Source organism: Salmo salar, chromosome 13, assembly GCF_965601325.2.
Source record: "Salmo salar chromosome 13, fSalSal1, whole genome shotgun sequence".
NCBI lineage: Eukaryota > Metazoa > Chordata > Actinopteri > Salmoniformes > Salmonidae > Salmo > Salmo salar.
The window spans coordinates 46142274-46243460 of record NC_138303.1 but is presented as its reverse complement, the minus strand read 5'-3'; the positions used below and the strand labels follow the sequence as shown (position 1 = coordinate 46243460).

At 42.1% G+C, this 101187-nt stretch overlaps 3 protein-coding genes across 7 annotated transcripts; all 3 read left to right on the top strand.

Annotated features, from left to right (window-relative positions):
- Positions 1-5872: 5872 nt before the first annotated feature.
- On the top strand, positions 5873-24636 carry larp4aa (La ribonucleoprotein 4Aa). 4 transcript variants are annotated; one of them, XM_014135731.3, is made up of 17 exons: positions 5873-6430; positions 10357-10480; positions 11205-11372; positions 11601-11688; positions 11968-12104; positions 14644-14747; positions 14992-15102; positions 15242-15295; positions 15467-15673; positions 16110-16213; positions 16734-16775; positions 18860-19066; positions 19950-20001; positions 20212-20370; positions 20576-20748; positions 21173-21392; positions 21574-24636. In XM_014135731.3, exons 1-17 carry the CDS (start codon positions 6314-6316, stop codon positions 22003-22005), a joined length of 2499 nt encoding a protein of 832 aa, XP_013991206.2. In that variant the 5' UTR covers positions 5873-6313; the 3' UTR covers positions 22006-24636. The 4 variants fall into 4 exon arrangements, with proteins under 4 accessions (XP_013991206.2, XP_013991208.2, XP_013991209.2 ...); XM_014135734.3 differs by lacking the exon at positions 5873-6430 and adding an exon at positions 7052-7207; XM_045693305.2 differs by lacking the exon at positions 5873-6430 and adding an exon at positions 8279-8492.
- Positions 24637-33057: 8421 nt separating this feature from the next.
- Positions 33058-37256, top strand: asb8 (ankyrin repeat and SOCS box containing 8). Its single transcript, XM_014135737.3, has 4 exons — positions 33058-33187; positions 33950-34171; positions 34465-34569; positions 34959-37256. Exons 2-4 carry the CDS (start codon positions 34043-34045, stop codon positions 35592-35594), a joined length of 870 nt encoding a protein of 289 aa, XP_013991212.1. The 5' UTR covers positions 33058-33187; positions 33950-34042; the 3' UTR covers positions 35595-37256.
- Positions 37257-42703: 5447 nt separating this feature from the next.
- On the top strand, positions 42704-93543 carry atf7a (activating transcription factor 7a). 2 transcript variants are annotated; one of them, XM_014135742.3, is made up of 12 exons: positions 42704-42771; positions 75700-75771; positions 82785-82881; positions 84362-84492; positions 84739-84900; positions 85295-85482; positions 85776-85860; positions 86268-86387; positions 89947-90090; positions 90532-90720; positions 90923-91028; positions 93078-93543. In XM_014135742.3, the coding sequence occupies exons 2-12, from the start codon at positions 75724-75726 to the stop codon at positions 93365-93367; spliced, it is 1560 nt and encodes a 519-aa protein (XP_013991217.3). In that variant the 5' UTR covers positions 42704-42771; positions 75700-75723; the 3' UTR covers positions 93368-93543. The 2 variants fall into 2 exon arrangements, with proteins under 2 accessions (XP_013991217.3, XP_013991214.3); XM_014135739.3 differs by having other exon boundaries at positions 84739-84915.
- Positions 93544-101187: the final 7644 nt, after the last annotated feature.

The following is a 101187-nucleotide window of genomic DNA, read 5'->3' as shown; positions in this document are numbered from 1 at the left end:
CCTGGCTGATGTTTTGGTCACTTTTGAATGCTGGCGGTGCTTTCACTCTAGTGGTAGCATGAGACGGAGTCTACAACCCACACAAGTGGCTCAGGTAGTGCAGCTCATCCAGGATGGCACATCAATGCGAGCTGTGGCAAGAAGGTTTGCTGTGTCTGTCAGCGTAGTGTCCAGAGCATGGAGGCGCTACCAGGAGACAGGCCAGTACATCAGGAGATGTGGAGGAGGCCGTAGAAGGGCAACAACCCAGCAGCAGGACCGCTACCTCCGCCTTTGTGCAAGGAGCAGCAGGAGGAGCACTGCCAGAGCCCTGCAAAATGACCTCCAGCAGGCCACAAATGTGCATGTGTCTGCTCAAACAGTCAGAAACAGACTCCATGAGGGTGGTATGAGGGCCCGACGTCCACAGGTGGGGGTTGTGCTTACAGCCCAACACCGTGCAGGACGTTTGGCATTTTCCAGAGAACACCAAGATTGGCAAATTCGCCACTGGCGCCCTGTGCTCTTCACAGATGAAAGCAGGTTCACACTGAGCACGTGACAGACATGACAGAGTCTGGAGATGCCGTGGAGAACGTTCTGCTGCCTGCAACATCCTCCAGTATGACCGGTTTGGCGGTGGGTCAGTCATGGTGTGGGGTGGCATTTCTTTCGGGGGGCCGCACAGCCCTCCTTGTGCTCGCCAGAGGTAGCCTGACTGCCATTAGGTACCGAGATGAGATCCTCAGACCCCTTGTGAGACCATATGCTGGTGCGGTTGGCCCTGGGTTCCTCCTAATGCAAGACAATGCTAGACCTCATGTGGCTGGAGTGTGTCAGCAGTTCCTGCAAGAGGAAGGCATTGATGCTATGGACTGGCCCGCCCGTTCCCCAGACCTGAATCCAATTGAGCACATCTGGGACATCATGTCTCGCTCTATCCACCAACGCCACGTTGCACCACAGACTGTCCAGGAGTTGGCGGATGCTTTAGTCCAGGTCTGGGAGGAGATCCCTCAGGAGACCATCCGCCACCTCATCAGGAGCATGCCCAGGCGTTGTAGGGAGGTCATACTGGCACGTGGAGGCCACACACCCTACTGAGCCTCATTTTGACTTGTTTTAAGGACATTACATCAAAGTTGGATCTGCCTGTAGTGTGGTTTTCCACTTTAATTTTGAGTGTGACTCCAAATCCAGACCTCCATGGGTTGATGAATTGGATTTCCATTGATTATTTTTGTGTGATTTTGTTGTCAGCACATTCAACTATGTAAAGAAAAAAGTGTTTAATAAGATTATTTATTTCATTCAGATCTAGGATGTGTTGTTTAAGTGTTCCCTTTATTTTTTTGAGCAGTATATTTAATCAATTTTTGAATAAAGCTGTAACGTAACAAAATGTGGAAAAGTCAAGGGGTATGAATACTTTCCGAATGCACTGTATATGCCACTTAGCAGATGCTTTTATCAAAAGCAACTTGCATGAAATCCCAGAGGGAATTGAACCCACAACTTTGGTACTCATTTACATTTACGTCATTTAGCAGACACTCTTATCCAGAGCGACTTACTGTAGTGAATGCATACATTTCATACATTTTTTTTTTGTCTTTTTATTTTGGTACTGGTCCCCCGTGGGAATCGAACCCACAACCCTGGCGTTGCAAACACCATGCTCTACCGACTGAGCCACACGGGACCACTCTTACCAATTCAGCCACACAGGACCTTTTTTGTCTTTCAAATATCAGTCCATGACCATTTCAACCAGAGCAAAGTATTACTTTTGTTTTCACTTACAGTTTTGTTTCCACACTTTTATACTATTAGCTGACCGCTATATATATATATATATATATATATATATATATATATATATATATATATATATATTTATTTGAGTATGACAGACTAAATGAAACATTTCTCTTGGTGTGTGTGTGTGTGTGTGTTTTAGGGCCTGGTTGCTTGCATGTTTTAACATGAGTCAGCCATAAACATGTGTCACCATTCCTGTGGCTCTGTATCAATGGGACTCAATCATTCACCTGTAAGTATGATACTGTACTTGTCAATGTGGAATTAGACATACGCACTGGTGACATCTTTGTCTACTACACACAGTGGCGATTTTAGCATGTAAATCTTGGTGGGGCAAAAAAAAAATTGTGGGATGCATGCCAGCAAAGCCACTAAACAACACAACACTAAACAATACTTTAATTGCACTATATCTCTGCTACACCTGGCTATTAGCGGAGCCTTGTCTAGCAGCGAAAAAGTTCATTCAGCCTCATTTACTGCCTTTTAAAAAAACATTGCTGATATGGCTGACTTGCTTAAACAAATATGGTTTCTACTGACAATTGAGATCTACAAATTATGGCATAAGAGGATGACAAGCGGATAAGAGGCAAGCCGTAATTTAGATTAAGACATTAATGAGCGAGCTAGGACGGACTATTTGTTCAGTACCTTTGAAATGTACATAGACAGAATTCAGAACATGGGCCGTTCTTACAGTGTGCTCCCTGTACACCAGGTCAGAACCGTAGTATAAATAAAGGGGGTATGAAAGCTCTTACAATATTCAATGATTACATTTCTCAAAAACAGGATATAGGCTACATGTGCACCACCAAGTCAGAACAGTAGGCGAAATTAAGAGGTGAAAATAGACCAAATTATTAGGGTGAGGCACATGGGCTACTAACAGCTTACTACACAACATACGCTTAGTATTACTTTCTTAGCTGCAGTATACATATCTCCCTGGCATATTACATAATTTATGCAGCAGCAGCATACAATACATTTTTGGACTCACCACTCATTGTTGAATTTGCGATTTCCAACTTGTTGTGTAATGTTTATGTCCAATGGCCGGTGAGCACTGATTTGTTTTATCTATATTTTCTCTTCATATGACCAGGATTAAAAAGGATTTGACAGTATATTGTCAATTTGATTCATGGTGATGACTGCTAGCTAAGATTTTGAAAGTATGATGTTGACATGATCAGTACAATCAAAGCTACACCCAAGGGGCTTGAAGTCTACCCTTAGACTTGGAGGTGACGTAGTGTCCCCATGAGTGATAGAACACTGAGCCAATCACGGCACAACGCTCCGTATTTTCTGCTGGCTTGCCCCACCACCACAGAAAGCACTGAGCTAGCCTGAAACACCTGCATTTTGGAGATGCCTTACTCAAGAAAACCAAAGAGATCATGTTTGTATGCGGCATTATAAACTCAATTATATATTTTTTTGTTTGCAAACTGATATCTGACATGTATTAATGCCAAAATAACATGCTAAACAGGCAATTGTTAATTATTTTTTTCAAAAAAGGGGGGGATTGACCCATGGATTATAAATGTTGGGATTGCAGTGGGAGGTATCGTTTTACTTGTTGTCATGATAATAGTCTACCGGCTTAAGGTAGAAGTGTCGTACCAGAGGGAGTATAGAAGGTTCCTGAAGGAAAAGGAAAATATCCGGTGGGAAGATATGAGTCGAAGAAAAGAGAGGCGAGAATTATAATATGCACTAGTCTGTCTAAAAATAGACATTTTCTGAACCTTTTGCTGAACCAAAAAAGTATGTTGATGGCTTGAACAGTGTTTTCTTCCTTGACTTTGACCCACACATGCTGTGTTTTATTACAGACTCGTGATAATCTTGATGAAACTATGGCGGAGAGTGAATAAACCACCTCTACCCTCTGTTCTATTGGCGAATGTACAATCACTGGAGAACAAACTAGACAAGCTCCATTCGAGCCTATCCTATCAACGGGACCTGAAAAACTGTAATATCCTATGCTTCACGGAGTCATGGCTGAACAAGGACATGGATAATATGAATCGAGCTGTTTTTTCTATACATCAGCAGGACAGAACCCCATTGTCTCTTAAACTCAAGGGCGGGAGTGTGTCTCTTTGGCAACCAGCTGTTGTTAACAATCTCTAATATTCAGGAAGTCTGGAGGTTCATGATAAGCTGTAGTTCATACTATTTACCAAGAGATTTGTCATCTATATTTTTCGTAGCTGTCTATTTAACACCACAAACCGATGCTGGCACTAAGACCACACTCAACGAGCTGTATAGGGCCATAAGCCAACAAGAAAATGCTCATCCAGAGGCAGCGCTCCAAGAGGCTAGGGGAGGGGACTCTACAGTGGCTTGCAAAAGATTCACCCCCTTGGCATTTTTCCTATTTTGTAGCCTTACAACCTGGAATTAAAATAGATTTTTTGGGGGTTTGTATAATTTGATTTACACAACATGCCTACTACTTTGAAGATGCAAAATATTTGTGAAACAAACAAGAAATAATACCAAAAAAAACAGAACTTGAGCGTGCATAACTATTCACCCCCCCAAAGTCAATACTTTGTAGAGCCACCAAAGTCTCGGGATATGTCTCTATACGCTTGGCACATCAAGACCACTTCGGGTTACCTTTCAACTGCATCCAACTCCTTTTCCCAACTACCCTGAAATCACATATGGGTCTGAAAAAAACTTTTCCCAAAAATGTCACTCCCACTGGACCAAATTAATCTTTACCATGACCATTGGAGCGAGGCTTTGGCTCTAATATCTTCACCACACCTACCACCTCCGGTAATTCTCCCTCATTCTCTTCCATTTCACCTCCAGAACTCGGTCTGGAGTACAGCTCACTCTGTACTTAACACCAATCTTCCTCAACACACCATATCACTTGTTGATGCTCGCTTCATCGAATTCAAACTCAACATCTGCTTTCTTTACGCTCTTTCTTCTTTTTCCACAGTACCTCCAATTTCCCCGGCGGCACGACCCAACCATAACCCAATATAAAGCGCATTCTTCGGATCTGACTCACTCTCATCCGCCATCTTCGACCACATGCCGCTTGGCTCGACTAAAAGTTATATCCACTGAAGTTCAACTTCATCAGAGTGACTTCCTTTCACTCACACTATATAAAGGCGATAATCATGATTCTATTGTTGATTATGGGTCCTCTCGAGGTCTCTTCATTGCCTTGCCACCCATGTAAACACCTGCTGACTTCCGTTAGTATGCATTGCGTGCATGTACTTCCATCATGTGCTCGTGCCATTTGGTCATTAGCAAACGTGTGTAGGCCTTCACAATGCATGCATACTAACTGAAGTCAGAAGGTATTTACATGGTTTGCGCAAGTGCCAGGTGATAGAAATTTCAACTTCAGTAGCAGCACCCTAAAAAGACAGGTAAACAATATTTTCCTGTGGATATTTGGTCTCAAATTTCACCCAACTGTAAAACCAACACACCAGACTACCGGGAAAGTAAATTCAAATGTAATTGTATTAAACATTTTGGCTTTAAAGAAAACTTTGACGATTTTGCAGTCATTCGTTTCAGGCTGTGTATATAGCCTACCAGAATCAGCCTGTCTGATTCATCAGCCTACCAATAGAGTAAAGTATAAAGGTTTAGAACAGGGCTCTTCAACCATGTTCCTGGAGAGATTACCCTCCTGTAGGTTTTCAATCCAACCCCAGTTGTAACTAACCTGATTCAGTTAATCAACAAGATAATTATTAGAATCAGATGCGCTAGATTACGGTTGGAGCGAAAACGTATAGGACGGTGTAACGTTAGCTCTCCATGGCCAAGGTTGGAGCCCTGGTTTAGAAACGCTATAAGCAAATAATTATCAAAAACTGCACCTCAGTTGCATTGGTAAGTATTGCCCTTCTTGGATCAAACGTACTAAAATATTTTACAATATATATACATTTTTTTTAAAGACATCCCTATCTGACCAAGCTGTTTGTTTTTAAGTTTGTCAACCGGAAACGGAAAGTACCACGAAAGTTTCAAAGGTCATTTCGAACTCGCAATGTGAGTTGGGACGGTGGCGGAATTAACTAATGTCTGCCTCTGCCTGCTCTTAGAAAGGTGCGTGCAGGGTGCGTGTCCCTAGTGTCCGCTTCGGTTGCCCGGGTAAGAATTCGCCTTTGACGCTTGTAAAAATGTGTGGGAATAAACATTAGTGACAAAGGTGGTATAAGTAGGTTCATGATCTGGCATAGTTTTCGTCTGTAGTATATTGTCGTGCGAGTTTGGTTCATACACGTTGATTCAACCCAGCTAGCTAAGTAGGATAGCTTACTTGCTAACCCTGTCTATTTAGTTAGGTTTAGGTGTTGGCTAAACAAGTCTAGCACGAGATAAGCAGACTGATTGTAGACAGTAAAACCAGTATTTTGAGAGATTAGGGGTGGCAAGCAGGCCGGGGGGTTGGGAGGAAAACGACGGGGGAGACGTGAGCCAGGAGCGGCCGATGAGTTCGGACCAGGGCGGAGAGCCGCGGCTGCTGCAGGAGGAGGGTGATCCGGGACCGAAGACCTGTGTGGAGGACGACACACCACTTGGGATCGGGGGAGGGTCAGGCGGCATGGTGAGTTGCGGCCTCTACTCTTACTAACTAGCTAAGCTAACGTCACCTAGCCAACACACCATCTCGTCCTAAGTCCCATTCCTACCACCATGATTTGTTGCCTGCCACTGCCTTTCCAAATAGGGTCATCATGCCTCAGTCATAGGCTCTTGAGGCCGATAATATTACCTACATTTGCCATGATTTCTGCTAACTACCAATCCGATTCAAATCGAGAACTGGGTTGAGGTTATTTATAGTTAACGTTAGCTAGGTATGTTGCCATATGTTTGGCTGAATTATTTATTTGCTGTCGTTCAATACGCCACACAGTTGGTTTGCTAGGGTAAATCAATGGAAAATATTGTTTGCAACGTTATCTTATTTTGCGTACAGAGTGATCATGAGTAATTAGTTAGCCAGCTAACGTTGGCTAACTAGCCAAGCGTTATCTGAAGCTTAGTGTAGCCATCTACTTTGGCAGCCATTTAATTTGCTAACCTAGCTAGCAGTAGCAGGCTAGGTAGCTAATTTTGGAGTTTGCCTAGTAATCATTATGCAGTGACAACTGTAATGCTATTTAGTAGACTATCGATTGGAGACGGCGGGCAGGCGCACGGATGCAGTCAAACTATGCAACCAAACCAGCAAGAAAATTCGCCGAATCAACGTTACCTAGCTAGCTAACATGCGTTGCAAATACACGGCCTATGCAGCACAGTCGGTGTCAGATGACTATATAGAAACTGGGGCTAAAGTAACGAGATGCAACCAGACAGCAGCAAGCTAACACTGCAAGTATGTTGCTACATATTAATTCGAGTTGTTTTGCTAGACAAAGGGACTGTCAGACGTATTGTGCACCGTGTAAGGTGTGCTCCTTAATATTTAAAATGATTTTGAAACCACAATGTATATTGAGATGTGACAGCTGCTCTTGCCAGGAGTAGCAGTTAGACTAGTACGAGAAGGGTGGATCATTTTGTAGCAGGTGGTGACTAGGTACGACCCCCCCAGTGGTAACGTTATGTGGCAGATTCTACTGCTTTTATCTAAAGCTAGCTCTGTGGACTCAAAGGTGAAACAAGATGACGACCCATATCAAATGCTTCATATGTATGTTAATGTTTAAGTACGTGCCTGGCATGGCCATTAATTAGCTAAGTATTTACTGATTCTGCTGTAGTTTGTCAAGCTATGGGCCGTAGTATATTTCTGTTTTCACAGTATTGTTTTTATTTGTGTCATTGTTGCTTTAATGTCCAACTTAGTAGCTGACATACTAAGTTGGACATATTTTGTCTGTCATATCCAGTAAACGTAACTGACAGCTCTGGGGCGGCATGTAGCCTAGCAGTTAATAGCATTGGCCCAGTAACCGAGCCGACAAGGTGGAAAATCCTTCGGTGTGCCTTTGAGCAAGGCACTTTACCATAATTGCTTCTGTTAGTCGCTCTGGATAAGAGCGTCTGCTGTATTACTAAAATGTAACGCTGGCTACACCTTTTTGGATTTGTGCCAAGCCTCTAAAGCCCATCCACACCCGATTTTAAAATGGTGTCATGTAACTGGGGATTGGGGATCCTCCCTAGACCGGACGAGATGCTCTTGTAAAGAATACTAATTTCCGAATTCCTATATTAGATTTTAGAACATGGGGGCGAGAGAAAGTGGCACATGCCTCAAGTATCCTCAGGAATGGTTAAGGGCTCAGTAGAAGGGGTAGCAGCAGCAACAAAATATCATTATATGTATCGCTTGTGTTTGAGATTGACAATGCTGCCTGCCAACAGCGATTCTGGGTTTGGGTTGGCGGTAAAAGCATACGGAAGAGAGCGCGCGCTCTGCGGAGACATGTCATGTGGGTCCATCTGCTAAGGATGTAGGTGGAGTTCAATGAGAACCGCATGTTGATTTTTTTTTAGAAAACAATCGACTTTACGCGTCGTCTTTTTTTTTAAAACTTATTAACTACTGTGGAGTAAAACATCTCAAGTTCTGCTTCTCACTCTTGTTCGCAATAGAAGCTCGTTGGCGTTTTAAACGTTTATCCACAAAGTACAACAAAATTGTTGTTCTCGAGGTAAGCAACTTTATTTGATACAATGTAGGCAACACAACAAGCTGGCGAGTTGCAAGTGACTAAGGTTAATAGTGGATGGGGACAGCGCGCCATGCTTGCTTTGGCATTCTTGATCAGTGGTTGTACTGAAAATAAAAATGTATAAATCGACCACGAATTAAATTTGGTTCCCAATAGCTTAGTTACCTACTTGTTTATGAATCTTTCTGTTTTCGGTTTTGTGTGGATGTTGTGCTCATGGAAACAAATGTAATACTTCATTGAGGCGTTTAATTTGTATCAAGATTGATGTTATATATTTTTTGTTAAATATTTCTCCTGAATATGTTTATTTCTATCGGATTTACATTAGGGGATTATCCAATGTTATTACAGGGTAATTACAATTCATGTTCACATTACATGGTACTTTCATGAACACTTAACTTCTGCATTGGACCTTTATCTCAATATCAAATCATTTCTGTACCTTACTGTGAATATTTTTAAATTAAAATGGTCAAATGGAAACAAATGTCTTCTTAGCAAAGTCATTTTTCTAGTGGTGGAAAAAGTACCCAATTGTCATACTTGAGTAACAGTAAAGATACCTTAATAGAAAATTACTCGAGTAAAAGTGAGTCACCCAGTAAAATAGTACTTGAGTAAAAGTCTAAAAATATTTGGTTTAAAATATACCTAAGTATCAAAATAAAATTGCTAAAAAATACTTAATTATCAAACGGAAATATAGGAGTCATTTCAAATTCCTTATGTTAAGCAAACCAGATGGCACCATTTTCATGTTTTTTATTCATTTACGGAGAACCAGCTGCACGCTCCAACACTTGGACATATTTACAAAGTATTTGTGTTTAGTGAGTCGGCCAGATCAGTAGGGATGACCAGTGATGTCCTCTTGATAAGTGTGTGGATTTGACAATTTTCTTGTCCTGCTAGCTATTCAAATGTAACCAGTACTTTTGGGTGTCATGGAAAAGGTATGGTGTAAAAAGTATATTTTCTTTAGGAATGTAGTGAAGTAAAAGTTGTCAATATAAAGTGAACTACAGATATCCCCAAAAACTACTTAAGTTCTTTACACCACTGAATTTTTTTTCAAGCAATAATTTAGCTCGGACTGAGAGTTTGGAGGTGAAACTGAAAACATTATGTTATTGAGAGAGATGTTTGGGACTCTCTTAATGGTGTATTAAATAATTTACAGCAGGCCAAAATTCCTCCCCACCATATCAGGCTCACCTTTCAAGTGGCCTTTTCAGTGTGGAATCACACTGAAAATCACAGGAAAATTAAGTGTTTGACTGCACAGGGCCGTTTTTAAAGATTCAAAAATAAACTGGGAGAACAATGTGGAGCACTGCCCCAGGACTGAGTCTGGGAAACCCTTACCTAAAACAAGTCTACCTAGTGTGAGAAGCACAGACGAGTATATTTTCTTGTCTTTTGAGTGGTTGTGTGCACAATCAAAATGCTGGGTGTAATTCCCTTGTTTTAGGATGGGCAAGAAAATTGCACTGTATTTGACATGGAAAGAAATAAAGACAGAGGTGGCCAGTATGATGGCACCAATTTTAATGAACTATTTGCAAATCATTTACCGAAATGCATAGAGCAGATCAGCCTAGAGTGACAATACATCAGGATGCGTTACCGCAACGCATTTCAACTTGAGTGTTCCTCAGGCAGCATGAAAAAGGGAGACAGAAGTATGTCAGGATTGGGATTAATTCCATTTTGATTCGGTCTGTTTAGAAAGTAAACTGAAGTTGCATAAATAAAATCAAAATGCTATTGTTTTTCAACCCTGAAGTGTATGCTACTGTACATTTTTAAAGTGCATTTCCTCTCCCCCTGTTCCAAGGTCACCTCCAAGGGTGCTGGTCTGAACCCCAATGCCAAGGTGTGGCAGGTGTCTGTGGCCCCCGCTGAGGTCCCTGCTGACGGCCCTGACGGAGCACAGTGGCCCCCGGCTGACGTCACTGAGGGTGAGAAACGACACTTAACAACATATAATAATGTATGTAGTTTAGCAGACTCTTTTAGCCAATGCACCTTAGAGTGAATTGAGTGCATACATTTTTTTTGATTGTATACATACCTAGCGCTATACCAACACTGTACAGTTTACAACCGGGTGAGGACAGACTCGGAATAACCTGTATGGGAGAGAGGGTACATTGGGTGTCATTTATAATCATTGATTGGCTATGCATAACACATTTCAGAACACATTTCCAGATCCTCAAAGCGCTTTTACATTGTAAGGAAAGCTCATCTTATCCACCACATCAATGAAATAACCCTTGTCTCTGATGGGCTATTATGGCTGACAACAGAAGGAACATACCACAACCTATGCTGTACTATACATGACATCAATGCCACATGTACTGAAATCTATAGGCCTATTGTTATTGAGAACTCTCTTTATAAAACTGTGGGGCCAAGAGGGTGCAGTGGCACAGCAGCAACAGACATAGCCAGTCAAAATATCCACATTAGCTTACAAAAATCTGTTAAATTTATCACAAAGTTATGAGTTTAACAATAAATTACGACCCCTGTTGCACTCTTTCTGTCCAAGTGCAGACATTTCGGCAGTGGAATTTCGAACAGGCTACTAATAGGTTTTTACAATTATCACACATACTATTAACTGAAGAGTCAAACAATAAATAACACCACGGATGTACCCTCTCTCCCATCCAGGTTATTCAGAGTCTGTGTCCTCCCCCGGTTGTAAACCGTACAGTGTTGGTTTCACTATCCTGGAGGACAGCAGCTCCTCGGCAGCATCCACAGCTGAGATCACTGTGAACGGCATGGATCCCCCAGACCTGGGCTTCACCCCCACTGAGACCACTACCGACACGTCAGGTATGTAGCACAATTAACTAAACGACACTACCCATAATGCACCATATACAATAAAGATGGTTAAGATTAGTGAATCATGGCCACAAGGCTGCATGTTTCTCACTGACAAATTATAACACTTTTACAGATGCATTATTGCGGCAGACCTCTTCCGGATGTCTTTTCGGACCTCATGGAGTTTTCTTACCTACCTTAGTACATGCTAATGAAACACATGTTGGTTTGCAGGGGAGACCAAGCTGACAGAGGAAAGGCCCCTCTCATCAGAGAACCTGAGAGACTCCCTCAAGAAAGAACTGGAGTTCTGCTTCTCAAGGTGAGTACACATGTTCTAGGTTAGGTCTTCTACCTCTAGGTGAGTGTAATTGTTCCTATGTTTGTAACTGGGGGATAGTGCCTGAACTTGTCCAATTAAAACACACTAGTTTTGTAGTTGCAAAAATGTTGCTACACTATGCCTTACTGAATGACCCATAGTCTGATGGGGCTTTGGCTATGTGATTATATATTAAGTTAATTCCTTAGGATAAATGTAAATGTTTGATAGCCATGTATGTTTTATGATAATAACCTTTGACCCTCATTTGTTGTCTAGGGAGAACCTGTCCAAGGACCTGTACCTGATGTCCCAGATGGACAGTGACCAGTTTGTCCCCATATGGACCATAGCCAGCATGGAGAGCATCAAGGCCCTCACTACTGACATGGAGCTCATCCTGGACATACTCCGATGTAAGGAATTTAACTTTTGTTTTATTTGTAATTTTTGCTACTTTTGTGGAACCATGTACCCTGGTCCCAAATCTGTTTGTGTTTTCTTGCCTACTCCTATGGTCAATGTGGGACGGCACAAACAGCTCTGTGACCAGTCTAGGAACAAGTGGACTTGTGATTGAATGGTATTGATTATTATTATTTTTAAATGTTACGCACCAATGGCAATACTTTTAGGACAATGATGGAGTGGTATAACCCATTCAATTATAGTTACTGTATGTACAGTACCAGTCAAAAGTTTGGACACCAACTCATTCCAGGGTTTTTATTTATTTTTACTATTTTCTACATTGTAGAATAATAGTGAAGACATCAACTATGAATTTGCACATATAGAATCATGTAGTAACCAAAAAAGTGTTAAAACAAGTCAAAATATATTTTAGATTCCTTAAAGTAGCCACCCTTTGCCTTGATGACAGCTTTTAACACTCTTGGCATTCTCTCAACCAATTTCACCTGGAATGCTTTTCCAACAGTCTTGAAGGAGTTCCCACATATGCTGAGCACTTGTTGGCTGCTTTTACTTCACGCTGCGCTCCAACTCATCCCAAACCATCTCAATTGGGTTGAGGTCAGGTGATTGGAGGCCAGATCATCTGATGCAGCACTCCATCACTCTCCTTCTTGGTCAAATAGGCCTTTCACAGCCAGGAAGTGTGTTGGGTCATTGTCCTGTTGAAAGACAAATCATAGTCCCACTTAGCGCAAACCAGATGGGATTGCGTTTCACTGCAGAATGCTGTGGTAGCCATGCTGGTTAACCTCTCTAGGGGGTGTGGGACGGTAGCATCCCACCTGGCCAACATCCAGTGAAATTGCAGAGCGCCAAATCCAAATTAAATTACTAAAAATATTTAGCTTTCATGAAATCACAAGTGCAATACATCAAAATAAAGCTTAACTTGTTGTTAATTCAGACGCTGTGTCAGATTTCAGAAAGGCCTTACGGCGAAAGCAAACCATGCGATTATCTGAGGACAGCGCTCGGCACACAAAACATTACATACAGTTACCAGCCAAGTAGATTAGTCACGAAAGTCAGAAATGGCAATAAAATGAATCACTTACCTTTGATGAGCTTCATATGGTTGCACTGACAAGACTCCCAGTTACACAATAAATGTTTGTTTTGTTCGATAAAGTCCCTTTTTATATCCAAAAACCTCAATTTTGTTGCCGCGTTTTGTTCAGTAATCCAATGGCTCAAATGCGGTCACAACAGGAAGACAAATTCCAAGTAGCATCCGTAAAGTTCGTAGAAACATGTCAAATGATGTTTATAATCAATCCTCAGGTTGTTTTTAGCCTTAATCGATAATATTTCAACCGGACAATAGCGTTGTCAATATAAAAGAAAAACAAGAAGGGTGCGCTCTCGGTTGCATGCAGGAAACGGCTCTGGGGACATTCCACTATCCACGCACTCAATGTGGTCATTCTCCCTCATTTTTCAGAATAAAAGTCTGAAATAATGTCTAAAGACTGTTCACAACTAGTGGAAGCCATAGGGAATGGAATCTGGTTCCTATCCCTTTAAATGGTGGATAGGCTTTCATTGGAAAAACAGCCATTTCAAAATAATGGCACTTCCTGGATGGATTTTTCTCAGGTTTTCACCTGCCATTTCAGTTCTGTTATACTCAGACTATTTTAAGTTTTATAAACTTTGGAGTGTTTTCTATCCAAATCTACTAATTATATGCATATCCTAGCTTCTGAGCCTGAGTAGCAGGCAGTTTACTTTGGGCATGCTTTTCATCCGGAGGTGAATATAGTGCCCCCTACCCTAGTGAGATTAAGTGTGCCTTGAATTCTAAATAAAACACTGAGTGTCAACAGCAAAGCACTCTCACACCTCCTCCATGCTTCACGTTGGGAACCACACATGCGGAGATCATCCGTTCACCTACTCTGCGTCTCACAAAGACATGGCGGTTGGAACCAAAAATCTCCAATTTGGGCTCATCAGACCAAAGGACAGTTTTCCACTGGTAGAGCTTTTTTTGCTGCAATTCGACCATGAAGGCCTGATTCACGCAGTCTCCTCTGAACAGTTGATGTTGAGATGTGTCTGTTAATTAAACTCTGATTTCTGAGGCTGGTAACTCTAATGAACTTATCCTCTGCAGCAGACGTACCTCTGGGTCTTCCTTTCGTGGGGTGGTCCTCATGAGGGCCAGTTAATTGAATTGAAATGCATTCCAGGTGACTACCTCATGAAGCTGGTTGAGAGAATGCCAAGCGTGTGCAAACTGTCATCAAGGCAAAGGGTGGCTACTTAGGAGAATCTCAAATATATTTTAATTTAACACTTGTTTTGGTTACTACATGATTCCACGTGTGTTCATAGTGTTGCTGTCTTCACTATTCTACAATGTAGAAAACAGTAAAAATAAAGTAAAATCCTTGAATGAGTAGGCGTCCAAACTTTTGACTGGTAATGTAGATGGATAGTGATGTAATTTCTGACCCTGTTTGTTCTTGTTCTCAGCCTCTCCAATGGTACAAGTGGATGAGAAAGGAGAGAAAGTGCGTCCTAATCACAAACGCTGCATCATCATCCTGAGGGAGGTTCCTGAGACAACACCTGTAGAGGTCAGACGACCGTGTTAAAACCAACATATTACCATGTTACAGCCATGGTTACATTACTCTTACAACAATTCTTTTAACCACTTTATAACCAATATGCAATCATGTTACAACAATATTTGTAGCCAGTGTTATTATTGTAAATGACAAGGTGAATTGCTAGTAGTACTCCTAAGTTACAATGCTGGCACATTTGCTGTATTTGAGCAGCAACTCGCCTACTCTTATATATATTTTTTCCCCTCAGGAAGTGGAGTCTCTCTTTAAAAATGACAACTGTCCAAAAGTGATTAGTGTGGAGTTTGCGCACAACAACAACTGGTACATCACATTCCAATCTGACACTGACGCTCAACAGGTAAGCCGGATCTGACTGGCGTATAAAGTAGTCTTCAGGCTTCTAATTCGTGTAATGGGCGTTAAGCAGGTATCAATCCCAATTTTGTTGAGAAGACCTATGGAATTTCTGCCTGTCTGTTGTCTTTCTCTCTGTTCAGGCACACGGATATCTAAGAGAAGAGGTGAAAACATTTCAGGGAAAACCTATCATGGTGAGTTACATAACACAATCAATCACATGTAATTTAAGAGTGTCACTTTCCTTTATTAATCTCTCTTCCCTTCGCAATCATATTGTGAAGCCAAAGACAAATTTCCACATTTTGTTTCGTTTCACAAGTTTTTTTTTAATTTATTTGATTCGATTTTTTTCTAACTTCCAGGCGAGGATAAAAGCCATCAACACGTTCTTTGCTAAGAATGGCTACCGTAGCATGGATAGCAGCATGTACACTGCCCAGACCCAGTCCCAGTACAATCCTAACCTGTACATGCAGCACGTGTACAGCCCTCAGCAGCAGTACCCTCTCTACGGCATCGTACCACAGACCTGGACACCCTCTCCTACACCCTACTTTGAGACTCCTCTGGTGAACATCAACACTCAATATATTATCTTTATGGTGTTAACTGTGGTATAAATGTATAATATTCAAATTATTTGGTAAGTTTCAGCGCACTATAAACTTTATCCTAGTAAATTGTGTCAACTGTAATTTCATTCGGTGAGTCTTATTGAGAAAATCCTAAAGAGATCTTCCTATTAATGAAATTGAGAATGACAAAATATTATAGATATTTCTTGTTCAACAGTGACCTGTATAAATGTGATTTGATTTGAAAGGTGGAAGCTTGTGTAATGAATAGTAACTCTCCTGCACTACACTGCGACTGACCATGTGCTTCCAATCCCGCTGTGTGTGTGTGTGTGTGTGTCTCGGGGTTGGGCTGATCAGACCAAAAGGAAAAATTAAGTTTAAGAATATTGACAATGAAGTATTCTTCCTCCTTTTCCCACATCTCCAGGCACCATTTCCCAACAGTGGCTTTGTGAATGGATTCAGTTCTACTGGACACTACAAAACTGCCAACAACTCCCTTAATATGACTCGGCCCTATAACAGAAACCGGTACGTTGAAAGTTGATCTTGTATTCTCTCTGAAGTGCCGTGAGTGGTTTCAAGTTGTCTTTCTGTGGGTGAAGATGCTTTGAACCCGTACATGCCAGTTTGTGGATAAACTAGAGTAAAATTTGTAAATACTTTGTGCCATTTTCTCCCTTCGTAGAATAAGGCTACAGCCGCACAGAAATTGTGTGGAAATTATGGATTGATCCAGTGGTTTTTCAATTTGAGATTATCCGTTCAAAAACGCACAATCGTTTCGCCTTTTTACTTATGCAGCTTGTCGGGAAAATGGTTTACTTGGATTGAACCTTTGACTGACAAAAACAGGCAATTTATGAATGCAAATACGAAGTATTATTTTTTTTGTCCATGCATCTCTGTGGCCGTAGCCTAATGGCATATATCCTTACATAAAACCACAGATTTTGCATTTCCATATTAATAGTGTGTGAGTTGTTGAATGAACCAGTCCAAGGTAAGGTTTTGAATTCACCACCTGTTCTCTTACTGTCTGTCCCCGCAGTGTACCCCTCTATTCAAGAAAGAATGTAATAAATGCCTTCAGGTACAGCCATTATACTGCATATCAGCTTCATCGCTTCCCCATCTCTTGCAATACCACTGACAGCTTTGTCAGTTCATAGCTGTTTATAACAGTTTAGGTACTACTACACTGTTGGAGCTAGGAACACAAGCGTTTCGCTACACCCGCAATAACGTCTGCTAAATATGCTACATCAAATTTGATTTTGATTTGAACAGTTTAGCATTATCCCATGTCTTACTATTCTAGTCTACAGCCAAATGACTAAATCTATAACTGGTCTTAGCTTTGACAGCCAGCGCATAACAGTTCAGCTAATACTTTCAACATTGACATATCGGATTTGTTAAGTCATTTGACAGCTTCGGTTTGCAAGATGTTTAGAAGAGTTAATAATTGGTGGAAAAAGTAATAATTAGTGGAGTAAAAGTAAAGATGGCTTAATAGAAAATGACTCAAGTTAGTGAGTCACCCAGTAAAATAGTACTTGAGTAAAAGACTAAAAGTATTTGGTTTTAAATATACTTGTGTCAAAAGTAAATGGCATTGCAAAAATGTACTTAAGTATCAAAAGTAAAGGTATAAACCATTTCAAATTCCTTATATTAAGCAAACCAGATGGCAAAATAAATGTATTGATGGATAGCCAGGGGCACACTCCAATACTCCAACAATTTACTGTTGTGTTCAGTAATGTGGTGTCGTAGCTCAGTTGAGTATTGAACACTGTTGCTTTAAGAATGTATCAGACACGTTGTATGTGAACGGAGGTGTGAGGATTGGATGAGTGAGTTTTGTGAGTTAACATTTTGATCTGAAGTAAAGAAGTTCAGTTTAATTGCACAGCAAGCCTCTGCATTTGTAACATTTACAAATTAATCATTTGTGTTTAGTGAGTCCTCCAGATCAGACGCAGCATGGATGTTCTCTTGATAAGTGTGTGAATTTTTCCTCTCAAAATGTTATGATTACTTTTGGATGTCAAGGACAATGTATATGGATGAAAAAGTACATTTTTCTTTAGGTATGTAGTGAAGTAAAAGTTGGCAAAAATATAAATAGTAAAGTACAGATATCCCAATAAACTACTTAAGTAGTACTTTAAAATATTTTTACTGAAGTACTTTACACCACTGTTTAATAACAGTTTTATAGGCTATAGCTCAGATAACAGTTCTAACTATGACTTGGCTCCTATCCACATTGATCTAGCTAGCTCTCCATTTTGTCATTTAACCATTTCTCTCATCCTGACTAACCATCCATTTTATTTCTTTTCATTTATCTCTTAGTTTCATTATAAATGTTTCCGTAGTACAGCTGTACTTTGGTAATGTAGTCATGCTACCAAATAAATGTCCTTTACTAAGAGGTGAGGGGAAATTCCTGTGACCTAATCTGTTTCATATGATGACTTTATAAATAAGACGGCTAGCTACTGTAATATGGAATGGAGATTTGGTCAGCCAAGAATGATTGACTGGTAACTTTTCCTTTGCGAACTGCCATTTCAACCTGAATAAGAAATAACCTTATTTTAGCTGGCGAATTGGTACGGATACCCACGTTAACTTTGCAGGGTATTTTTTTTTAAATTGAGAAATGCCTCCACCACTTAACAAATGCATGTATTTCTAAAGATGAGTATTGGGCAGACATAATGATTGGCTTATTCTATTGTACTCTTGTGTCATGTCACTGACACTGGTTGGACCTGATGACACATTGATGTGCATAGAGGGAATACAGTCTTTGGAGGGAATGGGTCTCTCTGTTTCTCCTCCTGTGCTCACACCTAACTGCTCCTCTCCCTCCAAAACCCTGAATCTCCGCACCTGTCCCGACAAGTGCAAAGATTAATATCTGAAGTTCTTTAAGCATGGGCTTGAAAAAAACAATGCATGAATTGAAAGGGGGTGGGGTGTTTGTAATACTCTTGCAAAGTTAATTTCAGCCGACACTTGTCTTAGTTTTCTTCGCACATCCGTTGCATGTTGGCGTATATATCATCAAATGTAGGCCTAGATGCTGCATGCTATTTGTATCCCCACCACGTCCCAGTTGTGCCAAGATTAGCCTCTGTAACCCTGGGTCGTATTTATTAGGGCACACGTGAAGCCCCAGTTGGGGAGACCAGGCGAAGTGGCCCCTGTTCCCCTGGAGAGCTTGACTGGCCTGAGGAGTCCCCAGCCCCCCACCACCGGCCCTGGACCTCTGCAGACCCAGACACCTCCAGACCTGAACTCAGCCTTCCCCCACATCTCCACCTCCTCGGACCTCAATGATGACGGAAGCATGGCTGGACGCGGAAGGTGAGCCTGACACTTATGAACTTTTTTGTTGTTTTCATAAAGGTCTCTCGGGGGGGCCTCCCGATTGGGGCAGCCGTTTAAGGCACTGCATCGCAACACTTGAGGCATCACTACAGACGCAGGTTCGATCCCAGGCTGTGTCACAGCCGGCCGTGACCGGAACACACATTTGGCCCAGCATCGTCTGGGTTAGGGGAGGGTTTGGCCGACCAGGATTTCCTTGTTCTATCGCGATCTAGCAACTCCTTGCTTGCAAGCTGACTTCGGTTGCCAGCTGGACAGTGTTTCCTCCAACACATTGGTTCTTCTGGGTTAAGCAAGCAGTGTGTTAAGAAGCAGTGCGGCTTGGCAGGGTCGTGTTTCGGAGGACGCATGGCTCTCGACCTTCACCTCTTGAGTCCATAGGGGAGCTGCAAAGACGGGACAGGACTAACTACCAATTTGGATATAACGAAAAAGGGGTAAAAGGAAAAAATGCATCTCTCTCAATCTGGTATTATGACAGAACACCGTGAGGTCCTCAGGGATGGTATTACCCCCCTAATGGAACAATGACATTCTGTTTTTGAAGTGGTGAATTCTTCCGGGTCATCTCAGACCTAGTGATGACAACTTGATGTGCAGGAGGGGAAAACAGGCTGTGGCGTGTGATTGGCTTTGGGTCTTTTCCATTCTCTCCTCCTTGTCCTCTACCTACGCTCCCCCTCGTCCTCTACCTACGCTCCCCCTCTCCCCTAAGCTATGATCCTTCACACCTGTCCCGATGAGCGCTAAGATTATGAGATCTGAAGGTCTGATATGGAGAATGTTAAGTCGGTTAACGGAACACTTGTGTACTAGTTTCTGAACCACTTCTAAAAACCTCTTCTGTCCTCGATTACAGAAGGACGACATACAGAGGCACAAGAAGGAGGAGAGAGGATGAGCGGATTACGGTACCGTTGCAAGACGAATGACAGTTACTATGTGGACTTAGTTGGCTTTTGCATAATAGATTTAATCTGGACCAAACCGGTTATCAACTCTGTCTTGCCTTGTTTTCCTTGCTTGCATGTCTTTTTTGTTTTTAAGCTTATTTTGTTAGTATGTACATTTGAGTTTGTATGGTGCCAAATGTAAGTGTTCTCTTTGTTTTCCCCCTCCAGAGGCCCATACCCCTGGCTGAGGTAAAGGTGCCAGTCCCTAAGTTTGACCTGGCCGCTACTAACTTCCCCCCGCTGCCGGGCTGTGTGGCCAGTACACAGGGAGAGCCCCTACTGGAGAACAGGATGTCAGACGTGGTGCGAGGACTGAACAAAGACAAGGTACAGACGGGATCCCAATGGTTAACGCCTTGCTACCACACTCCTATCACTTCATTTTGGGCAGAATCCTAACTTGAGATGCATACGATCAACTCAGACTTTTTGCGTAAATCACAAACTGGAGTTTCACATGCAGATCTCAAGTTAGTTTGGGTGTTGTTTTTTTGCTCATATGCTGACTTCAGTCTTACCTTACTCTCTACAGACGCCGGAACAAGCAAACAAGGAATCCAGCAAGGAAGTGGGTGCCGGACCTGTCCCAGCCCCGACCCCAGCCCCAGGACATGAGGAGGCAGTGTGTGTCTCTAATCTTGCTCAGCTTGCAGCCAAACCTGCTGCACTCCCCCACGGAAGCCCCATCCATGCACCTGCCCCCAGGTAAGGGAAAATAGGCTGAAGTCTGTGCATTCTTTTTCAGAGGGTTAGAGTGTAATATCACTCTTTGTGTATAGAGATTTGTCGGTTTACATTTTATTTAGCAGACGCTCTTATCCAGAGCGATTTACATTAGTGGGTGCATACATTTTTGTATGTTAGCTGGTAATTCTGCTCCTAGCAATTTCGTTGAAAGATTGATCACTGGCTAGCCTCAAGTCAATCAGATGTAAAGCTAATGTCACAGGTGAATTCTAGACTTGCCTTGTTAATATTAGTGATCTGCCAATAAAGTTGTACTGAATTGACTAGAATCGTCAATAGAGCTCAAAGAAGCATACCAAGGTCTGCCTCAGTCATAATGACATTAAAACTAACTGGGTTGAATGGGTCTTTCCTTTCCTTCCTGCTTTTTGTTCTTCTGTAGCGTACCCCATCAGGAGAAGAAGTGGGAGAAGGTGGAGAGGGTAGCAGAGCCCCCAGCCCCCAAAGTGACCCCACCCACACCTGCTCCCTGTGCGGCCAACCCATCCGGACTCCCCTCCACACAGCCAGCTATGCCTGGCCCCAAGCCTCAACCCAGCACAGTGTCCTCCACTCCAGCTACACCCAGCACCCCAGCCACCACCGCTACCCCTGCATCAGTGGTGAGGCACCAAAGATAATCCTGTACCTCTAATCTAGCCATTTAGAGATGATTGCTTTGTTTTACATTGGGATTGCTTCTTCATTTTATGAAACGTAATTGGTTTCCGTTCTCTACCTGAACTCTTAGATCTACATCTGTTCCTCTGAACTCATTGTTCCGTTTTTCTGATTCTTGTTCAGGAGCCCCGTAAGCTTAGCTATGCCGAGGTGTGCCAGCGAGCCCCCCCTCCGGCCCCCCCAGCCTCGGCCACCCCTTCCCCGCCAGCCCAGCCTCTGCGTGAGCTGCGCGTCAACAAGGTAGAGGAGCCAGGCTCCAGCTCCACCACCAGCTCAGGCGACCGCCCCAGGGGAGACCGGCAGGACAAAGCCCAGGATAGGGACGGTGGCTGGGAGTGCAAGGAGACCCGTCCCCGTGATCGGGACCATCGGGACCGGGACTCCCGGGATGGAGGCTACTACCGCAGCAACGGGCCCTCCAGACAGGGAGGCTACGGGGGCCTCAAGTTCCGTGAACAGAGACGGGGCTCCCAACCAGCCTGCCGCAGCTCCCCTCAAGGAGGCCCCCGACACACTGGCAAAGAGCAGAACATCCCCCCGGTATCGCCAAAGTAAAACTTCCGATATGAATAACGAAAACAAACAAAAGTATGAAATATATACGTGGATATAAATATATAAAAAATGAAATGCATATAAAAGCAACAATCTTAACGGTAGCCGCCTCCTCCTGTCTGCCTCCTGGAGCATTGTCCCAAAGAAAGAAAAAAAGCTTTGTGAAATGACAATGAAATGGAAGCCTGGGGACATCCAGGAGAAAGAGGGCAAAAAAGAAACTGAACTTTCACAGTGATTTTTAAAAAGGAAAAAGATCTCATTTAGGCCTCGTAAACAAATGTATTCACAGAATTTAAAATCAGTGATTTTAAAATCAATGTGCTCTCTTTGGAGGCTGTTTCATTTTCTTCTCTAACTGAGGAGAGGTGGGGCATTTGGGCCCTGTATTAAGGCCCTCTGCCATTTTTTATTTTAAAGAATAGATGTTGGTCTGCAAGAAACATATGCACTAAAGAAAAGAGCATACATGTCGTATACACATACAAAGATATCACTAACAACGCAGTGACGATGAGACATTTCTTTTTTTTTCTTGTGAGCGTAGGTTTGGCAAGGATGAATGACTAGATAAGCTGGGTTGATTAATTAAGATGTCTGTTAATGCATTGACTGCTGCTAAGCAAACAGATTGGGACAGAGTGCTACAGTTCAGTTTGCTGTTGCACTGAATTTCATGGAACGAACGAGCGGCTCATTGTGATTCTAACATTCTAGAATCGGAATCGATGACCTGAAATTAGGCCGTTAGAGATGATCCTCTGTTTATTCATTGAAAATAAAAAAGATATAATTTGAGGCTTGGTAATTATTGGCTCAACTATGTTATCTGTAAAAAGGTCAACAAAATTATCGGTAACAATCAAGCTACAGTTTTATGTCGGTGGTTTTTGCCCAGAGCTGGAAGGCTCTTGTTTGCGGAAGGAAGGGTGAATTATTATAATATTTTTTTTAAGCTGAAATCCACTCTGGGTAGGAGCAGCGCAACGCGCGGTCCGACTCGCAGATCGCAGTCTCCTGGTCCAATGCTGTTTATTTGAAGTTGTTTCATCTATTTTTATCTTCATTTCCTGATTTGTCTGGATTTCCCGTCTTCTAATGGATTCAGTTCATACATACTGATAATCAGTCAGGCTCTCTGTTTACAACTTACTATTCACAATGGGATTGTAGCTTAGTTAGGCTATTTTTATGGAAACCTAGGGAATAGATATGTTGATGTGGCCTGGGTGCCAGTCTGTTTCGGCTCTCTTGCCCTAACTCCTTATGTAATTGTCATGTTTGGCTTAACAATGACAGCAATGGTGTTGGCAAGGGCACGAACAGATCTGAGACCAGGCTAAGGTCGATGCAGTCAAACCTGACTGCCTGTGCTTAGGTTGATGAGTTGACTGGAATGGTCTTGGCAAGATCTTGTTGGTTTCTCCACATCAATGCAGTATATTCAGGTTTAGCAACACATTCTGTGTATTGTAAATATAAATAAATGATGGTATAGCAATATCATTCAGAAGTAGGCTGAATGCTGTTAGCTGAGAGTGATTTAGCTAGCTTATATAATACATTTGGCAGCAACGTAAAGGGGTTAAACGATAACAGACCATTTCTATGTGCTATGTGCCAGCTGCCTACGATCCTAGTTGACTTGGTAGGGTAAAAGCTTTGTGTGCGTCCCAAATGGCACCCTATTACCTATAAAGTGCACTACTTTTGACCAGGGCCCTGGTCAAATGTAGTGCATTATATAGGGAACACCGTGGCATTTGGGACGCACAAAGAGTTGAATCGCTCGGCAAGGTTTGCTAGGTAATGTAGTCCTTTGGGAAAACTTTGTCCCAGTTTAAACTGAACATTAGAGGTGTAGTTGCCTATGCTATATCATTATTAACCCTTCACTAGAGGTGTGTGCGGGAGAATGTATTTGTTCTAGTGCTGAACTTCCAGAGAAGGGGAGGCTGGCATTTGTCAGACTGGTATCTATCCACCACTGCAGATTTTGTGCTTTTTAGGGTGAGTTTGCTGTTTTCAAATTTGATAAAAACGAAGAACGAAATTTGACTTGGGTATTTGAAGTTTGAACTTACTGGACAACGTTATTTGCTTTTTACATTTTATTTATTTTAATCCTACTGTGCAACGCTTTTTCCAATCTTGGTAGGCTGGTTTCCCCAAAGTTGTGTGTGAAATCGCATTGGCAAAGAATCACACATTTGACATATTGTTTGAGATTTCAACTGAGAGAAATACTTGATGCATTGACTTGGGGTTTAGTAATGTAGTTATAAATGATTTAACCAATCACTGAGGCTTTTATTTTTTTTTTCATGAGTTTTGAGCAGCTAGTGATCTAGTGTAATGAAATAAATGCACTTGTTTAAAAAAAAAAAAAGAACATCTTACTGTTTAAGTAATGTGAAATCATTTTAGAAGCATATGGTAATGACATTGAGGCAGACAGGCTTGTGAAAATCTACAGGAATAGCTTTTTTTTTCTCATGCTTGGCATTTTCTTTTGTTCATTTTTGGTTTGGGGTAGCAACAAGGAAATATGGCAATGGATCAATTAAGTGTTTGAGACACTAAATTCTAAAACTCTGTATGAAATGTCATAAATAAATTATTTTGATTTGGCTTTTGAGTTCTGACCTTTTTTTGTTGTTTCAAAGTACACTGAACAGAAATATAAACGCAGAATGTAAAGTGTTGGTTTCATGAGCTGATAAATCCCAGAAATGTTCTATATGCACAAAAAGTGTGCGTTTCAAATTATGTGCACAGATTTATTTACATCCCTATCAGTGAGTTTCTCCTTTGACAATATAATCCTGACAGGTATGGCATATCACGAAGCTGATTAAACAGCATGATCATTACACAGGTGCACCTAGTGCGGGGGACAATAAGTCCACTTTAAAATGTGCCGTTTTGCCGCACAAAATGCTACTGATGTCTCAGGTTTTGAGGGGGCATGCTGACTGCAGGAATGTCCACCAGAGCTGTTGCCAGATAATTTAATGTTTATTTCTCTACCATAAGCTGCCTCCGTTTTAGAGAATTTGTCAGGAAGTCCAACTGGCCTCACAATCGCAGACCAGGTGGAACCACACCAGCCCAGGACCTCCACATCCGGCTTCTTTACCTGCGGGATCGTATGAGACCAGCCACCTGGACAGCTGATGAAACCGAGAATTTCTGTCTGTAATGCCCTTTTGTAGTGAACATTTTATTCTAAATGGCTCCCCAGTGGGTGGGCCTATGCCCTTCCAGGCCCATCCATGGCTGTGCCCCTGCCCAGTTGTGTGAAATACATAGATTAGGGCCTAATTAATTTATTTCAATTGATTTCCTTTTATGAATTGTAACTTGGGTTTATATACTGCAAAAAATAAAGGGAACACTAAAATAACACATCCTAGATCTGAATGAATGAAATAATCTTAATACTTTTTTCTTTACATAGTTGAATGTGCTGACAACAAAATCACACAAGAATAATCAATGGAAATCCAATTTATCAACCCATGGAGGTCTGGATTTGGAGTCACACTCAAAATTAAAGTGGAAAACCACACTACAGGCTGATCCAACTTTGATGTAATGTCCTTAAAACAAGTCGAAATGAGGCTCAGTAGTGTGTGTGGCCTCCACGTGCCTGTATGACCTCCCTACAACGCCTGGGCATGCTCCTGATGAGGTGCGGATGGTCTCCTGAGGGATCTCCTCCCAGACCTGGACTAAAGCATCCGCCAACTCCTGGACAGTCTGTGGTGCAACGTGGCGTTGGTGGATGGAGCGAGACATGATGTCCCAGATGTGCTCAATTGGATTCAGGTCTGGGGAACGGGCGGGCCAGTCCATAGCATCAATGCCTTCCTCTTGCAGGAACTGCTGACACACTCCAGCCACATGATGTCTAGCATTGTCTTGCATTAGGAGGAACCCAGGGCCAACCGCACCAGCATATGGTCTCACAAGGGGTCTGAGGATCTCATCTCGGTACCTAATGGCAGTCAGGCTACCTCTGGCGAGCACATGGAGGGCTGTGCGGCCCCCCCAAAGAAATGCCACCCCACACCATGACTGACCCACCGCCAAACCGGTCATGCTGGAGGATGTTACAGGCAGCAGAACGTTCTCCACGGCGTCTACAGACTCTGTCACGTCTGTCACATGTGTTCAGTGTGAACCTGCTTTCATCTGTGAAGAGCACATGGCGCCAGTGGCGAATTTGCCAATCTTGGTGTTCTCTGGCAAATGCCAAATGTCCTGCACGGTGTTGGGCTGTAAGCACAACCCCCACCTGTGGACGTCGGGCCCTCATACCACCCTCATGGAGTCTGTGTCTGACCGTTTGAGCAGACACATGCACATTTGTGGCCTGCTGGAGGTCATTTTGCAGGGCTCTGGCAGTGCTTCTCCTGCTCCTCCTTGCACAAAGGCGGAGGTAGTGGTCCTGCTGCTGGGTTGTTGCCCTCCTACGGCCTCCTCCATGTCTCCTGATGTACTGGCCTGTCTGCTGGTAGCGCCTCCATGCTCTGGACACTACGCTGACAGACACAGCAAACCTTCTTGCCACAGCTCGCATTGATGTGCCATCCTGGATGAGCTGCACTACCTGAGCCACTTGTGTGGGTTGTAGACTCCGTCTCATGCTACCACTAGAGTGAAAGCACTGCCAGCATTCAAAAGTGACCAAAACATCAGCCAGGAAGCATAGGAACTGAGAAGTGGTCTGTGGTCCCCACCTGCAGAACCACTCCTTTATTGGGGGTGTCTTGCTAATTGCACCTGTTGTCTATTCCATTTGCACAACAGCATGTGAAATGTATTGTCAATCAGTGTTGCTTCCTAAGTGGACAGTTTGATTTCACAGAAGTGTGATTGACTTGGAGTTACATTGTGTTGTTTAAGTGTTCCCTTTATTTTTTGGAGCAGTGTATAATCACCCATAAACACCAGTGACACAAACATCAACTTAAATATGGCCTCCAATTAGAGACAACGACAACCAGCTGCCTCTAATTGGAGGTCATGCCAAACAAAACTAATCTAGAAATACAAAAACTAGGAACTAAACATAGAAATACAAAAACAGACAAACACCCCCTGTCACGCCATGACACACTCTACCATAGAAAATAACAACTTACTATGGTCAGGACGTGACAGTAGCTTAAGAAACAAGTTTAATCAAATCAATAATGTGCTAGTAACACATGACATTCATATTCTGACAATCTCAGAAACTCAATCAGATAATACCTTTGATGATACAGTGGTGGCAAAACATGGTTATAACATCTACAGAAAAGACAGAAATGCCAAAGGTGGAGGTGTTGCCATTTATATTCACAACCACATTCCTGTAAAGCTTACAGAGGATCTCATGTTAAATACTGTTGAAGTAATATGGCTACAGGTTCATCTGCCTAACCTAAAGCCCATTCTGGTGGGAAGCTGCTTTAGACCACCAAGTGCTAACAGTCAGTATCTGGATTACATTTGTGAAATGCTTGATAATGTATTTGATATCAACAGAGAGGTATATTTTCTGTGTGATTTAAATATTGACTGGCTTTCATCAAGCTACCTACTCAAGAAAAAGCTTCAAACTGTAACTAGTGCCTGCAACTTGGTTCAGTCAACCTACCAGGGTAATTACAAACGGCACAGGAATTAAATTATCAACATTTATTGATCACATCTTTACTAATGCTGCAGAAATTTGCTTTAAAGCAGTATCCAAATCCATCGGATGTAGTGATCACAATTTTGTAGCCATATCTAGGAAAACCAAAGTTCCAAAGGCTGGGCCTAATATAGTGTATAAGAGGTCATACAATAAGTTTTGTAGTGATTCGTGTGTTGATGATGTAAAGAATATTTGCTGGTCTGTGGTGTGTAATGAGGAGCAACGAGATGCTGCACTTAACACATTTATGAAATTGCTTGTTCCAGTTACTTGTAAGCATGCAGAAATTAAGAAAATTACTGTAAAAATGGTTAAATCCCTTTGGATTGATGAGAAACTTAAAAATGGTATGGTTAAGAGGGATGAGGTAAAAGGAATGGAAAATAAGTCTGGTTGCAAAACCAATTGGCAAACGTACTAAAAATGTATAAATCATGTGAATAAACTGAGTAAAAAGAAGAAACTATACTATGAAACAAAGATAAATGACATAAGGAATGATAGGTTTGAAGCACCTTAAATGACATTTTGGGCAAAAAGGCAAACTCAGCTCCTTCATTCATTGAATCAGATGGCCCATTCATCACAAAACCCACAGATATTACCAATTACTTGAATGTTTTTTTTCATTGGCAATATTAGCAAATTTAGGCATGACATGCCAGCAACAAACGCTGACACTACATATCCAAATATAACTGATAAAATTATGAAAGACAAGCATTGTAATTTTGAATTCCGTAAGGTATGTGGAAGAAGTAAAAAAAAAAAGATTGTCGTCTATCAACAGTGACAAGCCAAGAGGGGTCTGACAACTTGGATGGAAAATATTGCCACTCCTATTTGCCATATATTCAATCTAAGCCTACTAGAAAGTGTGTGCCCTTAGGCCTGGAGGGAAGCAAAAGTAATTCCCCTACCCAGGAATAGTAAAGCCCCCGTTACTGGCTCAAATAGCCAACCAATCAGCCTGTGCCCAACCCTTAGTAAACTTTGTTTTTGAGCAGATACAATGCTATTTTACTGTTAACAAATTGACAACAGACTTTCAGCACGCTTATAGGGAAGGACGTTCAACAAGCACAGCACTAACACAAATGACTCATGATTGGCTGAGAGAAATTGATGATAAAAAGATTGTGGGAGCTGTTTTGTTAGACTTCAGTGCGGCTTTTGACATTATCGATTATAGTCTGCTGGAAAAACGTATGTGTTATGGCTTTACACCCCCTGCTATATTGTGTATGAAGACTTACCTGTCTAACAGAACACAGACGGTGTTCTTTAATGGAAGCCTCTCCAACATAATTCAGGTAGAATTAGGAATAACTCATGACAGCTGTCTAGGCCCCTTACTTTTTTCAATCTTTACTAATGACATGCCACTGGCCTTGAGTAAAGCCAGTGGGTCTATATATGCAGATGACTCAACACTATATGGGGCAGCTACTACAGAGAGTGATATCACTGCAACACTTAACAAAGAACTGCAGTTAGTTTCAGAATTGGTGGCAAGGAATAAAAGCATTGTATTTGGGACAAATCATTCGCTAAACCCTAAACCTCAACTAAATCATGTAATAAATAATGTGGAAATTGAGCAAGTTGAGGTGACTAAACTGCTTGGAGTAACCCTGGATTGTCATGGTCAAAACATCTTGATACAACAGTAGCTAAGATGGGGAGAAGATCTGTCCATAATAAAACGCTGCTCTGCCTTTTTAACAACACTATCAACGAGGCAGGTCCTCTAGTTTTGTCGCACCTGGACTACTGTTCAGTCTTGTGGTCAGGTGCCACAAAGAAGGACCTTGGAAAATTACAATTGGCTCAGAACAGGGCAGTTCGGCTGGCCCTTAAATGTACACGGAGAGCTAACATGAATAATATGCATGTCAATCTCTCATGGCTCAAAGTGGAGGAGAGATTGACTTCATCATTACTTGTATTTGTAAGAAGTGTTGACTTTCTGAATGCACAGAGATGTCTGTCTAAACTACTAGCACACAGCTCGGACACCCATGCCAAGTCATGCCACCAAAGGTCTCTTCACAATCCCCAAGTCAAGAACAGACTATGGGATACGCACAGTACTACATAGAGCCATGGCCACATCAGGTAACTGATGCAAGCAGTAGAATCAGATTTTTTTTTAAACTGAACAAAAATACACCTTATGGAAAAGCAGGGACTGTGAAGAGACACACACACACACTCAGGCACAGACACACATACACATGATAAGACATGCACTCTACACACACGTACAGATGGATGTTGTATTGAAATATGTGATAGTGGAGTAGTGGCCTGAGGGAATACACTGAATATATTGGGTAAAGTGTTATGAATTGTAATGTCATGTAATATTTTACATTGTTTATAACTGCCTTAATGTTGTTGGCAGCAGCTAACGTGGATCATTAATAAATACAAATACCAATGTTCTCAAATAGTTCAGAGAAAGTTAAGAAACAATGTTCTTCTGTGGCAATTTCAGTACTTCAGCATAACATTTCCTATAGGTTTCCTCATGTTCTCAGATTGTTCAGAGAACGGTAAAAAAAATACATAAAAACCAGAAAACTTTACTAACGTTCAGAGAATGTTCTAAGAATGTTTTTTAAAAACATATACATTCCGTTTTCAGCACCAACAAAACTCTCTCTATCTTGTTAAATGTGTCGGCCGCGCCCACTAATTGGCCACACATCACTCCTTGTTACTGTGCCCATCAAGGCCCGAATTGGTGAACCACTGTTACATTCACTGCTCTTTGTCTGTTGGCCAGGGACACACAAAGTCATTTTAACATAGTGTTTTCAATGTATATATTTGACACATTTTGACATACATGATTACATTGTGCATGCTCATATATACATTCATTATTATTCAACATGTCCTCCCCTGTGATTTGAACTCACAATCTCTTGATTCACAGCATTCCAATCTTTCTGCTACACCACCATGCCTGTGTCAGTTACCAGTCTGTGTAATCACACATCATTGATTTGATTTTCATTCACCAATTTTATGGCTTTCTGTATAGCGGTCTAATGTTGGTGGGGCATTTAACTTGCGCGCTGCTCTATCGTTCGCTACATACTTCAGTCTGAGACTGCCATCGTTGAAGTCATTTATGGTGACGTCAAAATGAGGGGTGTTGTACAAAACAAAGTCATCAGCGATGAGATTGTCTCTAACCAATCAGAGTATCAAAGGCAATGGCAATGTGCCGCTTTACCCAAGTGTGTTCTGGCTCTGGTCCAACCCATCGGTTTCTGGGACAATCAGAATGGTTAGAATGTGTTTGCTTTCTAGAAATCGTCTAGGAGGGACTCAAATCCAGACTCATCATGGAGAAGAAACGTTTGTGGGCGTGGCATTTGGCAGGAGGCATACGTTTGGTTAGCCAGGGAACATTTCACCCTGTTTTAATGTTACCCCTGAATCACTATGATCAATAAAATAGTTTTTCTTAAGTGTACTTTTAAAAAGCTGGAGCACACCAAGAGAAAATTAATTAGTGTAGAGATGCTGACTAACGGCGAATAAACTGTAAGATAGAAAAATAAATAGAGTTGCACACTCTCTCTATATAAACTCCCAGTAACTGAATGGGTAAAACACCAATGTTTCGGCATCACTGTGCCTTTTTCAGGGTGAAACATTTTACAGTTTTACAGTTACTCCTGAATCACTGTGATCAATTAAATCATTTTTCTTAAGTGTACTTTTAACAGAGCTGAGAATTTCTTCAAAGTGCATTTCAAGAAGACGACGGAGAGGTTGTGAAATGTTGAATAATAATTACTGTATACATCCACAATGTAATAATTTTTATGTCAACGTGTGTCAAATATACAAGTTGTGTGCGTGTGTGTTCCTAACCTTGCCAAAAAACTAAGAGCTGTGAATGGATCAGTGGTTTGGGACCATCAGGTGACGTCCTGATGACTGATACACATTGATTGAATATTCTCTTAACCCTCAGAAAACTAAACACATGAATGTTCTTGCAACGTTCCCATGAAACGTGTCTAGAACATTAATGTCTTATATTCTGAGAAGATGGCAACCATGTTCTGTGTATGTTGGTGTATGTTATTACATTATCCATTCAACATGTTTATTACGTTATCCGGCAAGTTATTACATTAACCGGTTTTATTACATAAACATTTTAAAAGTTATCACACTTAGAAAAGCTATTACATTAACCAGTGTTATTACATTGACTGTTGTTACAGGGCATTACAAGTGTTATCAGTTTTGTAGTAAGAGTTTTGAAATTACCACTTACATCTAAAAAAAATGGGTCAAAAAATGTTACTAATTTTGTGATAAGCACCATATAAACCAAGGTTATACAGTGAAGTGCCCCTGAGTTTATAGCTGGAAATGAAAGAATAGAGAAGGTATGTAATGATTCAATCTGTCAGCAAATATTACGTTTGTGTCTAGATAGATAGATGTCATGGCTCACACAATGTTAACATCTGACACATACACACATTGATTGGCATTGCCTGTGCTGCATTTCACTACAAGGTATTTAACATAGCACTGCCAAGCAGTCAACCTTTAAAGTGCTTCCCAAAGAGAGCAATGGAGCCATCTGATGCCCATACTTGGAGAGGAAGCATAGCTACTATGCTATGTGATAAATGCCAGCACTACATGAAGTCTGTTACTATTAAAATAACACATGTAAGATGTTGAACAACATTACAAAAACACAAAATTCTAAGTCAGAGAAGATTCCTGTGTTTATTTTGCAGTGGTGCAAAGTACTTCAAGTAAAAATACTTGAAAAATAAGTACTACTTAAGTCGTTTTTTTGGGTATCTGTACTTTACTATTTATATTTTTGACAACTTTTACTTTTATTCACTACATTCCGAAAGAAAATGATTTACTTTTTACTCCATACATTTTTCCTGAAACCCAAAAGTACTGGTTACATTTTGAATACTTAGCAGGACAGGAAAATGGTCCAATTCACGCAGGTATCAAGAGAACATCCCTGGTTTAGTGAGTCCCCGGACTCACTAATCACACATGCTTCGTTTGAAAATTATGTCTGAGTGTTGGAGTGTGCCCCTGGCTATCCATAAATACATTTTAAAAAACAACAAAATGGCGCCGTCACTATAAGGATTTTGAAATGATTTATACTTTTCCTTAAGTATATTTTAGCAAATACATTTACTTTCGATAGTTAAATATATTTCAAACCAAATCTTTTAAGACTTCTACTCAAGTAGTATTTTACTGGGTGACTTTCACTTTTGCTTGAGTCATTTTCTGTTAAGTTAGCTTTACTTTTACTCTGGTCTAGTATGACAACTGGGTCCTTTTTCCACCGCTGATATTTTGTGGGCGTAGCCCAGTCGCATGTTTTCGCAGCAAATTAAATGACGTTGCCGTTTCCATGTTTTTGTCAAGCTTGGACAGCGCATTCCTTGAAACTGTGGACCATAAACGGTATGTAGGGCCCAAAATATCGACATACCAACGATGCAACTTGAATTTTAAAGCAAGCTATGGAAATATTTTAGACATTCTTCACATTCAATAAAATGTATAATACTGGTCATCTTTGCTAGCGCGAACTGTCATTTGGAGTGGAAAACAGCGAGCCGATTAGCACGCTAGCTCGCTAACGTTACTGCTGCTGAGGTCGCGACATTTAGTTAAGCTAAATTGTGTTTTGGTTAGCAACTGCAAATATGGATAAGAATTGTATTGTTTATATATCGGTAACTTAGCTAATGCAAGTAAGTTAGCTAACTAGTAGTCTGCCACTAAGTAGCCAGCATTAGCTGCTAGTTGACGTGTTGCAACAGCTGGTTAACAGGCTAGCTAGCTAACGTTACCTTTTAACCTAACAATCTAAATTGCAAAGTTTCTACTTTTTGCCAAATGATGCACAGGTAAAACTAAAAACACTTTTGCTAGGTTGGGAAATGATAGCTCTCGTGTACAGAGTAGTAGCCATTCAGTTTGTGTGGGCGGGTGTCAAAAGAGAGTTGTTATTATTTGATGCACATAATGTCATTGTCAGTCAACGTCACATTACAAATTCACCAAAGGGGGATTTCCATACCCTTTGATGGTTTTATGCATCATGCACGTAATTGATCTCCTAGAATATATAGTAGACCTAGCTAAAAACAAGCATGTCTCTCCAAAGTGAACACCTGTAATTCTTTACCATAATAACACCAACATTGTGTTTGGTTTCAGATCTTTAACTCCAACTTGGCCAGCCAGGTGTTGTACACAGTGTGGTGTGGCGTCAGTGCACCCCAGCCTGGGTGCAATGTTCCTCAGCTCCACATGAGCTCTACTATGTGGTACATCATGCAATCTATTCAAAGTAAATATTCCCTGTCTGAGCGGCTCATCCGCACCATTGCTGCCATTCGCTCTTTCCCACACGACAATGTGGAGGATCTTATTCGAAGGGTAGGTTGGCTTATCTTTGAACTGTAGAGATGAAATGTTAACACAAACACCACTGTACTTATCTAATTTGTGTCCCAGAGTTGACTTCTTTGTAGTAAAAGAACTCCCTCAACCTCACATCCTCTCTGCACATTGTTAATTGTGTCGATGTTTTGTAGTTTCATAGCTATCTTTTAACTATGCCACAATTTTGAGTGCCTGATGTTATTCAGTTGAATATGACTTGTTGTTTATGGTATCTATTCATATTTTGCATACTGTTGAACATGACATAATTGCATGTCTACCTTCAGGGAGCTGATGTGAACCGTATGCATGGCACTCTGAAGCCCTTGCACTGTGCCTGTATGGTGGCGGATGCCGACTGTGTCGAGTTGTTGTTGGAGAAAGGAGCAGAGGTATGTATGGTGGCATGTTTTTAACTCTCACTCATCCAACTTTGTTTGAAATGATTTAGCTACTTGCTTAGCTAGTGGTGTTATGTTGTAATGTTTTAAAAAAAAAAGAAGAAAAAAGTTAAACATCCTGAGGTAATATTTTTTATACTGTACATGCTGCAGTCATCGATACGTCTAACCTGCTCTTGATTACTCCCACTTGAATCCCCTTCACCTGAATCTCAGAAAATAATAGTGAATCTCTTATCTGTGAACTTAGGTCTATAATAGCTGCTATATGTTACTATGTAATGCCTCCAGTTGTCAAATAAACCACGCTCTCTCTCCCTTTCTCAAATGGACTAACAAAGTTTTATTGTATTCTGGGAATCCCCTACCTGTCTTCTCAGGTGAATGCCCTGGACGGCTACAACCGCACGGCGCTGCACTACGCAGCAGAGAAGGATGAGGGCTGTGTGGAACTGCTCCTAGAGTACGGGGCCCAGCCCAATGCATTGGACGGCAACAAGGACACCCCGCTACACTGGGCTGCCTTCAAGGACAACCCTGAGTGCGTCAGGGCTCTGCTGGAGAGCAGTGCCTGCCCCAACGCACGGGACTACAACAATGACACTCCGTTAAGCTGGGCCGCCATGAAAGGCAACCTAGAGAGTGTGAGGGTTCTGTTAGAATACGGAGGCCAGGTCCATGTTACTAACCTAAAAGGCCAGACACCCATCTCTCGCCTGGTGGCCCTACTTGCCAGGGGCCTGGGGGCAGAGCAGGAGGAGGAGTGTCTGGAGCTGCTGTATAAGGCGGCGGGGAGGTTTGAGATCCGCCGGGCAGATGGTACCTTACCCAGGGAGCTCAGTAAGGATCCCCAGCTCCTGGCCAAGCTGACCAGTATGGTGGCTGAAGCACCAACGCTACGCGCCCTGTCACGGTGTGCTGTCAGACAGAGCCTGGGGGTGAGATTCCTCCCCACTGCGGTCAAAGATCTGCCTTTACCAGAGTCGGTCAAAGAGTACTTATTGCTGAGAGACTGAACTTACAGGGGGTGGGACTAGAGGTGACAGGATGTGTAATCACTATCGATCGTATTCAGACTGGAAATCTGTGCTTAGCTCAAATTAGCTCAGAGTTGCACGCACCTATCTCACCTATTTAACAGTTTTGATGCATATATTCTGACAACGTTTCTCCTTAATGAGGAATGATGTTGATTCTAGATAGTATGAGGTGTTGTAGGCAGTCCAAAAGGTCACACTGAGATGAGGAAGTACTTAGTTCTTATGTGGTTGTAGTGTGTGTAAAATTTGAGTGATTCGCTTTTTCTCAGTGCTTCCCTCTCCGTCAGTGGGTCTGCAGAATCAGCCTTGCAATCCCAAAAAACATAGTGTAAAATATGGAATTGCATTTCATTCAATGTTGCATTTCATAATAACTGAGTATAATCACTCTTCATGTTACAAAATAATAAAAAATTGTAGATTACATAATTAAAATCACTAATATATTATAGAGATAAATGTGCCAGGTAATGTTGTTACATAATGTTGATTAACAGATATGTGACTGTTATACAAAATCTGTATCATATAGAACTTCCTGGCAGGATTGGGGTCAATTCTGAATTAAGTTGCGAGTTGGTCTTTAATTCCATTCTTGAATTTGAATTGGCCACACCCCACAGGAAGCAGAATTTGAATTAAATTAAGTATAATGTCTATAATAATTCACATTCACTTACATGTTATTAGATAAAATAAAAATGTTTTCCAGAATGCATTAGCTCAACCACTCAGAACATCTCATGACAAAAATACAAACATCTGTGAGTTATAATAATAAATTAAATAATAAAGCAAATATTTGAAATGGTATCTATTCTTCAGTAAGAGGTGGCAGATGCTTCTGGCAAAATATTTATCAAAGGAATGAGAAGTTTGAATTGGTTTTAATTAAATTCTACTTTAATTCTGTCGAGTGTGGCGAATTCGGATTTCAATTCGTGGGTTGAATTTAATTAAATTCAGAAATTCTGAATTGACCCCAACCCTGCTACCTTGGCTAAATATATGGATATGCCAGCCTGTCAAATTTATAAGTGTGAAAATGTGATTTGCTATTTGTGTTAGCTATACATGTTTTTGGATGGAAAAGGTACAGCTTACGTTGGCTTATTTTAGTTGAAGTATGCTGATGTACAGCCAGCTATTGAAGAATACATAGATATTTTGTTTTCTGTAGAGACTAGGTAAACTTTTATTTTGTAATTTTTACATCAGGATTTTCCATGGTGCTTTTTTTTGGTCCAAAACTTTGTGCACAACAGATTTAAATGTGACCATAAACAATGTAACCAGCAAACCACATAAAGGTCTTTTTCAAAATTGTTTATTTTAGGCAAAAGCTTTCAGTAATAGTAGAAATTGTCATAGTGGCATGAATTTGGATGTTTTTTTTATTGTATTTAAAATATATAAACCATAGAAGCTTTGACCAATGTACTTTAGTTTGTAGTGAAACTCAAGTGACACATTTTTGACAGTAGTTTAATGTGCTTGTTTCTGTTTGCTTGTTTGCCAGGTGTGTACATGCATAACATTGATAGTTAATTTGGTTCTCTTAGACACCAATGTAAACCTACAAAGTGCATTTTTCTGTTAAATAATGAAAAAAAAGTAAATGCCTTCCCTTATACTATGTACCGCATCTCTGTTGTTTTTATGTTATTTTAGTTTAGACACTAAACTCCAGTAGGGATATTGGCAACAACTTATCATGTGCATGTAGTTTCATCACATGCAATTATGAAATTGTCCAGCAGGAGTCTTTAGTGTGCAACGGTGCCTTCAGAAAGTATTCATACCCCTTGACTTATTCCACATTTTGTTGTGTTACAGCCTGAAATCCAAATTAATAAAACATTTAAAAAATATATATATTCTCACCCATCTACACAATAACCCATAATGACAAAGTGAAAACATGTTTTTAGAAATGTTTGCTAATAATGAAAATACATGTCTCATTTACATAAGTATTCACACCCCTGAGTCAGTATATGTTAGAATCACATTTGGCAGTGATTATAGCTGTGAGTCTTTCTGGGTAACTCTCTAAGAGCTTTGCACACCAGGATTTTACAATATTTGCACATGATTCTTTTAATATATTTTTGAGCTCTGTCAAGTTGCTAAACAACCATTTTCAAGTCTTCCCATAGATTTTCAAGCCAATTTTAAGTAAAAATGGTAACTAGGCCACTCAGGAACATTCAATGACATCTTATTAAGCAATCCCAGTATATATTTGGCCTTGTGTTTTAGGTTATTGTCCTGCTGAAAGGTTAATTTGTCTCCCAGTGTCTGTTGGAAAGCAGAATGAACTAGGTTTTCCTCTAGGATTTTGCCTGTGCGTAACTCTTTCGTTTATTTTTATCATAAAAAAACTTCCCAGTCTTTGCCAATGACAAGCATACACATAACATGATGCAGTCACCACTATGCTTGAAAATGTAGAGAGTGGTACTCAGTGACGTGTTGTGTTGGATTTGCCCCAAATGTAACGCTTTATATTCAGGACATAAAGTTAATTTCTTAGCCAAATTTTTTGCAGTTTTACTTTAGTGCCTTATTGCAAACAGGATACATGTTTTGAAGTATTTGGATTGTATACAAGCTTCCTTTTCTCTCAGTCATTTATGTTAGTATTGTGGAGTAACTACAATGTTGTTGATCCATCCCTAGTTTTCTCTTATCACAGCCATTAAACTCTGTCTGTTTTAAAGTCACCATTGGCCTCATGGTAAAATCCCTGAGTGGGTTCCTTCCTCTCCGGCAACTGAGTTAAGAAGGACGCCTATATATTTGTGACTGGGTGTATTGATACACCATCCTAAGTGTAATTCGTTACTTCACCGTGCTCAATGTCAGCTTTTTTTTGAAATTACATTTTGTATCTTTCAGTAGGTGCCCTTCTTTGCGAGGCATTGGAAAACCTCCCTGGTCTTTGTGATTGAATCTGTGTTTGAAATTCACTGCTCGACTGAGGGACCTTACAGATGATTGTATGTGTGGAGTACAGAGATGAGGTAGTCATTCAATAATCATGTTTAACAATATTATTGCACACAGAATGAGTCTATGCAATTTTTACTCCTGAACTTATTTAGGCTTGTCATAACTTATTGACTCAAGACATTTCAGCTTTTCATTTTTAATTCATTTGTAAACATGTCTAAAAACAATTAAATTTTGACAATTAAATTGTGTGTAGGCCAGTGACACAACATCTCACTTTAATCTATTTAAAATTCAGGCTGTAACACAACAGAATGTGGAAAATGTCAAGGGGTGTGAATAGTTTCTAAAGGCATTGTATAAATCAGTTTTTGCTTCAATAGCAGGAGATCTAAGTATTGCATTGAAAAACTTGTTAATAATCTTCAGTAATGTTGTGTTATTGGGAAAATATCATGACAAGAAAGAAAGATTGGTTTAACAACATCTTGAGAAGTATATACTGAACTCAAAATGATTGTATACAACTTCTGTCAAAATAACATCCTATTTACAGGATAATACAGTGTACTCTTGTATGCCATTGTTGGTGTGGCACCACTGAAGACGTGACAGTTGAATTGTTGTAAACAACATATATTTCACTGTTTATCTGTATTTACAGTGGCTGCCACTCTAATTTTTAACTTTATCGTCACTGTGGAAAAACACAAAGCAATTGGACACATTTCAAATCCCCTTTGTTTTAATTGGCTGCTTCCCCTTTGATGATATATGAGCAGGTTCAAAAGTACCACTCAATAATAATCCTTTGTTGAGTTACTTAGGTATTGTCTCAAGATATTTCTAATGCTATATTTTGGCCCCATATCCCGACACAGACAGGATGTTCGTTTCCCAGGGAGAGAAAAAAGGTTTGTCACTAGCTTCTATAGCCACAAATTCATAAACCCTGTCCATTTCTACAATTGATCATCTTACATTATTATTATTACTTTTACCTTAATCCTAACCTTAAACACACTGCTAACCTTATGCCTAACCATAAATTAAGACCAAAAATATCAAGCATCTTTCCAATTTTGGCTTTGGAATCTAATGTGGTGGCTATAGAAGCTAGTGGAAACCAAAAATAATGGGGGAGAATTTCTGGAAGGAAACTAAAGCAACACAGAGAGGAAGAAGGCCCCCTCTCAGCACTCTCTCACACTACATTCCTTAAAAACTGTACAATACAGTAGTTATCATTCACTCACATCTGTTCAATGACTGGATTTTCTTCACATTAGTGCTAGTGTAAATGTTCAATACTAATGTACATTTCAACTACAGTAACAGTCAAACGTTTGGACACAACTATTCATTTCAGGGTTTTTCTAATAAAAAACAACTATTTTCTATGTTGTAGAATAATAGTGAATACATCAGAACTATGAAATAACACACATGGAATCATGTAGTAACCAAAAACGTGTTAAACAAATCAAATTATATGTTGTATTTGAGATTCTTCAAAGTAGCCACCCTTTGCCTTGATGACAGCTTTGCACACTCTTGGCTTTCTCTCAACCAGCTTCATGAGTTAGTCACCTGGAATGCATTTCAATTAACAGGTGTGCCTTGTTAAAAGTTAATTTGTGGAATTTCTTTCCTTAATGCGTTTGAGCCAAACAGTTGTGTTGTGACAAAGTAGGGGTGGTTAACAGAAGATAGCTCTATTTGGTAAAAGACTAAGTCCATATTATGGCAAGAACAGATCAAATGACAGTCCATCATTACTTTAAGACATGAAGGTCTGTCAATCTTGAAAATTTCTTCAAATGCAGTCACAAAAACCATCAAGCGCTATGATGAAACTGGCTCTCATGAGGACCGCCACAGGAAAGGAAGACCCAGTGTTACCTCTGCTGCAGAGGATAAGTTCATTATAGTTACCAGTCTCAGACATTTCAGCCCAAATAAATGCTTCACAGAGTTCAAATAAGAGAAACATTTTAACCAACTGTTCAGAGGAGACTGCGTGAATCAGACCTTCATGGTCGAATTGCTGTGAAGAAACCACTAGTAAAGACACCAATAATAAAAAGAGACTTGCTTGGGCCAATAAACATGAGCAATGGACATTAGACCAGTGGAAATCTGTCCTTTGGTCTGTTGAGTCAAAATTTCTGATTTTTGGTTCCAACCGCCATGTCTTTGTGAGACACAGAGTAGGTGAACGGATGATCTCTGCATGTGTGGTTCCCACAGTGAAGCATGGAGGAGGTGTGTTGGTATGGGGGTGCTTTGCTGGTGACACTGTCAGTGATTTATTTAGAATTCAAGGCACACTTAAAACCAGCATGGCTACCACAGCATTCTGCAGCGATACACCATCCCATCTGGTTTGTGCTTAGTGGGGAAATAATTTGTTTTTCAACAGGATAATGACCCAACACACCTTCAGGCTGTGTAAGGGCTATTTGACCAAGAAGGAGAGTGATGGAGTGCTGCATCAGATGATTTGGCCTCCACAATCACCCGACCTCAACCCAATTGAGATGGTTTGGGATGTGTTGGACCGCAGAGTGAAGGAGAAGCAGCCAACATGTGCTCAGCATATGTGGGAACTCCTTCAAGACTGTTGTAAAAGCATTCCAGGTGAAGCTGGTTGAGAGAATGCCAAGAGTGTGCAAAACTGTCATCAAGGCAAAGGATGGCTACTTTGAAGAATCCAAAATATAAAATATACACAAAATATACTTTTTTGGTTACTACATGATTCCATATGTGTTATTTCATAGTTTTGATGTCTTCACTATGATTCTACAATGTAGAAAATAGTAAAAAATAAAGAAAAACTCTTAAATTATGTTTCCAAACCTTTTACTGGTACTGTACTGCACTCTGGTGTTCATTTTTCAAGCCTTAAAAATATCAGGATTTTCACTCATATATCAGGCTTGGAAATGTAAAACAGAAAGAAAAAATGTTAAGAGAAAATGAAATGAAAAACGTTGTTGTAACAATCCCTCACAACAGTGCTCCTTCTACACATAGCAATATAATAAACTGGGGTCATTCTAGCTCTAGAATCATTCTAGTTATGTGGCTCCACATGCCCAAGGTTGGAGGCCGGCCAGGCCAGTGGTGGTTATGCAAGCTGTGATCTTAGGGACTGGATACATAATTCATTACAAAGTCTGAGTTCGAAAAGGCACCCTTTTCCCCTTTTTTTCACTTTTTACCAGGGACCAATAGTGCTCTAGTTAAAAGTAGTGCCCTGTATAGGAGATAGGGTGCCATTTGGGATGAAGACATAGCTTCCTTGTCCACAGACTCCTGGCTCAGTCAGGATGCAGAATATTGGAACAACACAGTTGGCAAACAAAACAAATGAGCTGAAAATGTGATGTTAGCAATAATTATGAGCAACACTCATTGCTGGGTGGTGTCCTTGGGGAGAGAGTATAGTGTACTGGTAGTGTACAGTGTACTGTTTAACCAGTTTCTTATGTTGCATCTTGAATTGAATACCTGCTTCATGTGAACGGTTCTAAACTAAGAATTTGGAACCGGACAGCTTCTAAAGCGACCAGCTTCTATTATATTCCATTCTATTATAGCTTTAACAACTTTAGATGGATTACAAACAAAGCTTTACACTGTGCACTAAGCATTCCCTTTCCCAGAAACAGACAGTATCTATTCTTTTATATAGAAGGAGATAGACAGACAAACCTCATGTATTTCATCGCCACATTCCAGAAACAGCTTATTGAGGTAACCAAAACAGCTGCAAAACAAAGGTGCCTGTTTGTTTGTTGTAAGTATGAGCAATGCGAGTATGAAATTCAGTGTTGTGTTCACAGTCAGAAATATGGTAGGCTTATGACACCCGACTTCAAACATCTGCTACACAGGGTGAATAGAATAGAATATGTGGCCCCTGGGAAAAATATTATACCATTTTGTATGCACCCCTACTACATCTTAAAATAATTAATGTAGGCGTATGTAAAATAAAAAATACATAAAAAGCTTTGAAATAGGCCTAGGCTACTGAATTTTTAAAAAGTAAATTCCGTACGCTGTTTTTTATTATATGAGTAAAATGACTATGAAGACCTCGACGTAGAACCTCGCGATGATTCAAGGAGGAGGGGAGTGTCAAATTCCAAGACTAGAGAAGAGGAGAGGGAGAGAGAGGGGCGCAACGGTGAGTTTGTAAACAGTATATCATTGTCAAAATGTACAATCCATGCGTAATTCCGATGAAAATGTGACACAGAAGTATTGAAAGTCGTTACAGTTAGTGTGTACGTTTCTATCGTTGTCCTGTCGGCCATGAAATCTGAGTGGACAATTAACGTTAGTTGACAGAACTGTTGTGGTCTGTCTTCTCGCTCGCACTCGAGTGCCTATTTTAGCTTTCTAGCTAACAAGTTGGTTAGTATTTAGTTAACTAAAGTGTCAACTAATTATTTATCAGCAAAGCTACACGACTATATGACATGCTCATGTTGTCATGCATGAAGTTCGTTGTTGTTGATGAGGTTTTAGTACTGCACATTGCTTTTCCCTGGCTGTGGTAGCGGCCTGTTCGAAGTTAGCACTGGGGAAAGTTATAGCTAGCGAAAACGCCCATCTTTTGAGTGGAATCGTCATGAACCAATCACATTCTTCTGTCAGAAATGATTGACAGCCCACTGAGCGATAAGGGTACGAGATCATGGTGATTGACATGTTGGTAGCCAATCCATGAAAAGAAAGGGCGGTCTCATGCGGGAAAAGGCAGGTCTTGTGTGTGTTAAGGGTATTCGTGTCTCAGCTAGCATGCTAATTTGGCTAGACACCTAGTTTAGCCAGACGTCTGATGGTTTCAACTTTTAGCAGAAGTTAAGTCATTGCGATTCTGCTTCTTGAGAAGATGATTTCGATTCTGCTTATTGAGAAGAGAATTTCATAACTTTAGCTAACAATAAGTTTTCTCCATCATCGTAAGCGATCCACACACCATGTGTAGCTGAAAGAATAACCTGCAATAAATTACAGTATAGTTGATTCTTTAAAAACTGTGAGATTCAAATTCCTCAACATATACAATCCTCCATTCTATTGCCAGTTGTGACTTTAACTTCAGCCATATATTTATAACACTGTTATAATAACTATGCCTCATCCTAGTCTAAGATTATGATAATATTGTTATCTGTATTGATATCTATACTGAACTAAAATATAAACGCAACATGTTAAGTGTTGGTCCCATGTTTCATAAACTGAAATAAAAAATCCAAGAAATGTTCCATAAGCACTAAATGCTTATTTATTTCCGATTTTGTCCTCAAATTTGTTTACATCCCTGTTAGTGAGCATTTCTCCTTTCCCGAGATAGACCACACCTGTCAGGTGGATGGATTATCAAGAAGTTGATTAAACAGCATGATCATTACACCGGTGCACTTTGTGCTGGGCACAGTAAAAGGCCACTCTAAAATGTGCAGTTTTGTCACAAAACACAATGCCACAGATGTCTCAGGTTTTGAGGGAGCGTACAATTGGCATGCTGACAGCAGGAAGGTCCACCAGATAGGATATGTGTTGCTCTGTGTGAGGCAAATGGTGGTCACACCAGACACTGACCGGTTTTATGATCCACGCCCTACTTTTTTTTTAAGGTATCTGTGACCAACAGATGCATGTCTGTATCCCCAGCCATGTGAAATCCTTAGATTAGAGCCTAATGAATTTATTTGAAGAGGCTCCTGAGTGGCTCGGTGGTCTAAGACACTGCATTTCAGTACAAGAAGCATCACTGCAGTACCTGGTTTGAATCCAGGCTGCATCACATCCGGCCGTGATTGGGAGTCCCATAGGGCGGCGCACAATTGGCCCAGTGTCGTCCGGGTTTGGCCAGGGTAGCCGTCATTGTAAATAAGAATTTGTTCTTCACTGACTTGCCTAGTTAAATGAAGGTTGAATAATAAAAAATTGACTTATTTCCTTAAATGAACTCTAACAGGGTAAAATCTTTGAAATTGTTGCATTTATATTTATGTTCAGTGTATATAAATTCCTATTCATATCTACACATACAGTACCAGTCAAACGTTTGGACACACCTACTCATTCCAGGGTTTTTCTTTATTTTTACTATTTTCTACATTGTAGAAACTATGAAATAACACATGGAATCATGTAATAACCAAAAAATTGTCTGTGTGCATCTGTGTGCATGTTTTATGAGTGTCAGTGTAGTGTGTGTGGGTAGAGTGCAGTGAGTGTGCATTGGAGCCAGTACAAGAATGTCAGTACAACAAAAAAAGGGGGTCAATGCAAATAGTCCAGGTAGGCATTTCATTAACTGTTCAGCAATCTTATGGCATGGGGGTAGAAGCTGTTCAGGAGCCTTTTGGTCTCAGACTTTCCGTGCAGAACAGCCAATGACTTGGGTGGCTGCAGTCTTTGACCATTTTTGGCCTTCCTCTGGCACCGCTTGGTAGAGAGGACCTGGATGGCACGGAGTTCAGCCCCAGTGATGTACTGGGCCGTACGCACTACCCTTTGTAGCGCCTTGGGGTCGGATGCCAAGCACTTGCCATACCAAGCTGTGATGCAGCCAGTCAGGATGCTCTCAATGGTGCAACTGTATAACTTTTTGAGGATCTGAGGGTCCATGTCTGGGACTTTGTCTGGTTCTGTGATGCCTCCATATTCACAAGTATTTGTTTGGTTGTCTGCTAAGTTAATAAAGATATCAAATCGAAGTTAATTGGTGTAGTGTTATATCTGTGGTGCTGTCTAAGGCAATGCATCTCAGTGCTTGAGGCGTCACTACAGACACCCTGGTTTGAATCCAGGCTGTATCACAACCGGCCGTGATTGGGAGTCCCATAGGGCGGCGCACAATTGGCCCAGCGTTGCCCGGGTTTGGCCGGTGTAGGCCGTCATTGTAAATAAGAATTTGTTCTTAACTGACTTGTCTATTTAAAAAAAATATATATGCATCTCCAAGACTATCACCAAGATTATGTTCAGGGGGAATCATCTGGGAGATGTACGAAATTAGCACTGGGAGTTTTCGCTAGCTATAACTTTCCCCATCTTTTTGAGTGGAATCGTCATGAACCAATCACATTCTTCTGTCAGAATTAATTGACAGCCCACTGAGCGATAAGGGAACGAGATCAGCACTCCTACTCAGAGATGCTTGGTACATACAGCCCCTGTTTTTGTTGTTTGTATTTTAATTCCGAAATGCTATATCAAATGTTATACATTATGTATATTTTTCTGTATTGGATTTACACTTGTGTATTCATCCATGAAAGTGTCAAGAACACATGGCAGGTGATTAGCTCCGATTCACCATTGTTTCATTACTTGCTCCGTTTTAGATCCCAGACTAAGAATTTATGTGCTTTCTGTCTGGTCTACTCAACAACAACAAAACGAATGAAAGTACATTAAATACAGGGTGTTAAAACTAGAGGTCGACCGATTATGATTTTTCAACAGCGATACCGATTATTGGAGGACCGAAAAAAGCCGATTTAAAAAAAATATATATATATATATATATATTTGTATTTTTTAATATTTTGTATATTTTATTTATTTATAATGTTTTTTTTTTTTTCAATGTATTTGTAATAATGACAATTACAACAATACTGAATTAACACTTATTTTAACTTAATATAATACATAAATACTATCAATTTAGCCTCAAATAAATAATGAAACATGTTCAATTTGGTTTAACTTCTATGGGCTAGGTGGGACGTTAGCGTCCCACTCTATTCAACAGCCAGTGGAAGAGCGTGGCGTGAAATACAAAAACCTCAAATGCTATAATTTCAATATTTCAAACATACGACTATTTTACACCATTTGAAAGATAAGACTCTCGTTAATCTAACCACATTGTCCGATTTCAAAAAGGCTTTACAGCGAAAGCAAAACATTAGATTATGTTAGGAGAGTACATAGACACAAATAACCACACAGCCATTTTTCAAGCAAGCATATTTGTCACAAAAACCCAAAACACAGCTAAATGCAGCACTAACCTTTGATGATCTTCATCAGATGACACTCCTAGGACATTGTTATACAATACATGCATGTTTTGTTCAATCAAGTTCATATTTATATCAAAAACCAGCATTTTACATTGGCGTGTGATGTTCAGAAATTGTATTCCCACCGAAAACTTCCGGTGAATTTACTAAATTACTCATGATAAACGTTGACAAAATACATAACAATTATTTTAAGAATTATAGATACAGAACTCCTTTATGCAATCGCTATGTCAGATTTTAAAATAGCTTTTTGGCGAAAGCACATTTCGCAATATTCTGAGTACATAGCTCAGCCATCACAGGGCTAGCTAATTTGACACCCGCCAAGTTCGGGGCTCACTAAACTCAGAATTAGTATTAGAAAAATTGGATTACCTTTGCTGTTCTTTGTCAGAATGCACTCCCAGGACTGCTACTTCCACAACAAATGTTGTTTTTGTTCCAAATAATCCATAGTTATGTGCAAATACCTCCGTTTTGTTCGTGCGTTCAGGTCACTATCCAAAGGGTAACGCGCGAGCGCATTTCGAGACAATTTTTTTTCTAAATGTTCCATTCCCGTAATTAGAAGCATGTCAAACGCTGTTTAAAATACATTTTTATGGTATTTTTCTCGTAAAATAGCGATAATATTCCAACCGGACAATGCTGTATTCATTCAAAAAGGAAGAGAAAAAATGGCGAGGTCTCGTGAACGCGCATTTCCAATCTCTTAGCCACCAGGCAGTCCACTGACAAACTGTGCTCCTGTTATCTGCCCAGAGACAGGAGACGCGTCAATCCGCTTTCTGAACGCTTTAGAGAGCCAATGGAAGCCTTAGAAAGTGCTACATAATCCCACAGGCACTGTAGTTTCGATAGAGAAGCAAAGGGAGAACTACAAATTTGCAGACAGGCCACTTCCTGCTTGGAATTTTCTCAGATTTTTGCCTGCCATATGAGTTCTGTTATACTCACAGACACCATTCAAACAGTTTTAGAAATGTCAGAGTGTTTTCTATCCAAATCGACTAATAATATGCACATTCTCGTTTCTGGGAAAGAGTAGTAACCAGTTTAAATCGGGTACGTTTTTTATCCGGCCGTGAAAATACTGCCCCCTAGCCCAGACAGGTTAAATAATGCAAAAACAAAGTGTTGGAGAAGAAAGTAAAAGTGCCATGTAAAAAAGCTAACGTTTAAGTTCCTTGCTCAGAACATGAGAACATATGAAAGCTGGTGGCTCCTTTTAACATGAGTCTTCAATATTCCCAGGTAAGAAGTTTTAGGTTGTAGTTATTATAGGAATTATAGGACTATTTTTCTCAATATGATTTATATTTCATATACCTTTGACTATTGGATGTTCTTATAGGCACTTTAGTATTGCCAGTGTAACAGTATAGCTTCCGTCCCTCTCCTCGCTCCTACCTGGGCTCGAACCAGGAACACATCGACAACAGCCACCCTCGAAGCAGCGTTACCCATGTAGAGCAAGGGGAACAACCACTCCAAGTCTCAGAGCGAGTGACGTTTGAAACGCTATTAGCGCGCACCGGCTAACTAGCTAGCCATTTCACATCGGTTACACCAGCCTAATCTCGGGGGTTGATAGGCTTGAAGTCATAAACAGCGCAATGCTTGAAGAATTGCGAAGAGCTGCTGGCAAACGCACGAAGGTGCCGTTTGAATGAATGCTAACGAGCCTGCCGCTGCCTACCACCGCTCAGTCAGACTGCTCTATCAAATTTCAAATCATAGACTTAATTATAACATAATAACACACAGAAATACGAGCCTTTGGTCATTAATATGGTCGAATCCGGAAACTATCATTTAAAAAACGAAACGTTTATTATTTCAGTGAAATACGGAACCATTCCGTATTTTATCTAACAGGTGGCATCCCTAAGTCTAAATATTCCTGTTACATTGCACAACCTTCAATGTTATGTCATAATTATGTACAATTCAAGCAAATTAATTACGGCCTTTGTTAGGAATAAATGGACTTCACACAGTTCGCAATGAGCCAGGTGGCCCAAACTGCTGTATATACCCTGACTGCTTGCACGGAACGCAAGAGAAGTGACACAACTTCCCTAGTTATAAGAAATTAATGTTAGCAGGCAATATTAACTAAATATGCAGGTTTAAAAATATATACTTGTGTATTGATTTTAAAGAAAGGCATTGATGCTTATGGTTAGGTACATTGGTGCAACGACAGTGCTTTTTTTGCAAATGCCCTTGTTAAATCAACACCCGTTTGTCGGAGTAGGCTGTGATTCGTTGAGAAATTAACAGGCACCGCATCGATTATATGCAACGCAGGACACGTGAAATAAACTAGTAATATCATCAACCATGTGTCGTTAACTAGTGATTATGTTAAGATTGATAGTTTTTTATAAGATAATTTTAATGCTAGCTAGCAACTTACCTTGGCTTCTTGCTGCCCTCGCGTAACAGGTAGTCAGCCTGCCACGCAGGCTCCTCGTGGAGTGCAATGTAAGGCAGGTGGTTAGAGCGTTTGACTAGTAACCGGAAGGTTGCAAAAACGAATCCCAGAGGTGACAAGGTAAAAATCTGTTGTTCTGCCCCTGAACAAGGCAGTTAACCCCCGTTCCTAGGCCGTCATTGACAATAAGAATGTGTTCTTAATCTGACTTGCCTAGTTAAATAAAGGTGTGTAAAAAAAAAATATATATATATATATATATATATATATATATATATATAAAAAAAATCTGCAAATCGGTGTCCAAAAATACCGATTGTTATGAAAACTTGAAATCGGCCCTAATTAATCGGCCATTCAGATTAATCGGTCGACCTCTAGTTAAAACCGCCTTAAAGTTCATAGCCCAGATGCAGCCTACCAGTTGTTCATAACACAGAGATCAAATGTTTCGGTTATTGGACAAGTCTGTCTCGTGTAAGCGTTGTAGTTTTGGCATCAAAACAACTTGGGCCATACAACCCATTCCCTTCCGTTCAAAAGCTGATGATCCATCTAATAAATAGACATTCAAGTGTTTCGCTGGTGGATTGTTTGTCTTGCATTGTCTGTCTGCTCTGCCATGGATTTAGCTTAAAGACCTGGGCAGTTATGCAGACGCGCGAGCGTATAGGGTTTCATGTGTTCCAGGCAGCAGCCTAGATTTCTCTTGTTAGTCAACCCTCACAGGGTTGCAACTGAGGCCGCTAGCACCTCATCCTGTCCTGTCCAATGATTTATATGCAGTGCGTTCAGTATTCAGACCCCATGACTTTGAAAAAAAAATAAAAATAGGTTACAGCCCTATTCTAAAATGTATTTAAATTGTCCCCCCCCCACACACACACACACACACAATACCCCATAATGACAAAGCAAAAACAGGTTTTTATACATTTGAACGTGTTAAATAAAAAAACTTATCACATTTACGTAAGTATTCATACCCTTTACTCAGTACTTTGTTGAAGTACCTTTTGGCAGCGATTACAGCCTCGAGTCTTCTTGGGTATGACGCTACAAGCTTGGCACACATGTATTTGGGGAGTTTCTCCCGTTTTTCTCTTCAGATCCTCTCAAGCTCTGTCAGGTTGGATGGGGAGCGTCGCTGCACAGCCATTTTCAGGTCTCTCCAGGGATGTTAGATCGGGTTCAAGTCCGGGCTCTGGCTGGGCCACTCAAGGACATTCAGAGACTTGTCCCGAAGCCACTCCTGCATTGTATTGGCTATGTGCTTAGGGTCGTTGTTCTGTTAGAAGGTGAACCTTTGCCCCAGTCTGAGGTCCTGAGCGCTCTAGGGCAGGTTTTCATCAAGGATCTCTCTGTACTTTGCTCCGTTCATCTTTCCCTCGATCCTGACTATTCTCCCAGTACCTGCCGCTGAAAAACATCCTCACAGCATGATGCTACCACCACCATGTTTCACCGTAGGGATGGTATTGGCCAGGTGATAAGCAGCGCCTGGTTTCCTCCAGATGGTACACTTGGCATTGAGGCCAAAGAGCTTAATCTTGGTTTCATCAGACCAGAGAATCTTGTTTCTCATGATCTGAGAGTCCTCCAAGCGGGCTGTCATGTGGCTTTTACTGAGGAGTGGCTTACGTCTAGCCACTCTACCATAAAGGCCTGATTGGTGGAGTGCTGCAGAGATGGTTGTCCTTCTGGAAGGTTATCCAATCTCCACAGAGGAACTGGAGCTCTGTCAGAGTAACCATCGGGTTCTTGGTCACCTCCCTGACCAAGGCCCTTCTACCCCGATTGCTCAGTTTGGCCGGGCTGCCAGCTCTAGAATGAGTCTTGGTGGTTCCAAACTTCTTCCGTTAAAGAATGATGGTGGCCACTGTATTTTTAGGGACCTTAAATGCTGCAGACATTTTTTGGTACACTTCCCCAGATCTGTGCCTCGACACAATCCTGTCTCGGAGCTCTACAGACAATTCCTTCGACCTCATGGCTTGGTTTTTGCTCTTACATGCACTGTCAACTGTGGGACCTTCTTATAGACAGGTGTGTGTGTGCCTTTCCAAATCATGTCCAATCAATTGAATTTACCACAGGTGGACTCCAAGTTGTAGAGACATCTCAAGGATGATCAACAGAAACAGGATGCACCTGAGCTCAATTTAGAGTCTCATGGCAAAGGGTCTGAATACTTATATAAATGTGATATTTCAGTTTTGTATTTTTTATAAATTAGCAAAAGTTTCTACGAACCTGTTTTTGCTTTGTTATTATGGGGTATTGTGTGTAGATTGAGGAACTTTCATTTAATAAATTTTATAATACGGCTGTAACGTAACAAAATGTGGAAAAAGTGAAGGGGTCTGAATATTTTCCGAATGCACCGTATATACTAGATGACTGATAGAGGCGCTGTGTTGCAGCCACCATGCCTCCATCTTGGCATTCCCCCATGATTGTTAAAACATATATTTTGGAAGCTATAGAAATGAATTTATTAATGTCTACATTTTTGTTTTTGCCATATTTATTATATTACAGACACCGTAAAGCTGCAATATGCAACTTTTTGAACAACCCCCGACCAAATTCACATAGAAATGTCAGTTATGGATCTGTCATTCTTATTGAAAGCAAGTCTATAATGTGTAGATTTTCTATTCTTCCCGTTCTTATGTTTAGTGTTTGCGTCTTCAGTTTTGTACATCAGCTGAAAATACAATAATTTAGGTTATTGAAAATATATTTTACTCCGGTTTAGATGGTACAATGATTCTCTACATCAGTGGTTCACAAAGTTTTTATAGTCCCATACCCCTTCAAACATTCAAAGTCCAGCTGCGTACCCCCTCTAGCACCAGGGTCAGCACACTCTCAAATGTTGTTTTTTGCCATCATTGTAAGCCTGCCACACACACTATGCTATACATTTATTAAACATAAGAATGAGTGTGAGTTTTTGTCACAACCCGGCTCGTGGGAAGTGACAAAGAGCTCTTATAGGACCAGGGCACAAATAATAATAATCAATAATTTTGCTCTTTATTTAACCATCTTACATATAAAACTTTTTGTTCATCGAAAATTGTGAATAACTCACCACAGGTTAATGAGAAAGTTGTGCTTGAAAGGATGCACTTTTGGGTTGTATTGGAGAGAGGCTCAGTCTTAAATAATTTTCCACACACAGTCTATGCTGTATTTAGTTTTCATGCTAGTGAGGGCCGAGAATCCACTCTCACATAGGTACGTGGTTGCAATAGGCATCAGTGTCTTAACAGCCCGATTTGGCAAGGAAAGAAACTCTGAGTGCAGCGCAATCCAGAAATCAGGCAGTGGCTTCTGATTAAATTACATTTTCACAGAACCGCTTGTTGCAATTTCATTGAGGTTCTCTTGTTCTGATATCGGTAAGTGGACTGGAGGCAGGGCATGAAAGGAATAACGAATCCAGTTGTTTGTGTCATCCGATTCGGGAAAGTACCTGCGTAATTGCTCATCCAACTCACTCGGGTGCTTCGCTATATCTCATTTGACATTGTCTGTAAGCTTGGGTTCATTTGCACAGACAAATCATACAATGATGGAAAGACCTGTGTGTTGTCCTTGTTAATGCAGACAGAGAAGAGCTCCAACTTCTTAATCATAGCCTCAATTTTGTCCTGCACATTGAATATAGTTGCAGAGAGTCCCTGTAATCCTAGATTCAGATCATTCAGGCGAGAAACTCGTCATCAAGCAAGCGGTCAGACAAGTAAAAATTATTGTCAGTAAAGACAACTGTAAGCCTGTCTCTCTTGTCAATACTTTGCCCCTTGATAACCAGCGCACCTCTGTATGTTGTAAAAGCGTTACATGGTCGCAGCCCATATTATTGCATAGTGCAGAAAATACACGAGAGTTCAGGGGCCTTGCTTTAACTAAGTTAACCATTTTCACTGTAGTGTCCAAAACATCTTTCAAGCTGTCAGGCATTCCTTTGGCAGCAAGAGCCTCTCGGTGGATGCTGCAGTGGATCCAAGTGGCGTTGGGAGCAACTGCTTGCACGCGCGTTACCACTCCACTATGTCTCCCTGTCATGGCTTTTGCACCATCATTACAGATACCAACACATCTTGACCACCAAAGTCCATTTGATGTCACAAAGCTGTCCAGTGCTTTAAAAATATCCTCTCCTGTTGTCCTGGTTTCCAGTAGTTTGCAGAAGAGGATGTCTTCCTTAATTGACCCCCCCCCCCCCCCCCCCATAAACACAATGGACATGTGCCAGGCCCGCCACATCTGTTGACTCATCCAGCTGTAACTCATATAATTCACTGGCTTGTATGCGAAGCAGTAATTGTTTCAAAACACTGATGCATCGTGAAACAGTGTTGTTTGATGAAGTCATTGTCTGTATAGTTTGTTTGGCCTTTTCCCCCAGCATTGTCCTAGCCAAATCCGCGGCAGCAGGAAGAATTAAGTCCTCCACAATAGTATGGGGCTTGCCTGTCCTAGCCACTCGGTAGATCACCATATAATTATTAATGGTATCTGTTGCAGTTCATACATGTCTTACTACTCGAAAGTCATCTTAATTCTTGCTCAAAAAACTCCTGTGGCTTTTTTTCCCAAATTGGCATGTTTTGTTTCTAAATGTCTGCACAAGAGTGAAGGTTTCATCGAGTTGTGAGATAGTACTTTTGCACATATAACACACTGTGGCTGAGGAAAGGCACTACTCCCAATGTATAAGTGAACCCCAAATCATATTTCTGCCTCTTCGATTGTCCAGCGTCCCTGTCCGGTGCTTTCCTGGGTGAAAGGGCAGTAGCTCTTTGGCTGCGTCAGATTCACAACTGTAAGTGTCCATGCTAGCTTGGCTAACAACAAATGTAGAATTACTGATGTTAGCATTGGATGTGCTTGTGGAAGCTGAACAACTTGTGTCGTCGACAGGTGCAGGTGTAGTACTGCTGGTCGTAGCAGTACTACCAGTAGAGCTGGTATGTGTGTGTGTCTATGGACACGGGTCTAACTTTTTTTGAACCATTTATCATTTCTTTTTGCAAACGGAATGAGCAGCAGCTACGTTTGGCTACATACGGACCGTTAGTGGAATTCCCGGGAGAGAGTAATGTGATTGGTTGTTAATTATTTGACAAGGCTACCTGTATTTGACATTGTCTTGTTATTTCATTCAACACTAGATGGTTTGATTTTAGTTTTGGTAGTGAAACGAGGCTACTCAGGCGAGAGAAAAACCTCACCCAAATGTATAGCCCCGTTGGAAAATATAAATGTACTGTTTGAAAATGTGGGGGGGAAAAAATGTAATTCAAAATTATTATTTTTAAATGTGAATCACATTTTTAATTGGCGTACCTCCGACAATATTGCGCGTACCCCTGGGGAAAACCTGCTCTACACAATTGCTTGTTTTGTCACATAAATTGAAATTAGGTGAACTATTAGTATTTTAGCAACAAGGCAATATTGCATGTTGTATCTTTTTTTTAAATTAATACTTTTAAAATTATATGCCTATTATGTGAGCTAAATATATATATATATATATATATATATATATATATATATATATATATATATATATATATATATATATATATATATACTTTTTTTTAAATACACAGATAATTTTTTTTAAACATACTGAGTTACAGTTCATATAAGGAAATCAGTCAATTGAAATAAATTCATTAGGCCCTGATCTATGGATTTCACATGACTAGGAATACAGATATAAATCTGTTGGTCACCGATACTTTTGGTCATGTAGTGTATGTGGACTCCTGCTCATTGAACATCTCATTTCAAAATCATGGGCATTAATATGGAGTTGCTTCCCCCTTTGCTGCTATAACAGCCTACACTCTTCTGGGAAGACTTTCTTTCCACTAGATGTTGGAACATTGCTGCGGGGGACTTGCTTCCATTCAGCCACAAGCATTAGTGAGGTCGGGCACAGATGTTTGGCGATTAGGCCTGGCTCGCAGTCAGCGTTCCAATTCATCCCAAAGGTGTTAGATGGGGTTGAGGTCAGGGCTCTGTGCAGGCAAGTTCTTCCACACCGATCTCAACAAACCATTTCTGTATGGACCTCGCATTGTACACAGGGGCATTGTCATGCTGAAACAGAAGGGGCCTTTCCCAAACTGTTACCACAAAGTTGGAATACCGAATCGTCTAGAATGTCATTGTATGCTGTAGCATTAAGATTTCCCTTCACTGGAACTAAGGGGCCTAACCCGAACCATGAAAAACAACCCCAGCCCATTATTCCTCCCCCACCAAACTTGACAGTTGGCATTATGCATTCAGGCAGGTAGCATTCTCCTGGCATCCGCCAAAACCCAGATTCGTCCGTCAGACTGTCAGGTGAAGCGTGATTCATCACTCCAGAGAATGCGTTTCCACAGCTCCAGAGTCCAATGGTGGCGAGCTTTACACCACTCCAGCCGGCGCTCGGCATTGCCCATGGTGATCTTAGGCTTGTGTGCGGCTGCTCGGCCATGGAAACCCATTTCATGAAGCTCCCAACGAACAGTTCTTGTGCTGACGTTGCTTCCAGAGGCAGTTTGGAATAATAGCACTTAAAGTTGACCAGGGCACCTCTAATAAGGGCAGACATTTTATGTACTAACTTGTTGGAAAGGTGGCACCGTCCTAATACCGTGCCACGTTGAAAGTCACTGAGCTCTTCAGTAAGGCCATTCCACTGCCAATGTTTGTCTATGGAGATTGCATGGCGGTGTGCTCGATTTTATACACCTGTCAGCAATGGGTGTGGCTGAAATGGCCGAATCCAGTAATTTGAATCGGTGTCCACACACTATATATAGAGTACTTTAAAAAAAAGTAGGGGCGTGGTTTTGAAAACCAGTCAGTATCTGGTGTGACCACAATTTCCTCATGCAGCGCGACACATTTCCTTCGCATAGAATTTCAGGTTGTTGATTGTGGTCTGCGGAATGTTGTCCCCCCTCCTTTTCAATGTCTGTGCAAAGTTGCTGGATATTGGCGGGAACTGGAAAACACTGTCGTACATGTTGATCCACAGCATCTCAAACATGCTCAATGGGTGACATGTCTGGTGAGTATGCAGGCCATGGAAGAACTGGGACATTTTCAGCTTCCAGGAATTGTGTACAGATCCTTGCGACATGGAGCTGTGCATTATCATGCTGAAACACGAGGTGATGGCGTCGGCTGAGTGGCACGACAATGGGCTTCAGGATCTTGTCCCGGTATCTCTGTGCATTCAAATTGCCATTGATACCGTGCAGTTGTGTTTCTTGTCTGTAGCTTATGCCTGCCCGTACCATAACCCCACTGCCACCATGGGGCATTCTTCACAACATTGACATCAGCAAGCTGCTTGCCAACACGGCGCCATACACTGTCTGCCATCTGCCCGGTACAGTTGAACCGGGATTCATCTGTGAAGAGCACACTCTTCAGCGTGCCAGTGGTCATCAAAGGTGAACATTTGCCCACTTTAGTTGGTTACGACACTGAGCTGCAGTAATGTCAAATCCTTGGTGAGGACAACGAGCACGCAGATGAGCTTCCCTGAGACGGTTTCTGACAGTTTGTGCAGAAATTCTTTGTTTGTGCAAACCCACAGTTTAATCAGCTGTCCGGGTGGCTGGTCTCAGATGACCCTGCAGGTGAAGAAGCCAGGTGTGGAGGTCCTGGGCAGGCGTGGTTTCACCTGGTCTGCGGTTGTGATGCCGGTTGGATGTACTGACAAATTCTCTAAAACAACGTTGGTGGCGGCTTATGGTAGAGAAATGAACATTAAATTATCTGGCAACAGCTCTGGTGGACATTCCTGCAGTCAGCATGCCAATTGCCCTCTCCCTCTAAACTTGAGACATCAGTGGCATTGTGTTGTCACAACACGGCACATTTTAGAGTAGCCTTTTACTGTCCCCAGCACAAGGACCACCTGTGTTAATGATCATGCTGTTTTAATCAGCTTCTTGATATGCCACACCTGTCAGGTGGCTGGATTGTCTTGGCAAAGGAGAAATGCTCACTAGCAGGGATGTAAACAAATTTGTACACACAATTTTTGAGAAATAAGCTTTTTGTGGGGATGGAAGATTTCGAGGATCTTTCATTTCAGCTTATAAAACATGGGACCAACCCTTTACATGTTGTTTATTTTTTGTTCAGTATATATTAAAACATTTTCATTTTTAAAGTATACTTTTTTAGATTATTAATGATACTGACACCACTACAACGAATACTTTTTGTGTACGAAACATCTCATTTATATACCGTAGAATTCCATTCATTCCTTTGGAGGACTGCTCCTACTGGGGAGTGCCAATATGGCCGACCTGTGGCTTCAAAGCCTCTCAATGGCCAATACAAAGGATCAGCAAACCAGGGTTTATATACATCATTGGTCATGTCCTGTTTGAGCTACCAAATACCCTTTGATCTCACAGTAAAGTCCCCGTGAGTCAACCGATACATGACCACCACACACAGCAAACCACACCTTTCTTTTTATTTTATTTTCTTTCTTTCTTTTTTTCTTTCTTTCTTTCTTTTCTTTCTTTCTTTCTTTCTTTCTCTTTTTTCTTTCTTTCTTTTTTTCTTTCTTTCTTTCTTTTTTCTTTCTTTCTTTCTTTCTTTCTTTCTTTCTTTCTTTCTTTCTTTCTTTCTTTCTTTCTTTCTTTCTTTCTTTCTTTCTTTCTTTCTTTCTTTCTTTCTTTCTTTCTTTCTTTCTTTCTGTGTCTTACCCCCCCCCATCTCTCCCCTCTCCCTCCCTCAAAGCCTTTTGTGGGGTCTCCTCTACCCTGGCAACTCTAGCCCTGTAGATTCCTGAGTCCTTTGGCTCCCTGGCTGCAGGCAGAGAGAACTATTAATACAGTTTGTTTAGCTAGTTTCCTAGCAGGCTGCATCAAACACTGCGGGCCTGTAGCTGATTATAGACAGAGACCCGCTCGACCTGCTCGCTCCCCTGGCCATTTGGGAATTGGGACACAGACCAAGTTAACAGCAACGGGGACATTGCCGGCAGGCTCCGAGAGAGCGATTGGAATAGGGCCCACTGGCTACGCTGACTTCTTTTGATGTTTCCATGTCACCTTGGATGAATGGAAGCTTAAATAGATGGGTGGACTGACTCTGAGTCTGACTCATATGTAGGCTATCGCATGTCTGAAATGGATATAATGAAAAGGATTTATGTGGAGGCGTTTTAGCTCAAAATGCACAAGAAGGAAGATTTAGACACCCACAATCTTTGCTTGTTCTGAAATTGTTTCTGTTGTAGAAACACAGATACAATTAGTCTTTCTGCAACATTTATTTTGTTGAAATATAATTTCATCTCTGATTTATTTTTTCTTATTGATCGCAAACAAATTGGTCATTATAATTTATAGAATTCATTTAATATTCAATAAATATAGTACCTAACATCTGATTTGGACCAAACTTTTTTTTACAGCTATGAGTTAGACATGAGGAATCCAAAGAAATAGTCAAAAGCTATCCACGGCCTTCCTGCCACACCCCACGACAATCACATCCTACATCCTGATATTACCAGGTTATGACCACTAGATGGTGTTGTTTCAGGGGATTTTTATTTAAAAAAAAATCTCTCCCAAGAAATTGTAAAAAGGGAGAATTCACCAAAATTACATATTGGTTTCTTTACCCTGTAAGCAGTCTATGGACAAGGCATGACAGCAATCCATGCTTTGGTTTTGTTGTCCACTGTTTCAAAGGCAAAGTTTTTAGAATTTGTGGCACAAATCCAATGCAAGTCAATGGTACCTATATTAGCATTTTCATGCTTCATGTCTAAATCAAATGAAGAATCTTAAAATGTGCTGTGTAACTCAATTAAGCGTGAAAATGCTAATATAGGTTCCATTCACAGAAGGCTGCTAAGGGGAGGATGGCTCATAATAATGGCCGGAACGGAGAGAATGGAATGGCATCACGAGCCCGTCCTCCCCAATTGAGGTGCCACCAACCTCCTGTGGTACCATTTGCCTTGTGCCACACATTGGATTTGTCACACAAATGCAAAAAAGTAAGCGTTTGAAACAGTGGCCAGGTAAACAAAACCAAAGCATGGGTTGCTGTCATATCTTGTCCATACACTGCTTACATGGTAAGGAGACAAATATGCAATTTTGTGAACTATTCCGTTTACATTAAGGGGAGGGGGTTCTTACAACAACAACAAAAATCTCTTGGAATAGCACCATCTAGTGGTCAGAACCTGGAAATATCAGGATGTACGATGGGATGTGACGATAATTGAATAACCGTGTAACTAATGGTTATAGGATGAAGACTGTCATGAAAATAAAACAGCTGTCAAAACCATTTCAATTAGGGATGCACCGATATGACATTTTTGACCGATATCCAATATTTTCCTTTCCAAAAAAAACCCCATGCCGATAACCGATATAACATTTTAGCTGCCTTTTTAAGCATTCTAGTACAGTTAAATATTTAACACACACACATATGGACGCAGCGGTCTAAGGCACTGCATCTCGGTGCAAGAGGCGTCACTACAGTCCCTGGTTCGAATCCAGGCTGTATCCGGCCGTGATTGGGAGTCCCATAGGGCGGCACACAATTGTCCCAGCGTCGTCCGGGTTTGTCCGCCATTGTAAATAAGAATTTGTTATTTACTGACTTGCCTAGTTAAGTGAAGGTTACACACCACACTTACCAAAACGTTATTTTGTTGGCATTTACATATGTCCCTATTACCAGTAAAACATAATCAAAATCTATTTCTTTCACTTACTTGCTGTGCTGTTTCGTTGTTCATTTGTTCGGTCATTTCAGTCTCAAGCAGGATTTCATTCATCATGTCAAGCAGTGAAGTTGCGTCTCTGTCTGTCCGTCACCTCTCTTCCTCGGTGTACACGTTTGCCAGCAGCTCTTCGCTGTGCTTCAAGCATTGAGCTGTTTATGACTTCAAGCCTATCAACTCCTGAGATTAGGCTGGTGTAACCGATGTGAAATGGCTAGCTAGTTAGCGGGGTGCGCGCTAATAGCGCTAGTTGTTCCCCTTGCTCGGCAAGGGCCGCGGCTTTTGTGGCGCGATGGGTAACAATGCTTCGAGGGTGGCTGTTGTCGATGTGTTCCTGGTTTGAGCCCAGGTAGGGGCGAGGAGAGGGACGGAAGCTATACTGTTACACTGGCAGTACTAAAGTGCTAAGTTGCTGGATATTGGCGGGAACTAAAACATACTGTCGTACACATCAATCCAGAGCATCCCAAACATGCTCAATGGGTGACATGTCTGGTGAGTATGCAGGCCATGGAAGACCTGAGACATTTTCAGCTACCAGGAATTGTGTACAGATCCTTGCGACATGGGGCCGTGCATTTTAAAGGTAAAAACATATTTTTTACATTTTTTATTCAACTAGGCATGCTGAAACATGAGGTGATGGCAGTGGATGAATAGCACGACAATGGGCCTCAAGATCTCGTCATGGTATCTATGTGCATTCAAATTGCAATCGATAAAATGCAGTTGTGTTGGTTGTCTCGAGCTTATGCCATACCGTAACCCCACCGCCACCATGGGGCACTCTGTTCACAAGGTTGACATCAGCAAACCGCTCACCCACACGACGCCATACTGGTCTGCTGTTGTGAGGCCGGTTGGACGTACTGCCAAATTCTCTAAAACGACAACGGAGGCGGCTTATGGTAGATAAATGAAAATGTAATTCTCTGGGAACTGTTCTGGTGGACATTCCTACAGTCAGCATGCCAATTGCACACTCCCTGAACTTGAGACATCTGTGGCATTGTGTTGTGACAAAATTGCACATTTTTGTTGGCCTTTTACTGCCCCCAGAACAAGGTACATCTGTGTAATGATCATGCTGTTTAATCAGCTTCTTGATATGCCACATCTGTCATGTGGATGGATTATCTTGGCAAATGAGAAATGCTCACTAACAGGGATGTAAACTAATTTGTGCACATTTCTGGGATCTTTTATTTCAGCTCACGAAACATGGGATCAACACTTTACATGTTGGGTTTATATTTTTGTTCAGTGTAGATAAAGTTGACACAATAGCGGGAGTGTTTACTCAGTGGCGGTTCTAGACCATTTCAACTGGGGGGGGGGGCGGCCAAGCTGGGGCCAGTTGTACTGTTAGAGGGGCCAGTTACATTAGACGTTATTGTTGTCATATCGTTTTCTTCACTGCATTGCAGGCAAAAGACCATGTTCATAATCATCATCGTTGCCACTGTCTAATAACGGATGTAAAAAAAAAGAACGATAGCAAAAATTTGTTATGTCAAAATTATTTCATACTCCACATTTAGGGGGGCCACAAGGGGGTCCAAAATTGTTGTCACAGGGCACTGCCCCCCCCCCCCCCCCAGAACCGCTAGTGTGTTTACTAATGATTATAAGCAATTATTTTGCTGACTTAGTCTGTCAAACTTTCTACATCTCCTTCTTTCCAAATGTGCTTTGATGCTCAAGGAGCAGCTAAAACGCTAGATACACAGGGGTGTAGAATGCTATAAGATGTGTGAACTTTCATGCAATGCACATTTTCATTGCTTGCTAGTAAATAAATACATCGGTCTTCCTTTGAAAAAGGTTGGACATGTCTGACTATTCATGACTCGTTAAACAGCAGTCGACAAGGTTGTTCTGGCTCTGAGTCCGATAATGCGTTAATGTTGTATCAAATGGACAGTGCGCCAATCCTATCTAACCTGGTATGGTATGATTTGATACGGAATCTTTTCTTACTTTAAATGTATAGACTAATCAACGCTGATCAGGCCCGGTCCGATATTCCACCCTAGGCGAACCCCCCCCCCCCCCAAAAGAAATAATGCCGGACCCACCAATCCGCGCAAAGTAGTATAGTAGGCTAGGCTATACAGTGTCGGCTCGCAATGCGCTTTAATGAATGCTCATGTGGTAGCCTACCGTTTCTAAAACAGGCAATTTACTGTTAATCCCTGTCATTTGTTTATATTCATTTCTGTTAATGCATGTATTAATTACAGTAATTTACTGATCTCCTTCTCTGAGTGGAAACGTTGTTTGCAGAGTTAACATCCCGCTACACTTGAGAGAAACAAGTTTTGGTTTATTTCATACCATAACTTACGCGCTCCATGTGAGCAATGAGCATGTGACTGGTTTCTCTGTCCTGTTAATGTTGACAGAGCTAGCATAGAAGTACCTGGCCTGCTTCTAACAAATGTCAAATGTAGGAAAGAGCCCAGCTGGGCTTCTCAGTAATGTTTTCTTCACCTCACACAGTAAGTCAACGAAGTCCTTTTAAATATACAGTTCCAGTCAAAAGTTTGGACACCTACTCATTCAAGGGTTTTTCTTAATTTTTACTATTTTCTACATTGTAGGATAATAGTGAAGACATCAAAACTATGAAATGACAAATGGAATCATGTAGTAACCAAAAAAGTGTTAAACAAATCAAAATATATTTTAGATTCTTCAAAGTAGCCACCCTTTGCCTTGATGACAGCTTTGCACACTCTTGGCATTCTCTCAACCAGCTTCATGAGGAATGCTTTTCCAACAGTCTTGAAGGAGTTTCCACATATGCTGAGCACTTGTTGGCTGCTTTTCCTTTTTATGGGGGTGTGTGAGTTTTCTGATTCTTTCTAGGCCAAGGCCTATACAGTGCATTCAGAAAGTATTCAGACCCTTCTCTAAATTTTGTTACGTTACAGCCTTATTGTAAAATTGATTAAATTAAATTGTTTCTTCATCAATCACCGCATTCTTATCGGCAGACTCAATAGCCTTGGCTTCTCAAATGACTGCCTCACAGTCTCTATGTGGGTGCCACAGGGTTCAGTACTAGGGCCGACTCTTTTCTCTGTATATATCAATGATGTCGCTCTTGCTACTGGTGATTCTCTGATCCACCTCTACGCAGATGACACCATTCTGTATACATCTGCCCCTTCTTTGGACACTGTGCTGTCGTGTCTTTGGGTCACCATTAAACTGAAGACATGTTTATCAATTAACTCCCTGTAATTATTATCACACGATTAAACTGATTAATCGTTTAATTGTAATTAACTAGGAGATCGGGCCACCAAGGAAAATATTCAGATTACAAAGTTATAATTTTCCTAATATAACTTTCCTATATTATAACGTTATATATTATATTCTATTATAGTATAGGCCGATTATCTTCTGGTTTAAATGGGGTATTTTACCTCGCGTCCAGTCTCATTCCAAACGTCTTAAATTGTTGTATCTGCACGAACCCAGCCTTTACTAAGAGTCATCCATACATCAATTGTCTTAAAATCATTTATTTACTAAACTAAGTAATTCACAGAAAGCATACAAACAGTAATTATCATCACAAAGAATTGGTAGAGTAATGTGCCCTAGTGGGCTAAACAGGCATGGCTGGTCTGTTAGACAAAGGGTCATAAAAAGTTCAGCTGAGGAGGCACACAGAGTTCATTAATATTAACAATTGATATGCTAATCCTTTGCACATGAACGCTCACTCATTCGGGAACAATTGCAATCAATATATATTTACGCTCAGTGTGTCGTCGGGATCCTTGTTGGAGCGTCGTTCTGTTGGAGAGTTTTGTCCGCGTTCTCTCTCTCTCTCTCTCTCTCTCTCTCTCTCTCTCTCGGTTAGAATGGATCTTTCAAAGCAACATTCATTAATGTCGTCATAGAATGGATGTTTCGTCGGTCTTCGCGTTCAATGATATAATTTCTAGCTGCAGACTATTAATTAATATCAAAGACTTGTTCTTATTCTGTCGATATCGATAGTCTAAAAGTTAACCACGTGGTATAGTTCACTTTCAGTAGAGGAATTGGATGGTAAAACCTATTGGCCAACTCGCAATGGAGTGGAGGCCTGGTCTCCAGACAGTAAATCAGGGTGGGGTTTTATAGTGAACATAGAACAGGCTTGTCACATGACGCCTGGTCCTGTCTGTGTCCCTGGGGGGTGTGCCGATGACTGATTTAATCTTTGAACATAGAATGTATTTATCACATTAACATCAGTACACAGCATCTCAATGTATCACAAATAGCTTTATCCTTATTAACCTCTTGGGGCTAGGTGGGACGCTAGCGTGCCACCCGTGGTGCACTCCATCAACAGCAGGTGCATTTCAAGAGCGGCAAATTTGAATCCAAATAAATGTCAAAATTCAAATTTTTCAAAAATACAACTATGTTACACCATTTGAAAGATAAACATCTCCTTAATCTAACCACGTTTTACGATTTCAAAAAGGTTTTACGGCGAAAGCATAAATTTAGAGTATGTTAGGACAGTACATTTACAAGAGTTGTGTGTAATGTTTTGTCAAGTCAAAGACAGGGTCACCAAAACCATAAAACCAGCTAAAATGATGCACTAACCTTTTACAATCTCCATCAGATGACACTCCTAGGACATTATGTTAGACAATGCATGCATTTTTAGTTCTATCAAGTTCATATTTATATACAAAAACAGCGTTTTACTATGGCATTGATGTTGAGGAAATCGTTTCCCTCCAATAACCGGCAGTCAAGTCAGCGTCAGAAATTAAATAATTAAAATTAGAAAACATTGGTAAAATATTATATTGTCATTTAAAGAATTATAGATTTACATCTCTTGAACGCAATCAACTTGCCAGATTTAAAAATAACCTTACTGGGAAATCACACTTTGCAATAATCTGAGCACTGCGCCCAGAAAAATACGCGTTGCGATACAGACTAGACGTCATGTTGGGGAGATCTAAAATCGAAAATACTATGTAAATAATCCATTACCTTTGATTCTCTTCATCAGATGTCACTTCCAGGTATCACAGGTCCATAACGAATGTAGTTTTGTTCAAAAAAGCTCATCATTTATGTCCAAAAATCTCCGTCTCGTTAGCACATGATGTAAGCCAGCCGGACTTCTCGTCATGAACGAGGGGAAAAAATATATTTCCGTTCATTCAAACATGTCAAACGTTGTATAGCATAAATCATTAGGGCCTTTTTTAACCAGAACATGAATAATATTCAAGGTGGACGAATGCATACTCTTTTATAACGTATTGGAACGAGGGTACCCAACATGAACTAGCGCGCCAGGTGTCTAATGGGACATCACCGTTCCATGGCTCTTGTTCGGTCAGATCTCCCTCCAGAAGACTCAAAACACTTTGTAAAGGCTGGTGACATCTAGTGGAAGCAATAGGAAGTGCCAAAATATTCCTAAACCCCTGTGTTTTTCAATGGGATAGGTTTAAAGTCAATACAACACATCAGGTATCCACTTCCTGTCAGAAAATGTCTCAGGGTTTTGCCTGCCAAATGAGTTCTGTTATACTCACAGACACCATTCAAACAGTTTTGGAAACTTTAGAGTGTTTTCTATCCATATATAATAAGTATATGCATATTCTAGTTACTGGGTAGGATTAGTAACCAGATTAAATCGGGTACATTTTTTTTATCCAGACGTGCAAATGCTGCCCCCTAGACCCAACAGGTTAATACATTCTATACAACCATTTGGATGCAAGTCCGATAGCTGAGGCTATTATATAAACAGTTTTATGGTAATATGGCTATATCGTCTCTTCTGAGTATCACAAAATTGTACCAAGCGGACCAGTTTGTAGCTGGATTCTTCACCAATCTCCCATACCTTCTCCAGAACATACATGTCATTCAGTTCCCCAATTCTGTGAGTTGGAAGAATTTCCTGTGTCTCTCTATGAACCATGTGGCAAGAGATTCTCCTCTAGAATTTTACAACCCTTCACACAGGGCCTGGGTGGGGGAGGTAGGTTGGGGGATGGTGCAAGGGGGAGGGGGTCAACTGTCCTCCCTGTACTCAAAGAGGCCAACGTCATGACAGTGCTAACAAACCTCCAGACGAGCTTCAACGCCATACAACATTCCTTCCGTGGCCTCCAACTGCTTTTAAATGCTAGTAAAACTAAGTGCATGCTCTTCAACCGATTGTTGCCCGCACCCTCCTGCCCGACTAGCATCACTACTCTGGACGGTTCTGACCTAGAATATGTGGACAACTACAAATACCTAGGTTTATGGTTAGACTGTAAACTCTCCTTCTAGACTCACATTAAGCATCTCCAATCCAAAATTAAATCTAGAATCGGCTTCCTATTTCGCAACAAAGCCTCCTTCACTCATGCTACCAAACATACCCTCGTAAAACTGACTATCCTACCAATCCTTGACTTCGGCGATGTAATTTACAAAATATCCGCCAACACTCTACTCAGCAAACTGGATGTAGTCTATGACAGTGCCTTCCGTTTTGTCACCAAAGCCCCATATACTACCCACCACGGCGACCTGTATGCTCTTGTTGGCTGGCCCTCACTACATATTCGTCGCCAAACCCGCTGGCTCCAGGTCATCTATATGTCTTTGCTAGGTAAAGCCCCGCCTTATCTCAGCTCACTGGTCACCAGAGCAACACCCACCCGTAGCACGCTCTCCAGAAGGTATATTTCACTGGTCATCCCCAAAGCCAACACTTCCTTTGGCCGCCTTTCCTTCCAGTTCTCTGCTTCCAATGACTAGAACGAATTGCAAAAATCACTGAAGCTGGAAGCTTAAGTAGTATCTCTACTTGCACATCATCTGCACATCTATCACTCCAGTGTTAATGCTATATTGTAATTATTTCACCTCTATAGGCTATTTATTGCCTTACTCCCTACTCTTGTATATTTGCACACACAGTAAATGTATTTATTTATTTATGTTTAACTCTGTGTTGTTGTTTTTGTCGCACTGCTTTGCTTTAACTTGGCCAGGTCGCAGTTGTAAATGAGAACTTGTTCTCAACTGGCCAACCTGATTAATTAAATAAAGGTGAAATAAAAAATAAATAAATAAATCTACACACAGTACCCCATAATGACAAAGTGAAAATAGGTTTTTAGAATTTTTTGCAAATCATCCTTCAGATGTTTCTACAACTTGATTGAAGTCCACCTGTGGTAAATTCAATTGATTGGTCAGGATTTGGAAAGGCACACACCTGTCTATATAAGGTCCCATAGTTGACAGTGCATGTCAGAGCAAAAACCAAGCCATGAGGTCAAAGGAATTGTGTGTAAAAAGGGAAAGGAAAGGGGGATACCTAGTCAGTTGTACAACTGAATGCCTTCAACTGAAATGTGCCTTCCACATTTCAGAATCAGAGAGGTGGGTCAGGCTGCCTTAATCGACATCTACATCTTCGACGCCTGGGCAACAGTGGGTTAACCGCCTTGCTCAGAGACAGAATGACAGATTTGTACCTTGTCATTGAGCTCCAAGACAGGATTGTGTCGAGGCACAGATCTAGGGAAAGGTACCAAAAGATTGCTGCAGCATTGTGGCCTCCATCATTCTTAAATTGAAGAAGTTTGGAACCACCAAGACTCTTCTTAGAGCTGGTCACCCAGCTAAACTGAGCAATCAGGGGAGAAGGGCCTTGGTCAGGGAGGTGACCAAGAACCCAATGGTCATTCTGACAGAGCTCCTGAGCTCCTCTGTGGAGATCATCAATAAAATGTATTTATAAAGCCCTTCTTACATCAGCTGATGTCACAAAGTGCTGTACAGAAACCCAGCCTAAAACCCCAAACAGCAAGCAACGCAGGTGTAGAAGCACGGTGGTTAGGAAAAACTCCCTAGAAAGGCCAGAACCTAGGAAGAAACCTAGAGAGGAACCAGGCTATGAGGGGTGGCCAGTCCTCTTCTGGCTGTGCTGGGTGGAGATTATAACAGAACATGGCCAAGATGTTCAAATGTTCATAGATGATCAGCAGGGTCAAATAATAATAATCACAGTGGTTGTCGAGGGTGCAACAGGTCAGCACCTCAGGAGTAAATGTCAGTTGGCTTTTCATAGCCGATCATTCAGAGTATCTCCACTGCTCCTGTTGTCTCTAGAGAGTTGAAAACAGCAGGTCTGGGACAGGTAGCACGTCCGGTGAACAGGTCAGAGTTCCATAGCCGCAGGCAGAACAGTTGAAACTGGAGCAGCAGCACGGCCAGGTGGACTGGGGACAACAAGTAGTCATCAGGCCAGGTAGTCCTGAGGCATGGTCCTAGGGGGGGAGGGAGAGAGGGAGAGAAACTTAAATTCACACAGGAGAAATACAATAGATATAACAGACAGCCCCCCGACACATAAACTACTGCAGCATAAATACTGGAGGCTGAGACAGGAGGGGTCGGGAGACACTGTGGCCCCATCCGACGATACCCCCGGACAGGGCCAAACAGGCAGGATATAACCCCACCCACTTTGCCAAAGCACAGCCCCCACACCACTAGAACCTTCCAGAAGTACAACCATCTCAGCAGCACTCCACCAATCAGTCCAGCATCCTGGAGTCGCCTCTTCACTGTTGACGTTGAGACTGGTGTTTTGCAGGTACTATGTAATGAAACTGCCAGTTGAGGACTTGTGAGGCATCTGTTTCTCAAACTAGACACTCTAATGTCTAGTTCAGTTATGCACCGGGGCCTCCCAGTCCTCTTTCTATTCTGGTTAGAGACAGTTTGTGCAGTTCTGTGAAGGGAGTTGTACAAGATCTTTAGTTTAATGGCAATTCTCACATGGAATAGCCTTCATTTCTCAGAACAAGAAAAGACTGACAAGTTTCAGAAGAAAGGTCTTTGTTTCTGGCCATTTTGAGCCTGTAATCGAACCCACAAATGCTGATTCTCCAGCTCCTCAGCTAGTCTAAAGAAGGCCAGTTTTATTGCTTCTTTAATCAGAACAACAGTTTTCAACTGTGCTAACATATTTGCGTAAGGGTGTTCTAATGATCAATTAGCCTTTTAAAATGATATACTTAGATTAGCTAACACAACGTGACATTCGAACACAGGAGTGATGGTTGCTGATATGGGCCTCTTTACGCCTATGTAGATATTCTATAAAAATTCTGCCGTTTCCAGCTACAATAGTCATTTACAACATTAACGATGTCTACACTGTATTTCTGATCAATTTGATGTTATTTTAATTGACCAAAAAATTTGCTTTTCTTTCAATAACAAGGACATTTCTAACTGACCCCAAACTTTTGAACTGTAGTGTATATCCTACTAACGGGACATCTATAACTGTAATATATTATGTTTCACCGAGTCATGGCTGAACAACGACGTGATTAACATACATCTGGCGGGTTTTAAGCTTTTTCGGCAGGATTGAACAGCGGCCTCTGGTAAGACAAGTGGAGGATGGCCTATGCATATTTGTAAACAACACCTGGTACACAAAATCTAAGGAAGTCTCAAGGTTTTGCTCGCCTGAGGTAGAGTATCTCATGATAAGCTGTAGACCACACTATTTACCAAGAGAGTTTACATCTATATTTTTCGTAGCTGTCTATATACCACGCAAGACCGATGCTGGCACTAAGACCTCACTCAATGAGCTGTATAAGGCCATAAGCAAACAGGAAAACGCTCATCCGGAGGCGGTGCTCATAGTGGCCGGGGACTTTAATGCAAGGAAACTCAAATCAGTTTTACATTTCTATCAGCATGTTAAATGTACAACCAGAGGGGAAAAAACTCTAGACCACCTTTACTCCACACACAGAGACACATGAAAAGCTCGCCCTCCATTTGACAAGTCTGACCATAAAGCAGGAAACACCAGTGACTCGGTCAATAAGAAAGTGGTCAGGTGAAGCAGATGCTAAGCTACAGGACTGTTTTGCTAGCACAGACTGGAATATGTTCTGGGATTCTTCTGATGGCATTGAGGAGTACACCACAACCGTCACTGGCTTCATCAATAAGTGCATCGATGACATCGTCCCCACAGTGACCGTGAGTGCATAACCCAAACAGAAGCCATGGATTACAGTCACCATCCGCACTGAGCTAAAGGGCAGAGCTGCCGCTTTCAAGGAGCGGGACTCTAACCCGGAAGCCTATAAGATATCCCGCTATGCCCTCCGATGAACCGTCAAACAGGCAAAGCATCAATACAGGACTAAGATCGAATCGTACTACACTAACTCCGACGCTTATCGGATGTGGCAGGGCTTGCAAACTATTACAGACTACAAAGGGAAGCACAGCCACGAGCTGCCCAGTGACACAAACCTACCAGACGAGCTGAATTACTTCTATGCTCGCTTCGAGGCAAGTAACACTGAAACATGCATGACAGCACCAGCCGTTCAGGACGACTGTGTGATCACTCTCCCCGTAGCCGATGTTAGTAAGACCTTTAAACAAGTCAACATTCACAAGGCCGCAGGGCCAGACGGATTGCCAGGACGTGTAGTTCGAGCATAGACTGACCTACTGCCAAGTGTCTTCACTGACATTTAAAATCTGTCTCTGACTGAGTCTGTAATACCAACATATTTCAAGCAGACCACCATAGTCCATGTGCCCAAGAACACTAAGGTAACCTGCCTAAATGACTACCAACCCGTAGCACTCACGTCTGTAGCCATGAAGTGCTTTGAAAGGCTGGTCATGGCTCACATCAACACCATTATCCCAGAAACCCTAGACCAACTTCAATTTGCATACCGCCCTAAGAGATCCACAGATGATGCAATCTCTATTGCACACAACACTGCCCTTTCCCACCTGGACAAAAGGAACACCTATGTGAGAATACAATTCATTGACTACAGCTCAGCGTTCTACAACATTGTGACCTCAAAACTCATCACTAAGCTAAGGACCCTGGGACTAAACACCTCCCTCTGCAACTGTCTCTTGGACTTCCTGATGGGCCACCCCCAGGTGGTAAAGGTAGGTAACAACACATCCGCCCCGGTGATCCTCAACACGGGGGCAGTCCCTCCTGTACTCCCTGTTCACTCATGACTGCATGGCCAGGCACGACTCCAACACCACCAAGTTTGCCGATGACACGAGTGGTAGGGCTGATCACTGACAACGATGACACAGCCTATAGGGAGGTCAGAGACCTGGTCGTGTGTGCCAGGACAACAACCTCTCCCTCAATGTGATCAAGACAAAGGAGATGATTGTGGACTACAGGAAAAGGAGGACCAAGCACGCCCCCATTCTCTTTGACAGGGCTGTAGTGGAGCAGGTTGAGAGCTTCAAGTTGCTTGGTGTCCACATCACCAACAAACTGTCATGGTCCAAACACACTAAGACAGTTGTGTGGAGGGCACTACAAAGCCTATTCCACGTCAGGAGACTGAAAATATTTGGCATGGGTCCTCAGATCCTCAAAAGGTTCTACAGCTGCACAATCGAGAGCATCCTGACGAGTTGCATCACAGCCTGGTATGGCAACTGCTTGGCCTCCGACCGTAAGACGCAACAGAGGGTAGTGCGAACGGCCCAGTACATCACTGGGGCCAAACTTCCTGCCATTCAGGACCTCTATATCAGGTGGTGTCAGAGGAAGGCCCTAAAAATGATCAAAAACTCCAGCCACCCTGGTCATAGACTGTCCTCTCTGCTAACACACGGCAAGCTGTACTGGAGCACCAAGTCGAGGTCCAAAAGGCTTCTAAACAGCTTCTACCCCCAAGCCATAAGACTCCTGAACATCTAATCAAAGGGCTACCCAGACCCCTCTTACGCTGCTGCAACTCTCTGTTTTATAATCTATGCATTGTCACTTTAACTCTACCTACATGTACATATTACCTCAATTACCCCCGCACATTGACTCTGTACCGGTACCCCTTGTATATAGCCTCACTTGTTATTTCACTGCTGCTGTTTAATTATTTGTACTAATTTCTATTTAACACTTTTTTCTTTTTTTCTTAACTTAAAGCATTGTTGGTTAAGGGCTTGTAAGTAAGCATTTCACTGTAAGGTCTACACCTGTTGTATTCAGTGCATGTGACAAATACAATTTGATTTCATTTGAAGTCTCGGAATGTCCTTGAGTGGCCCAGCCAGAATCCGGACTTTGAACTCGATCTAACATATTTCGAGAGACCTGAAAATAGCCGTGACGCTCCCCATCTAACCTGAGAGCACTTGAGAGGATCTGCAGAGAAGTATGGGAGAAACTCCCCAAATACAGGTGTGCCAAGCTTGTGGTGTCATGGCTGTTATCGCTGCCAAAGGCACTTCAACAAAGTACTGAGTAAGGGGTCTGAATACATATGTAAATGTGATATTTTTTTTAATTTTTAATTTTTATAAATTTGCAAACATTTTATGAACCTGTTTTTGCTTTGCCATTATGGGGTGTTGTGTAGATTGATGAGGGGGGAAAAAAACGTATTTCATCCATTTTAGAATAAGGCTTTAATGTAACAAAGTGGAAAAAGTCAAGGGGTCTGAACACTTTCCGAATGCACTGGACTTCCATTAAGAAAGTTTCCTAAAATATCCAACTCTTTTAATAAGACTCAAGCGCTCCTTTTATGATTTCATCTAGTAAAAGGCCTATTTTCAGTCGCTTAAGCTACATGATTTCTCTCACTGCGGCCTTCTCTCTTTGAAGAACTTATGCCACTGCCATCGAATGACCGCAGCAAGGTCTGTGACGTAATGTGAATATTTTGGAAAAAGTGGGAGAAAACCTATCCGGCTTTGTTTGAATGGTTTTGCGCATCGAGAAAGTGTTTTTTTTTTAATACAGATTCTATTTTGTGCAGACAAGGACAAGTTAGACATATATCTTTATGTTGACTCTGTTAATGTTGTCAGTACAAAAATGCAACAGATCCTGTCCAACCTGGCATTTCTTAATTTGTTGAATTTAATATTTAGAAGTAATTACCTGGATAATAATGAAATGCCATGATAATTACGAAGTGTAATGACTTGTTTCAAGAAGCATATCCATGTAATCAAGTGTACAAGTAAAAGTCTGTCCCCCACCCCTCCTTCTGCTTCATCCAGTTTTTGTCCTTGATGTGGCACACACAGCCCGTTAGTCCACACCATGAGTATAACGAGTTGCTGGTGTATTGTCGTGTGTAGATGGACTGAACTCACACATCTCTGCCCAAATAGACTCAGAGGATTGTGTTTTAGTGTGGGCAGTGTAAGAGGCCTAACACCAGCCTGCTGTATTGGCTTGCTGCTCTCCGCTCCACACACAAGGCTGCATCCCAAATGTCATCGTATTCCTGATATTGGGGACTACTTTTGACGAGAGCCCAGTGGGTCAAAAGAAGTGCACTAAATATGGAATAGGGTGCCATTTGGGGACGCCGGCATAGGCTGTGAGGTCTGTTAGGAATCAAGCTCTCTGCTTCTCTGCCTTGTATGTGTTCCGTTTCCTCCTTTTGAGCTCACTGGGGAAGGGTAGGCCAGCCTGCTTTTTATAGGCAAATAAGATGCAGCCTTTGTATTTTTCGAGAGAGACGAGAGATTGAACAGTGGAAACATGATAAGTGCTACTAAAACGAGTGGTCTATAAAAGGTTGTAAGTCAAGTACTAGGCTATATGAATGTACAGTTACACTGTGGTTACATTGTAGGCCTACCTGGCAGTGTGTTTACCATGTAAAAAGGCCTATAACAGGTTGTAATTAGATGGTTTCTTACAGAGATTTACATGGTTACAGATCTACATGGCATCTTCAGTGGATGTTATTGGAGGAGAAAGTGATGCTGTTGTATAATCTGTTGTGTGTGTGTGTGTGTGTGTGTGTGTGTGTGTTGTGGGACTTGCGTTGTGTAATAGTTGTTGCCAGACGTCATCTAGAGGCTTGTGTTGGGACGTTAGGACAGAGTGCTGCTGAAAAATGTATGCCATAAACCACCCCCCCCCCACCCCCACCCCCAAGTATCATCTCTTCTCTACCTTCCCTCTCCTGTCTCTCCATCCCTCTCTGCTCCCATGCTCCACTTGAAGTCAGGTTGTGAGGTTTAGTGAAGATAACTTGGTCATTCAATGTTAATGTCCTATCCCCAACATTACATCACATCCCATGATTAACATTTCATGACCAAGTTATCTTTACTAAACTTCCCAACCTGTCTTCCCTGTGGGGAAGAGGGGAAAAGAGAGCGGGTGGGATAGAAGAGAGGGTGGGATAGAGAAGAGGGAGGAAGAGGTGAGGAGAAGAGAGGGAGGAGGAGAGCGAGCGAGGGAGGGTGGTAGTACTCAACAGGGACAGTTGACAGACAAAGTTGAACCCAGGCCTGTAACCGCCAAACAAGCTTTAGGTCCTGTCAGTTCAACTGTACTCACACACGGTCGGGAAGGAGAAACTAAACGGTGTTGAATGTGTGTTATGTCACATTTGTCAATAGTAGACTATAGGCCTATGCTCGGAAATGTGAGTTGAGAGAGGTGGGTGAAATCAACTGAAACTGCAGATTAGATAGAAGGTGGGTGGGCCTAAATGGCCTAAGAGGAAATGTCCTGAAACAGGGAGGGAATTTGTCCAATACAATCTGATTTTGTCCAATGCTTGTTTTCTTTGTCCGTTGCATGTTTTGCTACGTTGTGCACTAATGAGTACGACCCAGAGCAGCATAGGCCTAAATCTAATTTACAGTGTTGTACCTTATTGGCAACAATTTTTGATGGGCGAGTTTCAAACTCTTGACAATTCACACCTTCCAACACCAGCTGAGAGTAGTGTGTCTCCCATTCATCAACTGTAGTGTGCCCTTCCCTTCCTAGCTAGGAGCTAGGTCTCTTCTCGTTAGACTAGGGGTTTGTCTGGAATGAACATGGGTCTCTCGGCATTCTGAACGTGCTTGGTTTCTGTTTTGCTTGTGGCAGTAAAGTCACTGAGAAAGTGGGGTGACAGCAGCAGACAAGAACAGGCAAATGAGATCATACGATAAGGGCCACGTCCAAAATGGCACCCTATTCCCTATGTAGTGCTCTACCTTTGACCCGGGCCCATGGGGTTGAGGTCAAAGTGGTGCACTATGCAGTGACATAGGGTGCCATTTGGGACGTATCCGGGATGAGATGAAAGATGGTCGTTGAGGGTCACTAGGGGAGTAGGATGGCGCACAGATATTTGAGCTGTGGAATTAGAGATGACATCCTTCAAAAACTAGGCGATTGGGGGGGGGGGGGGGGGGGGGGGGCATTGACGTGTAGTCTACTGGACTATAGAGTGGTAGTTGAATCTGAAAGATGGAGGGAGCTGGCAAAAAGAGAGAGAGAGAGAGAGAGAGAGAGAAAGAGCCTACAGAAAAGAAGAGCGAGAGACAGAGTCAAGAATGGGTGCTTGGGGACTAGTGGTGGGTGTGATGGAGAAGTCTATGTACTAACCAAATGCTAGCTACCTTCTCTCCTGTAAGCTTCTCCTCATTCATTGGCCAGCTGAAAGCCCCTTGTATGAAGGAAACACCACCAGGGAGACCTCATCTCGCTGCCTAGCTTTGTGTGTGTGTGTGTGTGTGTGTGTGTGTGTGTGTGTCAATGTGTGTTTTCCTCCCTGCTTGGGTAGGTTATTTTTAAATCCATTCTGCTTCCTGGCTGCCCTGACTACAGCTAGCCTACCAGCAGGACAGGAGTATTCCTGCTTTGTTGTTTTCTGGACTAGTCTACTGGAGGACTAACTGAACCGATTTGAGGAAATTAAGAAAAGGAAAGAAACGACAACAATGTTCTCTTCTCCTCTCCCACAGTTACATTGCAAACTGTTTGCAAAGATGGGGGACGACCGACCTTTTGTGTGCAACGCTCCGGGCTGTGGACAGGTAAGCCGTCAACTACCTCCATCTTGTCTCGGGTTTCAGGTGTGTATGTGTATGGTTGTACTTGGTGTGTGTGTGTGTGTGTTTGTATGGTTGTACTTGGTATTTGTGTGTGTGTGTGTGTGTGTGTGTGTGTGTGTGTGTGTGTGTGTGTGTGTGTGTGTGTGTGTGTGTGTGTGTGTGTGTGTGTGTGTGTGTGTGTGTGTGTGTGTGTGTGTGTGTGTGTGTGTGTGTGTGTGTGGTTGTACTTGGTATTTGTGTGTGTGTGTGTGTGTGTGTGTGTGTGTGTGTGTGTGTTTGTATGGTTGTACTTGGTATTTGTGTGTGTGTGTGTGTGTGTGTGTGTGTGTGTGTGTGTGTTTGTATGGTTGTACTTGGTATTTGTGTGTGTGTGTGTGTGTGTGTGTGTGTGTTTGTATGGTTGTACTTGGTATTTGTGTGTGTGTGTGTTTGTATGGTTGTACTTGGTATTTGTGTGTGTGTGTGTGTGTGTGTGTGTGTGTGTGTGTGTGTGTGTGTGTGTGTGTGTGTTTGTATGGTTGTACTTGGTATTTGTGTGTGTGTGTGTGTGTGTGTGTGTTGTATGGTTGTACTTGGTATTTGTGTGTGTGTTTGTATGGTTGTACTTGGTATTTGTGTGTGTGTGTGTGTGTGTGTGTGTGTGTGTGTGTGTGTGTGTGTGTGTGTGTGTGTGTGTTTGTATGGTTGTACTTGGTATTTATGTGTGTGTGTGTGTGTGTGTGTGTGTGTGTGTGTGTGTGTGTGTGTGTGTGTGTGTGTGTGTTTGTATGGTTGTACTTGGTATTTGTGTGTGTGTGTGTGTGTTTGTATGGTTGTACTTGGTATTTGTGTGTGTGGATTTGTGTTAGTGTGTGTTGTCTATAGCAGTTGACTCTGGATTAACTCTAAGTGAGTATCCTCCTCATTCAGTTGATTGGGAAGTTGAAACTGACGATGTTCATTCATACTGTACATAGCCTAGTTCTGTCGTGAAATGAATGGAAGTTCCCACTGCTGTCAGTGGAACAGAACATGGGTAGAGAGTAGACATGTTTTAGTTAGCCATCAACCGGCTTATGTTTCTGGCTGAGTGTCCACATGGACAACACATTCCTATTGCCGGTCTGCTTCTGTTCTCTCGCCTACTCCTTATTGGCTTGACAATGACTAGCTAGGAAGCTAGCTCTGTTGCGAAACAATTCTAATGTAGGCTATTAAATGGATTAGCTCTGCTTATTCTGTTTCTCTGGAAGAGCCCTCGTGGACGACACAACGCCATCCAGGTGACACACACACACACACACACTGATCGCACTGTTAGTGATAGCTAGCTAGTCGAACATGGGTCTCTCGGCTACTTCTGTTTCTCCGTGAGAGCCCACATGGACAATACACTGATCACTGACAGAGACGGCTAGCCTAGCAGTGTTGCGATACATTGCTAACAAGGATGTGTCTCCTCCACTCAGCCAGCCAGTGAGTCACAGGCAGCAGGCAGTACAGATGAGTAATCTAGGCGCCGTTATTGTTTCAACCCGTCTCTGTCTCACTTCTACTGCCCTGCAGACACGGAAGTTGAAGACCCACATAGTGACTCGGCTGGGCACAAAATGTCTGTGGCTGAAGGCAACCCAAATGGCACCCTAGTCCCATAGGGCTGTGATCAAAAGTAGCGCACTCTATATGGAATAGGGTGCCATTTGGGATGCCACCGTACTGGAGGTTAGCGACGCGCAACACGAGTGAGACTGCTTTGGCAGTAAAGTATGTCTACGACTACACAAGCCACAATCATGTCTCATGTAATGTTGGTTTTGGCCAGCAGAACATGATGAATATCAGTCATAACAAGACAGGTGTTGTTGTACTCTGTTCTAAGGTGCTAGATTTCACCTATAGGCTAGTTGTTTTAAAGCCTAGTACGACATTACAATACAGTCCCAGTGAAGACGTCTTTTCAACACCTCGCACTCTCTGGTTCTTCCCTCCTTGACTATTGATGCCGTGACTTAAGACTTATACGCCTTGTTATTAGGAAACATTATAAAGGCTCCCACATGCTTATAAAAGTGTTACCACCTATTTTACTGTGGACAGCTTGCAGACAACAGATGATTGTATTGTTAAGAGAGTGGACATGGAATTATTGATGTTATTACTTTGTCTCTTTTTATTCTAGAAGAAATCATTAGTGTTGTCCTCGGCATTTTAGTGTTTAGACACTGTACCACACACACACACACACACACACACACACACACACACACACACACACACCGTAACATGCGTCTGGAATGAATCATTGATTGCTTGTTGGCTCCATTTCCCTCTCGGAACCTTCAGGACACCAAGGGACTCAATTGAAGTTACCACAACACTGAGTTTGACTTCCACTTTACTTGCTTCTGTTAGGAAATTCAAGCTACCACAACAAACATTTTAGCTTCCACTTGACTTGCTTCTGTAAGGACAACAATGTTGTAACATATTTAATTTATTGACATGATTCATTTATTAATCAGTTACAAAAAGGCTACAATGGATGCTAAAATAAAATGTACAGGATGTCCTTTGAGATTTGGTTGAATCAACACTGATGTCTGTCTGTAGCTGACTTGCCAGTGTTAGTGTGTGTGTGTTGGGCAATATTATGATAGTATCGTCTATCGACGATGATTGACAGCCATCGCCGATGGTGACGACATCGTGATGTGACGGACAATGCTTTAGCCTATTTGAACTTGACTGGCGCCGCGCAGGCAAGAACGGAGTCTCGAAGTGCACAGCACAGCAGCACAAGTGACATTCTGGGTACTTCCTATTTGCTAAAGCCTATTTCAATAAGTATGTTGCATACAGAACGCAAGCGAGGAATATAGGCCAGACAGAGCCGATTAATTCCACCGACGCGCCGTAGAATGACACTACTTTACTATCTTGTGTCTAGCTGTTTAAAAAAAACGTAGGCTATATACACTATAGCCTTCTCTCCATTCGATAGGCTATGAATATGACTTTGGGCTATAGGTTACACTTTGATCGTTTTATGCATGGCTTTCTCCCGATCAAACAATTAACGTAACGGAGTTCCATCTTAAAAAGTTGCTTGAATAGCCTAAAAACCTAAGGTAGCCAGAGGACCGCACACAAAAAAAAGAATGAACATTCATACACCCACTACTGTAAGTCGCTCTGGATAAGAGCATCTGCTAAATGACTAAAATGTAAAAATGACTAATAATGAGAGAGCGAGAACAAACAATATCAATAGAAAAACGTAATGACAAGTTTTAAATCAAGTTTAAGCTTATTGAGAAAGAAATGATCCATGCGGGCCAGAAAAATTCCTTCATGCAACATTTAAAAAAAAACAAATGGCCAATAACCTGTCTTAAAAAAATGTAGGACAAGTTAGTCACAGTCACTTAGTTGCCAAATATTCTAGCCTGGTGTTGTCCTAAAGTTGCTGCTTTCAAAAATCGCAAGAATGAAAGTCTAATAGCCCAGGCATAGGCTATTCTCAATCAAAGCTTTATGAGTGAGATTATTTATGTATTATTTTATGGGGCTAATTAAGCAATTTATTTTCCAGTTCTGAATAACCTAGAGTGCTCCCTTACTCACTATGGTAAGACCGTTCCTCATCAGACAGTCACCGCTCCATCATGTGCACCACACACACACACACATACACACACACCTGTTCTATGCTGAAGCTCCTCCACCAGAAATAAATATTCGAAAAGATTTGCCTGCACTTAGTCTCTACCCGGGCTTTCAACATTATCTTTCGTCATGATTTGTCCTGTTGAAGCATTCGATTTCACGCTATAGCCCAACTGTAATTTTAGCTGAGTAAAAATAATATGGGGTTGGCCAATAGGGGGCAATACCCTCGTATATCACAATGTGGGTTTTTATGGCTACATAATCACGATAGGATGAAGATTGACATCACCCAACCCTAATGTGTGTGTCAACATGTTGTGAATCATCATAGCATAGTGTGTTGATGCTCCTTGGGTGTGTTTTGACACCTTCACACTCAAACACTTGGCTGCCCTTTTGCGTGTGTGTGTGGTGTGTTATTCAGTCCGAACAGATCAGAAGTATGATTTTATTCAGGTCATGTCCAGACCTTGTCTTGCTATGGCACATAGCATATTCATACGGGGAAACCTGTCCTGGTGTAAGTCTGGCCTTTCCCAGAATCCTTCTGTACAATTTGAGTTTATAGCGACAGGGTCTCCATTTTGACCTGTTTGCTATTTATTGTTAGATATGATAATCCTTACTTCCAGTATCTCCTACGTACGTACAGGTCAGAGAGACTAATTTTAGATGGTTCCCCCCCAGCCCTACCCAGTTGTCTTGGTCACAGGAAAGATACTGTCAGTCTGTGAGACGTATGAGTGTATTGGTGACGCTGCCGCTAGCTGTTACTGGCTAAAAATATGCTCCTGACACTTGACAGTGTTTCCACTTGGCTCTCTCTCTCTCTCTCCCCCCCCCCCCCCCCCCCCCCCCCCCCCCCGTCTCTCGTCCCCCCCTCTCTCACAACTGAACTTGTTACTGTGACACTCACGCAGCCGGAAATAGCCTTCATTTCAGAAGAAGACGGCGGAGAAACTAAAGTCTGTGTCACAAGTAGCACCCTATTCCCTATGTAGTGCACCACTTTCGACCAGAGCCTTTGGGCCGTGGTCAAAGTCGTGCATTAAATAGGAAATAGGGTAACATTTGGGCCTCAAGCCTAAAGCCATGATGATTAAAATTCCACCTACTGCATCCCCTCCTGATTCACCTCCACGGTCGCATTCATCAGGGTAAAATGTATCAAAAAGCTTTGTAACAGCAAACTAAATTGTTTTTCTTATTGGACATAGTGACACGTAGTCCGTCCCGGTTTCAGCGCGTTTCCTTCCTTTTGGTGCCTAATGAACACAATCTAGTTCTGTAAACTAAAACTAAACCAAAGCAACTCCAAAAGGGAAGAGAACAAATACAGAAAGACTGACCGAGGAAGACTATTGTAGGACCTTGGTGTGCCTGCCTGACTGGCACATGTGTGTCCTGTCTTTTGCAGATGGGCTGGAACTAGAGAAGAACACATACCTTGAATAAACACATACTTGTGCACTAGGCTACTTGTTTAGTGGACCATAAGTCTTACAAATGCAGTAGTAGAACAAGTGCACAGCAGATGCTAGATACATTTTTGTACCTTTTTTTTTTATTTTACTAGGCAAGTCAGTTAAGAACAAATGATGTACAGTAAGCCAGCAAGCAGGCCTAGCATTCCACTTCCCTGCTGAGAAAGCTGTTGAGTCGATGTGTTTTCAGTGTCAGCAGCATTTTGTGGCATATAGCGGTAGTCAGCCATGGCTTTTCCAAGACATGTTGTCTAGTTTGAAAGGGCTGTGGTACAAAAACCAGAGTGTATTGTACATCACAGATATTCTTTGTGGTGCAACCCAACGTGATACCGTATGAATGTGTTCCAAAAGATAGCAAGTCAAATGTATATGATTCTGTGACTTGACTTCTGATATTGAGGTGGTTTCTGGCACCTAACTGACTGAGCATCAGGCCTAATAGATTATCACCTCTCTCTCTCGCTCTTTCTCTTTCTCTCTTTGTGTGTGTTCACGGATCTACCCCAACCCGATTACCCGGGATCCGACCAGGTCAGATGAAAACATTTTGTAGTTAACCCTCAGATTATGAAAACGAACCAGTGCGCACTACACGTGACGCATGGTAAAATAGCCTACTTTTCGGTGAGGGGGACGACGCAGCGGAAATCGGGGATAGCCTATAGGTTATATGAAGTGACTTTCTGAGACATGGAGTCCTTCTGCTGACGTGAAGAAGAAACGGAATGAAAGAGAGTAGCCTACAGGCCAAGGATGAAAAACCAACAGCCAAATTGTGTTGTATGGGCCTCATTTTATGCACGTTGTATGTAAGGAGGGGAAAGGGTTGCCCATATTTTAAAGACCTTAGCTATTACATTTTATTTAGTCAATTTACTAGTTTATGTAATTTATTTGTTTAGGCTTGGCCTATTTAGTAGGCTATTTTGCTATTTTAATTAAAAAATATAAGTAAGTAATGTTGAATGACTCGAGTGATAGGCTATTTGTAGGCATAAAGCTGGGACGCACTCAAACGCTAGTTTCGTGGCTTCGTTCAAAATAAACAAGTTATATACTTTAATGCAGAGTTACCGACACGTTCTTTCTGATCGTCTTTAATAAACAACATTGTTGACCAAGTTAATCTGCTCATGTTGTTTTCGTGTGGTAGACTGATATTGTAGAAAATATTGTCGTCTTATGTTGAAAGGCTCCCGATTTGATTCATCGCGTAAGGCACGGTATCAGGTCTTCTCTCTTCAATGATTACATTTGAATTAACTCTCCGGGCGGTAGGCCTGCATGTTCGCTTTAAATCCCCAATTGTTGCAAATGAATGCAGCAGACTCCATCCTTCCGTAGACTATTTAACATATATTTTTAATTTGAAGCTTGCTGGTCAAACAGGCTATAGCCTACCTTTTTTAGTCTAAATCAATGATGATCAAAACAGTTAAATAGACTAGATTTTAATGTTGAACAGTATAAGAATACAGAATATTACAGTAGGTCACAGACTAAAGTGAATTATTTGCTGGTCTCCATATGTAAAAGCTAAATAAAAAAAATAAAAAAATGTTTTGAATCAATTTGGATTGAATGCAGACCCGATCCAATTTGGATTAGATTCTCTCTCAATTCTGACATATTTCGAGTCACATCTGGTCCACCTCGGATCTGAATCGGATCGAATATTTATTTTCAAAGAAAATGACCGGATCCTGTCGGGGTCGGGTGGGAATTTCGTGGATCCGGTTCGGATCTCATTTCGGGATCCGGTTCGGATCTCATTTCGGGATCCGAGGAGACCTCTAGTTGTGTGTGTGTGTGTGCGCGTGCGTTTAATCAGCTTCATAAACTCTCTCTCCCTCCCTCTAGAGGTTTACCAACGAGGACCACCTGGCTGTACACAAACACAAACATGAGATGAGTCTGAAGTTTGCCCCTGCCAGGACTGACTCTGTCATTATCCAAGGTACTGGTTCTCCTAGTGAGTCTGGTCTATTCAACTTTATTACTCTACTGTTTGTACTGTCGCCTCTTTACTTTGGTACTCTTGTCAGTTGTTGGTGTGTACCCAAAATGTCACTCGTTGTGATCACCAAAACATTTTAGTCAGAAATAGCATCTCTGTCACCACCTGTCTTGTTTTATTTCCCTGAAGACCTTTAGTTGAATATTGTATTATTTTGATTATCTTTGAAGCTACAATCCTTAGTTGAAGAATAACAAAGTGTTACTGCCTTTGTTTTGGGGGAAAAAAGCTGAGGGAAGGGCCTGGAGAAATGTAGTCTTTGTCAAATTGATAGAGCTAGGGAAGCAATAAATGACCTTCCATGATATCAAAATGATAGTTTTAACTATTGTTTACAAACATTGGAGTAAAACAAGGAGGGAGTTCTGTTATCCTGAGCCGTGGTGCACCGGTGTATGGTCCGTGATGTGAAAGGTCGAAAGTGGTGAGGGAGGAGCGCCCTTCTCAAATCTGCACCGCACTGTCAGGCTGTCAACAAGGCAGCGTGGTGCAACATCCAGAAACATGCAGCCTTTTTCTAAAAAAAGATATAGTCTCGAGAACCCCTCCCTAGTCAACACTGATGGACTCTTTTGGCATAGACAAACTACGTCACTGCCTACGTCGATAAAGGTGGAAAAAACACATTCTGGGGAGTCTCCCAATGAATCACGAGGCAGATATGCCAGAACTCCACAATTCAAAACCCAAGTTTGCAGGCATAACCTTTGTAGTGGTAGTTGATGCAAACTAGCCCCTTGTGAAATACACTCATAAAAAAGAACCTCTGTGATCTCCATCTTGCTAGCTACTATTTTATTGAAGCGGATATTGTAATCAAGCAGATAAAGTAGTGACGTAGGCAGAGATGGCGTTCCTCTATGCCAAGAGTCCATCATTGAAACCGAAACCTAGACACTTGCCTCGGGTCGGGTTTTTGAGACTAAAATATATGTTCAAATGTTCAAACTTGTTTTCATTGGGAAGGCAGATAGAGTTTTTTTTTTATCAAATGCAATTACTTTTGCATGTGAAAACACAGAATCCTCATGCCACGCACGGGAGGCAGCCCGGTTCCAAAACTAATGCAGTCACTTTTCACCCAGTGCAAACTCCTTCCACTGGGGTAACCCGGGCCAGATAATCAAATGCCCTCAAGTTTATATTTTGGGTTCTGATGGGGTATGGTAGTTGATATAAGCTCATGAGCCGTTTCAAAGTTATATTATTCAATAATCAATGGGTGTGTATATATAATTAATTTATAAGTCCAAAAAGGTATGTAGCAACTAAGGATTCTAGCTTTAAATCCCCACGCCAAAGTTTTTCAGAGTAAAACATCCATCCATTGGCTGTTTTTTATACACGGTAACTATGGAAAAAAAGGTGAGAGATTTTCTAAAATAGACGTTTCTCTGTGTTTCTCTTCCTCCTGTTCCAGACCAGACCCCTACTCCCACTCGCTTCCTGAAGAACTGTGAGGAGGTGGGGCTGTTCAACGAGCTGGCTAGCTCCTTCGCTGAGGAGTTCAGGAAGGCCCAGGAGGATGACGACAAGCGGGCCAAGAACCCTGTGAGTAGAACCCAGGTGGTTCCATGGACCACGTTTGCCTAATGCGTTACTCTATCTGAGACCTGAAGACTTGCGTAAGCTCTAGGCTTTAGGTCAGTGGACTAATAGTCTTGTTACGCTCAGAAGACCAGGATCGGAACCCAGTCAGTCACATGAGCAATGGGGTGGAATGGGATTGGAGTCCTGGATCTTCTCCTTTGCTTTGTAGTGTCTCACAGTCTCCCTCTCCCTCCCTCTCTCCTCCAGCTCCCTGCCCCGAACAGGGAGGTGGCCCTGGACATGAGCCTGCAGACGCCTTCAGCAGAAGCCGTGAAGGTGAAGGAGGAGAACCCTGTTGAGGTTGACTCCTCCCCACCAGGAAGTCCAGATTCCTTTTCCAGCATGTCAGACAGTAGCAGGGACACCATGGTGAGAAGAGGAAAGGTAGGGGTCAAAACTAAGGGGACATGACTGACCAGCAAACCCATGTTGAATGACCTAATTGGTTAGGATTAGAGTTCTGGGTTGGCATGCCAGTCACATTCCTTCAGTCGCACCCAAAGGTAAGGGACAGGGGAGGGCCAGAGGAACAGGTAGTAAGTAGGTATGAGAGACCAGGATGGGCACTGTTTGTTTGTTAATGGGGGTCGAATGGATGACAGGATAGAGGAACAACATGCCTGCTGTACTCCTCCTTTACTATGTCTATGTGCTATCAAGGAACAATCCAGAATGCATTGGAAACGAGTCATTATTGACCTCATGCGGACCTTATACTCATCACCCGGTGTTGAACTAGGCATCTCTCCTGTCTTCTCCTCAGGACACTCCCCCGAGGCCAGCGCTGAGTTCGGCCCCCACCCCCACAATCGTGAGGCCTGGCGCCCTCCCGGTGCGGCCCAGACCAGGCTCTCTGCCCCTCCACCTGGGCTTCGACGCCCTGCAGCCCACCATGCCTTCACCCACCTCTGTCATCACACCCACCCCACCATCCAACCGCTCCGTATTGGGGTGAGTGACTGGTCCTCTCGTCACAAGCCTGGTTCCAGATCTGAAGATGGCATAAGCAGTTCTGGAACCAAGCTAGTCCTCCGTGGGGCCTGGAGATCCAGTTAAAGATGGCTGTTATATGCTGAATCCCACTTCAACCCTTTTTTACAATCCCTACCCCCCCTGTAGAACTGAAAGGATTGGATAAGTGTATCCTATAGGGTGTGAATTCCACATAGCCTATCAGAGGGCAAGATGGAGATTTCCAAATAGATTTTTCCCCCCAGCAATAACCCTCTACCTCTCTCTTCTAGCTCTCCCACAGGCCACTACCCCATGATGATGCACCTTCCCAACGGGCTCCTCCCTGGACCCATGCAGATACCCTCTGTCATATCTGTAAGTAACCTGCCTTCATCGCTCTGTCCTTCTCTGGTTTGGGACCGGCGATTGTTGCCAATTCTGATTCAAGTGGAAGCTGACCATTACCTGGAAGCTGGTCCCCCGTAGCTCAGTTGGTAGAGCATGACGCTTGCATCGCCAGTATAGTGGGTTCGCATGACCGGCATTTATTATAATTATTATTACATTACTAGCAGAGTAATAACATATCAGTCAGGGAGCCTAGTTTGATCACATAATAATTCAATTATACGTTTGCACTAGTTGTCTATAATGAGTATGAATTCACATGGAAGAATACATGAAGCACTTTGAAACACTGACATTGAGTAGTGTCTCACTTTGCCAGCATGAGCCCCAACCTTGGTTGTTAAAATGTGTGTGTGTGTGCATCCTGTCTCTAGCTGGCCCGGCCCATGCACATGGTGCCCAACATTCCCGGCATCCCTGGTCCTCCTCTGGGAGGTGGCAGCAGCGGCTCCAACTCCCCCTCGGGGTACACCACACACTCGGAGGCCAAGATGGTTAGGAACAGATGCATCCGTCTCTCTGTGTCCCTCTGTGTCCCTCTGTGTCTCTCTGTGTCTCTTTATCTTTCTCTATTAGGGATCCACATTCCTGTCAATTTTGCTGCCGACTAACTGACCCTCATTAACCGCTTAACAAACCCTTACATTTGTTCCAAACAGTAAAAATGATGTGACCAATGCAAAATACTATGCGTTCATACAAACAACAGACTAAGTAGGCTACTTTCATTTTGCTAGTCCGTCAAGCCCTCTCTCGCTAGAATGAACGATATGCATCTTCTAGTGATCTAGTGATAGGATAGGCACCTGTCAGTCACAAAGAGAGCGGTGACAGGGAAAGGCAGTCTGCTGTCTGTCCCCGCTTCCCCTGTACAATTTGTGTGCGCTATGGTTGGTTGCAGTCAAATTTCTTTACACGGAGGAGGGAGAGAGCATGATCCTCGTGAATTTACACCTCCCATGTAATGTAAGTGGTGACGATGAGTCGAAATCCACGACTTAGCATAATTATTGTTTTCTGGTACATTCATATTTCCTAGGCTTCCTTTCCTAGGATTTTGGGGCTTGCCAGACAGTGACTGTAAAGTGAGTGACTGACTCGTCTCGTCAGCCTACCAAATCGCATCGATGAGAGAGCCGTTCGTTTGGCTCCCTAATTTGCATAGGCTACTTTTTGGCGATTATCTGCAGATAAATTATGAAAAGATTAGATGAAGATGGTGAATCATCACTACAGGAACGATAGGTAGTGGAGAGCCTCATCCTGTCCAGATATCATAATTAGGTCCCTCACGTAATCCAGATATTAAAACGATTTCAACAATATTCTAAAATGTATTTACCTTTAGTAGGGAATCAACTAAATGTATTGAACAATTATTAATTTGCCCAAGTTTAACATAAGACATGAACAGAATGCATCAGTGATTTGCATTTCCTGCAACTTTCTGAAGAGGCAATGGGAATGTCTGTGTGTAGATGGAAATGTTTCTCAAAAGCCTTCTCAGTGAAATGCTAGCTAAAAATTAGCCTATGCTTACCTGACAGAATGATGTCATGATTATTTTCATCCATCCAGCAGATATTTGTTTTGCAAACCAAAAACACTTGAATAAAAGGGTAACTGCACCCAAAAATAGACATTTCTCCTGGTGTGGATTAAGCATTGTTGTTTGCCCTTACCTAAGGAATTATTTGTGGGGCTCTATGCAACGTCCTTAAATAATTCCCTTAGGTAAGGGACAATTATTCCTTAAGGTAAACCCTTAAGATGTTTTATGCAACCGGGCCCTCAATTTGAACATTTTCACTTAATTTAAGGGGGAAATTCGCCTTAAAATGTTGTTTGCGACTGACTTCAAGTTAAGGAAACTGTAATGGAAAAGATGAGGGGAATATTTATATAAGATGTTTTATCCAACCGGGCCCTGCAGCTCTCTGCGTCTGACAGGTGATATTCCGCTCAAACTAGGCTTTTTAATGCGCGCGGTGCCCGTGTGATAATTAAGATGCATGACAAACTAATGAAAATACACACGTGCCAATTTAATTCCACTCAGTTATGCAAATGAACCTATAGACCTATAGGCTCTCTGTCCCCCTTGGTGCACCACACACTCTGAAACCAATCTCTATTTCTGGTGCTCTCTTGCTCTTTCTCACGCACCTTCTCTCTCTCTGGTTCTCTCCCCCCCTTCCCCCTCGATCTCCCCCTTTTCTCCTTTCTCTATGTATGTACAGTTGAAGTCGTAAGTTTACATACACCTTAGCCAAATACATTTAAACTCAGTTTTTCACAATTCCTGACATTTAATCCTAGTAAAAATTCACTGTCTTAGGTCAGTTAGGATCACCACTTTATTTTAAGAATGTGAAATTCCAGAATAATAGTAGAGAGAATGATTTATTTCAGCTTTTATTTATTTCATCACATTCCCAGTGGGTCACAAGTTTACATACACTCAATTAGTATTTGGTAGCATTGCCTTTAAATTGTTTAACTTGGGTCAAACGTTTCGGGTAGCCTTCCACAAGCTTCCCACAATATGTTGGGTGAATTTTGGCCCATTCCTCCTGACAGAGCTGGTGTAACTGAGTCAGGATTGCAGGCCTCCTTGCTCGCACACGCTTTTTCAGTTCTGCCCACACATTTTCTAAGGATGAGGTCAGGGCTTTGTGATGGCCACTCCAATACCTTGACTTTGTTGTCCTTAAGCCATTTTGCCACAACTTTGGAAGTATGCTTGGGGTCATTGTCCATTTGGAAGACCCATTTGCGACCAAGCTTTTGAGATGTTGCTTCAATATATCCACATAATTTTCCTACCTCATGATGCCATCTATTTTGTGAAGTGCACCAGTCCCTCCTGCAGCAAAGCACCTACACAACATGATACTGCCACCCCCGTACTTCATGGTTGGGATGGTGTTCTTTGGCTTGCAAGCCTCCCCCTTTTTCCTCCAAACATAACGATGGTCATTTTGGCCAAACAGTTCTATTTTTGTTTCATTAGACCAGAGGACATTTCTCCAAAAAGTACGATCTTTGTCCCCATGTGCATGTGCAAACCGTAGTCTGGCTTTTTTTATGGCGGTGTTGGAGCAGTGGCTTCTTCCTTGCTGAGCGGCCTTTCAGGTTATGTCGATATAGGACTCGTTTTACTGTGGATATAGATACTTTTGTACGTACTTTTGTTGTTTCCTCCAGCATCTTCACAAGGTCTTTTGCTGTTGTTCTGGGATTGATTTGCAGTTTTCGCACCAAAGTACGTTCATCTCTAGGAGACAGAACGCGTCTCCTTCCTGAGCGGTATTACGGCTGCGTGGTCCCATGGTGTTTATACTTGCGTAATATTGTTTGTACAGATGAACGTGGTACCTTCAGGCGTTTGGAAATTGCTCCCAAGGATGAACCAGACTTGTGGAGGTCTACAATTTTTTCTGAGGTCTTGGCAGATTTCTTTAGATTTTCCCATGATGTCAAGCAAAGAGGCACTGAGTTTGAAGGTAGGCCTTGAAATACATCCACAGGTACACCTCCAATTGACTCAAATGATGTAAATTAGCCTATCGGTAGCTTCTAAATCCATGACATCATTTTCTGGAATTTTCCAAGCTGTTTAAAGGCACAGTCAACTTAGTGTATGTAAACTTCTGACCCAATGGAATTGGGATACAGTGAATTGCTATTGAAATAATCTGTCTGTAAACAATTGTTGGAATAATGACTTGTGTCATGCACAAAGTAGATGTCCTAACCGACTTGCCAAAGTTAGTGGTTGAAAAACGAGTTTTAATGACTCCAACCTAAGTGTATGTAAACTTCCAACTTCAACTGTATCTATGTATCTTTCTCCCTTTGTTGCCCTTTAGCCTTCGATCCCTCCTCCTATCTCTGTTTGTTCGTCACTTGACTGAGATGGCATAGTCCAGAAGCAATTGTGATAACATAAAGGAACACGTGTGTGTATTTTTTTTTGTTTATGTGTGTGTGCGTATTTTGTCCATGTGTGTTTTAATGTTAAACTCGTCCTGGTTGTCCTGTCTCGTGTAGAGGCTGAAGGCAGCGCTGGCCCAGCAGAGTTCAGGAGGTCATGGTATGGGAGGTATGGCCGGCAGCCCCATGCACCCCCAGAGGATGGAACAGAGCCAGTTACTGGTGCAGCACCCTGACGCACCCTCCCCAGCACAGCCACAGGTAGGACAACGTGGAGACATGGACACACTCTTTCTCCCTTAAGCACTCACTTACGCACGCACATGCATGTTCATTGTAAAGAATACACATGGAGGCTTTACTCTCTGGCAATCAGGGTTGGGGTCAATCCATTTCAATTCCAGTCAATTCAGAAAGTAAATTGAAATTTCAGTGTACTTCCTGAATTGACTGGAATTGAAATGGAATTGACCCCAACCCTGGTGGCAGTAGAATATTATCAAAATCCTCTTGACTTGGATCTTCATGCCCTGTCATTCGTTGACATCAGTAGAAGGGCAGGGGCATTATAATTTAGGCACTGAAAGACAATTTTGTATCAGGCTTGTTTTAAGTGTTGACAATCTGACTCAAACCCTCACTCTCTATCCCACCTAACTCTTCTCTCCATTTCCACCACGCCCTCTCCCCCCTCCCCTCCAGGTGTCTCCGGCCCAGCCTACTGGTGGTCGGCGGCGGCGTGCGGCGGAGGACGACCCGGACGACCGACGACAGCGTTTCCTGGAGAGGAACCGGGCGGCCGCCTCACGCTGCCGACAGAAACGCAAAGTCTGGGTCAACTCCCTGGAGAAGAAGGCAGAGGAGCTCGTCTCCATGAACGTCTCGCTGGCGGTGTGTGTGATGGTTTTCAAAGCCGCACTGTACTTCGGTCTCATCTGTCATTTCTCCGAACCACGCAGTCATTGAAACATTTCAACCAGTTTGAAAATAGAAGATATTAGGTCCTCTTCTGGCTGTACTGGGTAGAGACAGAGTATTGACTCATTGTGTTACACAACAGCATTGACTCATTGTGTTACTGTTTTTTTTTCAGAATGAAGTGTCTCTCCTGAGGAATGAGGTGGCTCATCTCAAACAGCTACTGCTGGCTCACAAGGACTGCCCTGTCACCACTCTACAGAAGAAGATTGCCTACATGGGTGAGCCTACTAGCTAGCAGCATCTAGAAAACACATGGAAAACTCTAATAAGTACTTTTGTAATATTATCTTATGTTGTTCTTGTCTATAACTATTCTGTTGGATGGGGAGCATCGTTGCACAGCTATTTTCAGGTCTCTCGAGAGATGTTCGATCCGGTTCTGGCTGGGCCACTCAAGGACATTCAGAGACTTGTCCTGAAGCGCCCCTTGCGTTGTCTTGGCTGTGTGCTTAGGGTCGTCGTCCTATTGGAAGGTGAACCTTCACCCCAGTCTGAGGTCCTGAGCGCTCTGGAGCAGGTTGTCATCAAGGATCTCTCTCTACTTTGCTCCGTTCGTCTTTCCCTTTATCCTGACTAGTCTCCCTGCCACTGAAAAACATCTCCACAGCATGATGCTGCCCCCACCATGCTTCATCATAGGGATGGTGCCAGATTTCCTCCAGACGTGCCGCTTGGCATTCAGGCCAAAGAGTTCAATCTTGGTTTCATCAGACCAGAGAATACTGTTTCTCATGGTCTGACAGTCCTTTAGGTGCCTTTTTGGCAAACTCCAAGCAGGCTGTCATGTGCCTTTTACTGAGGAGTGGCTTCTGTCTGGCCACTCTACCATAAAGGCCTGTTTGGTGGAGTGCTGCAGAGATGGTTGTCCTTCTGGAAGGTTCTCCCATCTCCGCAGAAGAACTCTGGAGCTCTGTCAGAGTGAATATCGGGTTCTTGGTCACCTCCCTGACCAAGGCCCTTCTCCCCCAATTGCTCAGTTTGGCCGGGCGTCCAGCTCTAGGAAGAGTCTTGGTGGTTCCAAACTTCTTCCATTTAAGAATGACAGAGGCCACTGAGTTCTTGGGGACCTTCAATGCTGCAGCAATTTTTTAGTACCCTTCCCCAGATCTGTGCCTTGACACAATCCTGTCTTGGAGCTCTACAGACAATTCCTTCGACCTCATGGCTTGGTCTTTGCTGTGACATGCACTGTCAACTGTGGGACCTTATATAGACAGGTGTGTGCCTTTCAATTGATTTGACATAATTTGTAATTTACCACAGGTGGACTCCAATCAAGTTGTAGAAACATCTCAAGGATGATCAATGGAAACAGGATACACCTGAGCTCAATTTCGAGTCTCATGGCAAAGGGTCATGAATACTTATGTAAATAAAAAATAGTCTAAAAACCTGTTTTCGCTTTGTCATTATGGGGCATTGTGTGTAGATTAATGAGGAAACAAATGTATTTGATCCATTTTAGAGGCTGTAACATAACAACATGTGGGAAAGGGCAAGGGGTCTGAATGAACTGTATACTAAATCTCTTAATTTATAGGGGATAGTGGTTGAAATAGCTGATTGTGGTTTCTGGTAGCTCACTTCCTTCTACCCTGTAGAGCAGGGATGGGCAACTGGTGGCCCGTGGATCAATTCTCTCTTTTTTGGGTGGAACTCAGTTGGGGTCTCAATTTACTCTAGAATAGTAGAATACCCAAGGTGGAGTTTCAAAATTTGGTTGTGTATCAGCAGTTTTTCTCTTATTTTGTCAGTCATTCAAGTAGCCCATAGCAGGTAAAATGTGTTAGCTGGCCACTAGACTTACCAATCTCTCTAAACTTTTAGTAATCATGGTCGAATTACCGACCGTGGGGCCCCCATTGATTTTGTTAGTCACTCACTCAGATAACATATTAAAAACAGCAAACATTTCAATCCACACTGTGGCAAAATGTATAGAATTGCAAGAAATTAGCTGTAAAACTTCACATTTTTCTCTCCGCCCCATTACAATTGCATAAAATGTGTTAGAAAATTGCTAGATTTTCTCTCTGCCGAATGGCAAAATGTGTAGAATTGCAGCAAACCAAAAATGATTTCGCTTAGGGCCCCCAAAAGGCTAGGGCTGGCTCTAACCGCATGCGTGGTGGGTATGGATCTGGGTACGCAGATGAGTTCTGATTTTGTTTTTTGGGGCCTCCACCAAAGTTGCCCATCTCTGATGAAGAGTCACTCTGGTAAGCCCCATCCCTGTAACACTTTGTTCTTGTGTCTTCGTCCTACAGGAGAGGACAGTCCTATGAGAGACATGTCGGAGCCCACCGGCTCCCCGGCCCCTGTCATCCAACACAGCTCCCTGCCCAGCCCCTCTCCTTCCTCGGGCCCCAACGGCATGGGCGCCCGGGCGGCTGCCGAGGCCATGGCCATGTCCGTGCTGGCTGGGATGGGTCAACACCAGCAGAGGAGAGGAGAAAGGGATGGAGGGAGAGACGGGAGGGATGGAGGGAGAGATGGGAGGGATGCTCCCTCCTCCCACGTCATCATGGCCACACAGTCGCACCACTCTGCCAGATGATGAGCGTATCACACATCACGGCCCGGGACTCTACGGCACTCACCATCAAACACCACCCCACACGGGCAGGAGAGTGGAGGAGATAGTAAATAAAAAAAAAAAATAATATATATATAAAAATAACTCCTCTCTTCTCAGGTGACCAGAAAAGTAGGAAGAAAACATTGTCTTACATCAGATAGCGTGACAATTCCGCCTCCGAGCATTGCGTAGGAGTGACGCGACCTGACGTAAGACAATGGGAGGAGGAGGGACACCCGAAGAAATAATCTCTTCCTACTAAAATGAAACAAACTCCTCCTCTTTCCCCCTGCTGTGGTTGCCATTTTGTGTCAGCCATTTTGTCTCAGGCCTGGAGCCTTGCTGGATCTCAGCAACAACAGCCTTCTGGGAATGGACTGGGACAATAAGAGAGAAAGAGCTTCCTGTTCTGTTCACTATGCCATAGACAACATACAGGGGCTGGACTCCCCCCCCCCCCCCCCCCCGTACTTCCCCTCGTCCCCGTCCCCCCCAATCACCCTACAACCCTCTCGCCTCACCCTCAAGCACTTATGAACTTCACTGAACTGTAGGACTGCATAGCATCTTCCTGAGGGTGGTAATGGTCGTTGTGATAAACTCAGCACTCAGACTTTAACAAATACTGGTAACACACGGTCAAACACACACAATGCACGCGCGCATACTAGACATACATATACACTCAACGTAAACATTGCATTGATTCACATTTGTTGTTGATCACGTGAGATACCAAAACACTGAGCACTGCAGGGGTCCATATTATTGTAACAAGGGATTGTGGCCTTGCTCTCCTGCACATGTTGACATGTTTTTTTCACACACACAAAGATAATTGACGCTCCGAATCCAAAGATGCATTCGTTTTTTATACTTTCATTGTCAAGATGGTCGGATCCAATATTTTACATTTGGTCTGTTTTCCTGAATCCCTAGTAGTTTTGTTAGTGGTTTCATTTTGAGCATCTGTGTCAGTCGTTCACAAAAGGTGAACCTCATTTATAGCCCTTTATGATACGTTTTATAAACCGTGTGTGTGTGTGTGTGTGTGTGTGTGTGTGTGTGTGTGTGTGTGTGTGTGTGTGTGTTTATGTACAGCAGAAAATAGCAATTTGTTGTTTCAATATCTGATACACTAAGATCCGGTTTGGTAGCATGTGACATATTTTTTTTATTAGCATTTTAGTTGTGTTCCTGTGCAGCTTTCTTTACGTTAACGGCACATTATTTGCAGCTTGGGCCATAGCGAACGAAATTGTGTCTTTGGTTGTCACTGAAGCCGTGCGACAGAAACAGAAAGCTAAAAGTAATAGATTCACTGTACACCGTCATTTCTAAATGACTCATACACTTATTATACACAAAAAAAAATTCCCGGACTACTTCCCCTTTCCTCTGTAACCATTTCCTCTTTCCCATGCAATTTTTGTATGTATTAGTTTCTAAACGTATGCCCTTACCATCTTTTATGAAATCTTCTAATGGTTGTATGGCAGTCTAAGTGGTTTCTATCTGGCCTTTCTCGTCTTTTTTTCTCTCACTTTCTCTGCGTGGTACTGTAGTAGTTCATCCTTGCTGCTTTCTGGAGTGGAATGTGTTGCGCTTTAGTCTCTCTAGGTCGTGTTCATTAGGCACCAAACGGAACAAAATGGACTGAAACGATGAGGAACTACCTGGACCGGTCCAATAAGAAATGCGTATTTTTGTTTGCCGTTACATAACGTTCTGGAATGTTTTCTGTTGGGCGCCCTAATGAACAGGACCGTTGCTGCTCTTATGAATGACTATCCAAAACAAAGCCGTGTTCCCCTGTAACGTTTGTGTGTCTACAAACGGCATTGACACGTGAACGAACATGTAACCGAACTGTTATACTATGGATCAGCACTCACTCAGTGACAGCTCCATCTCTGCTCAACACACACACACACACACACACACACAATGTGTTCGAAAACAATTTTGCCTTAAAGAATCACTTTCGTGCCTCCGAAATCCCCCTCAAAGATTATTGGGTTGCATGATAAAACATATAATGGTTCTGCCTTAGGAAGAAAAAATGCATAATTGTCTCAGAAGTTAAAAGCCATTCACAAGGAGTAACAATAGATTAATTTATTTTATATGCTGATTGTATAGAAGATGCCTTCAAAAATCAGGAGTAAAATGGCACCACATTTCACCACTGCAGTCACCACACTTCACTGTTGTGTGATACTAATGCTGCCATCTAGTGGAGTATGAGGAACTTCACCTTCTCACAAGGATGGGAATTGGACATGGACCTTGAGGGAAATTCTTTCAGAACTCCTGTGGCAGTCTGGGAACAGTTTCAATTCTTCAGGGATCCCCCTTTTATGAACAAAAGTTTTAGACATTTTGTTTTAGAAAAACTACTCCTAAACAAGGGATAATCTTGTTGTTTTGCATTTGTATGTAACTTCCCCCACAATCCATCTGAAAATGTATGTAACAATTTGCAGTGTGTATTACTGCAGAAGTAACTAGAGTATCAGTCAAAAAAACATACGGACATGTCTAAAGGCACTTAAATATGCAGGTTTATCATTCATGATTTGTGTTTTCTTTTGTTTGTATATACTTTTGTTTAATTTGAATACTTTCAGTGACATCAAAAGTTGGCTATTTCGTTTGTCTTGATAATGTATATTATACATAAGGGGCTTGTTTCTCGGATCCAGATTTAGCCTGGTTCTAAACTTAAACGCATGTTCAACGGACATTCGCAATTGAAAGTACTTAGTCCAATAAGGATTGCTACTCAGTAACTACTTGACATGTCTCACAAACGACTGAACTTCTTTGTTCTACTCCTACAGTCCCCAATAGTAACCAGGGCTCTGGTCAAAAGTAGTGCACTATATAGGGAATAGGGTGTGATTTGGGATGCTGCCCAACAATGACAATCCCAATGGTGACCCTGTATGGCATTGTGTAGTACTCTGAGCTGGCGCTATAGTTGGCTAGCTGTCCCTTATTAATGGACGATTGTTCATATGAAATGGTAAAAAAAATAATATTTAGCTTTCATGTTAGTTGATATTGTCATTGGCACTTTGTTTCTTCTCAATTTTTTGGGGATATTTTCTTTATTGCGTGCTATTGTCATCAGGACTATATACAAATACGCTGGCATAATAAACGCTTCTATTATATATTTTTGTGTTGTAATGATGAGATATAGAAATTAATTTGTTTTAGAACATCGATTTCTTTATTTTTCCTATCTAAAATACTTTTAATGTAACCCAACTGTTTGTATCAGCCGGACTGTGCCGGAACCATAGAGTTAAAATCATGATTCTAATTCGATGGCTGGAACTCTGCTCTGTCTGGACTGCCCATAACTCACAAACCAACTAAGTTATTGTTGCATTGGTTTCATGGAAATCAATGTTGTTTTTTTATAAATATTTCAAAATATTAACCGTTGTTGTGAACAAGTAACAGAATTGTATAAGAAAAAATAACAATTTTACATATGAGAAGACATTGTGAAAGTTGCTATTAGTTATTTGAATTGTTCATTCGCACAGAATTGAACTGATAATTTCTGAAAGTGTACTATATGAATATATTTACTTTTCCATGCATGTCCAAGTGGAACTACTATGAACACTTACAGTGCTGCGGATTTAATTAAACAAAAGAACCTAATGGATATCAACCGTTTCTGAATCATTTGATTCAGACAATTTCACACAATAGATCTCATTCTGTCTGTTCTACATGGTCACTGCAGAATTCTGCAATCAGTCTCTGTACTAAAGATCTTTGTCCAACTAATAATGTGCAATCTGTGCTGCATCTTATCTTGTGACCACCATACGTACATACATGCATGCCAGTGTTGCCACCTGTAACAGCATCAGATATTTACTGAGGAAAATAATGATAGAGTCAAGAGCCAATAGTCAACATCGGGGATAAGTGAACAATGGGGACACACAGTACCAGTTAAAAGTTTGGACACACCTACTCATTCAAGGGTTTTTCTTTATTTTTACTATTTCTACATTGTAGAATAATAGTGAAGACATCAACTATGAATTAACACATATGGAATCATGTAGTAACCAAAAAAGTGTTCATCAAAATATAGTTAAGATTCTTCAATGTAGCCACCCCACGCATTCTCTCAATTAGCTTCATGAGGAATACTTTTCCAACAGTCTTGAAATAGTTCTCACTTATGCTGAGCACTTGTTGGCTGCTTTTCCTTCACTCTGCGGTCCAACTCATCCCAAACCAGCTCATTTGGGTTGGGGTCAGGTGATTGTGGAGGCCAGGTCATCTGATACAGCACTCCATCACTCTCTTTCTTGGTCAAATAGCCCTTACACAGCCTGGAGGTGTGTTTTGGGTCATTGCCCTGTTGAAAAACAAATTATTGTTCCATTAAGCACAAACCGGATGGGATGGCGTATCGCTGCAGAATGCTGTGGTAGCCATGCTGGTTAAGTGTGCCTTGAATTCTAAATAAATCAGACTGTGTCACCAGCAAAGCACCATCACACCTCCATGCTTCAGTGTGGGAACCACACATGCAGAGATAATCTGTTCACCTACTCTGCATCTCACAAAGATACGGCGGTTGGAACCAAAAATCTAAATTTCGACTCCAGACCAAAGGACAGATTACTACTAGTCTAATGTCCATTGCTCATGTTTCTTGGCACAAGCAAGTCTCTTCATCTTATTGGTGACCTTTAGTAGTGGGTTCTTTTCAGCAATTCGACCATGAAGGCCTGATTCACGCAGTCTCCTCTGAACAGTTGATGTTGAGCTGTGTCTGTTACTTGAACTCTGTGAAGCATTTCTTTGGGCCGCAATCTGAGGTGCAGTTAACTCGAATGAACTTAACCTCTGCAGCAGAGGTAATTCTAGGTCTTCCTTTCCTGTGGCAGTCCTCATTAGAGCCAGTTTCATCAAATTTATTTCTAAAGCCCTTCTTACATCAGCTGATATCTCAAAGTGCTGTACAGAAACCCAGCCTAAAACCCCAAACAGCAAGCAATGCAGGTGTAGAAGCCACGGTGGTGAGGAAAAACTCCCTAGAAAGGCCAGAACCTAGGAAGAAACCTAGAGAAGAACCAGGCTATGAGGGGTGGCCAGTCCTCTTCTGGCTGTGCCGGGTGGAGATTATAACAGAACATGGCCAAGATGTTCAAATGTTCATAGATGACCAGCAGGGTCAAATAATAATAAACAGTGGATGTTGAGGGTGCAACAGGTCAGCACTTCAGAGTAAATGTCAGTTGGCTTTTCATAGCCGATCATTCAGAGTATCTCCACCGCTCCTGCTATCTCTAGAGAGTTGAAAACAGCAGGTCTGGGACAGGTAGCACGTCCGGTGAACAGGTCAGGGTTCCATAGCCGCAGGCAGAACGGTTGAAACTGGAGCAGCATCACGGCCAGGTGGACTGGGGAAAGCAAGGAGTCATCAGGCCAGGTGGTCCTGAGGCATGGTCCTAGGACTCAGGTCCTCCGAGAGAAAGAAAAAGAGAAAGAAAGAGCATAATTAAATTCACACAGGATAAGACAGGAGAAATACTCCAGATATAACAGGCTGACCCTAGCCCCCCGACACAAACTACTGCAGTAGAAATACTGAAGGCTGAGACAGGAGGGGTCAGGAGACACTGTGGCCCCATCCGACGATACCCCCGGATAGGGCCAAACAGGCAGGATATAACCCCACCCACTTTGCCAGAGCACAGCCCCCACACCACTAGAGGGATATCTTCAACCACCAACTTACTATCCTGAGACAAGGCCGAGTATAGCCCACAAAGATCTCCGCCATGGCACAACCCAAGGCGAGGTGCCAACCCAGACAGGAAGTCCACGTCAGTGACTCAACCCACTCAAGTGACGCACCCCTCCTAGGGACGGCATGGAAGCGCACCAGTAAGCCAGTGACTCAGCCCCTGTAATAGGGTTAGAGGCAGAGAATCCCAGTGGAGAGAGGGGAACCGGCCAGGCAGAGACAGCAAGGGCGGTTCATGGTGCCAGTGCCTTTCCATTCACCTTCACACTCCTGGGCCAGACTACACTCAATCATAGGAGATGAGTCTTCGATAAAGACTTAAAGGTTGAGACCGAGTCTGCGTCTCTCACATGGGTAGGCAGACCATTCCATAAAAATTGAGTTCTATAGGAGAAAGCCCTGCCTCCAGTTGTTTGCTTAGAAATTCTAGGGACAATTAGGAGGCCTGCGTCTTGTGACCGTAGCGTACGTGTAGGTATGTACGGCAGGACCAAATCGGAAAGATGGGTAGTAGCAAGCCCATGTAATGCTTTGTAGGTTAGCAGTAAAACCTTAATCAGCCCTTGCCTCAACAGGAAAGCGTGGCCAAGCGTCGTCCGGGTTAGGGAGGGTTTGGCCGGCAGGGATATCCTTGTCTTATCGCGCACTAGCGACTCCTGTGGCGGGCCGGGAGCAGTGCACCCTGACCAGGTCGCCAGGTGTACGGTGTTTCCTCTGACACATTGGTGCGGCTGGCTTCCGGGTTGGATGGGCATTGTGTCAAGAAGCAGTGCGGCTTGGTTGGGTTGTGTTTCGGAGGAGGCATGGCTCTCGACCTTCGTCTCTCCCGAGTCCGTACGGGAGTTGCAGCGATGAGACAAGACTGTAACTACTACCAATTGGATACCACAAAATTGGGGAGAAAAGGGGTAAAAAAAGAATGATAAAGTCTTTCCGACAGATAAGATCTAAACCAGGCCAGAACTTGTCCATGTAGACCAATTTGGGTTTCCAATCTCTCCAAAAGAATGTGGTGATCGACGGTATCAAAAGCAGTACTAAGGTCTAGGAGCACGAGGACAGACGCAGAGCCTCGGTCTGACGCCATTAAAAGGTAATTTACCACCTTCACAAGTGCTGTCTCAGTGCTATGATGGGGTCTAAAACCAGACTGGAGCGTTTCGTATACACTCTTTGTCTTCAGGAGGGCAGTGAGTTTTTTATATTTTCTGGGTCAAGGTTTGGCTTTTTCAAGAGAGGCTTTATTAACTGCCTTGGAAGTGAGGGATCTAACATTAAGTAGCCCTATTTTGAGATGTGAGGTATCACAATCTCTTTCAATAATGGCAGGAATGGAGGAGGTCTTTATTCCAGTGAGATTGCTAAGGCGAACACCGCCATGTTTGGTTTTGCCCAACCTAGTTTGAGGCACAGACACGGTCTCAATGGGGATAGCTGAGCTGACTACACTGACTGTGATAGTGGCAGACTCCACTACGCTGCCTGGCCTGCACCCTATTTCATTGTGGAGCTAGGGGAGTTAGAGCACTGTCTATGTTCGTAGATAAGATGAGAGCACCCCTCCAGCTAGGATGGAGTCAGTCAGTCCTCAACAGGCCAGGCTTGGTCCTGTTTGTGGGTGAGTCCCAGAAAGAGGGCCAATTATCTACAAATGTTATCTTTTGGAGAGGCAGAAAACAGTTTAACCAGCGATTGAGTTGTGAGACTGCTGTAGAGCTCATCACTCCCCTAACTGGGAAGAGGCCAGAGACAATTACTCGATGCCGACACATCTTCCTAGCTGATTTACACGCTGAAGCTATGTTGCACTTGGTGACCTCTGACTGTTTCATCCTAACATCGTTGGTGCCGACGTGGATAACAATATCTTTATACTCTCTACACTCGCCAGTTTTAGCTTTAGCCAGCACCATCTTCAGATTAGCCTTAACATCGGTAGCCCTGCCCCCTGGTAAACAGTGTATGATTGCTGGATGATTCGTTTTAAGTCTAATACTGCGGGTAA

Coding starts and splice junctions, on each gene's coding strand:
- asb8 (XM_014135737.3), top strand. CDS start 34,043: ATGAGCTCTACTATGTGGTACATCATGCAATCTATTCAAAGTAAATAT. Junction 34,172..34,464: donor TGGAGGATCTTATTCGAAGG/GTAGGTTGGCTT, acceptor GTCTACCTTCAG/GGAGCTGATGTGAACCGTAT. Junction 34,570..34,958: donor TGTTGGAGAAAGGAGCAGAG/GTATGTATGGTG, acceptor CTGTCTTCTCAG/GTGAATGCCCTGGACGGCTA.
- atf7a (XM_014135739.3), top strand. CDS start 75,724: ATGGGGGACGACCGACCTTTTGTGTGCAACGCTCCGGGCTGTGGACAG. Junction 82,882..84,361: donor TGACTCTGTCATTATCCAAG/GTACTGGTTCTC, acceptor CTCCTGTTCCAG/ACCAGACCCCTACTCCCACT. Junction 91,029..93,077: donor GAAGAAGATTGCCTACATGG/GTGAGCCTACTA, acceptor TTCGTCCTACAG/GAGAGGACAGTCCTATGAGA.
- larp4aa (XM_014135731.3), top strand. CDS start 6,314: ATGAGTTCGGACCAGGGCGGAGAGCCGCGGCTGCTGCAGGAGGAGGGT. Junction 6,431..10,356: donor GGGGAGGGTCAGGCGGCATG/GTGAGTTGCGGC, acceptor CCCTGTTCCAAG/GTCACCTCCAAGGGTGCTGG. Junction 10,481..11,204: donor CCCGGCTGACGTCACTGAGG/GTGAGAAACGAC, acceptor TCTCCCATCCAG/GTTATTCAGAGTCTGTGTCC.